Source organism: Xenia sp. Carnegie-2017, unplaced genomic scaffold (genome assembly GCF_021976095.1).
Source record: "Xenia sp. Carnegie-2017 unplaced genomic scaffold, XeniaSp_v1 HiC_scaffold_3, whole genome shotgun sequence".
Lineage (NCBI taxonomy): Eukaryota > Metazoa > Cnidaria > Anthozoa > Malacalcyonacea > Xeniidae > Xenia > Xenia sp. Carnegie-2017.
The window spans coordinates 8948615-9092793 of record NW_025813493.1 but is presented as its reverse complement, the minus strand read 5'-3'; the positions used below and the strand labels follow the sequence as shown (position 1 = coordinate 9092793).

The 144179-nt window shown below is 35.0% G+C and overlaps 7 protein-coding genes, 2 long non-coding RNA genes and 1 pseudogene across 14 annotated transcripts; 5 read left to right on the top strand and 5 right to left on the bottom strand.

Moving 5' to 3' along the window:
- Positions 1-6447: 6447 nt before the first annotated feature.
- On the bottom strand, positions 6448-12567 carry LOC124454674 (collagen alpha-1(I) chain-like). Of its 4 annotated transcripts, none has more exons than XM_047005446.1 (6): positions 12242-12567; positions 11230-11990; positions 10712-10763; positions 10468-10641; positions 9760-10047; positions 6448-6728 (listed from the first exon to the last, which is right to left on the bottom strand). In XM_047005446.1, exons 4-6 carry the CDS (start codon positions 10559-10561, stop codon positions 6712-6714), a joined length of 399 nt encoding a protein of 132 aa, XP_046861402.1. In that variant the 5' UTR covers positions 10562-10641; positions 10712-10763; positions 11230-11990; positions 12242-12567; the 3' UTR covers positions 6448-6711. The 4 variants fall into 3 exon arrangements, 2 of the variants coding, with proteins under 2 accessions (XP_046861402.1, XP_046861401.1); XR_006951565.1 differs by lacking the exon at positions 6448-6728 and having other exon boundaries at positions 9465-10047; XM_047005445.1 differs by lacking the exons at positions 6448-6728; positions 11230-11990; positions 12242-12567 and adding an exon at positions 10976-11046 and having other exon boundaries at positions 9465-10047.
- Positions 12568-18992: 6425 nt separating this feature from the next.
- On the top strand, positions 18993-19314 carry LOC124454585. The gene is made up of 2 exons (XR_006951524.1): positions 18993-19068; positions 19263-19314. It is a non-coding gene; the product is annotated as an uncharacterized LOC124454585 (long non-coding RNA).
- Positions 19315-22568: 3254 nt separating this feature from the next.
- Positions 22569-23756, top strand: LOC124454513. The gene is made up of 2 exons (XR_006951481.1): positions 22569-22627; positions 23278-23756. It is a non-coding gene; the product is annotated as an uncharacterized LOC124454513 (long non-coding RNA).
- An 8072-nt stretch (positions 23757-31828) lies between these two features.
- LOC124454184 lies at positions 31829-32912 on the top strand. Its single transcript, XM_047004990.1, is given in 2 exon segments — positions 31829-32566; positions 32569-32912. Coding segments are annotated over 2 exon segments (1071 nt in total). The 5' UTR covers positions 31829-31839.
- An 18067-nt stretch (positions 32913-50979) lies between these two features.
- Positions 50980-55333, bottom strand: LOC124454183. The gene is made up of 3 exons (XM_047004989.1): positions 55274-55333; positions 52311-52932; positions 50980-52262 (listed from the first exon to the last, which is right to left on the bottom strand). The coding sequence occupies exons 2-3, from the start codon at positions 52611-52613 to the stop codon at positions 51786-51788; spliced, it is 780 nt and encodes a 259-aa protein (XP_046860945.1). The 5' UTR covers positions 52614-52932; positions 55274-55333; the 3' UTR covers positions 50980-51785.
- A 2347-nt stretch (positions 55334-57680) lies between these two features.
- LOC124454709 (low-density lipoprotein receptor-related protein 6-like) lies at positions 57681-64300 on the top strand. Its single transcript, XM_047005485.1, has 7 exons — positions 57681-58160; positions 59581-59974; positions 60875-61278; positions 61560-61691; positions 62182-62382; positions 63086-63287; positions 63607-64300. The coding sequence occupies exons 1-7, from the start codon at positions 58100-58102 to the stop codon at positions 64010-64012; spliced, it is 1800 nt and encodes a 599-aa protein (XP_046861441.1). The 5' UTR covers positions 57681-58099; the 3' UTR covers positions 64013-64300.
- Positions 64301-67268: 2968 nt separating this feature from the next.
- Positions 67269-80963, top strand: LOC124454182 (protein dispatched homolog 1-like). Its single transcript, XM_047004987.1, is given in 11 exon segments — positions 67269-67452; positions 68800-68929; positions 68931-69268; positions 69271-70053; positions 70859-71112; positions 74389-74613; positions 74887-75012; positions 75971-76256; positions 76427-76554; positions 79435-79524; positions 80238-80963. Coding segments are annotated over 11 exon segments (3180 nt in total). The 3' UTR covers positions 80874-80963.
- Positions 80964-85213: 4250 nt separating this feature from the next.
- LOC124454856 (calumenin-A-like) lies at positions 85214-92351 on the bottom strand. The gene is made up of 8 exons (XM_047005609.1): positions 92241-92351; positions 91908-92172; positions 90687-90874; positions 89316-89482; positions 88379-88439; positions 87998-88095; positions 87507-87596; positions 85214-86417 (listed from the first exon to the last, which is right to left on the bottom strand). Exons 2-8 carry the CDS (start codon positions 92144-92146, stop codon positions 86310-86312), a joined length of 951 nt encoding a protein of 316 aa, XP_046861565.1. The 5' UTR covers positions 92147-92172; positions 92241-92351; the 3' UTR covers positions 85214-86309.
- A 5102-nt stretch (positions 92352-97453) lies between these two features.
- Positions 97454-112335, bottom strand: LOC124454848 (allene oxide synthase-lipoxygenase protein-like). Of its 3 annotated transcripts, none has more exons than XM_047005600.1 (16): positions 112233-112335; positions 106674-106748; positions 106457-106536; positions 105435-105627; positions 104342-104576; positions 103635-103835; positions 103013-103252; positions 102432-102673; positions 102097-102281; positions 101742-101832; positions 100976-101153; positions 100158-100461; positions 99162-99470; positions 98752-98988; positions 98093-98617; positions 97454-97739 (listed from the first exon to the last, which is right to left on the bottom strand). In XM_047005600.1, the coding sequence occupies exons 2-16, from the start codon at positions 106678-106680 to the stop codon at positions 97560-97562; spliced, it is 3207 nt and encodes a 1068-aa protein (XP_046861556.1). In that variant the 5' UTR covers positions 106681-106748; positions 112233-112335; the 3' UTR covers positions 97454-97559. The 3 variants fall into 3 exon arrangements, with proteins under 3 accessions (XP_046861556.1, XP_046861557.1, XP_046861558.1); XM_047005601.1 differs by lacking the exon at positions 112233-112335 and adding an exon at positions 109705-109816; XM_047005602.1 differs by lacking the exon at positions 112233-112335 and adding an exon at positions 106949-106966.
- A 3122-nt stretch (positions 112336-115457) lies between these two features.
- LOC124454181 lies at positions 115458-143045 on the bottom strand (annotated as a pseudogene).
- Positions 143046-144179: the final 1134 nt, after the last annotated feature.

Below are 144179 nucleotides of genomic sequence, written 5' to 3'. Positions count from 1 at the left end.
AATAAAAATTGTAATGTAATACAAGTATGAAAAAGATTATTAGTCTAATATTATAGAATCATCATATATTTTCACAAATATGGCCAAATATTTTAAACACACATCCTAAGAGTTAATATATTACACAAACATTTATCATTATCTGTATTACAAGAAAAAACTAATTTTACAATAAATATGATATACTATAAAATTTTGATACATGATATAGCTTTTCTTACTTCATAATCATTTTAAAACCCTGTTTTTAGCCACTGAGGATGAGAGTTGCTTTTTGGCATTTATGTATAGCAGGTTATATTGGCAATACTTGTCTTGTTGTACACTTGGCTATTTATTTATAAGCATGAACTTGCTTATAAAATGCTCAATACACAAATATGCATGCATGTCAAATCTTCCACCAGTTCTTGAGAAGTGGGAGAAGTAAATGACAAAAACCAACAAACAGCCACAGCTCAAAATTTCAAATCATCACTATCACACATTGCAAAAAGAGCATGTGAAATTCTTACAAAGCAAGTCTAACTTTAAAAGCAGTAAAGTTGTTATGAAACATGTTATGTTAAGTGGATTGTGTGACGTGCGACCGCAAAATTACTGCACGCGCATAACAAACTAGTGATCTTGCTAGGTGTGTTCGTTATTCGTGGTTATTTGGGCGGGTTGTATAAAAAGGCTGTAGGAGTTATTGCTGAAATAGCTATAATTTTTGTTTGTTGCTGAAAAATTGACGAAATTGGCCTGTTTGTAAACGTTTTTCAGGGAGCTATTTGCAGTGATTTTACCACAGTGGTCTTATCCCGCCAGTTTCGCTTACGACGAGTAGCAAAGAGCTACCGCGCGTAAAAATTGCTTGATAAATAACAAATGTATATATTTTTTAAGGTATACAAAAGCTGACAATGCAATTCAAACCAACCCATAACCACTAACAGCAAAATAACCTTGCCCGAACCGAGTGACGATTACACCAAGCAGAATTATAAACTTAAAATTCCTACATTTCAACCTTGTTGGGTTACTCGAATGTGGCTGTCAGAGTTGCACAAAAATTTCCTTTCAGCAATACGCCGATTTGTTAAAAAATAGTGTTCTTGGTAAAAGAAAACATTCATTTCTGCGAGAAATTACACTATACTTTTATATCAAATGATTGTTGTTTCCTATAAGGTGCCTAATTGGACTTTATTCTAAACTTACAATACAACATAACATACTGAAATTATACATGATTATTTATATGTCTATTGTCTTAGTCATGGTATATTACTCAATATGATGCAATTGGATTTGAAACATAAAAGAAGTCTTGAGTCTTGAGTCCTATAAGAAGTTTTTTACTTCTCCGTAGGAATGTAAAAGTAGACATTCATATACTCCATAAGAATAACTGTTCTTGTAACAAATATAGTTTTATGAAATGTTACGTTTTAGTTTTAAGTAATGTTCGTGTTTAATTGTTAAAGTTTTGAAACATTTTTTCAATGTTATCTTTTGATCAATATTTATAGCTCAGTTAAGATATTGGCAATAAAATAACAACTCTTGGATTTACTTAGTCAACACTTTTTATAAGTGACATCATAAGCCGACAAGAAACTATGAAATTTGCAAAAATAGCCTTGCCATGAAGGAGGTCGCTGCTTTAGAAGAATCGTATCATTTTAGCCTTGTTGTTACGTCATATCTGTTGATGAAAGTACAAATTCAAGATAGCAAAAGCATTTTGATTGTTGCTTAATAAGTTGTTTTGATTTCAATGTAACGTACTTCACTTGCATTGACATGCATGATCATCAGGGGCGGATTATCTGGGGGTGGCAAGGGGATGCGCACTTTCCCAAAAAAATTCCCCAGCGCCGTCATAAGAAAATTTCTAAAATGAGATTACGTAATGTAGATGCTTAATATAACAGTGTTAGAGGCTATGAAATTGTACAGTAAGATTGAGTAAAGGTTGAACTTTTCATTTCAAAGGCAATTATATATTTTATATCACCACCATTTTCAATTGAGTATTGCCATGTGCATTTTCATGAAAACAATAAAGTTGAAATAAATTACTAAATGCACGCTCATTAACAAAAATCATATACATTTTTTTTATAAAGGTAATAACATTTTCATTATGCAAGGCGGTTCACTATTCTGTAAGCCTAAAAATCTGAAATAGCCCAAGGCTTTAACAACTTTAGCTACGATAGCTATGCACACCGCTTTAGGAAAATCTGCACCCCTCCGGTTAAATGAGTATCGATCCGCCCCCTGATAATCATTATGTCCAAGGAAATCTGTGTTTTGTCTTAAATGTCTCCATGATTTAATACTATCTTCTTACTTCATAAGAAACCATTCATTTGGAAATGTATAAAGCATGTTTTTTTAAAAGTGGCATTATAGGCACTTCTATATTAGGAATATTTCTTAAAGCATTGCGCTAATGGCTTTCAAAACATGCATGTATGTGTGAACTTTATGGAATAAGTTGTTATTTTGTCTTGCTAAAGCTGCAATATATGCAAACTGATCTTCAGTTAAATTTGGTGTGGTTTCAGGTACAACAACACCAGCTACATTTTCAATTTCATCACGTGCTTCTTTTCACATGATTCAACTTCATCGCTTGATAGTACGTTGTCTAAAGTTAAGTTGCTTTGTGTTGTACATCATACAATGCTTTCAGACCAAAGTTACAAAGGCGATAGCCCTCCTTTAGTACTGATTCCATGGTGATACCATTGATTAACAAACTCTTCTAAGGAATGATCAATGACTGTGACAATAACAAGCTGCAGTGCAAGAAGATATGCCTCATTGGCAGGATCAAAAAAACCAGAACTTTCCATCATGTTAAATTGATCAATATAAGCCTTTAGAACACTAGTAGTATCTCTGTCAAGAATTTCAACTCGTTGGTTGTGAACTGAAGAACCTTTGATGATACATCCCCTGTTTATTCCACGGCACTCCAACATCATTCAAGTAACACCCACGTTTTCAAGTCCATGATCAAATCTCACTCTTGAAGGTAATCCATATGAACGACATGCATTTTGGAATAATTCTAAAACTGTGTTTGCTTTGTTGTTAGTAACACAGCTTAAATATGGTATCAACCTGGAGTAGCCATTAATAGATGTATGAACCACATTTGCCAGCGAGTCATTTTATGGTTACCATCGATGTGCCACAGTGCATTTGCACAACGCACAATATAATTTCTTCTGTGAATTGCTCCCCGCCAACGAAGTGCTGTTCCAACTGGATCCAAATTACGCTTTAATGTTCTCACACGTGACTGTTGGATCCTCATATCTAGGCTCTTCACTGCACCTACCATACGTGTTTGTCCTATTCCTGGAGTAACACTCATAATTTCTTGCATTGTTTCTCTAAGTTCGATGCCACTTATGATAGACCAAGATTCTTCTAAATCTATTTGAAACTCTACACATCTTCGTTGTGATGTTTTTGTTGAGATACCCATTAATTCTAGTCCAAGAAAAGTGCAATTCCCTAAGACATTCTACTAATCTCTAAGATATTCCGAGTCGCGGTTGACCTCTTGTGTCTGTGTACCTTTTATAGCAATTGTAGGTTGGAGTATAAGGTATCTAATCGTGAAGGGCGTTGATCAGGTTCTGAAAGAAACTCTGAAGTCGACTTAAATGGAAGGATAACTGTTGCATATCATTATTAAAACTTGCCATGTCAAAATCATCCATAAGATTTACTGCCCTCTGTTTTAACGTGAAAACAGTGTCCCCTTGCCCCAGCATCTGAAAGTCGCTCGTGTATGCGCTCTAAACCGTTGATATTGTCAAAAAAAGGTGTTCTGAAATGATAAATGCTCTGCTTCAGCAATAATTGTTTTAGTTCTCTGAAAGAATGAATAAAGAATGTGTTGCAAGCCTCCAATACCTCCAAAACACACCATTTTGAATTTGAGAAAAAAGCGCGTGAACCTGTAAACGAAACAATTGGGATCGCCAAGCATTATGCAACACGATGTAAAAAGTTCGCCATACCGTATATAAAAATTTCTCACAGACGATAAAAAATTGACTAAAAAAATACGATGATTGTCATATGGTAATCATCATTTTTTTTATAATATATGTTGTAAAAAGGATTGGAACGCTGAATGAAACTTTGGAAAAGGCAATAAATTTTGACGATACGATACGAGAAGTTTCGAACCTATCAGAAAAGCTTAGAATGTCGTACAGCAAGTTTCGGACATATTTTTTAGATTTATCTTCAGATTTAAGTATGTTATGTTGTATTGTAAGTTTAGAATAAAGTCCAATTTGGCGCCTCATAGTTTACTCAGTAAACTTTACTGGCTGGCGATTTAGTGGCCGCGCAAAAAGATCTGGGACCTAGTAGACATTTCTTTATCGCCTGAATAGCCCTACTATTTGACCACATTATCAATTCTGTGGTTTGACTCTATACTGTGTCACAATTTAGACGTTGCCTTCTATCTAGGAGAAATACAATCCAACTTTGACCTTAGGTAAGTCTCGTTTGATTTCAAATTTTATTACTTATGTATTTTGTACTGGCGTGGCCTTGGTTTATACTTTGCCCTTGTGTGAGATTTAATCGTATATTTGCTGTAAGAGAACTAGAATTTTTAGGCTTAGTTAAACCCATTTATACGATGTTCATACAACATATATCAGACGTTCATACAACGTTTACCTGACGTTTATCCGACGTTCATTTAACATACCATTTATGATGCATTATTTGTGAAATCATAAAACAGTCTTTCCAATGATACGAACTAAAGTTAGGTTAGCACTATTTTCCACCCAGCAAACCGCCCTTTACTTTACACAATCGGAAATAAATTTAAGATGGCGGCTAATGGGAAAGAACCAAAAGCTAAGAGGAAACCATGCATGCACTGGTGCTAGGTCGTTTTGAGATGGCGAGTAATTTTATATTTTTATAATACAGTTTTTAATATCAACATATGAAAATATTTACAGATAAATGTTACAGTTTAAATTTTCATGCAACCACCTTAAGTTATAAACTTATAATCCAGGCTGGAAAATATGTCGTTTTTCGACGATTGTGTAAAATATTATATAAAATATTATATTGTGTAAAATATTAGATTGTGTAAAATATTATATTGTGTAAAATATTATATTTCAAAGTAAAGGGCGGTTTGCTGGGTGGAAAATAGTGCTAACCCTAAAGTTATTGAACTTCCATATACTTTCAAGCGATATTGATAACGAAAATTTTTATGGCATATTTTTGAACCTTTGTGATGTCTAACAACTAAAATAGCAAAATGTTTTTTCAAAAATATTTTGTTGCTGAGATATTTGCAGCAAAAGTTTTGTAATTTTCGCCATCATAGATGAAATTTTGATAAAATTATCTCGAGCGGTTGTGACGTCGTTGGCTGGTGAGCATTCAAAACAACAATACAATATACTTTGTGATTGACGGCGTTACAACACATTTAAAGCATATTTTACGGGGTTTTTTTTTGCTGTAATGGATGACAAACAGGAAAATAAACCGGGTGAGGTTCTGCCCAATCAATATGAGCCTGAAGTGAAGGCCAAAACAAGCGAAGAAAGCAATTCCGAATAGGAGAGTGAGCAGAGCGACTTGTTCTTGTAGGAGGATGAAATAGATGCAGAATTTGAGAGGGCAAATGCAAATGAAACATGTATGAACAAAACTTGTAAATAAAGAACAAAATGTAATGGAGGTATATTTGTAAATCATCAACTAAAAACTAACTCTTCTAAAAACTACAATTTTCCTTTACAAGTGTTTCAAATGCCACACTTTACATGACCCATATGCATTGAAAACAAAAGATGATGAGGATTTTTGTTTAATTTTCTTTTGTTTACAATGCATTCAGGTCATGTAAAGGGTGACATTGAAACAGGCTTTCAGGAACAAAGATTCAGGAACATTTGTAGTTTACACAAGAGTTAGTTGTTAGTTAATGACTTCAAAATATACCGCCAATCTTTTGTGCATTATTTACAAGTTTTGTTCGTTTTCATATGCTAGTTGTAAATTTTAAGTGTATACGAATTAAATTTGATCATTTTATGTCTGTTATGAACATACTGTATATTTTATTATTTTCAAACTAATAGGCCACCCTGGTACCCACCAAAATGGGCTAATTTTACCCTCTACTTAATTAAAAAAAAATTGGGGAATCTTCCATAACATATTATAGAATATCCTATAGCATATTTAATGAAATTTCTACGGAATACTAAAAATGTGCTACACAATTTTTTAAACATGATTAATGTAATGTCCTACAACAGATTCAATAGAATATTGATACTGACATATTATACTAGAATGAGTAATTTAGTGTAATCATGCACTTTTTAGCCTTTCATTTTTTGGTAATCTCAATACAATACATCATGTAAAACATTATTATCAAACTAAAATTCCATTTAATACAGGTCTAAAGATGATAATCAAAAATTCAAAAATTATTGAAAATTTTGAATGCTGTAATTATTTAACAGCCATAATGTAAATTAATTCAATTAAGTTAAAAATACATACGGATAGTTCAAACTGCTCTTTATTGTGTCAGTATGTAATTCAACTTCTCCACATTAGTTCATTGTTGGGATGTTTTCTTCTTTCCTTTACCAAATTGTTTATCATAACATTTCTCACATTGCAACCAAATCAATTAGAACCTGTACCTAAATCAAGAAATGCAATGATAAAATTAAAAATAACTAATTTGTGCTAGTATTCCATATCAACATTTGATAAACAATGTTGCTTGGAAGGTGAAAAGTTGCAATGAATGCCTAACTCTAGTAGTCAATATCAATAGAGCCCTGTTTCTATTCCCAGATTACACAAAGGGAATTAACATTTAGTATTTCATTCTAAAATTTAATTATAAAATGATATTACTAACTATATAAACTTTCAAGCTGCCATTTATAAAGGTAGGGAAATTGCCTAATTAAGACAATAGACAATCATACCTGTGTATACAGCCTTTTACAAATTATTTAACGTGCTACATACTTGTTCCACCAACAAAGCAGTTTAGGTTGCAGGATATTCTATAATTGTGCCTGGCCCAGTGCAATATTGTTAAATATAAATTAAAATTACTGCTGCTTTTACTTCTGTTCGTATTTGAAATGAATACTTATATCGGCATAACCGTTATTACGTTTTGATAGGGAAACATTTAAATTAAAAAGCTCAACGGATACTTACAACTAAATTTGAGTCTGATATTTCTCTAGCCAGAACAGTTACTGTTAAAATTGTCAGCAGCTAAATAGAACTCTTCACCATTTCGTTCAATACTTTAGCAAAATCAGTCGGCCAAGCTAACATTACTCGTTTGTTAATTAATACCCTCGCTTTTGTTGTCGAAATCTCTCTGATTTTCGCAAGTCATTCGCTGAATTTCTCTATTCTCACAAGCCGTCCCGCTAATAACAACAAAGTATATTTCCATCACTTCCTTGTCAATACTCCAACTTTAGCTTGAGAAATCTTCAGGATTTTTACGAGTTATCCACCGAATTTCTTCAATCTCACAAGTCATCTCGTTTACTATCAACAATATATTCCCATCCCTTCGTTGTCAATGTTGTAGAAAATCTTCAAGATTTATACGAGTTATCGACGGACTTTCTCTGCCATATCAAACCATCTCGCTTATAATATCAAAAAGGCATATTCCTATCAAGATATTGAAAAGTTTTTAAAAACATCAACATAAAAATAGCTAAAGCGTTCTTCCACACCAAGTTTGTTTGAACGGCTCCTCGCCAGACGCCACACACGCGATATAAACTTGTTGCCATAACAACAAGAAGCTCTGTTTCAGTAGTATAGAGACTGCTGCCAGTTCTAGCACACTTCTCAGTTTGAGAAGGAGTATACACAAATCTAAGCGCCCCAGCCCTTGTTCGCGTACGTGGTTCACATAGTAAGCACATAGTAAGCACATAGTAAGCACATATATCGGCACAAAAATCACAAGACAGCGAAGGCCAAACCCTGGACAACGGCAGGAGCCAAAGACGGCCGGCCCACCCCCCGCGCCCGGCCGTTGGGGTGTATTATTTAGAAGTAGCGTATAGTAGGGTACGTGGTAAGATGAATAGTGAATCAAAAAGAAAACGTATGAAAAGACAAGAGCAAAAAGAAAGAAGAGAAAGAGAGAAAAAATTGAATAGTATAATAATAAGACAAAGAGAAGAACATCTTAAATTACAAATCAGGCTGCTAATACAGACAGGTACGATACAATTAGAAGAATAATATTTATATAGTATATAGAATCGAGATGAACACTGTTAGAGAGATTCTGCTACTATATAAACAGGGTGTTATAAGTGGAAGAGCTTTGAACTCATTTCTCGAAGCTTTCCAACCACTAGCATCTACATCAAGAAAGCGTACTAATACAGCTCCTCCTGAACCTCCTTCGGTACCCGTAAGCGCAGACCTATTAAGCCTAATGACGTAATAAAAAGTAGACCGCCTGTTATAACAAAGTCTGCAGGTTGGGAAGCTACGTATGGAAATATGAGCGACCCAGCGTTAATACGCTATAACGCACTTCAGTTTCTAAGTGCAATTCCTCCAAAAACTAAAACTGCGACGCCTCCGATGGCCGGTTCACACCCTTTGCCAAACGTGAAGTGTTCTTATTCAGTTCTAGATAATGAAGGAAAGCCTTCGGACTCGTCTAGCGCTTCGTGTAGCGAATCTTCATCAAACATTTGATGAAGATTCGGGTATTATGCTTTCTACAGTGAGTGTGATAATTACTCTAGCAGTTCCCATCTGTTGAACAACTAATGTTGCATCAGTAGGTAAGTCTACATCTATAAAATCGCTATAGCTACATTCAGAGTTAATATCACCAATACGATGTGTTTTTGTTTTACTTAAGACAAGTAATTTGCTAGGAGTTTGAAGTACTCGTAGCGCTCCTGCACTTGTAAAACATTTTCCACTTAATGATATTCGGTAGAATCCAGCGGTTTCGATGGTGATTGTAGAAGAATCTTCTTCATCTTTTTCAAACATCGCGACATTTGTCCAATCTGAACCTCTTTTTCCAGTGACTGAAGTACCAACTTGAGTGTACACATCTACTGGAATTTCTAGTCGCTTTTTATGTTTTTAACGTCTTCTATGATGTTTTACATTACGGGCGTGGTGTCTTTTTGCCGGACGTATCAAAGCTTCGAGAGCCTCACGCGTAGGTTTATCTACGTCTGAATAGTTCCAAGAAGAAATGACTATTTTTTCAGCACTAGAATTATATTCTAGTTGGAATTTTTCAAAATTTTTCTCTCTATTTTGTCGTAAGTATACTTCTACTGCTAGGCGAAAGAGATCGTTTGTTGATTCAAATTCATGAACCGAAGACTCAGATGCGTTAGACATTGTAATTCTACATATATTATAAAAATTTATTGTTTTAGAATTAAGAATACTCTAAATAGTGTTCCTGATATCTTCGCGTCCAGTTAATGGGTATTGTACTAACATATGACATCAATTTGTTAGTGGTATCATGTACGAAACTAACACAAGGCCCCCAACTTTGTTCAAACACAGTAGATCTAATGTTGAACCACTCGTGTGGAGACCGTTCAAACCAAATGTTTAATAATGCTATTTTATTATTTTCGAGTGTTTTTCCAGTAGGAAACGTTACTAAAATTACATTTACTCCGCTCATACCTGGGGGATAAAAGCCATTAGGAGAGTTCAAAACAGGTTGATCTCCTTGGTCTCCTTTAAGCCCATCAGCTCCTGGTTGTCCTTGAGGTCCTTGACGTCCTGAAGGCCCCTGAGGCCCTGTGGCTCCAGTATCTCCTTTAGGCCCTGTGGCTCCTGCGGCCCCTATAGACCCCGGCACTCCTTTAGGACCTGCTAGACCTCTAATGCCCTGTGGCTCCTGTGGCCCCGGGCACACCATCGCTTCCATTGGTCCCATCAGTTCCGTCATCTCCTCTAGCAGGGGCGGATCTAGAATTTTTCAAACGTCAGTCCAAAACTGGCAAACGCCGTATGGGGTCCGAGGGCATCCTCCCCTGGAAAATGTTGAAGCCTAGGGTCCCAGAAATGCGATTTCCAGCATTTTGGAATAGCTTTACAACAAATGTTCAAAGTGAATAAAATCGCAGTTTTTCATTTTTTCTTACAAAATATTGAGGACAAACACGCTAAGGGATGCCTTCAGCATGCTAGGAAACACATAAGGCAAAGCAATAAAGTGATCCCGGACATGGACAGTCTTTGTTTTAGCAGCAACGGCGCATTAAGCAGCCAGTTGTGCTGTCTTACATTTCTGCAGCAACGGCGCATTAAGCAGCCAGTTGCAAAGTCAGTAATATTTCTACAGTAACATAGCCATAACACATTAAGCAAATTTCAAACGTGTATTACCTTCAGCAAACTTATTGATCACTCTTTCTATGTCAGGAGTAATTTCTGGGTGAATTCGCATTAAAGCCAGGCCATTTAAACTTTCCTCTACCATAGTGCTCCTTTGGTAGGTTTTTAGATTCCTCAGTGCTGAAATTGATCTCTCACATTCACATGAGGTGATTGGTAGTGTACCTAAAATGCGAAGAATAATTTAATATTTTCAAATCCTTCAAATGTTACATCCTCCGACATAGCAACCGACCTCTGGGTGAAATTGAGCATCATCACGATGACCTCGTAATCCAATGCCAAGCCTTCCACAAAAAAGAACTGTATCAACAATTTGTTTAAGAATTTTCCTATTTTGCTCAATTTCAAGTTTTATGTTAGTATCTAAGATATTTTCAATAGGTTGAGCTACACCTGATATTTGAGATCGTATATTATTCAAAATTGGAGAAGTAAATGCATGTAGTCCCATTTTTTCCCCCTTACAACTTCCAGCATGTCGCCTAAATGTACCTACAGCATCATTCCAATAACGAAAAGGTGAACGAAATAGCTTGCTTATTCTCCAGCATTTACTGGGGAATTGATGTCCAAAAGAACACATGATAAGTAATAAGCACCATCTTCCTTTGGTGAATAACATAGCCAGGTAAAATTTTTGAGCCATTCAAAATTTAAAAGACCTTTTATTGTTCTCACTTAAAGGAGGAAAATTTTCATCTGGTTTAAAAACATTTTTAATAAGCAAACAAATATCAGACATTTTCAAACCTTTAGCTCTTTCGTAGTAGGTAGCTACATCAAAATTGTGACTAAAGTTAGGCTTTTCCGGTAAATCTTCAATGGTTTGTTCAGAAACCCTAGTACAAGAAACCTCACTTGTAATGATTTCTGGTTTTTCCATTTTTGAAAACAAGTTACTGATATTCCCAGACTTTTTTCCTGCTTTTGCTTTTTTTGAAGGCACTGGGCATGTTGGACCAGAAATTGTCCTTTTAGTTTTGCTAGGAAAAAAAACTAGAGGAACAAATTGATTAGGTTGGAAACATTGATCTGATTTAACTACCCCTTTATAACAAAACAAAAGATAAATTGCATTGGCTGATTCTTTAACTATTCTTCTTGGACAAACCAGAGAGTTGAATATTGATTTAGGCCGGCTCTCTCCACAATCTGGGTAGTAGGTAAAAATTTTTGTCTCCAACACAGAAGAAAGAGCTAGAATGCATAGAAACGATGACCACTTTTGGTCATGACAATTCAAAAAGGCCTCCTTATTGAAAAGATCAACACCTACAAAACCAGAATCTAGACAGTCTTGAGATACTGTCAAAGGTAAAATATTCTTTGAGGTGTTGTTGAATTCTTTATGCTGTTCAACAATTGAGGAAAATAAAGGATGTTGGCAGTAAAAAGTCGCATTCAAAAACAGCTCAAGTGATGTTAACTGCCTCAAAATATGCAATAAACTGTTATCACCTGCCAAAAGCAATGACACTGAACTGTAGAGACAGTTGCCAGATACTTCTGATCTAAATTGAATAAAAAAGTCGTTTTCCTGTAAGTCCTCCAACAAAAATTTAACTAACTGGCCAGGAAATATCTAACATAGCTACGTAGTTACATGTAGAAGATAATTCAAAGTTCAAATATAAATTCACTATTCGCTGAATTTATGCCAATATTTATAATAAAATTAAAAGCCCAAGCCGTAGATCTTTAGTATACACTGCACAAAATATAATCTACTTCATTAAAATTCATACAATACATGGTTGGATACCTTAAGGCCATGCATACATTTCCTTTGTCCTCGTGTTGCTTACGCACGATTTTGGGGATATAAATTTCTGCTGAGAACTCTCTGCTCAATGATGTTTCGCCTTTCAAAAGCAATGATAAGAATTCCGCTCTCGGCATTTTAGTCGCCCCAAAATATTCCTCATTCAAACGCAATTTCAATTCATTCAGAGATTTATCATTCTCTTGCGAAATTGCAGTCTGAACAGCAGCATACATTTCAATATTTAACATTGTAGTTTGTAAACGATTTTCCAAATAAATGCAATGAAACAGATTTTACAAACCAACCACGCTAAAGTGAATCACAATGTGATGATCTATCTCGCATTCCAGACACCACGCTTGACTATGTTAGTTCAGTTGGCTATCAGTCGAAATCCGTCAACCAATCACAATAAAACAAAAATTCAAATGAACCAATTGTAAGATAGCAATTGGACTCCCTTATACGTCCGGCCACCCCTCTTATCAGCCCAGACTGTCCACTCATCTGGCCATTGACCAATAAAATAAGCGTTTTTGGCGTTCATAGACTCCTTTATCCGTCGAACCAGTCAAGCCACCCCGCTTATCAGTCGGTTATTCCAGGTCAACTAAAATTCAACTGATCTGGTTACCAAGGAGATATTCATTGGATTAGTCATTAGTTTTCAATAATAAATAAAGCTGGATTTTTATCACGAAGTAAATGCAATAATAAAGTAAGAATAATTAATGAATTTTTAACTAATATGAATAGGTAATTTTTGAATTTCAAACATCAGTCGCGCGACGGATTTGACATACTCTAGATCCGCCCCTGTCCTCTAGGACACTCATCACCTTTCTCTCCATTTGGTCCTCTAAGACCCGTATCTCCTTGAGCCCCTGTAGCTCCTGCATCACCTTTTTCTCCCTTTGGTCCTCTAGGACCCGTAAAAATGGTGTCACGATTCGATGGGGTAAGGTTGGGGTTCATAGGGATCAGGGGATCGTAGAAAGATTTAACCGAACTTTGGCGGAGCGATTGTTCGGTTACCAGTATCATCGCGAGCGGGCTGTGCCCGGAACTCGGAACAAAGAATGGGTATCAAGATTACCTGAGGTGGTTAAAGCGCTCAATAATGAAACTACCCGTTTGACGGGCGAAAATCCCTTCCTTGCGATTGGGAAGAAGAGCGTTAAGGCCAAACCCGCTACGCCGGCGCTTCGTCCAGTTGGTTTCAAAGAGCGACGCTTGCTATCGGATGTTATAGTGCGGTATTTGTATGCCCCTGGCGAGCTCGAGTGTTGCGAACGGCGTAGGGCGACCGATCCTATCTGGAGTGTGACCTCCCACAAGGCCGAGCGGGCTGTGGTTGAGGGGGGGAAGCCTGTGTTGTATTATTTGAGCGATGGGCCCAAGCGTGTGTTTGTGCGCGAGGAGCTCCAAGTGGTGCCCTTTGGGACCGAAACACTGCCGGCTTAGTCAATGGGGTCCTGTCACGCTTTTATGAAAGCTTTCTCTACCAGGTACTACCTTGCACTTAGCCGTGGAGCAACTCTTCTACTGTAATTATCACAGCACAATTACGCATTTATTTCTTCACCTGCGCACCAGCTTCCCTATGCCCGTATGCTAGGGTAGAGATCCCATCGGCTGCGATCCAGCGCTTTGTGTCCAGCGGGCTCAACGATGTCTTGAAGACATGCTCACCGAAGATCTGATGCCCGCGACTGCGCAGCATATCCATACCGTGGCGGAAGCGCTTTGCTTCGAAGAGCGCCTCTTTGTACTGGGCGTGACCGACATGCTTTTTCATGACGGCCTTTTTTAACACCTTTGGCTTTGCGCTCCTCCTGACCATTGGCTTTCAGGATAGAGTACATCTTGGGCCTGAGCCCCACAAACTCAGCGATAGGCGCCCCAGCGCACTCGTCCTTCATTTTCCCCAGCACCTTCTTGTTGGCTGTGCTGAACAGCGGATGGTCTTTGGGGTAGTTGTTGGTGTCGTACTGACCGGCGTTGCGTCTCATGTCGGCGTACACGTCCTCAGTCTGGATCTCCAGCACAAGGCTGTCAGTGTCGGTGTAGAGGAGCTCTGCTGACGACCCGCACTGCACCTTGAGATGGTTGTAGTACCAGTCGTACATCAGATGCCGGTTGAGTAGCAGACTGCTTTTATTGATGTGGACGGCTGCGAGGTCTCCCGTATCGCCAAAGATGAGATGCCAATCGAATGTCAGCTTGGCGATAAGTTTGCGGAGTCTCTCTGTCTCGTTTGGCCGGAGTAGCTTCACATCGACACGTTTTCGGAGGTTCTCCGTCGTCTTGCCGAATACGCTGTTGTTCAGAAGCTTGTAGAGGTTGACTTCAAAGTCACTCTTTGCCTTCTTCCGGAGTTCGGTGTTTTTCCGGATGTAGGGCTCTATCCATGGGCTTTAATCGAAGCGGAGTGCCCTGTGGATCTTTTTCAGGCCAATGCCAAGCTGCAGATAGAGCTGCAGATAGTGCAGGACGTATCGGATCTTGTCGCGCAGATTGGGGACCAGCTTTTCGACCTCGTGAGACGCACCCCCATACATCTGAGGAGATTTCGCTGATAATCCGACATCCACGCGTTGTCGACCTTCAGGCGTTCTGGCGCTAACAGATATGCATTGTGCTCATCATGCAGCTCTTCTGGGTACTCCAGATCGACTTCGAGAGTGTAGCCCTTCTCAGCATCTACAGGCTGGTTCAGGACCGCCTTCACATCCTCTTGGGCGACCCACTCGAACGCGCCTGTCGGCAGCGGCTGCGACATCGCCTAGCCGTACAGGTTGTTGGCGTCGTAATACTGGATCCAGCTTTGGGGCTTCTCCGTATCGTAGTCTGGCACATTGGGGTTGTTGGCCTTGGCGAAGCGCCTGCTGGCCATGCTGATGCCGCCGCGCTGGCCCTTCTCGATAAAGAGATGCATGTCGATATCGGTGAGCAGCTCGAGCTCAACCCCTGTGTGCTTAAGGAGAGCGTCCCAGCTTAGGCCCGGGCTCGTGTAATAGTGAGCCGGGTCTAGCTGGTATCGCTCGGGCGTAGTCGCCGTCGGTAATGCCTTCGCCCGAGAGCTTGCTGTAGAAAGCCTCCTTCGGCGGGAGGGCCTCTTCGTCGAATTGGGGCCAGCCGTCCATGTACTCGTAGGAGTAGACCCCTTTCGTAGGAGCAAGAGGGTACGCCTCTCGAGGTTCGGCTCGTAGTCTGCTGTGATGCGCATGTCTCGCGGGTCGCTGGCTTTCACCAGGCCATCCAGGCTTGAGAGCATGAACTGAGCGCTGATAATAAGTCGAAGCTAGCCGATACTGAACGAGATGTATTTCTCGGCGTTGTTGGGGATGCAGGTGACCTTCCCTTCAGTCTCTGCGATAGTCTGCATGATGAGATGGCTGTCGTAGCCCCGCAGGTTGTGAAAGACAACCTGTATGGTTGTCGTCTTCGGGCTGAGCCGCAACTTCAGGTTGCACTCATTGTGGGCGGCACCTCGGTACTTGCCAGTAATGTGGCAGTGGTCTCGCACGGAATCGCCTTCGAGGGGCTTGCTGCACACGTGGCAAGTTGTGGCTTTCTTGTGGCTCCCCCAGTCCTTTCCTGTCATGTGCATAGGCTCGGGGTTAGCCAACACCGACTTGATCTTGCTCTATTCTTCTTGGAGCGCTTCCAGGAAATGCTTGGCCGCGTCAGGCCCTCGGTAGAGCTACGGCGGCTGCGTTTCCCCGTCGGAACAAACGACTATGAATGAGTAGCCACATGCCTCGTGTCTGGAATTTTGATGGGTGCCGCTCTTTTCAGGGTTAAGCGCGGGGCCCTCGGTCTTACGAACCAGGCTCTCGAAGTCTGCGTAAATTATGAAGGGCGCTTTGAGCTGCTTGTAGTTCTCAAAGCGGATTTTGTCGTTTTTTCCGGGGGTTAGCATTCTGATGGCAACCGCAGCCTGGTTGATGCCTCGACATTCAGGCTTATGCTCTTCCAGCAAATCCTGCATGGTGAAGCCGTGAAGGCAACGCTCACAGAAGTGCAGCCGGTGGCCATTCTTTCATTCCCGGTTGAGAAGGCTGTTGAAGTCCTTGATCCAAGTGTAGTGGTATTTTTCGGGGTTTTTTGAATCCGAGACGAGGAAGAGATTCACAGTCTTGCGGGGTCCCTTTACTTTGCTCAGACGGTAAGGAATTACGCTGCCCTCCCACCCGCACACCTTGATAGCAAGGTCGTTCTGACGCTCCACTCTTTCGAGCTGGGAGAGCGGTGTGGGTACGTTCACCCCCACAAAGTCAAGACCGTCTTCAGTGGGATACTTGCCCGGCCATTACGGATTTCTAGCTGCAGGAAACAGCGCAGCCCTTAGAGACCAGCGGAGGCAGTTGTCGTCTTTGTTTTTCACGTTGACGATCGCCTTCTTATTTTTGACCGCGGTGGGGAGAGGAAGGTATGAGCCTCCACGATCCACTATCCACCCAGACCCTTCCCGAGTGAACTTTTCCAATCTCTCCAGGATTGTTGGGAAAGCTTCATGTAGGGTTTGCAGAATCTCATGAGCCTTTAGCAGTTTGATCTGCTTTGTCCGGAGCACTGATGCTTGAAGCACTTCAGTACCATTTGCTTCATCCTTCCGAAGCTCAATCTCTACAGCAAACTGGAACTTAACTCCTCTTAGAGCTAGTAGCTCCTCGACAAGTTTGCGTTTGATGTAGGGCTGGGCGTTTTTGAGGAAAGCCATCAAGTCGCGTTCGGAGGGGTGCCCCTTCGGCACCTGCATTTTCCAGGCTCTCAGATGATAACTGAAGGCCTTCGTTTCATCCCACTTAAGTTCCGTAGGTGGTGGGGGAGGAGCCCTTGTGGGGCGTCGTGGTTTAAATTCAGCCAGAAGCTCATTGATGTATGCGTCTATCTCATCATTTGGTAGGCTTGGTGGGCCAGCGCTTACGCGGTTTGGGGATAGGCCTGCGCTTGCCCGGTTTGGGGATAGGCCTGCGCTTTCGCGGTTTGGTGATTGGCGGAGTGACATTTCTTGGCGCTGGCGTTTGAAGAGCCTCAAGAGAGTCGTGCAGCGCGTCTCCGCTGATCACACCTTGTTTATTTAATTGTATAAGATCCTTGACAAGAACATCCATCTCAAGTGTCGCAAATTTTAGTGCTATACCCTACGCGAGATAAATCTCTAAATCGAAATGAATTCAAAATGTCGAAGTTAATTCGGCGAGTACTCTAGCAAATCTCTTTCTTGGTTGTTTCTGTTTATAAACGAGCTTATGATGCACCCTCTCCGCACCGCAGACTTGATAAAGGATAGTTTCTGCCTGTGTTCTGACCCCACACTTACGACATGGTTGTGGAAGTCTCCCGCCTTCCCTTAACCGCCTCATATGAAGTCCGCAGTATTCACCCTAGGAGCTTCGCCCACATGTGGTAAGCTTTCCGGGTAAAAACCACGCACACTTGTTCTTGCCCTGCCTCATGGCTGTCGAACGTTTGGATATACTCTATGAGAGTATATCTCTCTAAATAGTAGACCCCAGACGGCCGGGGGTGGGCCGGGGGGTGGGCCGGCCGTCGTTGGCTCCTGCCGTTGTCCAGGGTTTGGCCTTCGCTGTCTTGTGATTTTTGTGCCGATATATGTGCTTACTATGTGCTTACTATTTGCTTACTATGTGCTTACTATGTGAACCACGTACCCGAACTAGGGCTGGGGCGCTTAGATTTGTGTATACTCCTTCTCAAACTGAGAAGTTTGCTCGAACTGGCAGTCTCTATACTACTGTTTTCCAATCAAATGAGTCAATCGCAGTCATGTGACTCAATGTTCTCCGTGAAGGCAATGAAGTTATTGACGGTATTAAAAATACAAAGAGTTAAATCGCTGATTTTCGAACTAAAAATACTGAAATGAGCCACCTTACATTGCTTTTTAACTTATATTACACAAATAAACTCCTATTTGAAAAATTGATGATAAATGTGCTAATGTATATGTTACTAAATAAGTCATATTTTTATATGTCATGGAACATGCTATAGGATCTTCAAATTTTATAGAATATGGAAATGAAATGTGGCATAGCAGGAACAATACTATAGAATATTTACGTAACAGAATTTGGAATATTATATAGGATTCTTTAGGCCATCAAAACACAATCAACAACAAGAAATAAGTCTTTATGATCATAAAGAAAACTGAAAAGATATAATAAGCATACAAACAAAAAATATGGTTTCTAAGAATATGGCTTCATTCACAGGTCTTTTTTGAATGACTGATAGCTGTTATATCACCTTGTTTGGGGTCTACTACGGTGGCCCATTAGTGACACGTTCATTCTATAGAAAATCGTGCTTTCATTTTATAAATTAATTGATTCAATAATAAAAAACAGTTTGCCTTACAAAAGTAGTCAACTTCAGCGAAACAACCGTATTCCACTAATAACAAAGAACAGTTTTCAATTTTAGTGACGTGTTCTGTACAAACTTGATTACTGTTCCGTAGAAAATTAAAAACACTGCGCGCGCATATACTTTATAATCTGTGATACATGAAGTTTCATGTTATTTGATCAAACATGGCGGCTTGTCGACTGTGCAATGTAAACCTTCTTATGCCATGCAACTTCTGTCCTTATTGCGGCTGTAGAGTTACAGGTATGATGACGATTGATTGTATAATTTGAAAATATTACTCCGTCAATTCTATTCTGTAGCAAAGGATTTTTATATGTATTTTGTATTTGTATAATGATTGCCAAAATTGTGGGACTACAATATTACAAGGCGAAAGTTTTTGTCATACTTGTGGCCATGCAGTTACAAAAAAAAAGGTAATTCAAGATAATATTTAATTCAAAATGATTATTTTGTAAATTATATGAAAATATTTTATAAAACTATTAATTGATAATAGTCTGTAATTTAAAATGAATAGACTTTGGAATAAAGAATTTTTCAACATTACAAAAAAGTTTAAAGAATAAAAAATGAATTCATGTAAAGTTAGCTGTTTTATTAACTTTAGATTCCCATGTGCAGTGTAATAACATCCAGTTTTATAACAACTCTGGCACATCTAACAATCAAAGCTCTCCAGCAAGTGGCTTAACTTCCGTCATTTGTAATGACAGTATGCCTCGTGACTTATGTCCAATGACCTTTCATTAATTTCGAAAATAAAAAGCACAAGAGAGGTGCTTTAAATTCTCAATTTCTAAAACAAAAAAGAGGAGCATTTCAACAGCAAATAAAAAAGCTAGATTAGCACAAGAATGAAAGTGCAAGTTGGTGTGGTTAGAGAAAGTGTTGAAGATGGTAGATTGAAAAAAATCAAAGGAAGAACTATTCCTATATTGTTTAATAAAGACGACAATGCCAAGGTATTGCTCGAAAAGGTAGTTGAGGAGCATGCAAGGCACTTTAAGCAATTGGACAGAGACGATACTTATGTCATTCTCTATCAAGATATTACTCTTGTTAAAGATTTACCATGTAGTAACACACCTTTCAACCTTGGAGAATACAAACGAGACCTACTGAAACCCTATTGTTACACTACCGCTCGCGTATTTATTAACATAATTTTGCGTATGATACGCGTGTCATACGCGTATCGTTCTCGTATCATACGCGTATCATCCTCGTATCATACGCGTATCATTCTCGTATCATACGCGTATCGCTCTCGTATCATACGCGTATCGTTTCATTTTATACGCATGTCGTTCTCGTGTCATACCCGTATTACTTTCTTATTATTCTCGTATATGGTTTTAATATAGTTTTGGTTTTATTTGTTATAGTTTGTGATAGTTTTGTTGCTTCCATGTCCTAAACTTAACCCTTTAGATGCTGAAGTTTTTCTTCAATATAGTTTTTCAAAAAACCATGACTTATGTTATCACAATTAGTTTCCGTTTTTATATAAGAATGTGTCACAAACTATTCAGCTATGTCATTGATGAATCAAATGTATACTTAGATACGACGTGAGACAATCGCAGCTCATTGCAAAAGCAACCCAAAATTTATTAATGCATAACATATACATGTATATATAAGATCATCTATTAAAAAATTCTTTTCCTATATCGTGCCTTTAAATTATTTCGTGAATAAAATATCTTAAGAGTATACTGACATTTTTTATGTCATCATTGTGCTACAAAGCAATTGTAAGTGTGTCGTTTCTTATGTTTATAGCACACGCAACTTTGAATGAATCTCAAAACAAACTAATCACAATTACTTTCCGTTTTCATAGGATGTGTCACAAACTATATACGTCATTGATGAGTCATATGTATACTTAGATACGACGTGAGATAAGCACATTTCATTGAAACTAAAGCAACCCAAAATTTATGGATGCATAACATACATGAACTTGAATGGTATCATTTATAAAAACCCAGTTGCTTTATTGTTCCTTTTAACTCCTTCATGGTGAAAATTTCTTAAGTGTATATTGATGACATCTATATGTCACCATAGTGCCGCTCATTACGATGAACAAAGTTCTATCAAGTATCACAGCGTTTCATCCTCGTATCATACGTACGCTTATCGTTCACGCATTATACGCTCATCATACGCGTATCCTTTTGTATCATACATGTATCATTCTCGTATCATACGCGTATCGTTCTCGTATCATACGCGTATCGTTCTCGTATCATACTCGTATCCTTTTCGCATCATACGCGTATCCTTCTCGTATCATACGCGTATCCTTCTCGTATCATACGCGTATCGTTTCATTTTATACGCGTGTCATTCTCGTGTCATACCCGTATTACTTTCTTAATATTCTCGTATATGGTTTTAATATAGTTTGGTTTCGATTTGTGATAGTTTTGTTGCTTCCATGTCCTAAACTATGTCCGCGTAGCGTATGTTAACAAATACGCGAGCGGTACTGTAAATTTAATTCTGGTTATGTCCGGAATATGATTTTGAACATTGTTCCTGTTACAGTGAAGACAATCATTCAGACGAAGAGCTTCTGTTTTTTCCATTTAGTTGTAATCATTACTATAGCAACTTAGGAATTCAAGAGTTACCATCACCAAAACATGCAACTACTTCAGAGTCAACAACGTCTTTGACAGCACCAAACATCCCATGTTCATCTCAACCTAAATTGTCATTGCAACAGACGTCAGGCAGCATTGAAAAATACTTGGTCACAACTCACCAGTGTCCAACATGTTTGATGCATTTTCCTCGTAATGAAATTGAAGTTCATGCCGATCTTTGTGCTGAGACATATATAGATACTGTTGGTGAATGTGAATCTGATGACCAAGACTGTGAAATTCAGATTGTGGAGGGAAACTTATTGAATGAAAAGGCTAAAAGTGTGACTGATAAGTTTGAAACTGTGCAACAAATTGTTGAAAATTTAAAGTGGTACTATGACGAAAATTTTGCCTCTCGTTTTTTTTTTTCATAGATTAATAGTGTATGTAAAAAAATCTCTTCTGGCGAAATTTTAGCGCAATGTATTTCATGCTGCTCGAGTTACGTAGCGATAAAACTTGAACTTTAAGAGCCGCCATTAAAATGCGTAATTTCTACTTTTGCTAGTATATTTTGTCCAATGTTGACAACGATCACCCCGCAGTGACGTAACGACGAAAAACCGCTGCTGTACTGCGGCTTCGCTTGCATGTACACAATGGCGATCGAACAAGAGGCAAAGATACACACATTTAAGGCATTATTTCTCGAGTTAAATTTGAATTGGAAACCTAGGATTTCGCGAGGGAGGTAAGAACAATATACACTTTCATACGAGTGAAAGTTGTGTTAAGGTCTTACTACTCCTTTAATGTCTAAAGATATTGAATAAATAGGTAGAACACTTGTAATGATAGAAAATTAATTAATTGGAGTACTGTAAGAACATTTTTTCGTACAGAATGCCTCAACTATATAGAGAAGAAGCTGTTCAACGAAACAGGATTTCCAGTAGTGAATGTACAAGCCTTGGCCAATGAAGAATTCCAAGTTGCAGGAGAAGTTATTGCTGCGTTAATTGTTCAAGGAGGACCAGCTCCCTGTTTGTTTTCTTTACAGGTGTACAATTACATAGTGGATGGAATATCAAGCGTACATGCACACAACTGGTGTGAACAGTTAAAGGATGACACAATTAAAATAACTGTTGAAAAGGTAATCTTTGGAAATTGCTTATAACCTGCATCTCTCTTTGTGTATTGAAGTGAATATTTCTGAATAAGAAATTTTACAGATCTAGTCTTGTGCAAACGATGATGATTTGGTTGCATTAATGGAAGAAGACTCGACGATGTATGTTTTGCAAGTAATTGGTTATTGTGGTATTCCATCTAAGGAGTCAAGAGAATCAAGCGACAAGATAATTAGGTAAATTCCATAATGTAAAAATGGCTTTGGAAATGCTGCAATAGCTCTGAAGGAAATTATTTTAATGTTTTAACATTACATATTTCATGTCTCTTGTGATAAGTGATGCGTCGAAAACTCTAGCCTTTATTGACCAATTAATATCTGGTCTTGAGCTACGTGGGGTTATGACTGAGTTGAGCAAAAACAGAAATGTTATGGAACTATTATTTACCATTGGTGGAGCACAAAAGTTTTCAGTGACAGCTGATCATATTCTAGATAACATTTTGATAGAATGCAGTCCTGAAGGGAGCAACCAAAAGTTATTAGAAATCATTAATCACAAGTTTTTTTTGTAATTACATTCAAGCTCTTGAAGCTAAAACAGGTATACATAGTGATTAATGAGCATTGCATGGACCAAGGAACATATCAGGGAGGATATCGATTGCTAAAGCTGCTGAAGTTGGTTGGAAGTAGTTGATATAAAATGCAATTTTTCAGTAACGTAATCAAGGCATTTATATATTTTGCAATCTTTAGATGCTTTTATTGTTCCAATAGTTCTTTAAGTCTGGAAAATTTTCCTGAATAATTTTAAAGGAGTTAACTGATTCACTTATCCAATGATTTTTTGCTTCATTTTACTTTTTGTATTGTTTCTCAAGGAGCTGCAAATTCTTTGTCTGCATTGTACATATTTATAACTGGAGTTGAAACAGTGACCCCACTTGGCATAGAAAATAACATCACTGTGAAATTCAAGCATGGATGCAAAGCTGGTTGTAGATGCAGACCAACAGCCTCTACCTGTGCTACAAGCTTAACACTCCCAGTTCATATTGATGATTCAAAGCAATTTGAAGATTTAATGGATGCTACACTTGCAGAAAGTTCTGGTTTTGGCTTCATTTAAAGAATACAGTATCAATTATATATTTCAAAGACATTTCTCTCTTAAAACGTTTTTAATGTTAAGACAACTTAAAATTTTTGTTAGATAACACAAACATTATTTTGCATTAGCAGTGCAAATAATTCTGATGCTTCCTGATAGTTTTCAGGATATTGTAATCTTTGCAACTCAACCAAGTAATGGAAATAATCTTGAAAAGTATTATCATACAACAATTCATTATGGCAAGCATTGCTCTCGGCTATTTGCAATTTCTCTTCAGTAACTCTCACTTGGCAATCAAAAGCCCCATACTCCTCGGGCATTGCATATAAAACATTTGGAACTCCAGCAACAGTTTCATGTTGAGATTGCCGAATATAGTGAGTATTCCGATTAACCTGACAATCATTAAATGAATTTTGCAAGACACCATTAAAACAAAACCACAAACATTCTTTAGTGAAATCATCATTTTAATTTAAATGCTTTTCCTCACAAAGATCTTTGAAAAATTGAACCCACCAACTTGAACATGTTTATCTAAAATGTGAACACCAATTCTCAATTCTTTGATTTGATGGAGATGTACCAAATGCATGAGCTTGACTACCACAAATGGTGCATTGTCAAGTGATCGAAAGTAGCAATGAGCTGCTGCAATGATCCCATTCTATGTTCCACAATCACTCCAAGTCTGCAAAGGACATGCCTTATTCTTTCTTACTGCCTCAAAGTAAAATTTAGCTACACTCTCTGGCAAATTATTTGACCGTGTAACTTCTAACTAAAGAACTTTCCTGCTGAAGCCATCAATTGCACCATGCACAGGGAATCCAAATGGCTTCAGCGTATCATATCCTACGAGGCAATAAAAAGTAGTTAACAATGAATGCAATGATGATAACAGATAGAAAGTTAATGAAAACCGAAATGATAGAAATTGGTACTTACCATCTATGTGCCAGCACTGATTAGGTCCATATGACATATAGTTACGCCTTTTAGGTTATTTTTTGCTTTCTCAAAGCACATGCCTCTGGATCTAGTTCTTTTAAAATAAATTCCACCAGTTTTCGGGGTACATGTATCTGATGCTTTAGTTTAAGTATGTGCCACATCTTCCGATAACCAGCCAAGCATCCAGGACCTTGCATCTCATTCGAAATAATTTCGCGCACAAGGTCCTCTGGAACTGTTTGCCTTCTGGTTAAATTATAAGATTTAAGACTGCATTTTAGAGTCCGTAAATCCATTTCAATACCATGCTCATTCTTTAGTAGGCTAATTATGATATTATATTTATATGCATAATTTCGTAAAAGCACTATTGCCAATACACATTTAATATAAACGACAACTTTTTTGAAAATAGACATGTTTCGACATCTCATGATGCCATCTTCAGTATGAGTGAAATAATAGGTGATACAGTGTTTATATAAAATAATATGATACATAAATTACAACAATAAAAAGGAAATAAGATAAATTAATGAGGAGCGTCCGAGCGTATTATAAATTAAATATTGTATTGAATTTAAAAACTTGAACATTGAGGTCAGGGTTAGTTTTGTTAACGTGGAGTGCTTCTTTGATTTTAAGGGTGAATGAGGTGTCGGCGGTGTCGATGATTTTGAAACAAGAGGGTGTATAGTTGGTTTTGCATGAGTGAGATTTAAGAAGGTGTCGGTAGATATGAGAGTTTTTGTCTGTTGTGGTATGTTCCCTGATTCTGGTGGATAAATGGCGCGAAGATTCGCCAATGTATCGAAAATTATATCCCGCGCAATTGAATTCATATACCACCATAGATTTTATTGAATCAGGGATTGGGTCTTTAAATGGGAAAAGGTTTTTGATTTTGAATGATGTGAAAATTAGTCGAATGTCAATATCTGTACAGAAGCGTTTCATAATGTTTGTAAGTCTGCGTTGTGTGTGTCGTGAATAATATCCGATGTATGGTAGTTTGAAGTATAGAGTTGTTATTTTGGAATTTTCATTTGGTTGTGATCGTCGTGTCAAGAGTTTCGGTGTCTATGTTGAGGTTGTTGCTATGTTTGTTGTCGAGATATCGTTTTACGGTTCTGTTAATAAAGTGAAGTGGGAAAGAGTTTCGTAAAAGAGTGGATGTGATGTTTTTTATGTCTCGTTGAAAGCCATTGTTCGTATTGTTAAGTTTGTATGCTCTGTCGATTAGTGTGCATATAAGTCCGGTTTTGTATGAAAGTGGTGTGAAACTAAAATAGTTCGTCATAAGTCCTGTTTACGTTGGTTTGTGGTATGTAGATGTTGTACAGCTGTCGTGAGATTTTGTAAGTAAAATGTCAAGAAATGGCAGTTGATCTTGTTGTTCAGTTTCAAATGAAAATCTAATGTTTGCGTGCTGTGTGTTAATGTAATTATAAAACTTCATGGCCTCAGTTTCGTTAGTAAAAACACAAAAAATATCGTCAACGTATCTGCGGTAAAATAGTGGTTTAGTGTCGTTGTAGTTGTTTAGCCAGTTTCGTTCATGTGAACCCATGAAAATGTTAGCAAGTAGAGAGAGCCCATCGCAACACCGTCCGTCTGGTCATAAAATTTTCCATTAAATAAAAAATGCGTCTGTGCTGTTGCTATTAAAAACAGCTGTGTGAGGTCTGTCCTGTTTATACTGAACCTGGGGTTGTGAGTGAATATTAAGTCGATTGCTAGGTTGATGGTTTCAGTAAGTTGTATGTTAGTAAATAAGCTTACAACGTCGTAGGAGATGAAGAATTTGTGACAAGAAGTTGATGAGTTGAAAGATGAGAAGTCGTCGAGGAAAGTGAAAGAATCTTTAGTGGAGTGGTCATCTGGTATGAGTGGTGTTAGTAGAGAACTAAGATACTTAGCTAAATTATAATTGTATGCGTTGATTGATGAAACTGTCGGTCGTAGTGGAGGCGATTGTTTTGGTTCTCGTTTCTTGTGAAGTTTCGGTAAGCCATAGAAGCGTGAGGGTTGATAACCTCTGGGGAAGATATCATTATAAACTTTGTTGCTAATGGAGTATTTCTTTAGAAGCTTCCTTAACAGTCGTTATAGTTTGTAGTTTCTCAAACCGGACAAAGGCAACGGCGTTGTAATCATGGATCGTCAAATGTAACGTAACTCCTGCCTTAAAATCATTAACAATACAGCAAAGTTTACCCCACTCAAAGAAGACGTCACACTACCACGTGAAGCCAAAGTCACTAAACAGTCGAGTAATATACCATAGATTCACATTTTTACAGGTGTACAAATCGGGTGCTAAACAAGTCGTTTACCAAAGTTGATTTAGTTCCTTTTAAAAATATTCTATTACATTCTTTTTCTACAAATGCAGAAAATAACATGTCTTTGCTTCTTACATAAACAGAGTTTAGAAACATTTCTGTGTTTAATTCCAGTTGTGCTTTCAGTTTATAGAAAAAATATCAAATTGAAATATCAAATTATAAGTTATATAAGTACAAATGGTATACAATTGAAATATGTAACAAAAAACAATCCATGTACTTTGATGAACTAGATATATAAATTACTATTGTTGTGACAAGATGCTATGTTCAAAATGTAATGCTGTTGAGTTTGTGTATCATGATCTATTATGAAAATAAAAAAGTGCATCCAAAGTGCATCCAACGGCATTAATTACCATGGACGTAATAACTCAATCAACATATTCATATGCAAAAAGAAAAAAATATATACCTACAATGAAGTAAACCAGCTGAATAACATTTTATATGAAACTCTTTAGATCAAAATGGATATCTATCCATGGAATTTATGTAAAACTGTGTGTTGTAGGTTGATTATAATGAGGATTAACATTTCTGTAGTAAAAGCCATTTGCATATCGTAGTCATCTCATTGCCGGCACTTCACAAATTAGCCTTTGTATTTAGTTTTTGTGACAAATTTTCCTAAAACCATCAACGGTTGGCAATTTAAGTGAGAGTATTGTTTTTGTTTCCCTTTCAGAATACCCAAGTTTTAATGATGAATGTCCAGGTGGATATCTGCAGATATATAACGGTGGACATCTACAGATACATAACGCATGTAGCATGTACAAAGTCCATTGTTAGTGTAACGGTGCATAATTTTTTATGTCATTGTTGTATTAATACAAATTAATAAAAATACCGGTTTAAACTCACCTGAAAGACTGCGTATTATTCCCACTTAACATGAAGACATGTTCCGCTTCTTCTCCATAAAATTAGTTTTTATAGTATAAAGTTCATCGTAGCATATTATACACCTGGTCTTTAAAAATAATAATTTAAATTCAATTATAAGAATGCATCGCTATGCTCACTCCTTGAAAATCCGCCATATTTGTTTTATCAATTGTAGTTTTACCCAAGAGGTAGGTAGTAACTTTTATCCCTTACTTTGATTTACCCCATCTTCTGTTTACCCCATCTTCAACGTAAAGAAATTCTCCCACTTTTAGGTGTAATTATTACCCAGAACACCAAAAACCGGGCAATTATTTTAGTCTCTTTCATTACCCTATTAAGTGGGGTAAATTGTTGTACCTTGATTTGGAATTACCCTAGAAATAAGGGTAATTACTACCCCACATTTGTTTATCTCATTGACAGGGGTAAAAATTTTTGCCACCTGAAATTTACAGTGTATCTAGAAGAAAACTGGCCCCTGTCTGATGAGGATCTGGAGAGAATACACAAGCTGTATCGATTAGTCGCATATCAATGATATTCTAGGTGGATTTTTCAAATTTTAGGGATAAACATCGAAGACCATTTCGTGCTTGTGTTTATGCTAGCATACGAAAACGCTTCGCGTCACCAGACGGACTTTATACACATTTTAAACAAGCATGTTATCACGAAAGACCGTAAATTTAAGTTAATAGAAAAGTGTACTTGTACATTGTGCACTTCACAGTCCGTGACTCTACAGTCAAGAACAAAACTTAACGGCTTACATTTTATCGCCTATATAAGACTACATAAAATCGCAAAGACTCTCATTAATTATTTATATATACAAATAATTAATGAACATATAACTCTTTGTTGGTCACAGGTTTGTAATATGGGAAAATGAAATATTTTTATTGAACGAAATGTTCAGTATACGAAAACACGCTTACACATGGTATGTCGCGAAAGCCTAGTTTTAAGATCTGCCAAAATAAACGTTTCTACGTCTTATAACGAATAAATATTGGAAAAGTATATAAGCGTGATATACTACACAACTTTTGTTAATCTTAACAACCGCCGACTGTTGTTTTTGTTTTAAAATTCCAGTGAACAAATGTTCCATATATTATTATAATACTATTATTTTATATTGCGTCATTCAGCTAATACCAACTAATGACGTCAGTAATGTATTCCGACATAATTTAGCATAAGGCTTTTTTTCAAAAATGGCGAATAAGGATTCAACTTTATGTCAAATTTTCTCGAAAGCAAAATTTAAAAGAGACACAAAAATACCAAATTAAGTATTCCATAGCTATCTATGATAAACGTATGAAAAAAATTCCGTTGCCATCGTCTATTAATTCATCTATTACGCATTTATCATCAATCTATCATGTACATTTCAACCATCCTTTGTTGATTTGGATCATTTAAATTTTAAAGCTTTTTTGTGCTTACCAACACACCAAATTACTTAAATAAGAAGTTGCTGGTATTATATGTGGCTAAAAACAATAAATTGTATGCTTTATTCAACCAATTGCAAATCGACAATGCCATTATAGGATGTTCATTGTTCCCCATTGTCTTTGTTCATAATAACTACAATATCGAAACAAATAAAATTTCACCTTACTTTGATTACGTTACAATATAGCAGCACTTGTTTGAAAACACCGTTTCTTGCTAAAGTTACGCTAAGAATAATAAATAAAACGGGTCAACCGTCAACAACTGGTCGCCAAACCTTGTTACACGTGAACTTACATGTTGAATTATTCCTTGGCCAAGTTCTGTGTTTATTGAAATATAGTCAAAACAGCATGTACTTACGATGGAAACGTTGATCAGCTCGTTCTTGAATGTGTTGTATCAAATATATATTCTTTCTTGAGTAAAAAATTTTAATAGCTAATAATCGACTTGCCTCTTGCAATGAAGTATGCCGAAGACACGTGCAAAATAGTATTCTGAGGAGACAAAGTTTCTTAACGTCTACAGCGATTTATGTTTCTTTTATTGCATATTTCGCCAAGTGTGTCGCATCGGTCGCATCCGCGTCATAACGTTATCAAACTGTATATTAAAATTTATTTTTTATAAACGCTGATACAGCGAACGCATATTGATATCAATGTTAAGAAAAAACGACCGACGTAATTTTACTTTGAATTACAATAGCATATGCTTTTTATTGTAATATTATAAATATCTACGGCCGTTCTCCCCGTGTAAACAGCAATCGAACACGCGTGTAGCATGAAATAGTTGGCCGCCATATTTTAATTGAGTCACCCGATTCGATGCAGTCAACAAGTTGCTCTCGAACCAATGTTGCACCAATTGTAGAAGAAAAACAACCGCCTTGGAGCCAAATTGGCCTCTCCTGTCTCATTTAGCCCTCATTGTTAGCCAATATGGCAAGCAATTTGAAAAGCTAAAACGACCTAATGGTGCTAAAATGGTCCCCATCTTTCTATTTTGGCACCAATTGTAGAACAAAAATAACCTTCACTGAGCCAAAGCGGCCCTGTTATCTGTTTTAGCCCTCAATGTTAGCTAATATGGCTAGCATTTTCAAAAGCCAAAACGACCTCATGGGGCTAAAATGGCCAATTTCTTTTACCGTGTGCGTGTTTTCTAGAACTGTTATAATCAACCAGCAGAAAATGCGATGAATTAAGTAATATAATACAACAAAGAAGCTTATGATATGAAGTATGGCAAATGAATAAAATCATAGATGTAACTATATTAATAATCGAGAAATATAGTTTAAAGCCTTCGTAGATTGTTTAGATGTGAAAAATCATTCGTGGATGTTTTTCCCAAATTGCACTCGAAACCATGCTATTACATATACAAACATTGGTGGCTCCATTTAAATTCTCACAAATTTTCCTTTTTCATTTTACTTATAATAGTAATTTTGTTCGATAATCTTCGTGACTTTTTATTGGTTGTGCAAAACTAAAAGTAATGGGAAGTGCTAGCTATATATATAGTATGTGCAAAATACTATTTGGTAAAACTGATACGCACTCGCTGTTGTGTGATCTTGCGAGCATTTTTGCAAGCAAATTTTGCAAATTATTCCGTAAAACGGGGAATTTGCGTTTTCAACGATCTAAATATCAAAATTTTTAGGAGGAGCATTCTACCGGATAAACTCAGAGGGCTTGCGGTTTCAACGCTCGAAGTGCATCTGTCACCAAAATTTCTGGATCTGCCTCAGAAATCAGAACAAAAAAGATTATTAACTTTTCTACTAGTGGTGACCCACTAAATTCGCCAATAAAAAGAAAGAATGTCTGACTTTTTGACTAAACAACTTGAAAGTATGTATATATTTTAGTCGTATCGCACCACACACACTGTAGGATATGTGTTCAAAAGATTTTTATTTCAAAGACATTTATTGCAAAAAAGAAACACAATAGTCTAAATTACTGAAGCATTTCCATAACTGGGATCTAATATCAATAGCGTAACCTCACGTCAAACAGTGATACAAATGGATGTTATTTCCTTAACTTATTTTTTAAACAAATAGCTCCTTCGCAATGAAGTTTTGAGAGTAACTAACACAAATTAATCAAGCTGTTGCATGTTTAAAAGCTATCCAATATACCATAAATCTTGGTTCTTCCCTAAAATTTTTTTGTTGACTAGTTTTCTTAGCCATGTGTTCATTTCTGCAGGGTTTGCCGATGAGTAAGCGAATTTCATTTTGGGCGTTCTGATTCTGACCCTATTTAGAGGTGCAGCATTTGCTATCTCTAAAAAAACGCAGTATTCAATTTCACACGTTGAGCAGTAAACAGCAGCTTGTATAGAACTATTCATAAAATTTAGAGTAATTAGTAATAAGTGTCTTATAGTAGATACTATGCCCTAAAATTCTGGGTGGTAAAATGAAAAAAAAAAATTTAATTGCATCTCAAATTAATATACTCCTTGCGTAAACATTGTGATTATTTTTAAAATATCTAACAGCAAGTGTTACTCTAACAATACTTGCGAACTGAAAATTTCGTAAACATCTGAGTAAATTGAATTTCCTAAATTTATCAACATACAGACGTTGTTTTTTCTTTGTTTTTCTTTGACAGCCTACAGAAGTAATTTAGAACGTCATGGTCAATATCATAATGGGAAAAAACTTCAAGAAAACTTTTCCTTGGCTCATTTTCATCACAATTCTTTGTATTTGTCTAAAAGTTGGCAAATGGAAACAGAACACATATGTTGTGAAGTCGTTCCATGAAACGTGTAAGAGCAGCAATTCAAGCAGTATAAAAATTCAAGTCAAATCAAATCACCAAAATAAACGTTTTATCTACTTAATACAAACAGAGTCTTGTTTACTGGACAATCTTCTTAACCCACAAATGTTTGGACATAAAGCAGAGCATGATGTCCTTGTGCTGTCTTGGAAAAGCATGTGTTCTGCAACTCAATTCTCCACACCTAGTTACAACATTAGCTACATTTTTAGGCCTGGTACAACTTGGAGTTCTGGAAGGAACATTCTGTACGAGTTGGCAATGAATTCTTCACAATCCTACCTCTATTATATTTTCTTGGATGGAGATTTATCATACCATTTCTCAAATTCCGATTTTGAAAAGACGTATCGTCAGTGTAATACGTCATTGGAAATGTTTGAGTATTTTCTTTTGAAATACGAGCCTGCAATTGGAGTGCCTTTTTACTGCCCACGTCCAACAATACAAGGCCAGCCGTTATGTTATTATGATTATAAAATTTTTCCTTTCCGTGAAGTAATACCTGTTTCAATTTATTTCGACGCTGCTTTTAATGCTTTTCACAAGGACGCCATAAAATCCATACTTCCTATCGATTAATATACGAAAAGGAGAGTTGGTGGGAAAGTCAAAAATTTGTGATTCTTGCCGCTGATATAATATTTCGTGGACAAATACTGACAATTCTTCCAGTTGCTACTGCAAATATAATGCACAGGAAATACCCCAGAGACAGTAGAGATAATTGGAACGACATTTATGACATGTTGCTAAAGGAAACGCCAAAAGAATATCGTATAATTAAGGAATTCAAGCCTTCATATACAACTGTGAGCACTGACCCTGTTGTAAGAAATGACACCGTCTATACGCCATATATGCACGTGGAAATTCCTCAAGGACGAATTAATGTTGAACCGTACAAACGATTTAAACATTGAAACAGTTTTTCACATTAAGTGGTTATTTCTTAACATGTCTTTCTTCCTTAAAAATTAGTACTGATGATGAAAATATGAAAGAAAAATATGAAAAATGTAGTTAAGCTTGTAGTCCATATAGCTAATTGATTTGTGTTTATTAATCTGAATTTAATCTGTAATCTATTAAAACAGTCGTCTTCTGCAGGTGCGATGCAGGTACGGGTCCTTCGTGTAAACGAGTAAATTTTGATAGGGAGATAGTGAATGATGATTGATTTAAATAATGTTGCGAGTTTGCGGAAAATTCATATATTAAGCGTGAAGAAATTCTTAACCTAGCTCAGTTGGTAATGATTTGCCTTGAAAAACTAAAAGGTAAAATCAAAGATAACCTTCTGCTGGAGAACAACTAGTCTGGACATCAAGAAAAGCTACGACGTTTGCTAAATGTTAGCGGGCTTCTCGCGTAAGATGAAGTTAAAGAGATACCAAAAAAGTTAAAACAAAGTTCCCTGAAAGTAAATCGATAGATTACAAACATTCAGTTCTTATTCCTTGTCCCTGTAGCTACGTTGTCAAAATTTTACAAACAGCAAACGCGTGGAATTGGAAGAAAGGGGGAGCAATTTGGGGAGTAGATTTCAGGTGTCACAAATATTTCTTCAAAGTAGAATGGACAATAGTTTTAATGATTTGCTAAAAACCATAAAACAGTGGCCAATCGTCATCAAGGCTATATTCTAAGTAAACGCGTGCTTTCAGGGATATTCCTCTTGGCTTGGCTTCGCGAACGAAGATTTTATAAAGGGGGCTGTCCACGTCGACTACAGGCACGCTCGTGGCTGGCAACTCCGATGCGAGACAAACAGGTTCGGCCGCTGCGGCTACAGTCAAAGGTCACGTCAGGTACGGCTGCTGAAGCTTCCCGGTTCTTCCTCCTCCTCCGGCGTTTCTCCCTCAAGTTCTCTGTACGAGAATCCTCAAAGGAGGAGACAGCCTGGTGGACAGTACGACGCCAAGCATCACGGTCAGCAGCAAGAATAGATCACTGGCGGTGGTCGAAATGGCAGGCTCCCAGGGACTTCTTCAAAGAGTCTTTGTAGCGTTTCTTTGGTGCCCCTCTGTCACGGTGGCCAGTGGAAAGTTCGCTGATCATCTATTCTGGAAACGTGCCCTGCCCAACGTAGCTGCGACTTCATTGGCATGGCCTCGATGCTGGGGATCTCCGCCTGTGTGAAGACCTTAACATTGGTGACGTAGTCACTCCAGTGAATTTTGAGGATGGTGCGGAGACAGCGCTAATGGAAGCGCTCAAGGAGGCGTAGGTAGTGACGGTAAATTATCCACAACTCAGAGCCGTACAAGAGGGTGGTGAGTACGACGGCTCTGTACACGCAGTTCTTGGTGCTCTTCTTCAAAGAATTGTTGTTCCCACACTCTGTTATACAGTCTGCCAAAAGCGCTGCTTGCCTTGGCCAGTCTGTTGTCGACCTCGCTGTCGATCTTCGCATCTGATGTGATAACACACCCCAGGTAGGTGAACTGGTGAACGCTTTTCAGCTCAGTCTCGCCGATGGTAATGTGAGGAGGGCGGTACTCTACCGAGGTGCAGGCTGATGGAGGACTTCCGTCTTTTTCAAGCTGACCTCGAGTCCGAAGAGCTGGGCAGCCTCCGCAAAACAGGACGTGAGGCGCTGCAGGGCTCTTTGGTATGGCAACAAGGGCAGCGTCGTCGGCAAAGAGGAGGTCTCGGATCATCTGCTCATGGGTCTTTGTATGGGCTTGCAGCCTCCTGAGGTTGAACAGGCTGCCGTCAAGGCGATAGTGAATGTAGACAGCATCGTCATCGCCAAGGTCTTCTGTGGCTTTCCTAAGCATCATGCTGAAGAAGATGCTGAACAGAGTCGGAGCCAAGGCACAACCCTGTTTTACGCCGTTGACGATGGGGAAGGGTTCTGAGAGGGTTCTGTTCAACCTGACTTGGCCGCTCTGGTCTTCATGCAGCTCGATGATCATATTAAGGAACTTTGGGGGGCAGCCGAGGCATTCCATAATGAGCCAAAGTCCCTTCCTGCTCACTGTGTCGAAGGCCTTCGTCATGTCCACAAACGTTACATAGAGTCCTTTGTTCTGTTCCCGGCACTTCTCTTGGAGTTGCCTGAGGACGAAGACCATGTCTGTGGTACCCCTGTTTGCTCTGAAGCCACACTGGTTTTCTGGGAGGTTGTCTTCTGCGATAGTAGGTATTAGCCTGTTCAGGAGCACACGAGCAAGGATTTTTCCTGCGATCAAAAGCAGTGTGATCCCCAGTAGTTGGGGCAGACTGACTTTCCCCATTGTTTTTGTACAAGGTAACGATCACTACATCACGGAGGTCTCTTGGAAGCTTTCCTTGTTTCCAACAACAGACGAGGAGCTCGTGGAGCTTTCTGTGTAACGCTGGGCCTCCATCTTTCCAGATCTCTGGTGGGATGCCATCAACTCCTGCTGCCTTGCCACTCTTAATCTTCTCTATGGCTACTGTGCATTCTTTCATAGAGGGTGGTTCGTCCAATTCCACTATAACCGGGAGCTGAGGGATGCGGAGGATTGCTGAGTCCTGAACGACTCGATCAGCGCTGAAGAGGGCGTGGAAGTACTCGGACCAGCGACTCAGTATAGACGCCCTGTCTGTGAGGAGGGCATCACCGTCAACACTGCGCAAAGGACTCTGGGCGTGGTGCGTAGGGCCGTAGACTGCCTTAAGGGCTTTGTAGAAGCTTCTGTAGTCACCAGCGTCTGCGCATTGTTGAGTTCGTTCTGCGAGGTTGATCCACCACTCGTTCTTAATCTCTCGACGTTTGCGCTGGAGGTTGCTGCAAGTGTAACGGAAGGCAGCTTTCCTCACGGGACAGGACGGCTGAGCCAGGTGAGCCTGGTGGGCTGATCTCTTCTTAGCCAGCAATTCCAGGATCTCCTTGTTGTGTTCGTCAAACCAGTCATTGTTCTTTTTAGTGGTGAACCCCAGGACTTCTTCTGATGTCTGCAGTATGGCTCTTTTCAAATGAAGCCAAAGTGAATCAGGTGAGGGATCTTCTGTGCAGCCGTCGTTTTCAAGCTTGAACTGCAAGCACGTCTGGAAGTCAGCTCTCACTACAGCTGATTGTAGCCTACTGAGCTTGAACATTTTCTTTGGGGGCCATCCCTTTCTTGATTTAGGTTTGAAGTGAAGTCTGAGTTTGCAGCGCACGAGGCGATGGTGAGTGGGACATTCTGCGATGGGCATCACTCTGGTGTGTAAGACGTCTTAGAGGTCTCGTTGGCGCACTAGAACGCAGTCAATACGGTGCCAGTGTTTGGACTGAGGATGCATCCAGGTTGTTTTCAGACTGTCCTTTTGTTGGAAGATGGTGTTTGTGACGACAAGTTGCTGCTCCATGCAAAACTCCAGCAGCAAGCGCCCGTTGTCGTTGCACATACCAACGCCATGTCTGCCAAGCACTCCTTTCCAGGCAACAGCGTCTTGTCCCACTCTGGCGTTGAAGTCGCCAAGGATTATCACCTTATCGTCTACGGAGGCGATTCGAAGAACTCTGCGGAGCTCTGAGTAGAACTTGTCTTTTTCTGCAGGCACAGCTTGAAGAGTTGGGGCATACACACTGAAGAGCGTGGCATACTTTTTGTTCTTCAGAGAGATGCGCATGGACATGATGCGGTCAGAATGACCAGTTGGCAGGTTTTCCAACTTGGAAGCTATGGAGGTTCTAACCATGAAGCCGACGCTTGCGAGACGCCTTTCTGTTGCAGGTTTTCCTGACCAGAAGAGGGTATATCGAGCGCCATACTCCTGAAGGCTGCCTTCTTCGGGGAAGCGAACTTCGCTGAGGGCAGCAATGTCGACATCTAGCCTGTACAGTTCATGTGCAATCAAAGCAGAGCGACGTTCAGGTCTGTTGCTGTCAGCTTTGTCAAGCATGGTTCTGATGTTCTAACATGCCAGTTTCAGTGCTTTTGCACCCATACCGGTGGGTGCATACCTTCCTTTCTTTGTTCTTGTTTGACCGCTAGTAAAGATGCCCGTTGACCACGGCAAGCCAACTGGGGGGATGAGAGACGAGCTTTGGTTAGGCCACCTTTTCTAGGCCCCTCTCCTTGTGGAGCAAGCAGTGCTGTCCCTAAAAAGGACTGCTTGGTCGTTCGGGGTGCTGCCGAGTGATTTTGTCATCTCGGATCAACATTAGGCGACCAATATCCCGAACCGCCTGCATGCAGGATTGAGACTGCGGCTTCCAGTGACATCTTTCACCTGCCGGTTTCGCCCCTTTCCTATCGCTACAGGACTTGGTAGAGTTGAATGCGTAGCAGACGTGAACGTATCCTTGGAGCCTGCACAGATGAGTTTTAAAGTGAAGTGCAGTGTGCACAGTACTGGCCCCACCCTTTACACCCGGTTTCATATGTCATGGCCTAGCGAGCTGGGACGGTGATAGCGAGATCCACGGTTCGTAGGTTTTACATCAGACTGTCCTTGTCCTAGGCTCTGGCTCAAAAACCTACCTTGGAGGCACGAGGACATGATGGCCGTTGAGCTCATCGTGAAGCCCTTCCGCCCTGGCCAGTGACCACAGAGGAGCTCGTTGCATTCTGCCGAAACTGAAGCCGATTTGACTATCAGAACCGCCAGTTTTAGCACTCTAGTAGTTTATCCGCCCAGCCGTGACCCTGGCAAGGGAGGCAAAGGGTGTACTAGCACTTGCCTAAGGTGTGCACCCAAGGCTAGTGGAGGGAAAAAGGCGCCTTACGGCTCTATTCTAGACCGGCTCCAAGCTAAGTCTAGCCACTACCCCTAGTTACATTGATGATGTAACTAACCGTAAACTTGCTTTTGAAGTGGGGTCGTTTCATTAAACTGGTCAAATTCATCAACTTTCCATTGACTAGAACTGAAAATGATTCAGCATTGGAAATATCAAGAAGAAAGCTAATGCAAGTTCTACAGGCAACGAGAATAAAATCTTAAAAGAAGGCGTACTTGATTTTAGTCTAAACGTCCCTAAAGAAGATATTCATAAGGGTTATGTTGAAATAAATCATTGAACTGAAACACATGGAACGCTGATGCAAAAATTGATTTCAGTTCTTACACACAGAACCGTGAGATTGCGCCTGGCACGCGTGTGTATAGTGCTGGTTTTGAAAACTGTTTCGAGGTTTTCGTTTGAATTTTGAATTTGAATTTTTGAACTACATGCACGCTTGTCTGGGTGTAAAATTTGGCTTTAAAAAATTATTATGCTTTTCTATTACAGTATATATTTTAGTTCAATGGAAATAAATATTCTTCATCCCTGTGACTGAGGGAATAACGTCATTGTGCACAATGTTATAACTTGAATGAGATTTGTGTGGAGTATTTTTTCATTTTTAAGTAAAATTACATAACATTTAATCAATATTTATGCTTTGTAATGGCGGGCAAGTAAACTTTAATACTCTTGGCTTTTGTAAAAATCTTAATATATGGCAAGTTTTAAGATTTATTAAAAATCTTAATATATTTTCATTTTTGCGAATGTTGATGATACAAAAAGAAAATTTACCGAAAGAATCAAGATGACATTGTGTCCAGATTAAATTGTAGCATAAAATTCAGATTTTTTCTCAAGAGACTTAAATCTTATCTTCTGTGTAGTACAGTATGATCTTGATTAATCACATGTGTTATGGCAAGGACAACTTTAATTCAAATACCAATTATATACAATGGACTTGTGCAAAATGAAAACAGTGCACACTTCTTGAATTGATTCATATCATTTTATTTTATTCAAATACATGATAAAATGTCAATACAACTCACTAATTAATTGTCATGTATCTTCTCTGCTTGTGTATTAAACCATTGCATTATATATAGCTATATCAAGCAACATTGACTTTCACCATGCCTGCTGCTAAATATTTTGTGTATTTAAAAGATTAACATCATTGTATCTCACAAAGCGGATACATAAAAGATATAGAGTAGCAACCAGCAAAAACAGTAGTAAAGCTCATTTATCTATAGGTATAATCATTGGTAAACTTAGCACAATATTTATCCTGTAGTAGCTACCATTTCATTTTAAATTAATTTAGATTGTTTTCAAAAGAGTGATGAGCTTACATGACGCATATGATATTTAATCAAGCAAACTTCATAGGAAATTATGCATTTCGATTATTTGATGTATCCAAGGCTTTAAGATTCATTGCTCAAAAAACATTATTTCTTTGTTTGTCAATGAATGAATTGTACGTTGCAAAGACCTACCGGGTGCAAAAAAGACAACACAAAATGCAATTGCTCTGGTGTAAGAAACGATTTGATAAGATTAGTTTCTGGTTTTTTTGTCGGCAAAACTTGCGATGTTTACAACATTGACAAATTTACAATGTCCACAAAGCTTATGCTCTTAAAAAGCCTTTTAAATGGAAGATACATACCTGGTTAAAAACTTGAGGTAAATCCATCCCCTCTTAGTTAAGTTTTTGCAGCGTAACTCATTTACGAAGAAACAAACAAAACAATAACAACGACGTAACTAAAAACTTCTGCAAAATTTCTTATCTAAAACAAAGCTTATAAACGGTCGAAGGAAACGGCAAAAAATGGCTATAAAAAGTCATCGGCGTAAAAAATAATTTCTTGGTTTTGTGATGTTACATTTTGCGAAAAAAAGCCCCGATTGTAATCAGTTGGGAACGATGACAATAACAAAAGAAACTGCAATTCCAGAAGGGAAAGAGATTTGAAGACACATTTAATATGCAAAAATCAAGCCTTTGATACAAAAAAAAAACAAAAACATGTCATTGTTTTTTTGACTATATCATCGATCGTTTTTCCCTACAACTCAACAACAAATAGTATGCTTGTGTTTATAACCTTTTTTAAAATATTGTTAGGCCTCGATATTTTTTAAATAAATAAACGAATCCAAAACAACATACTGTAACTAATACTGTAGATCTTTTTTTCGATGATTGCTTGGGTGTGATGATCAGTGAACTCTACAACAACTGGAAGGCTAACTTGGCCGCCATCTTTGAAGCCTGCATGATCGCCGCCATTGAGGGTACGGAGGCGAAATACATCACTTCGAAATTGTCGGATTTTTTGCGAAAAACAGTGGTCTTCGAGCCAGCTTAATGTCTAAAAACCTTAAATAGTTTTGGACTTTAATATAAAACAAGTTTGAACGACATTTGCATATGTTTAAGCTTCTTTTTAGAAAGATGAAAAGCGAACTTTGTTTTGGCACATAAAAACATGTCTTATAACTTGAATACAAAACTGACACCCCTCTTTTTTTATTAAAAGGATGTAAAACACACTTCTCTATCCTTATAATAAAGTAAATGGTTTGAACCCGGGAGTATCGTTACATGTTTGTAAATGTAGATCGTCCAGGTTGGTATAGTCCATAGAAGGATTGTTTTTGTTTTTGTTGACTGACGTTTCGACAACCTTAGCGGTAGTCATCTTCAGAGTCATCTTTTTGACCCATCTGCACCCCTCCTGTCAAATAAGCATTGATCTGCCCCTGATGATCATACTGTCGAACGAAACCTGTATTTTGTCTTAAATCGCTTCATGATTTAATACAATCTTCTTACTTCATCAGAAACCATTCATTTGGAAATGCATAGAGCATGTTTTGTTAAAAGTGGCATTGTAGGCACTGCTATATTAGGAATAATTCTTAAAACATTGCATTCACAACATGCATGTACGTGTTAACATTATTGAATAAGTTGTTGTTTTGACTTGATAAAGCTGTAATATAGGCAAACTGATCTTCAGTTAAATTTAGTGTGGTTTCAGGTACAACAACACCATCTACATTTTCAATTTCATCGCGTGCTTCTATTTCATATGATTCAACTTCATCGCTTGATAGTACGTTGTCTAAAGTTAAGTATCCTTGTGTTGTACATCATACAATGCTTTCAGACCAAAGTTAAAAAGGCGATAGCCCTCCTTCAGTACCGATTCCATGGTGATTCCATCGATTAACAAACTCTTCTAAGGAATGATCAATGCCTGTGACAAAAACAAGCGGTAGTGCAAGACGATATACCTCATTGGAAGGATCAAAAAGACCTGAACGTTCCATCATGTTAAATTGATCAATATAAGCCTTTAGAATACCAGTAGTAACATCTATGTGAAGCCTTTCAAGTCATTGGTTGTGAACTAAAGCACCTGTGATGATACATCCCCTGTTTGTTCCACGGCACTCCAACATCATTCGAGTAACACCCACGTTTTCAAGTCCATGATCAAATCTCACTCTTGAAGTTAATCCATATGAACGACATGCAATTTGGAATAATTCTAAAACTGTGTTTGCTTTTTTGTTAGTAGCTCAGCTTAAATATGGTATCAACCTGGAGTAGCCATTAATGGATGTATGAACCACATTTGCCAGCGAGCTATTTTATGGTTCCCATCGATGTGCCACAGAGTATTTGCACAACGCACAAAATAATTTCTTCTGTGAATTGCTCCCCGCCAACGAAGTGCTGTTCCAACTGGATCCAAATTATGCATTAATGTTCTCACACGTGACTGTTGGATCCTTATATATAAGCTCTTCAGTGCACCTACCATACCAGTTTCATATGGTAATCATCGTTTTTCTTTGTAACATATATGTTATAAAAAGGATTGGAACGCTGCACGAAACTTTGGAATAGGCAATAAATTTTGACGATAGGATGCGAGAAGTTTCGAACGTATCCGAAAAGCTTAGAATGTTGTACAGCAAGTTTCGGTCATATTTTTTAGATTAATCTTTAGAATTTAGTATGTTATGTTGTATTGTAAGTTTAGAATAAAGTCCAATTTGGCGCCTCATAGTTTACTGGCTGGCGATTTAGTGGCCGCGCAAAAAGATCTTGGACCTAGTAGACATTTCTCTATCCCCTGAGTAGCCCCACTGTTTGACTCTATTGTGTGTCACAATTTCCACGTTGCCTTCCATATAGGAGAAATACAATCCAACTTTGACTTTAGGTAAGTCTCGTTTAATTTCAACTTTTATTACTTATGTATTTTGTACTGGGGTGGCCTTGGTTTATATTTCGCCCTTGTGTGTGATTTAATCCTATATTTGCTGTAATATATTAATCCTAACACCGTGTTATATATTCTCTGATGATGGCTTTGGAATATTTGCTGTAAGAGAACTAGAATTTTTATGCTTAGTTAAACCCACTTATCCGAAGTTCATACAACATATATGATACGTTCATACAACGTTTACCTGACGTTTATCCGACGTTCATTTAACTTTTAATTTTTGATGCATTATTTGTGAAATCATAAAACAGCCTTTCCATTGATACGAACTAAAGTTTAATTTCCATATACTTTTAAGCGATATTGACAGCGAAAAATTTTATGGCATATTTTTGAAGATTTGTGATGTCTAACATCTAAAATAACAAAATGTTTTTTAAAAATTTTTTTGCTAAGAGATTTGCCAACTTGGATAAAATTTTCATAAAATTATCTCGAGCGGTTCTGACATCTTGCTGGTACGCAGTCAAAACAATAATACAATATACTTTGTGATTGACGGCGTTACAACACATCAAACGGGTGAGGTTCGTTTAATTTTAAATTTCATTACTTATGTATTTTGTACTGGCGTGGCCTTGGTTTTATTTTGACTTTGTGTGAGATTTAATAGATTATTTGCTGTAATATGTGTTAATCCTAACGCCGTGTTATATATTCTCTGATGATGGCTTTGGAATATTTGCTGTAAGAGAACTAGAATTTTTATGCTTAGTTAAACCCACTTATCCGAAGTTCATACAACATATATGATACTCTCCGAGACAATAGTTGCGTGTGAAACTACATAAAGTCACAAAGACTCTCATTAATTATTTATATATATAAATAATTAATGAAACGTATAACTCTTTGTTGGTCACAGGTTTTTAATATGGGAAATTAAAATATTTTTACTACACGAAATGTTCAGTGTACAAAAACACGCTTACACCTGGTATGTTGCGAAAGCCTACTTGTAAGATCTGCTAAAATAAACGTTTCTACGTCTTATAACGACTAAATATTGGAAAAGTATATAAGCGGGACATACTACACAACTTTTGTTAATCTTGAAAACCGCCGACTGTTGTTTTTGTTTTAAAATTCCAGTGAACAAATGTGCTATATATTATTAGAATACTATTATTTGATATTGTGTCATTCAGTTAATACCAGCTAATGACGTCAGTAATGTATTCCGCATAATTTAACATAAGTCTTTTTTTCAAAAATGGCGGATAAGGATTCAACTTTTTGTCAAATTTTCTCGACAGCAAAATTTAAAAGAGACACAAAAACACGAAATTAAGTATTCCATAGCTATCTATGATAAACGTATAAAAAAAGTTCCATTGCCATCGTCTATTAATTCATCTATTTTTGCTGTGCGTAATTCATCTATTTTGCTGTGCTTAACACATTTATCATCAATCCATCACATACATTTCAATCATTCTTTGTCGATTTGGATCATTTAAATTTAAAGCTTTTTTTGTGTTTATCAACATACCAAATTACTTAAATAAGATATTGCTTGTATTATTTGTGGCTAAAAACAATAAATTGTATGCATTATTTAACCAACGGTAAATCGACAATGCCATTATAGGACGTTCATTGTTCCCCATTGTCTTTGTGCAACAATAACTACAATAATAAAGCAAGTAAAATTTCACCTTACTTTGATTACGTTACAATATAGCAGCACTTGTTTCAAAACACCGTTTCTTGCTAAAGTTACGTTAACAATAAGAAATGAAACGGGTCAACCGTCAACCACTAATCGGGTAACCGTGTTACACGTGAATTTACTTGTTGAATTATTCCTTGCCCAAGTTCTGTGTTTATTCAAATACAATCAAAACAGCATGTACTTACGATGAAAACGTTGATCAGCTCGTTCTTGAATGTGTTGTACCAAATATATATTCTTTCTTGAGTGTAAAATTTTAATAGCTAAAGATCCACTTGCCTCTTGTAATGAAGTATACAGAAGACACGTGCAAAATAGTATTCTGAGCCCACAAATTTTCTCAACAACTACAGCGACTTATGTTTCTTTTATTTCATATTTCGCCAAGTGTGTCGCATCGGTCGCATCCGCGTTATAACGTTATCAAACTGTATATTAAAATTTATTTTTTTATCAACGCTGATACAGCGAACGCATATTGATATCAATGTTCAGAAAAAACGAGCGACGTAATTTTACTTTGAATTACAATAGAATATGCTTTTTATTGAAGTATTATAAACATCTACGGCCGTTCTCCTCGTGAAAACAGCAATCGAAACACACGTGCAGCATGAATTAGTTGGCCGCCATATTTTAATTGAGTCATCCGATTCTTTGCAGTCAACAAGTTGCTCTCGAACCAATTTGGCACCAATTGTAGAAGAAAAAGAACCGTCATGGAGCCAAATCGGCCCCTCCTGTCTGTTTTATCCCTCATTGTTAGCCAATATGGCAAGCAATTTGAAAAGCTAAAACGACCTAATGGTGCTAAAATGGCCCCTATCTTTCTATTTTGGCACCAATTGTAGAGCAAAAATAACCTTCACGGTGCCAAAACGGCCCTGTCATCTGTTTTAGCCCTCAATGTTAGCTAATATGGCTAGCAATTTCAAAAGCCAAAACGACCTCATTGCGCTAAAATGGCCATTTTTTTTACTGTGTGCGTGTTTTTCTAGAACTGTTATAATCAGCCAGCAGAAAATGCGATGAATTAAGTAATATAATAAAACAAAAGAGCTTTTGATATGAAGTATGACAAATGGAATTGATCTATAAAGCTTCCTAGCTATGACAGGGTTTACGCAAGTGCAATAATAATAAGTTGACAAACAACTATCTAAGAGACAGTGGTGGATCCAGACTGATTCAACTGATGCAAGTGCATCAGTCAGAAAATCGAATCGTCAATATATTGCAAAATGATAACTTACAATCAATACAAGCAAAATGCAAAAATATATCACATTGGAATGTCATCAGTTTCGAAATGCTTTAAATGCCTTAACGCTGACAATATGGACATAGAATCATAGATGTAACTATATTGATAATTGAGAAATATAGTTTAAAGCCTTCGTAGATTGTTTACATGTGAAAAACTCACTCGTGGATGTTTTTTCCAAATTGCACTCGAAACCATACTATTACATATACAAACATTGGTGGCTCCATTTAAATTCTCCCAAATTTTCCTTTATCATTTTTCCTGATAATAGTAATTTTCTTCGATAATCTTCTTGATATTTTATTGGTTGTGCAAAACTAGATGTAATGGGAAGTGCGAGCTATATATATAGTATGTGCAAAATACTATTTGGTAGAACTGATACGCAGTCGCTGTTGTGTGATCTTGCGAGCATTTTTTGCCAGCAAATTTTTGCAAATTATGCCGTAAAAACGCGGGAATTTGCGTTTTCAACGATCTAAATATCAAAATTTTTAGGAGGAGCATTCTACCGGATAAACTCAAAGGGCTTGCGGTTTCAACGCTCGAAGTGCATCAGTCACCAAAATTTCTGGATCTGCCTCAGGAATCAGAACAAAAAAGATTATTACCGTTTCTACTATTGGTGACCCACAAAATTAGCTAATAAAAAAAGAAAGAATGTCTGACTTTATTGACTGAAAAACTTGAGAGTATGTATACATTTTTAGTCGTATTGAGCCACACACACTGTAGGATATGTGTTCAAAAGATTTTTATTTCAAAGATATTTATTGCAAAAAAATACACAATAGTCTAAATTACTGAAGCATTTTCATATCCGGGATCCAATATCAATAGAATAACCACACGTCAAACAGTGATACAAATGGATGATATTTTCCTAACTTATTTTTTAAACAAATAGCTCCTTCACAATGAAGTTTTGAGAGTCACTAACCCAAATTAATCAAACTGTTGGATAGCAAAAATCTATCCAATATACCATAAATCTTGATTCTTCCCTAAAATTTTTTGTTGAGTAATTTTTTAGCCATGTATTCATTTCTGCAGGGTTTGCCGGTGAATAAGCAAATTTTAGTTTGGAGGTTTTGATTCTGACCCGATTTAGAAGCGCAGCTTTTACTACCTCTAAGGAAACGTAGTATTCTATTTCACACGTTGATCAGTAAACAGCAGCTTGTATAGAACTATTCATAAAATTTAGAGTAATTATAGTAATAAGTATCTTATAGTAGATATTAAGTCCGAAAACTCTGGTGGTAAAATGAAAAAAAATGTTTTAATTCTATTTCAAATAAATGTACTTCTTTCGTAAACATTGTAATTATCTTTAAAATATCAAACAGCAAGTGTTACTCTAACAATATTAGCGAACTGAAAATTTCGTAAACATCTGAGTAAATTGAATTTCCTCAATTGATCAACTTACAGAAGTTCAAGCTTTTTTCTTTGTTTTTCTTTTGATAGCCCGCAGAAGTAATTTAGAACATCATGGTCAATAACATAATGGGAAAAAACTTCAAGAAAATTTTTCCATGGCTCATTTTCACCACAATTCTTTGTATTTGTCTAAAAATTGGCAAATGGAAACAGAACACATATGTTGTCAAATCCTTACCTGAAAATGTTCAATCTTTATTGAACAACGGGCAAACGTGGAAGAACAGCAATTCAAGCAGTATAAAAATTCAAGTCAAATCAAATCACCAAAATAAACGTTTTATCTACTTAGTACAAACAGAGTCTTGTTTATTGGACAATCTTCTTAACCCACAAATGTTTGGACATAAATCAAAACACGATGTTCTTGTGCTGTCTTGGAAAAGCATTTGTTCTACAACTCAATTCTCCACGCCAAGTTACAACATTAGCTACATCTTTAGACCTGGTACAACTTGGAGTTCTGGAAGGAACATTCTGTACGAGTTGGCAATGAATTCTTCACAATCGTACCTCTATTATATTTTTTTGGATGGAGATTTATCGTACCATTTCTCAAATTCCGATTTTGAAAAGACGTATCGTCAGTCTAATACGTCATTGGAAGTGTTTGAGTATTTTCTTTTGAAATACGAGCCTGCAATTGGAGTACCTTTTTACTGCCCATTTCCAACAATACAAGGCCAGCCATTATGTCATTATAATTATAAAATTTTTCCTTTCCGTGAAGTAATACCTGTTTCAATTTATTTCGACGCTGCTTTTAATGCTTTTCACAAGGACGCCATAAAATCCATACTTATATATGCATCCTTATCGATTAATATACGAAAAGGAGAGTTGGTGGGAAAGTCAAAAATTTGTGATTATTGCCGCTGATATAATATTTCGTGGACAAGTACTGACAATTCTTCCAGTTGCTACTGCGAATATAAAGCACAGGGAATATCCCAGACTCCATAGAGATAATTGGAACATGATTTATGACATGTTGCTAAAGGAAACGCCAAAGAAATATGGTGTAATTAAGGACTTCAACATTTCACATGCGAGTGTGTCGAATTTTCCTGTTGTAAGAAATGACACCGTCTATACGCCATATATGCACGTGGAAATTCCTAAAGGTCGAATTAAAGTTGAACCGTACAAACGATTTAAACATTGAAACAGTTTTTCACATTAAGTGGTTATTTCTTAACATGTCTTTCTTCTTTAAAAAATAGTGCTGATGATGAAAATATGAAAGAAAAATATGAAAAATGTAGTTAGGTTTGTAGTCCATATAGCTAATTGATTTGTGTTTTTTAATCTGAAATTAATCTGTAATCTATTAAAACAGTCGTCTTCTGCAGGTGCGTCTGATGCAGGTACGGGTCCTTCGTGTAAACGAGTAAATTTTGATAGGGAGATGGTGAAGGATGACTAATTTAAATAATGTTTGCGAAGTTGCGGAAAATTCATATATTAAGCTTGAAACAGTTCATAACCTAGCTCTGTTTGTGATGATTTGCCTTGAAAAACTGAAAGGCAAAATCAAAGACAACGTGCTGCTGGAGAACAACTATACTGGACATCAAGAAAAGTTACGACGTTTGCTGAAGGTTAGTGGGCTTCTTGGGTAAGATGAAGTTAAAGAGATACCAAAAAAGTTAAAACAAAGTTCCCTGAAAGTAAATCGATTGATTACAAAGATTCAGTTCCTATTCCTTGTCCCTATAGCTACGTTGGCAAAATTTTCCAACTGCAAACGCGTAGAACTGGAAGAAAGGGGGAGCAATTTGGGGAGATTTCAGGTGCCACAAATGTTTCTTCAAAGTAGAATGGAAAATAGTTTTAATGATTTGCTAAATTAAAAACCATAAAACAATGGCCTATCGTCATTAAGATTTTATTCTAAGTAAACGCGTGCTTTCAAGGATATTAGTGCATGATTATTGTTTTTCATGCTTGATCACTGGGTTTAATTAGTTAGTAAGAACGAAGTTGCCGACGCGAGTGATAGACATTTCCGATACCAATCTCACTGTAGCGAAAAAATGAGGTAAAGTGTTGTAACAACAAGTTTTGAGATGCTAAATGAAAGGGGAAAATTTAATTGTCTCTCAAGTATTCACGATGTAGCTAACTGTAAACTTGCTTTCGAAATGGGGTCGTTTGATTAAACTGGTCGAGTTCATCAACTTTCCATTAACTAGAACTGAAAATGATTATTCATTGGAAATGTCAGGAAGAAATCTGATGCAAGTTCTACAGGCAACGAGAATAAAATGTAAAAAGAAGGCGTACGTGATTTTAGTCTAAACTTCCCGAATAAAGATATTCATAAGGGTTATGTTGAAATAAATAATTGAACTGAAATATATGGAACGCTGATGCAAAAATTGATGTCAATTCTTACACCCAGACACGCGAGATTGCACCCTGACAAGCTTGTGTATAGTGCCGGTTTTGAAACGGTTTCGAGATTTTCTCTTGCGGTCAAAATTGTTTGAATTTTGAACTACATGCACGCTTATATGGGTGTAAAATTTGGCTTCAAAGACTTATTATGTTTTTCTAGTACAGTATATATTTTAGTTCAATAGAAATAAATATTCTTCATCGCTGTGACTGAGGGAATAACGTCAGTAAACGTCTCTGCGATAACAAATGATTCCCAGGCAACCATCTTATTATTAAAAGTAAACGCATGCTTACAGGGGTTTTAGTGATTAAATGTCCCGCAAACGAAGGAGGGTTTAGTAAAAGTCCTCGGACTGTTATTAAATTTCTCACGAATACACAAACAGAATATACAAACCTTTTCTCATATTTAATACAATAAATTTGCCGTTTTTCTCTAACGTACGCTGTGGTCGACTGAATAGGTGCAGGTTTCTCAGGTTGAAATGTGAGATTCGATTCCTTTGGGGGTCGTTGATATTGCACTTAAAGCATGTTTTGAACGTGCATACCGGATTATGAAATAGTAATGTTAACGCATTTTGAAAGGAAGGACAAATTGTGCACAATATTTGCAATTAGTTTTGATTAGTTTTTCGAGAATAGAGTGCGAAATTTATCACAATGTGGCGCTTAGTATCATTTCTGATATCTGGAAGGAAGAGCAAAGAAAAAAAAGCGAGCAAATACCAACACAAATTTTTAACCTCAAAAAATATATCTTTAACTGAAATTACAATAACTCCCTTCCATCATATTTTTGAGTGGGAGTTAAATTGTTAATAATCGAGAAACATGTGTTACATCCTCTGCCATCCTCAAACCTTATTTCAATCCATCTTATGAGTCATATTTTTTTGATGATCGAGACACAGAAGTGCAAACAGAACGCTCTTATTTACATCTTCTTCCGTCTACAAATCTTAAACTCATACCAGAAGGTACAACACAAACTGTCAACGTGACGAAACATAAAAGTATCTTCTACATTTGAGTTCAGTCAAAGCCAGTTTAGCCACTGGCTCAACACGAAGAACATTGTTTTTTTGATATATTTTTCTATTATTTCATATTTTCCTATTATTTTAACTACCCCATCAACCATGCACTTTACCTCTAGCTATATCTTGGCAATTCACACAAGATTTTCTTAATTAAAAATTCCTTGGAAAATATGCCTTCAAGTTACCATGGCATCTAACTTTGATAGAATTATAAAGGCAATGGCTTGCTCCAACTATTATGTCGAATAATTGTCCATCGTGGAGGAAGAAAAGAAATATGAATTATGCACAATGTCATGCAATTTCACGTTTAATAGAACATAGATTATCCAATTTCAGGTTCGAACTATTTAATTACGAATTAGTTTCTTCGAACTCATTGAATACATGCCTAAGCGAAAAAGAGAATACTTCCATATTTTAAAGGATCAACCATTCACATTGTATATGTTGTTGTATGATGTATAACTTTTAATTCGAAAGACACTGATAATTAAACATTTATGAATTTGACAAATATAAATTAATTGATCGTAATATAATATTAAGCACACTCTGAATAAAAGACTCATGTTTAACTCAATATTTGTGAAAGAAACAAGAAATTTTATTTTACATTCCCGCACTTCCGTTGAAATGATGTAACGCACATATGAGTAGAGCGTCTGTAGGCTTCTAAATATAGTCTGATGATGAATTTGTAACAAATTCGGAATGTTACTTTAGAAATAAAATTTCTTGTCGGCTGTTAATCTATATTGATCGTAATATTGATGGCAAAGGTGCATCCTAAATGAGGATGAAAGTATTTCAAACTCAAGTGTACAAACGAAAAAATTTTCACTCTGATTTATGAATACGAGTAAAACCAAAAAGATAAACTGGAAAACACGGCACCGATAGCAAAACGGTCTCTTTATCAAAATATACCAATCAACATTCACTTGTGCTATCCGTACTACGCGTACCCCAGTCAACTCAACCCAAATTTTAAAAGTTGTAGATTCAATTTAGATTTAAAAAATGTAACCAAATTGTGTGCATCACTGAAGCTCGAATATATCTTCCAGAAATCTCTTTCACATTTTTAACACTACTTTAAGAAGAAAAATAGGTTAAGGAGTAACCACTCAATTCGAATAACAACATTAATGTGAAAAGCTGTAATCTTAATTTTAACTATTAAATCACAACAAAAAAATGATGACATCATCACTTGGCAGAGCTTACAAGATGTCACTTTTTTACAACATTTCAACGTGTGATGTGTCAACTTAAGCATTTAACCTAGCAGAGATGACCAGTGATCTCGAAAAAAGACTGGATCAAGCAACTCTACATTGTAGTAACCAAATTTTGAAGCCACCGCCGCCATTACTAAGGGACCAACACATTGAAAGATTTTTTAACAAAACTATGGAAAATATAGCAACACATGGTCAAATTATGCTTTAGGATAACGCCGAAGATGAAAAACAACCTTTGTTACGACAGTAAAGCAAGTCGGAAAGAATATTCTGCCGTATAAAACAAAACGTATGCAGGTTTCACTCCGAATCACTCGTAAAAAAGGCTTGTAATTTTAAAGGATTGATCACTTTATGTTTTTAAATGAGATTATTTAATCAGTTTGTACTTCTGAAATGCGATTCCAACAATATTAGGTATTTTCATGCAGTTTTAGGCTATTTTCCATAGCTTTTCTATACCAAAGTAGAGTTACCGATGACAAAAATCGCTGCATTTTGATCATATTTCATCATATTTCATCGTGTTTTTTGTTCATGCAGTTATATGTTGAAAATTCTTGATTATTCTGGTATAAATGCACAATATATTTGCTCCTTATTTTCGAAAGTTGGTTCCTTAGTAATGGCGGCGCTCATTATTTTTTGTCTTCAACTTTTGTGCTAGATGCTTGATCCAGTCTTATTTCTATATCAGTGGAGTTGACCTAAACATATAAATGTTTAAATCTTTTGTACGGTTCAACTTTAATTCGATGTTTTGGAATTTCCACGTTCATATATGGAGTATAAACGGTGTCATTTCTTACAACAGGCTTAGTACTCACAGTTGTATATGAAGGCTTGAAGTCCTTAATTATACCATATTCTTTTGGCGCTTCCTTTAGCAACATGTCATAAATGTTGTCCCAATTATCTCTATTGACTCTGGGGTATTCCCTGTGCATTATATTTGCAGTAGCAACTGGAAGAATTGTCAGTACTTGTCCACGAAATATTATATCAGCGGCAATAATCACAAATTTTTGACTTTCCCACCAACTCTCCTTTTCGTATATTAATCGATACGGAAGTATGAATTTTATGGCGTCCTTGTGAAAAGCATTAAAAGCAGCGTCGAAATAAATTGAAACAGGTATTACTTCACAGAAAGGAAAAATTTCATAATTATAATAACATAACGGCTGGCCTTGTATTGTTGGACGTGGGCATTAAAAAGGCACTCCAATTGCAGGCTCGTATTTCAAAAGAAAATACTCAAACACTTCCAATGACGTATTAGACTGACGATACGTCTTTTCAAAATCGGAATTTGAGAAATGGTACGATAAATCTCCATCCAAAAAAATATAATAGAGGTAGGATTGCGCAGAATTCATTGCCAACTCGTACAGAATGTTCCTTCCAGAACTCCAAGTTGTACCAGGTCTAAAGATGTAGCTAATGTTGTAACTAGGCGTGGAGAATTGAGTTGTAGAACAAATGCTTTTCCAAGACAGCACAAGAACATCGTGTTTTGATTTATGTCCAAACATTTGTGGGTTAAGAAGATTGTCCAATAAACAAGACTCTGTTCGTACTAAGTAGATAAAACGTTTATTTTGGTGATTTGATTTGACGTGAATTTTTACACTGCTTGAATTGCTGTTCTTCCACGTTTGCCCGTTGTTCAATAGAGATTAAACGTTTTCAGGTAAGGATTTGACAATATATGTGTTCTGATTCCATATGCTATCTCTCATACCGATAAAACGAAGAATTATGATAAAAAGCAGCCAAGGAAAGTATTTCTTGAAGTCTTTTGAGTTTGCTATTGTCTTAATTGACCTTCTCATTCTCAATTACTTCTGCAAGCTGTCAAAATAAACAAAGAAAAACCTTGAATTTCTTGATCAATTGAAGAGCATTAATTTATTTATAAATCTATGGATCGTGCAGCTACAAATATTTCGAGCTAACACTTGCTGTCAACATAATAAAAATGATTTTTTCACGCAAGTATTACAATAATCTGGAATGAAATTAAAAAAAACATTTTTTTATTTCACTACCAAGTTTTTTTATCATGACTTTATTTTTACTGTACGACTATACTGGTACTTTATATAAATAGTTTTAGCGGCTCCTTTTTTTTCGTATGCAATAGAATAGGTGCTGTGTATGTTGAATGGAAAGAGGCTGTGTATATAAATATAATATATTGATTCAGAAAACACTCAGAAGTTGATCAAATATGGTATGGTCACCTTTATAGCATTTTGGAAAGACATTTTGATGGAATAATATCCACCAAAAAACGTTGGTTTTATTGAAAAGCTGTCGTATGATCTTTGTTCTTTTGCTCCCTTCAGAGTTTTGTTTTCATTTGAGTCTCATGCAATGTTTCGCTTTGGACTCTATGAAAACAATACTCACTATTTCCATCGGAAGCATTAGACTAGTCGACCTTTGGGAAAATCAAATAACTCCGTTTTTTTGTAAAAGCAGTTTCAGTATAGTTTTATGTGTTGAGCACAAAAGTGGTTGTTATCAAAGTTGAAACTTCGATTTTAGGTGAGAAAATGACGTCACAATGTTATGAGTGAGATTTGTGTGAAGTATTTTTTCATTTTTAACTAAAATTACATAACGCTTAATCAATATTTATGATTTGTAATGGCGGGCAAGTGAACTTTAAAACTCTTGGCTTTTGTAAAAATCTCAATATATGGCAAATTATTTTCGTTTTTACGGATGTTGATGATACATAAAGAAAATTTACCGAAAGATTCAAGGTGACATTGTGTCCAGATTAAATTGTAGCATAAAATTCAAATTTTTTCTCAAGAGACTTAACTCTTATCTTCTGTGTAGCACAGTATGATCTTGATTAATCACATGTGTTATGGCAAGGACACCTTTAATTAAAATACCAATTATATATAATGGACTTGTGCAAAATGAAAACAATGCACACTTCCTGAATTGATTCATATTATGTTCTATGCGCAAGGATTTAAATATTCAAATGGCCTGGCTTCACTGCACTTAAAAATTGGGTAGTGAGTGTAACAAAAGATAAGAACATTTTGTTTCTCTAACAACTGAGTAAAATCCTTAAAAGAAATGTGTTTGTAAAAACATAGGTCACATATGTTTGTAAAAGATGACAGTGATGGACTTTTTTATCATCAGAAAACATTTGTTGGAGTCACCATAGTTAGTAGCCATGTATAATCCTGCAACTGTGATGATCTTTTTTCTGCTTGTGACGTGTAATATTTACAACACTAAATACTTATTTGTTCTTAATTTTGCCTTGCAAGAAACTGAGTTATAAAAACTATTGTGTATCATATTTGATGAGCCTTAGCTATATAAAACATTTAAAAATGCCTTTTTGATTTATGTATAAGCCTATTTTTATCAAAAGCGTGGGAATTTTATTCATTTCTCTTTTCTACTTTTTAAATCCTCAAACTGTAGATAGAGCTATCTGCTTCTGAAAAAATATTAGCAGACAAGATTGCATGCACAATAAAAATGAACATTTTTGACATGGAAAATACATGATAAAATGCCAATACAACTCACTGATTAATTGTTATGTATCTTCTCTGCTTGTGTATTAAACCTTTCAATATATATGGCTATATCAAGCAACATGTACTTTTACCATACCTGCTGCTAAAATATTTTATGTATTTAAAAAACTAACATCATTGTATTTCACAAAGCTGATACATAAAAGACATAGAGTAACAATTTAGCAAAAACTGTTGTAAAGCTCATTTATCTATACGTATAATCATTGATAAACTTAGCACAATATGCTGTAGTAGCTACCTCTTTAATTTAAATTAATTTAGATTATTTTCAAAAGAGCATTGAGCTTACATGATGCATATGACATTTAATAAAGCCAAATTCATAGGAAATCATGCACTTTGATTATTTGATGTATCCAAGGCTTTAGGATTCATTGCTCAAAAAACATTATTTCTTTGTTTGTCAATGAATGAATTGTACGTTGCAAAGACCTACCGGGCGCAAAAAAGACAACATAAAATGCAATTGCTCTGGTGTAAAAAACGATTTGATACGATTGTTTCTGGGTTTTTTGTCGGCAGAACTTGCGATGTTTACAACATTGACAAATTTAAAATGTCCACAAAGCTTATGCTCTTAAAAAGCCTTTGAAATGGAAGATACATACCTGATTAAATACTCGAGGTAAATCCAATACTGAGCTTCAGTAAAATATTTTTAACATATCTTAGATCAATGGATTTTAGTAAAAAATAAGCTGGTTTAAGGTTGCAATTAAGTTAGCGTCCATTGGATGTACCGCCGTTGCTAATGAATCTTAATTTAAATTAAGCTTATATTTTTGCATGCGAGTCAATTATGAGTTGCAGGTGGCAAAATAAAAGTCGTAGGTTGCTGTTGGCAATTGTGTTCTCTAAGACATGGCGCTAAACCACTAAAATACGTAAGAACAACTTACAAAGTAAAACAATAAATAATTTTTGTATTCATATTAAGTACAATTTTTAGTTGAAGATGCTACAGATCTAGGTTATTGAAAATGTAACTAAGAAATATGTCCATAGAATAACAAGCTTCAGTAATTAATTTTGACGAACCGTAAATCCACAAGTGCCTTATGTTCGTTAATTTTATCAACAAAAGAAGCTTGCAATGCATGTCTGCATTCGAGTCAATATAAAAACACCCCATACATAATTCACTGCTTGCCAGTAAATTTTGATTAAAAAGAAACTTACAAATTAATGTTTGCTTGCGAGTCAGTTGTAAATCATGGCTTTTTGCAAACAAAAAGTCGTAGTTGGAACTACGTTTTTTTTTCTACAATAATTGGCGTTAAACAACTAAATACGAACGTGGTAAAAAACAGAATATATTATATAAGTAGAACTTACAAAAAAAGAGAATAAATTAAATTTTACGTATTTAAATTAAGTACAGTTTTCCATTGAAATTATAGTCATAGGCTGTAAGTAAACAAAAATTGCGGTTAATGAAATGTTTTAATGAAGCATTATAAGCTTAAGATCAACAAAAAAATTGTAAGATATTAGCCAATTGTCTATTTATCACTGCCGCCCTTCAAATAGAGTCTATACCACATATAGGCTACTGTATGTTTAATTAGTTTACTGGCTTCCGTTTGCCATATCTTCAATCCTATTGGTCACACAATACAATTTACTGGCTGCCAATATGGTAATCATATATATACGTTGTAAGATATGCGTGGCACGAAAAAATTCAATGGATTGACCCTACTGTATGTTCTCTATACTGTGTACATACTGTAGATTGTATTTCCACCTAAGATGTTGCATCTCTGTCGTCCTCGAAATGCTTGTTGTTACCGTTGAACTATGTTTTCAATAATGATTTATTTTACATCTAATATGAATATTTTGCATGCGCAAAACAAACATCACACATGAATTTTTTGAAGCGCTGTACAGGCTGGCCTTCTCAAGTAGCATAGCAAGCCTGCAGATTTACTCCCGATTTGTATAGCAGGAGTAAAAAGTCGGGCTGCCTACGCTACTGGCTTTCTCGCTCAGAAAAACATCTGAGCTCGTTCAATTAAACCACCGTCTCCGAGGTTTGCACCAGGTTATGCCAACTTCGGAGATGTTTGTGAGAACTTTCAATTTTCGGCCTTGACCTTTCTGATCAGCTGTCAACTCTCAAGTTCTTCCAAAGGTCTCCTCGGTTAGCATAAGCTTATGTAAACACAGTAATCATCTTTCTTATAGCCATGCAGTACTGTATAGTATGTGGCAAGGACGAGTTACTTGCCGACGATAAACTTGTCATGATCACAATATGTTTTATAAAAATCAAATGAAGTTTATACTACTCTGTTTAAGTGCTTCAATTTTAAAAATTTGACGTTGCTCAATTGGAGAAAGCCAACTAGTTATCGCCATTCTCTAGATGTCTTTAAACTATTTGATTTTCATTATTAACAAAAGAAGGCAATTGTTGCACTTGTCTTTACGGAACTCATATGAACTCTTCTTCAAAATTTTCGTCCGTTGTTGTTAAGACGTGAGAACGATCAAACTGAGCAATGTATTTTAAGCAATCCATACCTGGACTTTCCATAACACTATTAAGAGCTATATATTCACCTCGAACACATCTTCATCAGGCCAAGTGAAATTTTCTTCAACTGTAAATCTACATGAACAGCAACATAATGATAGTAAAACAGACACTTTGTTGTGGCGACAAACCTCACAGATATGGTATTGTCTTAAAAAGCCCAATTGCAATTATGAATGGCGAAATAACATAGATGCTTTTAGAAAATTTGAGGATCGTTAATCTTAATTTGTAATAAATGCACGTAACTGACAAATATTATGGTCGCCAAAAAAGGACACAGAAATTTTAATGTGAAATAGAAAAGACTTAAACAATTTTAAACAATTACAATATTATTAATAATTACGCATTCATCAGTTAATAAACGTGATCTGATTACCACTAATTAATGCATTGTTTTGTTTGTCAATCAATTATCTTATGTTGTTGAGATCAATACAATTTTCTGGTATTTGGTCAGTGTGCATGAATACGTGGCAAGTAAAAGGCTTTTTATCTTGCACCTTTCCTTGTGCACTTAGCTAGTTTCAATGGCGCAGCTATAGTGAGAAGTTGGATCCCATCACCAGCCATTGCCAACAAGCTACACGCTGGGCGATTTGGTTTATATGTAAATAACTGATCCCATGTAAAGAAAACTTATCAAATGTATGCTGAAAGTTGCGAGTAACGTGTTAGGATTCTTAACTCTTTCCCTAGCCCTCACACAGCAGAATGAATGCTGTAGTCCTGTAGTCACTTTAGTGAATAGGAAGTTGCACCTCACATTTAAATTGACGTGTCAGCAAGTGTGCTATTATCACCTTGTCATAGTATGAATGTGCTCAATTTCATGATGATTTTGTAACTACACTCGGTGAAATAGAACGAGTAAAGTTTGAAGATAAATATGTGCAGGCAGACGAGAGCAATGTGCTTTTGGATATTTTTGCTTATTTTAACTACTCCTGGTAAGTCAGATTACGATACTCTAACATATTATAATCTCAATTTTATTTAAACATGCTATATTTCATCTTTTCTTTCATGAACATAAAAACTATTTGCTATCCTGTGTTAATATACGTTTTGAGCTTTTGCAGATACAATTGAACGTGCTTATAAAACAAGAGTTTTTTATGCTTGAGTTAGAATTTTGTCGAACAGACCTTTTTGAATCTGATAATTAAAAGAGACTTTGTATATTTTGAAATATTCACGTGATTGTTAATGAGCCAGTGTTTTATAATGAGACGCTGCAAGAATGAGCAAATATATGCTTGGTCAGAAACACGCAATAGCATGCTTACATTTCACAGCAATAGAAACTCTGCCTGGCTGAACTAAAATCCCAAGTATGACCTAAAATCTCAAGCTCCTACCATACAATACGACGACACGTACTGGTCGGACAAATGACAATTAATTGTTCATAATCAAGATAATGCAAACCCCACGATGTGGATACATGATTAAAGTCTTTAAAAAACCTTATTATATTTAAACGCTCTCACTGTTCAATAAAATTATAATTCAAGTATTAAATTTGTTAGCTTTTTAACAATCGTATTCTTAGAGTATTTCAAACAAAGCCGTGCATACAATAAACATTGATCACGATTATAGTCTCGAAATTATTGCTAATCAAATATGAATCATTTCTACATCGACGCCAGTAATCATCCTTTATATTATGGTATCATTATATCATATCAATTTCATTGTATAAACTAAATGATTCACACCTAGTTAAATTACCAGTTTAGACAAAGTGTTAGTGACTAGACAAAGTGTTAGACAAATGTCATTGATCATTCCTTTGAAAACGTGTAAAATGTGTTGTTTATAGATATATTTAAACTAATTGCGCATTAACTTAGCACACCCAATGTTTCTGGGGTCTCATAGTCATTTAATTTATGTATATGTTCTACTGAATTTAGGCTCGCTCCAAACGTATCATTTTACATTAGCCGAATGCTTTTTAAACAAAAGTTAATGAAGAAATTTATCTCATTTTTTCTGACTTTAATGCATTTGGTGCATGTAAAATGCGACGTTTGAAACGGGCCTGAAAATCTCTTTGAAATCTATTGTTTTCCTACGCCACTATATGGCGTACGTGTTTGATTAAACTTCCTAGCTGACTTACTAGGAATGACTAATTGTAATGTATGAGCGACAGTAAATTATTTATCAAGGTATCCTTCATGTGCTCTCGATTAAAGCAAACTGTAGAATGCTAGTTTTAAAAACTATTACGCATTTTTCTGTGTACTAGATCATACCGACTTGATCTACTTCGTAGCTATTGAAAATACTCGTCACATTTGTAAATAATATTGTACTCTATTGAAATCAAGAATCAAACATGGTAACTTTCATTTGCAGCTCTTTCCCTTCGATTGCTTTATGCAAATGAAAAAGACATTCGAATTATTTGGACACAACAAAACAAGGAAAAGATTATTTTATCAAGAGCAGAAGAGGCAGTGGCAATAGATGTTATCATTGGCAAGAACTTATTGTTCTGGAGTGATGTGTCGGAAAAGAAAATTTTCAGTTGCTCTATCAAACTAAAGTCATGTATTCCAAAAGTTATTATGTCACATGAAAATGGCCACATTGAAGGTCTGGCTGTTGATTGGCTTACTGAAAAACTATATTGGACCGATAGCGTCGTAAAACAGATTATTGTGTCTACTATTGAAGGTCATCATCGCAAAGCTTTGATTTGGAACAATATTGATCTACCACGAGCAATTGCTCTTGATCCAAATACCAAGTAAGCATTATTTAGAACTCAAGGTGTATTAGATTAGCAGTATAAAGGCTGATTTCTATTCAGTGCAAATTGTCGCACGATCGACTTTTTGAGATCACTTTCTTTTCAATTGTAAGCTCTCGACCGGAGCAGTTTTACACGGCTGCACACAATTTAAAGGAAAGTGATCACAAAAGGTCGATCCCGTGAAAATTGGCACTGAATGGAACTCAGCCATTAGGGCGGATTACATGAGCCCGGTAACCGGGATTCAACGAAGCGTTAAATCATTTTGGTGAAAGGGAAAGATTAAATACTTAACTTCACAACAAAAAAGTTATTTGAGCAATTTCTCTAAGCTCTGACTTTGCAAATTCACAAAACCCTTAAAATGAAAACAAATAATTTAGCCTTATTTAAAAAATACGACTAAAATGATATATGACGCTTGTAAGAAAAGTTTGTAAGTTTTGTGGTTAAAGTTTATACTCCTTTCAATCACTCAAAATCATTTCGCGCCTCGCTGAATCCCAAATACCGGGCTCATGTAAACAGCCCCTTGTTACAAAATTTTCGAATTTCAAACGGACAAATAATGTTTCTCTTGAATAAATTATGGGTATTGCAAAGAATTTGGAGAGGTAAGAGTTTGGGCAGAGTTCATCATGTATTCAAAAGGTTGCAATTTCAATAGCTATTGACTTCAGAAATATAAATCTTTGTACGCAATAACGTTATTTAGTTGGATTTGGTAATATCTGCCATTCCCGCTAGTTAATGTAAAAAAGAAAAAGTTTTTGTTCCTTGGAGAGTAGTGATGATCTATCTTTGTAAAAGTATTCCGTGAAAGAAGCCTACGTAGTTCTTATAATACTTTTTCCCAAGATTATATACTGTGCTAACTGGCTCTTTTCATTTGAGATTTATGTTCTGGACTGATTGGGGAGAAATTCCACGTATATCACGCGCAGGAATGGATGGCTCAAATCAGATCGATCTTGTTCGTCATCTCATCACATGGCCAAATAGCCTTACCTTGGATTATAGGAAGAAAAGAGTGTATTGGATTGATGCCAGACATAACTGCATTGCTAATGTTGACTACTCTGGTAGAGACAGGCATCTCACGTACTCAAAAGCAACTAATCACCCCTACGCGATAACAATGTTTGGTAACCAGTTATTTTGGACGGATTGGGATAGTAACTCAATACGAACATGCGACACGTCAAAAAATAATGCAACAACTTCTGTTAAAACTGTCCGCTCTGGTTTATTTTCACCAATGGATATCAAAGTTTATGAACCTCAAAGACAATATGAGGGTGCTTATTTGTTTGTTTTCAGTAAAAGTCTAATGTACAAAAAGTTTGGTGTACAAAAAGTTTGGTAAAAGTTACATATACTAGTAAGCGTAGTCCATTGGTAGCTTGAACTGACATGAACTGTCTAGTGGCAAGATATTATTGCTATTTTCTCTATCTATATGCTCATTGATACTAGTATCCACGTGTAATTTTAAGAAGTATAGCAGTATTTCATAGGAAACTAATGCAATGGGATTCATTAACAAATATGCTTCGAGTTTCTTTATTTTTGTCTTTAGGTTTGTATAATCCCTGCGAAAACAAAAATGGTGGTTGTAGTCAATTGTGCTTGCTATCACCCCAAAGAAATTTTTCGTGTTCTTGCTCGTCTGGAGTTGCTCTGAAGTCGGATTCGAAGACTTGTGAAGATGGTAACTAAAAACTACACTTACATATAATAGTTGTGTGATTTTTGTAATAAACTTTGGGCAAAGTCAACAATAATTACAAATTGTAAAAATTATTGGAGAAGCACATATTATTGAATAGCAAATCACATGGTAAGATTTAAAATAATAGACCAATGTCATACATATTCATCACTATTCACCGATTACACTGTGGCTGTTATTCCATAGAAAAGGTCGTCAATAAAGCTTGGATGGCGCTGTCCACCGGACAGTGATGATTTCAATGATAGATAATGCAAAAAATTATCAAATAGGATGCAATGGTGATTGACAAAAAAGATTTTTTTGTAACTGTAACCTTGCACTTTTCCAAGCATTAAGACAACATCATATACACATAATAATATTGTGATCGTTTTTGTTTCGTATTTCATGCTCTCCAAAGCTTAGAAAATAAATACTATATATAGTCAATTCATCTTCTAGTGTTTTTATTTGTTTTTGACTTAAGGTCCACAAGCGTTTCTACTCTTGTCACGTCTTAATCAAATAAGGATTATCTCTCTCAGCACTGACGAGCATTCTGACGTACAAGTGCCAATTGATAATACGGGTCACGTGGTGGGTATTGAATTTGACCCTTTGACAAAGTTGCTTTATTGGATTGATTCACATAACCGTGAAATAAGATGTGCTCCATTAAATGGGTCAAGTAAGTTCAATGAAAGAATCTAACTATAAAGGTTTTGGTTGTTTTGACAATTTGGCAGTCAGAAAATGTAATATTTCAATGCAAAGAAAGTTGACACTATATTTGCTAGACCTTTTCAAATGTTAGTTTTGTCTATTATAAAGCCTGAAAGTTATTTGCATCTGTTGAAACTTTTTAAAGCATTGAATGGCAGAGGTATTATGCAAGAGTAAATGCATGGACAAGCGTAGTTTTTTGCCTACAGAACTCAATTGTGGCGTATTGACTGCCATAGTTTTTTGTTAGCTCAGATGAACAGTGTGTTTAACTCTGGATAGAAGATTCTAAATTTTATAACATTAGAGATTAGTAGATTTTAGTAGATTTAGTAGATTAGTAGATTTTAGTAGATTTAGTAGATTAGTAGATTTTAGTAGATTTAGTAGATTAGAAGATTAATTAGTAGGTCTTCTTAAAACATTCTCAAAATTCCATTTACTGAAGTACAAATGTATTGAAAAATGCAAAATTTATCAGTTTTCAGGCTTTTTTCATACAAAACCACTAGTGTTTATAAATCTGTTAAAAAAGGCAAATGTAATCAGATTTCCGTGTGTATAAGCAAAAATGTAAATAATCACAAGGAAGTTTTTATTAGTATACTGACTGACTAGAAAACACACATGTAAAATTCATATTTTGATATGTTCTTTTTTCTTGTCAGAAGATGTAAGCGTGATTATTAAGGGGAGAAATGATTCGTTAATCGAGGGGATAGCAGTTGACTGGATAAACAAACACCTTTATTGGACGGACACTGGAGCCGACATGATAGAAGTATCTCATCTTAATGGAAGTAAAAGGATGTCAATAGTTCAGGGGAACTTAGACGAGCCTCGAAGTATTGCAGTTGATCACAAAGAACGGTAAACACTTATTTATTGCTTGTAATAGTAAATGTATTAGATATGATATGACTATTTTCAGGGGCGAAACTAGAACGCTAATTGGTGGTGGGCGGGGGTATATTCATATATTCAGATCTGCCCCACTGATTTCTTTTGTTGGCGATTTTAATTTCAAAAGAAATCATTAGGGAAGGTTTGAAAATATGAACATTACCCCCATTACCGTTTTAGTTTTCCACTGTACTATTTTTACAAACTTTGCAGCCTTAGAGTCTTGCAGTATTTCCTAGAGGTTATAGAGCAAGTAAAATAACAGTAGTACGTATGTTTTATTCAGCTTTGTGTATTGGTCAGACTGGGGTGTGTTTCCAAAGATTGAGAAAGCAAAGTTAGATGGAAAAAGACGAGAAATCATAATTAACACCTCAATTGCGTGGCCAAATAGCATTGTTATCGATCACAAGCTACGTAAACTTTATTGGGCAGACGCCAAGCTTGACAAAATTGAATCATGGGATACGAGAAGTGGCAAACGTGTAATTATCACCCAAGAAAGAGTACCACATATTTATGCTCTTACCATGGTGGGAGATAACTTATATTGGACTGACCTTCAATCCAAAGTTCTGGCCACAGTCAACAAAGAGCAAACTATCAACAGAACGGTCATTATGAATTTTTTGCCTAATGGTTTGGCATTGAAAGGGGTTGACCTTCGCGAAGTACAAAATAGAGGATCGTAAATATAGCTATATGATGAATAAATTATTACTTTTATTCTCTAAAAGTGTTATGAAGGAATGTTGAGGCTTCTTGGAAAGAGCATTTATTTGCTTAACATTGTCAGTGATTAATCACCATTTTAATGACGACAAAAAAGACGTCGTATATTAACGACTTAGTACAATGATATTATCAAACGATGCATGTTTCATTAAGCTCATTATATGCTTCATTATAGTACGAAGTTAAAAAAAGCACTGTCTTTGATCTCTTAAATCGAATTAACCACAAAGTGTTTCATACATGTATTTCATCTCTCCATTTTGTTCCTTCCCATTGATTTTATGGCAAACTAGCTTGCTCACGCTTAATCACACACAATAAGAAAAAACTTTTGAGAACGTACAATCGAAACGAAACGTCTAAGTTCTTAGTCATGGCAACAGCCAACTGTTTGTACTTTCTCTGCCTTTGAAATGTTGGTTACATGATTGGTCTCAAATGTAAGAGAAATCAGCAGTGAATGCGAAGTGCGCTCGCCCACTTGTGTTTGTTCATAGTTTTGATGGTTTTGACTACGACTAGCTGGATGAACTTTCCTTGCTTTAGAACTTTCAAAGCATCTGGCACGTTTAGTCACAAATTATTAGAGAAATTTTTTGAAAATACGCAATCCCCACGTCATAGGCTTGGTAACAAGCAACCCGCAACTTCGTTTACGTTCACCTATTCCGAAGAAACTTGCTCGCTCACTGCCATCCGTATTTTTTAGTTTTCAAAATTTTCAGAAAAATGAAATGATTGTAAACTAACGTGCTCACACGAGAGAGTTCTTGCAACCTGTGAATGAAAGATGCTTAGAATGGAGCATCCTCAATTTTTTCACACTAAGATTTTTAACTCGAACTTAACGTCAAAAAACAGTCCATTTACCTGTTTTTCAAACCTTTCACACCTCTTCCGCGCCCCTTTTTCTTTGTCAACTAACATATTGTAATTTGCATATAATTTTGATGTTATGTGCGCGAATAAAAGGAAAATTTTAACTAGCTTTTTTTTCTAAAATTCTAAAATTCAAAAAACTAGTTAGTTTTAACTAGTTTTTAGAATTTTAGCTAGTTCAAGTAATTTTTATTCTACTTAATAAAAGTAGAATCTTAACGTCACAAAACAGCCCATTTAGTTGATTTTTCAAACCATTCACACCTCTTTCGCGCCCCTTTTTCATTATAAATTAACACATTGCATAATGTTGATGTTACGTGCGCGAATGTGAGTAGAAAGATTTTCAGTGGTTTGAGCCTGCGAGCAGTGGCGATTGTTGAACTTTTTCTCTAAATATAAACAATATAACTCATATGCCTCCGATGTGCTTCCCAATATTCCTAATAATTGGAAATGGCCAACAATGTCGAAATAATTCCATTTGCGAGCCAAGAAAATGAAAGGGATGGCGCACACAATTGTCACGAGCAAACATCCAGTTTTTGCCCTCCTCCGAACAAGAGAGACGAACAAGCTACCACGAGCAATACAATGCGTCTTTGCAAAATCATTGTAGCAAGACCGAAATTTGCATTTGGTATGTTGAGCTAAAAGAGTCGTTTTACAATGTATAAATATTTACACAGTAATGACAGTATATCGCGCTGTATACGAAGTATTTTTGACAATTAGCCTGTGCAAACAAGGGTATTCAAAGCACAAACATCGGTTGAAATTTTTTTATCTTTTGTCACATGCCACGATACCGGTAACAACGTGAAATAATCAGAAACGTGTCTTGAAAAATATGATAATACCTTGAGCTCGAAATATATTTGAAAATATTTGAAGCAAGCAGAGCAATGAGTGTTACTTTTGCGAAGCAGGAATTTGAGACAAAGAGGAACTAATTTTCACAAATTGCGTAATGTTATTGTTGTGATAAATGTGTCGCTCTCGGATGCCTGAAATTACCGACTTGGGCTATTTAAGAAAATGACGGTATATGAAATGGGATAAATTTTCATGGCTATTAACTAGGCCTCATTCGCAAACGTTTATAAAGTTATAGCCACAAACTCTTATTCTTGACTTGCAATCATTCTCTCGAGATTTAACTGACAATGTTGCTCGCCACGTCGGCTGGTACCAAAACTCAGAGAAAATATTCTTTGTATCAGACCATCAACATGGCTATCGTTTAAATAAACCACATTTTAGAGTTTTTAACAAAAGACCATATAGTGGGCTTCAGCTGGATACATTTGAAAGAAGTTGACTTGCTTTGTGAAATTTCATACACAAGAAACGCAATTTTAGATTAGATATTTTGTACCATGGACTTTGGAAGATACATCATTTATGGGAGGGGAAGGGGGCAATATTCATGGACATATGCATGATATGACATATAAAGTTTATTTGAAATCCATTGTTTCTATTATTATAACCATGAGCTTATGAAGATCAATAATTAGGGGGGCTCATATTCGTATGTGCATGGTATAATCTGTTGAGAGCAATGAAATTTTAGAACTTAGCAAAACTAATTAACTCAAACTAAACTTAACTAATTTATGAATATGAGCCCCACTAGTTACCGATCTTTGGCTTCCTATACCCATGATTATAACATGCATTTATGATTCTTCCAACCTCCAATTATCAATTTTTTTTTAGTCCATGTTTTGTATTAGACCTGTTTTTGTCCTTGTTTGGTTAGAGACTTAGTTGTGGCTAAGCCCAATATTTTACTCCTATATTGCAAACTGTTTCACTGAAAGTGATATTCATTTCTTTACTTAACGTCAAAAAACAGTCCATTTACCTGTTTTTCAAACCTTTCACACCTCTTCCGCGCCCCTTTTTCTTTGTCAACTAACATATTGTAATTTGCATATAATTTTGATGTTATGTGCGCGAATAAAAGGAAAATTTTAACTAGCTTTTTTTTCTAAAATTCTAAAATTCAAAAAACTAGTTAGTTTTAACTAGTTTTTAGAATTTTAGCTAGTTCAAGTAATTTTATTCTACTTAATAAAAGTAGAATCTTAACGTCACAAAACAGCCCATTTAGTTGATTTTTCAAACCATTCACACCTCTTTCGCGCCCCTTTTTCATTATAAATTAACACATTGCATAATGTTGATGTTACGTGCGCGAATGTGAGTAGAAAGATTTTCAGTGGTTTGAGCCTGCGAGCAGTGGCGATTGTTGAACTTTTTCTCTAAATATAAACAATATAACTCATATGCCTCCGATGTGCTTCCCAATATTCCTAATAATTGGAAATGGCCAACAATGTCGAAATAATTCCATTTGCGAGCCAAGAAAATGAAAGGGATGGCGCACACAATTGTCACGAGCAAACATCCAGTTTTTGCCCTCCTCCGAACAAGAGAGACGAACAAGCTACCACGAGCAATACAATGCGTCTTTGCAAAATCATTGTAGCAAGACCGAAATTTGCATTTGGTATGTTGAGCTAAAAGAGTCGTTTTACAATGTATAAATATTTACACAGTAATGACAGTATATCGCGCTGTATACGAAGTATTTTTGACAATTAGCCTGTGCAAACAAGGGTATTCAAAGCACAAACATCGGTTGAAATTTTTTTATCTTTTGTCACATGCCACGATACCGGTAACAACGTGAAATAATCAGAAACGTGTCTTGAAAAATATGATAATACCTTGAGCTCGAAATATATTTGAAAATATTTGAAGCAAGCAGAGCAATGAGTGTTACTTTTGCGAAGCAGGAATTTGAGACAAAGAGGAACTAATTTTCACAAATTGCGTAATGTTATTGTTGTGATAAATGTGTCGCTCTCGGATGCCTGAAATTACCGACTTGGGCTATTTAAGAAAATGACGGTATATGAAATGGGATAAATTTTCATGGCTATTAACTAGGCCTCATTCGCAAACGTTTATAAAGTTATAGCCACAAACTCTTATTCTTGACTTGCAATCATTCTCTCGAGATTTAACTGACAATGTTGCTCGCCACGTCGGCTGGTACCAAAAACTCAGAGAAAATATTCTTTTGTATCAGACCATCAACATGGCTATCGTTTAAATAAACCACATTTTAGAGTTTTTAACAAAGACCATATAGTGGGCTTCAGCTGGATACATTTGAAAGAAGTTGACTTGCTTTGTGAAATTTCATACACAAGAAACGCAATTTTAGATTAGATATTTTGTACCATGGACTTTGGAAGATACATCATTTATGGGAGGGGAGGGGGGCAATATTCATGGACATATGCATGATATGACATATAAAGTTTATTTGAAATCCATTGTTTCTATTATTATAACCATGAGCTTATGAAGATCAATAATTAGGGGGGCTCATATTCGTATGTGCATGGTATAATCTGTTGAGAGCAATGAAATTTTAGAACTTAGCAAAACTAATTAACTCAAACTAAACTTAACTAATTTATGAATATGAGCCCCACTAGTTACCGATCTTTGGCTTCCTATACCCATGATTATAACATGCATTTATGATTCTTCCAACCTCCAATTATCAATTTTTTTTTAGTCCATGTTTTGTATTAGACCTGTTTTTGTCCTTGTTTGGTTAGAGACTTAGTTGTGGCTAAGCCCAATATTTTACTCCTATATTGCAAACTGTTTCACTGAAAGTGATATTCATTTCTTTAGAAAATTAAGTCCATTCGTTGTTTTTCCAATGATTGAACACAAAAATATTTGCATTGTAAAAGTAGAAAACTGGTCGGCTTTGTTACTGGTGCATAGATTCCTGAATAAATCTCTGACTTTTTCTGTTCCAATTGCCTTGTAGGAGTTGCTCTCTCTGTGCATGTGGTTTTGCTGCTTCTTACAGGTGGCTTACTAATTTCTGGATATGACATACTACCTGTAAATTTTGGTGAACTACCGTTAGACTTACCTAAAGATCCGACAAAATTGCGCTGATGCTTGGATATATGCAACAGAAAATGAAGAAATTAGTTCGTTGAGCACTGATCAACTTGCTAGGGGAAACGAGCACATACCAATCAACTTATTCTATGGTGCTGAAAATGTATTCACTCAAAAAAATTTGCAAATCATTAAGGACTTTGAAGATATTTTGTTTGCAAACTCAGATTATCAGAATGAATTCTGCTTACTCCAAGGCACTGGTACTATGGATCGAAGATGTGCAAAACCATTGTCTATTTTGAGGTTCTTTGATGGCACTTATTCTGCTATTGATGCAACATTCTATGATCCTAACTTTGAAAATATTCCTAAGGTTCTCTATGCTGCAATAATGAACAGAAAAGCAGTGCCATTCTCAACTTTCACTTGGCTAAAGATTCCAGAATCTCAGCTACCGAGGCAATTTCATCATATACAAGGACCTTGTTACCTGTAGGTTTACCTCTTAAGGGTTACCATAGCAGCAATGACCGTAAACAAGAACAAAAACATAAACTGGATGAAATGATTGTGAACACATTTCGTACAAAATTTGAGCAAAGTTATGATCATGGTATTAAAGGTATTAACTTTATTTACTTCCACCGGTCTTTATTTACTGCAGCTCTTCAAAGCCAAATCATTTATGACATGATGCTAGCTGTTGCCAGTCTTTGTTTCATCTTTATATTTTGCTGGTTTCAAACTGGTTCATTATGGATTACATTCTGGGGCATTTTCAGCATATTTTCAAGTTTTAACATCACCAATCTGCTGTACAGAATCATCCTGGATTTCAGATATTTTGGAATTTTCCATGTCATGTCCGTTTTCATAATTTTGGGTATTGGCTCAGATGATATCTTTGTATTCCTGGACACTTGGAAGCAAAGCTACTATCTCAAATATGAAAGCTGTGCTCATCGACTATCAGATGTTTATCGGAAGTCTGCAAAGACCATGTTTGTGACAACTATAACTACAGTTGTTGCATTTCTTTCCAATGCTCCTTCACCATTGTTGTCCATATCATCATTTGGAATTTTTTCTGCATTATTAGTATTTGTGAACTACCTGTCAACAATTTTATTTTTTCCGACCGTTCTTGTTTATCATCATTTTGAACGCAGTGGTATGTATGTATGAAAACTTTTATATAGAATACTACTATATAGAATAGTTTTATTCTGAAGAAAGTTGTGCGTATGTGTGGAAAATCTATGACCTCTCTTTAAAGGGTTAACTTAAAGGGTAGGGCAGTTAAAATTGAACTTTATAATTATAGGTATGGTTGATTGTGCTTGGTCTTGTAATTTTTAAAATTCCTGATAGATGAAAGGCACAGATGATTTTGTATCAATTTTAATGAGTTTACCATTAATAATTTTATTTGGTGGGTGAAAGTGTTTTAGGGTGTGTTGAACCCTTATGCCATGCCTTTGTTATGACCCATTTCTACTGAGAATTACAATTTTAAGATATTTTTTGCTGAATTTTCAACTTTCTGCTTTCATTATGAAAGGAAATGACAGTGTGCCAAATGGTCATACTTTTTTATGCCAATGAATTGATTGCATTTACGTAATTAGTAATATTTATGCAGCATATTGCTGTTTTGGTATTATTGAAATAAGGAAAGTTTTGAATGAAGTTTAAATTAAACTCTTATGAATACGGTTGTTAATTACAACGTAGGTTTATTTGACCATTTGAAATTGATTAATCAGAAACCTATATAAAGCTTTGGAAATTTTGTTTTGCCGTTCCTGCACTTTCAGTTTTTGAGTAGTTCAAGGCAAACTATATTTAGGTATGAAACCTACGAATACATAAAGTACGTGCATGTACATAAATGGTCCAGCAACCTCTACGTACTTTGCGGTTTTTTTACGTACATGTTATTTACTGTTTATTTTATAAAAACATTTTGTCTCTAGGTTATTGCTGCTGTTTTGCTTTCAAATGTCTGCAGTCGTCAGAGAGCGATGAGAATGAGTCCGACAACGATCAACGCTTATTCCCAACAAAAAGAAAGAGCGTATTGGATAGTGTAATATGGTTTTTTCATGGCTGGTTCTTCGAAAAGATTGTGACTCAAAAATACGTTCGCTGGTTAATTCTTATTGTATTTGGTGTAACTATTACCACGGCTGTTGTGTTTGCTACCAAACTCGTGCCAGCTAAAGAGCAGGTACGGAGTATTAATTTTACGTTAAAGGTGCTACACGTTTTCATGGTATAAGGGAGTTGGGGCGCTTGATCATTACATGTTTTACGTCTTTTTTCGATCAACACACGAGTACGTATACGATCATGTGATTAGATTTGTATCCGATTGATGTAGTAATTTTGGCTTGATGCTTTTACCCCACGTTATCCACTGACCATCCTATCGCCCGGTGGCTACCTATGACTAAAGGTGCAACAACATGTGAGTGTTACACAACAATCCACTTCATTTACAATATCGTACAAAATTACCCGAAAATAAAACCCTTCTTAATTTGTAAAAAACCTAATTTTATGAATTGTCAATGTCTAATTATAAATCTTGGTAGAGCGGAGGGATTACCAAAGAGACACTGTTCTTAATTTAACTGAAGTACTTTCTCATCCTTATAGCCAATGACTTATTACTTTTCTTTCAAGACTGTTTGTAATCGAAAACAATATTTCTTCGTTATTATGTTACGTGTTTTTGACCATTGTTTGAACACGAGATAAACTAGAATTTCAGTATGCACAATTATACGTATACAGTACCGCTCGCGTATTTGTTAACATAATTTTGCGTATGATACGCGTATCATACGCGTATCGTTCTCGTATCATACGCGTATCGTTCTCGTATCATACGCGTATCCTTCTTGTATCATACGCGTATCCTTCTCGTATCATACGCGTATCATTCTCGTATCATACGCGTATCCTTCTCGTATCATACGCGTATCGTTTCATTTTATACGCATGTCTTTCTCGTGTCATACCCGTATTACTTTCTTAATATTCTCGTATATGGTTTCAATATAGTTTGGTTTCATCTATGTACTCAAATATAAGTATAAAGTTTTCGAAAACTTTGCATATCTACTTAATTATGAATGCAATGCTATTTTGTTTATGTCTTTTCGTTTGATGTTCATATCTATAACGCGGACTCCCGCTATGATGAAGAAAAACTTCAGCATCTAAAGGATTAAGTTTAGGACATGAAAGCAACAACACTATCACAAATCGAGAGACAAGTTTATATTATAGAAGAATTTATTGAAAACTTATTGGTGTGGAAAAAACCCAATTACAAAAATTATAAGTGCATTATACTAAAATAGTTTACTTACAATATTTTTTATTGAAATGTTTGTTTCTAATATAAGAATCAATCGTTTGAATACACCGAGCCCAAATTTTCGTTACTTTAACCTGAGTATCAGGATAATATTTAAATACACACTCTTTGAGATTCATTCGAAGTTGCGTGTGCTATAAACATAACAAACGACGACACACTAACAATTGCTTTGTAGCGCAAGATGACATAAAAAAGTGTCAGTATACACTTAAGATATTTTATTCACGAAATAGTTTAAAAGCACGATATAGCAAAAGAATTTTTTAATAGATGATCTTATATATACATGTATATGTAATGCATTAATAAATTTTGAGTTGCTTTTGCAATGAGCTGCGATTGTCTCACGTCGTATCTAAGTATACATATGACTCATCAATGACATAGCTGAAAGTTTGTGACACATTCTTATATAAAAACGGAAACTCATTGTGATAACTTCATCATTTTTTGACATCTCTTCATCTATGAAAGTATAATGCTCCATGGTAAGGACTGTTTTATTTCCTCCACACCGTCGGGGCGAGAAAACGTTTCTTCGTTTTTTCGAATCTCTGACAACGGCTGAAATAGTCTGTCTGCTTACAGGACAAATGCTCGATGCTAATTCGCGGCTAATTTCAGTGTATTTCTTTCCTTCCTTACTTAATATTAGTATTCTTTCCTGGGCATAAGGTGATAAACGTGTCCCCGCAGACATGACATATTAGTTTTAACACGTGCGTATCTACGTCTGCAATCTCTGATAGTATCCGTATTGAATGAATAGTGTTTTCAAGCGAGAAAACATTTTTTTGTCGTACGATACGCAGATACGTGTATATCGTATTTTACTCCTTTGAGCGCTGAATCTAAATCTCTAAAATTTACAGAGCATCGCGCTCAAACGATTTATTATGATATAGCTTTTGTCAATTGCCTATAAAGTCTATCAAGTGACAGTTGGCTATTCTGTATTTCTCGAGTCGACGAGGAACTTTGTTGTGAATGTGACCGAGTTTACAACGTAGTTGGATTCGATAGTTGATGTTGCAAGATGCACATCCATATAAGGATGTTATTAATAAACGTATATTCTATTCGTATGAATCGAATCGTATTTTAATAGAAGGCACGTTTCGTCGTGATATAATAAACGCCTTAAATAAAACATTAAAGTCGATAGGAAAATATTGCACAGATTTCTGAAAGTACATAAAACATTAGCTTTAAATGTTGACCAAAATTTATCCTGAAAAAATAGTGAAATAACATAGAATTCCATACCAGGTATACTACGTACGCAATATCAAAAACCAACGAAATCGTTAACAATTTGAAAGCAAAATTGCTGCTCATTACGATGAACAAAGTTCTATCAAGTATCACAGCGTTTCATCCTCGTATCATACGTACGCTTATCGTTCACGCATTATACTCTCATCATACGCGTATCCTTCTCGTATCATACGCGTATCGTTCTCGTATCATACGCGTATCGTTCTCGTATCATACGCGTATCCTTTTCGTATCATACGCGTATCGTTCTCGTATCATACGCGTATCCTTTTCGTATCATACGCGTATCGTTCTCGTATGATACGCGTATGTTTTTCGTATGATACGCGTATCATACGCGTAGCGTATGTTAACAAATACGCGAGCGGTAGGGTATGTCCGTGTTTAATTGCGCAACACGCGATGGTACTCTGCATCCAAGTAGACTCACAAACTATCAAGTTAAACGTGGACATCAATGTCCCTATGTGCCCCTCAGCTTTCCCTAAACCCACAAATCAGCTCCATATCACCTAGATCTACACGTTCAATATCAAACTTTAAAAGTTTCCGTTAACTCTGGCTTGTGGTTTTTTTTAATTACATTTATATCTTTTTCTTCACTCATAACATGTACAACTTTTATCAAGTTTCCCTTTATTCTAATGTACTTCAAAGTAAAACTGAATTTAAAACTTTAATTCTTTGTTTTTTTTTGCTAAATAGTTATGAACTTTAATTTCAAGCTGTCTTTTTACCAACTTACAAAGGCAATATGCGTACTTACTGGTATATTTACAGAAAATGATAAACATGAAATCTTTTGATTATTGTTCTTGTTGTTATTTTGGTTTGTAGACAAAGGTGTGGCGCAGTGATACAAACTGGGCAAAGTATAATGTTTTGAACAATAACGTTTTCAGAAGTAGTCAAGAGGATTATGTCGTTGTCGTTAATATAATTTGGGGATTGAAAGAACAAGATCGAAGTGAATGTCATCACACGGATTTCAAATGCAAAGGAAATACTGTTTTTGATCAAAGTTTTGATATTAATCCACCTCCTTGTCAGATATCAATGCTTGTAAGTGAATTGAAAAATTGTCGTCTGTGCACTGCATTTGATTATAAATTATCTTATGTCAATGTTTTAAAATAGAACAATTTTTTGACGATTTTTTATTCTCGGGAAAAAACGAGCTTTATCTAACACCTGGCTGGTTTATTTTGTTTTGGGACAACTTCATTTGTGCCCGTGAAGTAATGAAATATGGAAGTGGGCAAAATTCCTTGAAATACCTTTGTTCATCCGATGAAATATCCTATTTCTTGTTAACATGTTATTTTTTAAATTTAGAATTTATGTAAAAGTTTGAAACACGCGACGTCCGAAGATGCACGCAAATTGAGGTTGAGGAGAAATGATGTAACTGGTGAATATGAAATCATTTGCGTCTTCGAAAGGATGAATGAATATTTGAAGGTAGTGGTTTGTATAGTGGTAGATATGTTGTGTTATTGCAATTAATAGTTTAATTATTGACAGGTTGACTGCTAGTATTTTGTTATTTTTAATGTGCCATTGAGCAGTGGCCAGCATTTTGCCTCGGGAGGCAAGCTACATAACGCAACTTTTGTGTAGGAAGTGCACCATAAATTGAACTACGTAATCGAACCACAGTATACTCTACATTGAATTTTTTCGTGCCCTGCATATCTTATTTCGCATGTGATTACCATAATGGCAGCCGTTTTTGACTAAGAGGAGTGATGAAATTGCATGCTAACCGCAGCCAGTAGTCTAATCAAATATACAGCAGCCAGTTGCTCACAAAGTGTATCTGCTGTATATTCCCTATACTGAGGTCGAACTCAATTTCAAATGCTGTGTTCTATTTTGAAGTAGTTTTATTCAAAATTTAAAATCTCGAAAGAAAGTTTTTTGGGAATAATATTAAATATGTTATATTATTTGAACTATACTCGTTGATCTACTTCGTTCTGTGCCTTAAATTTTTTTGGCTTACGACATGTACGCCCTGCGTACTTATTTTTGTAAAATGCAACAATGTATCGATTACTTAATCCATGGAATTATAACATCAACGTTTAGCTAAACCGAGCTGTACAAGTCGATTCATGGAAAAATAATGACCACAAAACATGGCGAAATAGCATTTTCGCAACTAAAAAAACCTAATCGCAGCAGCTCATTTATGTACGTAAATGTGTACTTTGCTAAATACCTCCAAAGCAATTTGATTAGCTGAATTTTTGAAATTCATCACAATAACATTGTTATGAAGGTAATGAGCATCAATTATATATTTTTACTTACCCTGGATCCTTTACGAAGTGATGTACAATTGTTTGAAAAGTAGTGATGGCATTTCTATTGATGTAATGCAGTAACTTTAAAACTTATTTTCTCATATATTTAGGAAGAAGCAAAGAAAAGGAAATATCCCAATAATTCCGACTTCTCCTTTGTTGTGAATGCGAACAAAATGCATACATTGATGGAAAATAACAAAGATCTTTACAATGTTTCCCTCTTTTCCGATTCCTACTTCCGTTACTTCGAAGTCGGCTTAGGTTATTTTATCACTGATGGTGGATCACGTGACTATTCAAACTCGTTTGACTTTAAGAAGTATCACAGTTTCTTGGGAACTGCTCATTTTCCGACTTTATCAAGAAACGCTTCTAGAAATGCGTATCTGCAAGGTACTATGTCTTTCTTGAATATTTATATAAAATTGATATATAAAAGCCATTTGTCAGTAGGATGTTCAAACACCAGGTTTAAATGAAGAATGTTATCATAATTCTATCTCTATGTCATTCATAAATTAGAGTTAAGTTTCTTGAATTTTAATATCTGGTTGCATTTGCAGGTAAAATGCACGACTATCGCTTGATGTATGTATCAATTGCTGTAAATACGACTCTAAGCGTGTCTTCACTCGGCTACCAAGAAGGCTTGCCCATATATAGGAATTGGGAAAACTTTGTTTCAACGAAGGTTAGTTATTTTCCTTACACATACGTACAAGTTACACATACGTTACGTATGGTAACCCAGGCATATTATGATAATATTAAGGATTCTCTGGATTTTTATTTTGAAATTTATATTAAGCTTTCAACTCGGTGCTTCGAGCCTTCGTCAGAATGTAAGAATATATTATTTACAAAGATTTTGTAGGCGTTTGGAGCGTCTGATTGGTTGGTTAGTAGTTGAGTTGATATTATTGGATGGTATAAGATGCGTTTTCATGGTTTCGGGTGTATGGATTGCGTTAATGAAATTCGAGTGTTTTATCTTAGTCGTTGTGTTATTAGTTTGTTGTTTTGGTTTTGTCTTTAGTTGTGAATAGATGGTGGGGATGTCAATATGTCTGTTTATTGTGTTGTTGTCTTTGCTGTACCATGCCTCTTTGAATTCTCGTGCGTGTTTTGTCTGTGCGCGTCCAAGAAGTTGTGTTTTTGTCCAGTCAAATGTGTTGTTGGTATCGTAGGTATGTTCTGCTGGTAGTGATTTTGGGTCGCATCGTTTGATGGCATTCTTGTGTTCAGTGAGTCTTGTTTCTATTTTCTTGGATGTTTGTCCTATGTACTGTTTGGGGCAATCTTTACATGGTATCATGTAGACCGCGTTGGTTGTGTCAAATGACGTTGTTCGGTCTTTATGTTTAGTGAAGTATGATGTAGTGTCATCAAACAGTGTATACACAAACAGTGTAAACAGAGTAAACAGTGTATACAAAGCGTATACAAAATGTGCCCTCCCGGCTATCACCACAGTGCAATGGTGACTCCTGCACTTGGTACACAGGACGTGCGGTTACACATTGTATGGATTGTATTGTAGAATCATCAGAGTGCTCAAACCTATATATATGCAGTAAACCTATTTATATGCAGTAAAACTATATATATACTCAAACCTATATATATATATATAAGTTTGAAAATTTGTAATCCAGGCATTGAATACATAAAAGATAAAAGTTTCTCCGGATTTTAAATGATTTTTATTGAGCTTTCGACTCGTTGCTTCGAGCCTTCATCAGAATGAAGAAGTATTTATTAACACCAATCATATTCACAATACACCAAAACCCATGGCAACGCATTTCACCCTATCCAATCACATTAATCCACCCACTCATCCAATTAGACGCTCTAAACGTCTCCAAGCTAAAAGCACGTGTAAATAAATATCTTCATTCTGATGAAGACTCGAAGCAACGAGTCGAAAGCTCAATAAAAATCAACCGTACGTCCTGTGTCCCAAGTGCAGGAGTCACCATTTTAATATGGTGATTGCCGGGAGGGCACATTGTAATACACTTTGTATATATATATATATGATAATGATAAGGATTCTCTGGATTTGTTTTCAATTTTTTATTAAGCTTTCAATTTTTTATTAAGCTTTTTTTCTTTCATTATCATAATATGCCTGGGTTACCAAATATATATATATATATATATATATATATATATATATATATATTAGTAGAATCATACTGGCATTCTTTTGCAAATGCTTTAATTTGATTGGTTACTTTGCTCGCTTTCATTTTTTAAGTAGTGAATAGCGAAAATTACGAAATTATGGAAACACAAAAGCATAAAACAGCGACTTAAAGAAAACTATAGCAATCCTTTTCCTTATGAATACTATAGTATGATTTTACTAAGTCAATAAGATTACTCGCTCTCGATTTCCATGATGCGATAGTTGATTCGGACTCGTCAACCATTACCTCATAGATGTCTTGAGCTCGTAATCTATAATTGTTAAATATACCTACCTCTCTACAAACGTCATACTCATTGAATTTTTGTGCCGAGAACGCAACCTGGGGCCGGTTGCATGTAGCCTGAATAGCGTTATCCATTGGATAGCAAATTTTTTTAATTTTTAAAAAACCTCTTATTGGGGAAAATATACGATTTTAGCTGAGCAATCTCGGAAAGAAAATATTGCTTCAGCGATTACAAAATTTCTTTGTCGCAAAGAAAATATAAACAATTTTTTTAGAAGTTTGGAAATTTTACCATCAAATTGATAACTCTAGACCGTTGAACTAAAATGCATGGAACGCTACCTGTAATTCAAAACCCTAATAATTTTTTGAAGCCGTGATTTTACCCCAGACACGCGTGTGTAGTCAATCAATTATTACTCTGCGATAGAATCTCGAAACACTACACACGCGTGTCTGGGATAAAATCTCGCGTGTCTGATGTAAGATTTGGCTTCAATTATTTGCTTCAGGTAGCGTTCCATGTATTTTAGTTCAATGCCCTAAACCCAGGCTTCGTGGAATTGGCACATGTCCACTTGGTCTGTCTGCAATAGAATAGAACAAGACGTGTGCATGGTATTCTAGGGTTGCGACATGTTTAAAAAAACGCTGTGCTCAGTCTCGAACTCCCACTAAAACCAGGCTTCGTGCACACAGGAAAAGCCTGGGGGCGGTTGCACGAAGCCTGGATGGATATCCTCCATTAGATAGCAAAAATTTTCAAACTTTTAAAAAAGGTGTTTATATTTTTCTTGCGATAAACGTTCAGCAAAATTTGCTATCCAGCGGAAACGCTGTCCAAGCTTCGTGCAACCGGCCCCAGGATTTTATTTTGCACAACCTAAACTCTGTTTACAAAATATTTTAGAGTTTATATTCATTCAAGATTTTTCATAATATCTATGAGTTTTCTTCTTTGTTGAGGACATGTCTCATTGTTATGCCCAAAACCTTAACTGTTCAAATAATTGCAAATATATATACGTGCAGAATAGGGACTAAGCGTTGCAAAAGCTCTTTATATACAGATGCATGTTCATATCACTTTTAAATCAGTAATTATCATTTTTGCTTTTTTACTACAGATGAAAGATTTTCCATCTTCTTGCAAAAATGCTTTCCAAGCAACTGTCTATCAAGACTTTAATGTTTGGCATTGGGTCAAGGTGCAAGAGGTATGAAACCACATCGTTTTCATTTATTTTTTTTCTGTACTTAGAGTGCTGTTTACATGATCCCAGCAAAACGGGATTCAGTGAGGTGTGAAATGATTTCGAGGCATTAAAAAGAGTCACAAGTTCAAGCGAAAAAATTACTATTTGTTAAGCACCACACGTCATTCCTCTTGTAATTACGCCAAATTGGTTGTTTTCATTTCAACTACGCTCATTAAATACACTCATTGCGTATTTATAAAGTCAGAATATTGTGAAATTGCTCAAGAAGTTTTATGTAATGATAAGTATTGAATCGTTTCCATTTTCCAAAATTATTTAACGCTTTGCTGAATCCCGGCAAACTGGGCTCATGTGATCAGCTCCTAAAAATACGTTGGTCCCGCAAGAAGTAGCAAATTAAAGTAGCATTGTTCACGGACTTTAACACGTGATTTATTAAAGTATTATTTAATTTAGCTAATATTTGCATACAATATGTGCCATGGATGTCATTGTACTGTGTGTTTGAAAACGCCCCCAAACGTCGTATAATGTTGGACGTTCCATGTATTGTTTCACCATGGACTTGCGTCGTTCGTCGTTGTACGTTTGGGTTATAACGCACATGACAATGAAATGCATATTAAATTCAGATAGAGATTTGTGTTCGGCTCGATGATTGGACTCTATACATAACAGCAAGCTCCAACATTAAATTAATACTTTTTAAGATTCTCGTCTTGAATGCATTAACTGGAATAATCATCGGGATAACTCTATCTCTTGTCATCTTGGTTTTAATGACAACAAATGTCTACATTGGATTCATAGCAGCATTAACCATGGCCATGATTACAACTTCAGTACTTGGTGTTATAAGCATGATTGGTTGGACGCTTGGACCTTTGGAATCTTTAAATCTTACATTGGTTGTGGGCTTGGCTGTTGATTATGTGGTGCATTTGGCTGAGGGTTATATTCAAGCAGTCGAAAGAACGAGAACGAATAAAGTGCGCTATGCGTTATCGCACGTTGGAGTTTCGGTATTATCTGGCGCTTGCTCGACTCTTGGTGCATCGATTTTCATGTTAGCGGCTAAAATTTTATTCTTCGTGCAATTTGGAATTTTCATATTTGCCACAATAGGATTCTCTATTCTCTATTCGCTTTTCCTTTTTCCTACTGTGATGGCTTGGATTGGACCCGAGGGTAAAACTGGATCCCTTTTGCCTTTATGGAAAAGTCTGAAAGAGGTTTTCCGTGGTCAAACCAACAAACACACGGATTGCGTATATTGTGATGGTAAGGGGTTCTATACAAAAGGAACATGCGATGGGTTTTCTGGCAAAGAAACCCGTGATCTTTAAAAGGTGTTAAATGGAATTCGTAGAAAACAATTTAACATTTACGTCAATAATATTTATATTTATAAATGTTCTGATGATCTACAACAGGGGTCTCCAAACTTTACAGCCAGAGGGCCACATGAACTTTCATCCAGCATGTTGAGGGCCGAAGAATATAAAAAATTTCCACGTTATCCTTCAGCTTTTTAAATTTTGCAGTGTGCTTGAAACGGAAGTAGGAAGTTGGTAGAAAAATTGACGTAAGCCACTCTTGCAAGTTGGCTTGCGTCATAACGTGAATTTTCTGCACAAAGTTTATTTTGTTTAATAATTTTTTTTTCTCAAGTGGCTCTGCGGGCCGGATTGAGAGGCCCAACGGGCCGCATCTGGCCCGCGGGCCGTAGTTTGGAGACCCCTGATCTACAAGATACATATTTAAAGGTGGTTGTTATAGGTAGAGGCTAGTGTTTTTATTTACTTTTCCGCACGTTACCTTTCATCAAAATTTCAAGAACACAATCCAAATTCTAACGCAATTTTCACTGACTGGTCAATTTTTATGTTTGGCAATCTCAATTAGAATTTGGGCCGAATTACTATGAAAATGAACAAAGTTCATGATTGTTATTTTTGATTTATTTAGTAGTCTTTAATATTATGTAAGGACTTGTTTACTTGACTAAGCGGAACGTGGGTTGCACATGATGGTTTCTTTATTAGATTTTTTAACCTCAAACAAAGTGTATAGGAACAACATTTACAGGAACCTATGTGGTACAGTAGGATTCACATTACGTAGCAAAGTGTCTGCAAGCATTTTTCTCGCAAAAATGTAAAAGGAGATTTTTATTTCGTCTGTATAGGCAGGACCTCGGACAAAAACAATCTCGCTTCTATAAATATAGCAGACATGTGACCGGACATTTAAATCCTACTGACCCATACAGTTTTTGTGTTCTTGAAATTGATTTTTCATTTGGAAATGTTATTATTTTTTAAGGTAACGCGTAGGATATATATCCAATTTTATCCGCGCTTTAATTCTATAAGACTTTGCAATATTACATTTGGGAAAACTTTGTGTAATTTTATAATTAAAAAATTTGTTGAATTGACTGTTGAATTGTACGGAGGCCCACGAGGGTCATGGAAAATAAATACGGAAACTACAAAAACATATTGTCTTTTAAAGCCTGCAAAAGCGTGACGGCAAAAGTTTGTGGAAACATCACGGCAAAAGTTGATTTAAGTTATAAGTCAACAAGGCAGAAGTTGTTTGAACATTTGCAGTATCCTTGGATGTTCTAGTTTCTTTTATGAGAAGAACTCTTGTAAACAAAAAGATAAAATCCGAAAGCAATAGGTCCCGTTTTCGGTCTACACTTCCAGATACCTTGTTTAGCGTAAGGCACTAGAACGCCGCATGTTAAAGTTTTACACTGTTGAAACCTTACGAGCAATTGAATGCTGAGGAAAAATGGCTTTCGTACTATCTACTTTTCAAATGTTTATAATGCTCAGAACTCATGAAGTATTAACTTTTCCTATTTCCCTGACCATGTCAATGATTTCTGAAATTTCGTTTTAACAGAACTTCTCTCATTTTTTACCCTATGGGGGTTACTAACAGGAAATGCAAAGCAAAGGTATTTAGTGGGAGGAATAGGTATCGCTTAAAGGCCCTTAACTTTGTCTCAGCCTACAGACCCGTAAATAGAAATCCGCCATTGTCCGTAGGAGATTTCGACCCCTCCACGCTATCCTACTTGGAGATGTCAATAGCAAGCTTCCGCCCATCAGACCCCAAGATCACAGGCGATAGGCTTTGCTTGTGGTACTCAGGGAGAGTGCGGTTGTGACCGAAGTCTGGGCCTCTAAGCCACTGCATACCTAATCGCACCCAGCTTCTACCGCTAGTTGACATCATAGTATTTTGCTTTGTATAATATACATAAATTCAACAAAAGTTGTGGAGTGATTGACATTTTTACCACGAATGCCCAGATGATTACTTTGATAATTTGAGCAATATGCCACAATAAAGTGAGCAAATTTCCACAAAGGTAGTGCAAGTATATATAGTTAGTCGTTGCCATGACTATGAACAATTAGTCGAGTGGACTGTGCATGGACTGCTGCATGTATGTAAGATGATTTCTCTCTTAAATTGTTACTAAGCATCCTATTTACTTCAAAGCTTGCACTGATCTGCTCTCGAGTTCTCCCAAAGGTGTCCTCGGCTTGCATACGCCAGTACAAACACAGTAAACATCTTTTATTTCTAAAATAACACATCTTCTGGTTGCTGTAAACCTGTTAACTATGGAAAGCTTTCAATTCTTTCATACACTTGGACAAACATATTCTAGATCCAAAAATATGTGAAATTGATTTAATTCTCGACTTGCAACGATTCTCTTGAGATTTATCGAACAATGTTGCTCACCCACGTCGGCTGGTGACTAAAATAAACACTGATGAAATAAGATATTCTTTTGTATCAGAGCACCAACATGGCTGAATTGCAAGTCAAGAATCCACTGATAGAATTGAAATAGTGAAACTGAAGTTTAAAACTTTAATGATGCGTGAAATATCAATGATAGATCTAAAGATTTCTCACTAACTGTGTACATTTGTCAAGTGGTGTTTTTTACTGATTTTAAAAGAAAACGTTTCAGGTCTCTCCTCCACACGTCCCATGTGTACTTACTATTAAACTTAATGGGACGCAAAACATTCCCACTCCTCATTAATCCTGGCAAAAGTGATTTGGAAGCATTCGCATGAACAAAGTAATTGTTTTATTATCACATACATTTGAAAAGTTTTTTTCCTTAAACGCATCCACCGAAATTAAAAATGTAAAATATAACTAGAACGTCATTGTATAAGGATTGTTAAAAATGTGCATAGTGATAACAGTGGAGTTATAAATTAGGTTGCCATTTTCACTATAAGCACATTGATCCAGCCCTCAAAGAAGGAACTTTAAACAGAAGAGAACCTAAGAAAGAATTACAGTTGAGGTATGATGAAACGACGTCATGTATAAATCTGCCTGACCTTAACTTCATGTTTTGTCCATTGCTCAGCAAACGATACTAGAAATTCGTGATCACCTTTACTCGAGCGTCTTGAAGTTTTAAATCCATATAAGTATACATGATTCGCAGTTGTTTAGCATCGTTTTATATGGTGTAGTTATTTATGTTGAAGTACGTTCTTAATTTACATGCACATGCACATCCGTTGATATCTATAACTTTTGTGGCTTTTTTATCATTATTGGGCGACCCTTTCTTGATATGGTGAAGGAGATTTACTTAGAGTAATATACAACCATTGTAAAAATATGTATATACGATTTGAAATCGAATTAAGTAGGTCTTTTGATCAAAGTCTACAAAATCCTTATTGGTGAAATAACAATCTAAGTCCATGTATGCACATGTTAAAAACATGAAGTCTGGGTTGACATAATAATCATCTCTTCATCTTAATTTCAGTGGTATCAGGTCTGACTGACATGAAAGAACTTTTTTTTACATAGGGAAGGTTCAAAATAATGTTTTCCAACGCCAAATTATTGATCCTGAATGTTGTTGTGATCTGGTGCGTAACAGCTCGACCACATTCGACTTCGAAACCAGACGGAGAAGAGGCACCTGAAAATGATATTAAGAAGCTACGAAAGAATGCAGAAAACGATCCGAAATTCAAAGCAGCATCGAAATATGTGCTATTAAAAAATTATAAAGTGGTATGTCTGTGTGTGTGTGTTTGCATGGAAACATGGAAAGGAAGATTAAAAGCCAGGACAAACGACAACATGAGTTTATGTAGTGATTTTCAGCTCTCTCGTTCACTTAAAATGTCCTTTATATATATATAAAATTTTCATTTGAAATCAATATTCCACAATCATTTACAAGTCCTGTAGTTTTTCCTCAAGTTTTTATGATCTGTAAATCATTTAAACTATGATTTTATGATAAAAACTGTTATCGATTGGATAATTTTCACATGTTTGTCCATTGCTTCGTAGGTTAATATATATGTCTGGCCACTAGTACGCATGCCCACTGTTGATGGATGAGAATGCTAACCATGCTTCTTTCCTTTTTTTAGACTTGTCCATTCGATTGCAATCACTTGTGTTTCATTAAAATTGGGAGCAAATACCAATGTCACCATCTAGTTGCCCAGTGTTGTCATAAAGAATGCTTAGCGTACTGGACATGTATAAAATTTGGAAAACCATCGTGGTTCTGTCATTTCCATGCATTTGATAACATTTGCAAATGTCGAAGCTCGTTGGTTGGTAAAAGAGGAGTACAACATCAAATTAAACAGTAGTATAATGAGTGATGAAAAGTTGACTATAAGCTTTGTAGTGGATGGAAATACATTGCACAACTGTAAAATGCTTAATTATTTACAAAAATGAAAACAAAAATCCTTAAATATATTGTTTCTCAGCAGAAATAGCTAAGTGAAGGTACATTACGGAGGCCGTCAATGAAAACAGATTCACTTTCAAAAGATAGAAGTTGGGTGCCACTAAACTGAATGTATATGAATTCACATCACTGTCCATAACGTCGCTACATTAGCAACACATCACTGTCCATAACGTCGTAGGTCGGGCTCCGATATTTCAGTTGCTACATGAAATCCTTCACTTTCATTCCCCCAAAACGCATCCCTTAACATGTACAATCAACAATATTGCTTAAAATACAATTCTCTCATGCATGCGGCAGTTTTGGAATTGATCGCCAAGTTAAGTTTCTAGTCGGTTCGCTCGTACTCACTATATTTAGTTTCATCCTTCAAAGAAACTCCTTCGTGCATGTTTATTCGTAAGTATACTTCCAACTATTTTACTACTTAGGGTTGTTTACATGACCCAAGCTAACAGGGATTCAATGAGGCGTGCAATGATTTTGAGTCATTGAAAGGAAGCAAAACTTCAAGCACAAAACTTACAACCTTTTCTTAAGCGTCATGACTCATTTTAGTTGTAATTTTCAAATCAGGCTAAATTATTTGTTTGGTATTGTGGATTGAAATTATTTATGAAGTCAGAGCAGAGGGAAATCGCTCAAATTAGTTTTTAGTATTTAAAATTTTCCAATTGCCAAATTGATTTAACGCTTTGCTGAATCCCGGCTCCCCGAGTGCGATGTCTTAACGAACTAGTATCGGACCGAGGAGTTTTTGTACAGCCGTAGCATACGTAGCTACCGAGCTCGTACGGCGAGTTATGATATCTTTACGTAAAGGCCTAGCAAGCGATGTTGATAGAAGATTTAGTATATGGCATTATTTAACCTAAAACGAAGATTTCTTTTTTATTGTACAAATGGTGCATAAAAATAACACAGGCACTCTGCGCATGCGTACACTAAAATTTCTGCATGCAAAATAATAAATAGGAAATCGTGCATTGCATTACAGTTCGTCTCTGTGCTCATGTAATAGATCACCGTAGCTTGTCACTCTGCTGTTTTCAAGGTGCTCTGGAATTGATGAAAATTCTTCATAGCTCAAACTCTCATCCTAACAAATGAAAACATATAAACACTTCGTGAAAATGTAAAAACACTAGTAGTTTCTGATGATAGAAACTAACGTAGGGTTTAAAAATGAATTTGTTGTTTTAAAAATTATTGACGATAGTATCTGTTACAAACAGAAATTTAGAAAACTGAGTAACCTATATGTTGCACGATGCACCCTTGGAACATAAAAAAAACTTTTTGTAAATGAAGTTGATGTTTTCAAGTTAAACATACAAATTTTATTGAAACGCCAAGAAAATTCAATCTAGACGAGCTTAGAATATATAAAACATTTTACTATTAGTACGAAGCTCAATTTTCTATTCATCAAATACTCGAAAGAAACGCAAACTTCGTCAAGAGACTGAATTTAGTGAGAGGAATACATATCACTTAAAGATCCGCAACTTTGCCGTAGTGTCCAGGTCACGTAACTAGCCAATAATCCTCTTCTAAGATTGGCTCTATAGACCATGCAATGATATGTACCTTAATTACATGGATCGTGCATTCTCAACATGGAGAATGCGAAAATTTAAAGCAAAATAATTAGACATATTGAGCAATTGCACTTAAATTTGTTCTAAAGAAGTGATATTTGAAACGGTAGCCATTAATTTGGAGTGAAATGGAAGAAAAACCTTAGTCTTAATTTCCGAATAAGAACCATTTATCTTGAGAGACAGTATTCATATAAGGATATTCACAAACATGGACGTGTACAATGCACAAATGTTACCTACTCTTAGAACACGCGTAGTTATGACGTAACAGTTCTGTTAAAACAAAATAACGAAGCACATCTGCATTCTGCAAATTTTTCAACTGTGATCAAATAATACGCTTTGTGTCCTGCATTAATGGCTAACAAATTGAAATAACCCCCAAGTATCTCTAGGATGTGGGGTAGTCAGTCGGCAACTTTTGATTCGCAAATTTACGAACGTTATTGTTAGTTTCTTTAGCAATCTATTCTATCCACTGTAAGCGAATACAGAAATATTAACATAGCAAAACTAAATAAGCGGGCTAGCGACGCTAGTGAGTCTTTACGTGTATTTTGTTTTATTCTTTCTTTTCAAAGTACCTTATCGTTGTCTCCATGACTCATAATGTGTTCTACTTCATGTTGTGAAGTTGTATAACCAGGAGGGAACATCCAGTCAAGTACTTCATTCTGAAATATTTAATGAAATCCAGAATGTATAAACAGAGGGATATTACCGTACGTAACCCATTAGACAATAAATTTACCCATAGACAATAAATTTACCCATTAGACAATAAATTTACCCATTAGACAATAAATTACGAAATGACAATTGCAGGCGATTTGTAACACTTTTAGGAAATGGAATTGATGGTTTGATGAGCGAAATAGAATATAAGTTAAAGAGTGTAAGGGGAACTGGAAATTTTAAAAGTATCCAAGTTTATCTCTCAATGCAAGACACTTCCAAGTTTCTTTGCCAGAAAGTGCAGTGTTTTCACAAAACGTTTTCCAAGTTGATTCATATTTTGTACTGAATATAATTGTCGATTTTTGAAATAATATCAGACAAAATCAGACTTACGTACCTCAACTAGTAGACCATCAACATTTTTATCGAATTCCTTGAATTCTTTCACCTTTGCCACAAATTCTTCTCCAGAGTCCATTTCCAAGATTCCTTCACCTTAAAACAGTAATAAAATCAAAAACGTATAATTTGGAGGAAAAGGAACCATGCACTGGATTAGTGAAATACTTTCCTAATCTTTATCTTAGATAATCCACAAAATATTATGGACATTATTATGAACACAGAATGATAAAGTCTCTGGTGAAAGATCACATACATATTTTAGCCACAGATTGCGCAGTGAAAAAAATTGCGAGCTAGAAATATTTGATAAGCTTATTCCATTAATTATCACATTGAAATTACAGTCAGATATCAAAGTTTATCCGATACAGACCTATGTAATCTTTAATATTCAATGCTCCATCTCCATCCCTATCCATATTCTCGATAGTTTCCTATAGATAGAGCAATGAGGGGTAAAGGTAAATCTATAAATTTTGAAAGCTTCTTTTGCTCATCAAAATTGCACACATTGCAGCATCAAAAAATTCTTTGAACCACGTGTAATATTTTTTAATATTTTTTGATGATATAAGTTATAATTAACAAATATTTAAACGTGATGAAACAAGGTAGAACAGTGTGCTGTTTAAACACGAGAATATTTGTAGCTTTCTGCGATCAAAGATGCTCACACCAAGGATGAGGATGAGGAGCAAGTAAAAGCAATCACCCCATAATGCTATCAAGATTATTGGCTTGATTGGAAAAATTAAAAAATTGAAATAAGTGTAACATGCAAGAGCCATGTTGGTAGGTGGTGGGAGGGTAGCACGATCACCCCAAAAATACTTTCTGACGTCACTGTCACACTCTGTCTTTAAGTTATTGGCTGCATTATATTTTTGTCATTTGAAAAGAAATAAAATATATATCAATTTAATGACATACGTAAAAAGTCCAGGTAATGAGATTGCATTGCTAGTATGCATTTTCAATTGAGGAAGTTAAAAGATGCTTTTCTGATGTGGATGAATAATAAAGTTTGATTCTGTTTATTAGCAATATGTTTGAAACCTTACAGCTCGTACAACTACGTACGCAGCATTAAAAAATCAACGACCAACGAAACGGTAAAGCCTATATTCCACCAGGTTTAATTTGCGACATGTTGGTTGTCAAAAAATAATGATGACATCATCTGCCAATCACGCACATTATTATGCGCACTGAAATTCCGCCAAGTAGAGAATAGCCTTAGGAGCTTGAAATTTTGGTAATAGTTTATTGGAAATGCATGTAAATCTGATAAATATGATGACGTAACTAACCAGAACGAGACATTTTTTCATATGCTTGCCTTCTTCAGGATTAAGGAAATATACAATCTCGTGTAAGGACAAATGACCATCTTTGTTGAGATCTGCATATTCAAAGCGGCGCTTCCCATGTCGATACCTTGTTGTGTTTCTATAGGTTTTCGGTATCCCTGGAATACCTTAAATGTCAAAGGTTTTGTTATCAGTGTATTTACATGATTATAGCTGTATGCACATTGACGGCAATATTTGCCACATTGAATGACATCAATCTACCAAAGCTGAATGCTGAAAAAAGATCTCCTGTGTCAGCATTTCAAGAAGCAATTTACTTTGTTACGTATAATAAATTAATGTCTACGAAACAAAACAGAAAAGCCGAAACGATGCTCGTGTCGCAGGGAAAGTATGTGGAGATCATACTGAATTGATTTTATATGGCAAATAGTAAGGCAGTTTCTACTTCTGACAGGTACAATGTGTGTTGCTATAAACCTAATGAGGAAAAGGAGGAAACCGATAAGATTCATAAGAGCTGGCACGAACAAGCTATTGGCTAAAAGACAAAGGCTGACATAAATTGCAACAGCGACAACGACAAAAATATCAGTGGCATATGCAGTCAGTGTTATATCAAAGCTATATATTTGACCTAAGAAAAGAACATTGTTTGGGAGTGAAAAAAGTATCGAGGAAGTAGTTGAACGAACTTGCAACTGTGGATTAAAAATAACTGCAGTCAAGGATATTTCTTAAAAAAATAGAAGGTAAAAAGAACTCCATGGATGCTTATGTTGAAACTGCAGAGGGCATGTAGTTAGTCGACATTCAACGTCGTCTATGTGGCTAAATGGTGAAAACTGCACTTTTCTACAGGAAAACAATGTAGCGTAAACAAGTCTTCGACTGAGGCAGAATAAGGTACACATCACGAAATATGAATATGTAAATTAATGACAGATATTTGATGTAAGCCTCAGGTGACCTACAAACTTTCACGAAGGCAATAAGTCTCTACAGAAAACTCAAAGAAGCTAAAAATGGACATTAAGAGTTCGTACCTTTAGAATTTACATTTTAAGATTCACAAAAGAAAATGAAATGAAAGTTTATGTAATTTAAATGAAAGCTAATTTTTTCATATGTCATGTGATAAGGTGAATTTTGTTTTCGAGGATTGTGATTGCTAAATAAGTACATCATGACTTATTTTTGATTCATTCTAACAAAATGTCAAAGTTTCCTTCATTCTGGCAATGAAAGTTAACCAAATTCGTAAATAACAATTCAAATGCAAAAATTCACGAGAGAATTCTTGCTGGTCCGAATCCGTCCAATATCTAAAAAAAATGTTTGTTATGACTTTTTCATCAATCTTATTACCTTGTACAAAATAAGAATCCTCGTATTCTTGAAATGACATCTTGGTATCATTGTTCAGATCAATTTCAACGATATAATCTATAGCATTTCGTATTAGATATTTCATGTGGTTTTCTTGAACCCATTTTTGCAATTCTTCTTTTGTTATAAAACCATTGCTATCAACATCAATTTTTTTTGCAATTTTTCTGTTGAGAAAACAAGTAAACGTTTTACTACAGAGGAAATTCGTGGATAAATTTCTTTTTGAATTAAAATCATTGTGAAAAATGTCATTTTTTTAATGACACTAAGAGCTTGGATTTCTATTGTTTTGATTTTAGAGGAAGAACTTTAACAATGATCTTTATTGCACTTTATTTTTTGCAATCTCGTTAGCGTTATGAATAAATTGGTGGAAAGGTAGCGGAGCAAGGGAATGCATGTTGAAAACTCTGAAAATATGTTTGGTTATTGGACGGGAAAATCGCCTATAGTTTAAGGTCAATGTCAGTGGTTTTACATGTTTGTGGATGTGGATCGTTCAGGTTAGTAGAGTCCTGAGAAGGACTGTTGGTGTTGATGTTTACTGACCTTTTTGACAAACTTAAAGGCAGTCATCAGAGTCAAATGGTTTTGTTATGTATACTGCATGTTATTCAGAAACTGGGTATGAGTACTCTTTACGTTCGCTGAAAATATAGATTTTCTGACAAAAATCAAATTGAAGGCATTATTCGTAAGAAGTGGCATACCACCGATCATATTTAGATGTTTTGCATAAAATATATTTGTCAATACCTAGCTATGTTAGATGTTACGCCTCTTTCCATGTTTTGTTTCATCTTATAATTAGCTTTGAGAAAAATCCCAGACTTTGCGAAAAGTGTGGCCAAGTATACGTACGTGGACAATCCTTTTTTCAAGGAATATGACATCAACATTAAGACGAAAATTAACTCTGTAATAAAGAGGAACCGATAAATGTACCCCAAAACAATCCCTCATAATCGACACTCTCGGTGGTCGTACATGCAACTCAAGAGTGGTGTACGAAGGCTGCATGGTTGTATAGATTTTAATTTGCACGTATACAAAACGAGCCATGGTAAAGTATAACAAATGACATAAAAGTTGCGTATATGGTTGATTGCTTGCTTAATTTAGGAAAACGGAGAAATTTCTTTAATATTCCCTGACAAACGACACCAAATAATAAACAAACATTCGAAATATGCTTACAATAATCTGTCTACTTTTTGTTCTCTAGTCAGACCATCATAACCCGCTCCTTCCTCTTCTTCGCCGAGTAAAACACTTTTCTCGTATGCTCTATGTTCGTTTGTTTCATATTTGAAGTCATGCGATGCACCGCCAGATTTTAAACCATCGTGTACTGTGCCATGGCTGAAAATTGTCTTCAGACAGAATAGCACTGCCACCTTTATTTGAAACCATTTTCGATTTTCCTTGGCGCACATCACGATGCAAACAATAAAAAACGCGGCTACAATATTCAATTGATTTTCGTTTGATACAGATTACATGCTTCGCCATAAATCATTACAAACGTACCTTCAACATTAATGTAAATCACTTTGTGATGTCTATCTGTTTACGGAGTAAATGCATATTATATGAACTTTGGAGTGCAGATCGGATTTCAAGTCAAAACAAGAAGCCACGTACATGCAAAATTCATCTTAATACAAAGACTTTTTTCCATCTCAATATGAATAATTACGAGTTTATCCTATCAAAATAAAAAGTACTGGCATATGACTTGAGAAGATGCATCAACTACATGTGGTGTTGATAAAATGCAAACTCGGACTGGCGGACGCGGACTATGTTTTGGATGAACTTTTGTGGATTCAGCTTCTTACAAATTTTTAATGCAAAATGCTGATAATAAACCGGTGTACTTCAATGACTAGTTAGTACTTTACATAGAGTCAAACGAGTATATCTAAAAGACGAGGTTCGACTGTCGAAATTATTAAGTCAAGAGTCAAAATAGGGAAGTTGAGTGTCACAAGTTAAAAGGCAAGAGTCTAAGGTAACTTTAGTGTACACCATCAAAACGTTATTGCAACATAAAAAATCGTGAAAACGACTCGAGCGCTTTCACGGTACTTGATTACAAACTAGGCAACTATACACTCAACTTAAACGCTCTTTATGTTTGTCTACTAGTCAGACTTTATGTATCTCGCCGTTTTAAAATACTTCGACCAAGACATTGTTGTTCTGGCATCTATACACTTCCCTACCAATGACTAAACAAAAGCAACCAATGATAACAATGTATTGACTTTGATTTCATTTCTCATTTGTCATTCCTTGACAGGATAAAATGGCGATTTGCAAGTATAGTTATATAGACTATAACATTTACAAAGATAATATTCACACGTAAAATCGGAGATGCAGCTTCCAAGCAACAACACAAGAGTCAGACTGATGGGCAGCACAATGAACAACATAAACAAACTCAAGATATGTAAAAGGTTTTATTGGTTGTCTTGATAATATAATGAAATTTTCAAAGTGATGGATGATTTACTTTTGTATGTTTTCAGGTTAATAAGACAACTGATGTTTCGAACAAAGAGCAGTGCCAGTATGATTTTTCACATGGATAAAAAGTGAAGTATCATTGAAAGGCAGCTTGGATTTGTAGATGTTACTTGTAAAAGCACTGCAACTGCTATATCAGCTTTGGTAGCTAAAAGGTAAGTTGAATAAACATTAAAGCCTTAGAGACACTTTTGACCTAGTCAATAGATCCTAAATTTCTTACTATAGTAAGTTTTTTTTAATTTAATTATGTTCACTGGAGACAAACCTTTTAATCAAAACATTAAATTTGACAAAGTAAAACTATAAAACTTTCTCCCTTATAGTTAAATTGAAACTCATATGACTTCTGTGTATTTGTTGTTCATTTTTACATTTAAACTTGAAACTACTATGAATTGGTAAGAGCATGACTTTTGACAATTCTCTTCCACCAGAATGTTTGATTTTATAAACAACGTATTCTGAGTTTGTTATCGCTAACTTAACTAGAAACAAATAAACATGAATATTTTTTCAAAGTTTATTTATGCTATTTAACAGGTGGAATAAGTGTATAATGAGTAAAAAATTTTCCAAATTAAATTCGAATAGTGAGTAGCTAAAACGTTTTTGAAAAAATTTTCCAAATTAAATTTTAACAAGTTATCTAGTAAGTGTGTCGAAAAAATAGATATGAGTTGAAAAAAGTTCAAATTGTTGTTCCGTTTGGAACACGTTCAGGAAGAAGTTGAATGTAGGGAATTTCCAAATCTTTATTTCGCTTTTTGATTTTCTCGGAAATATCCTCCAGATTATTTTGGAAGCGTGATATGGCACTTAGGGCTTCCAAATCCTCCCAAGCCGTGCTGCTGTAATTACCTAAATAACGCTAAAAATATATTATTTTTAAAAGAGTTTTGAAATAGATTCTTAACGAATCGTTATTTAAACCATGACATATAAACTCTGTGCGTAAAGTTTATAGCAAGTAAATTAAATACATAAACCAAAGTAACTTAATGTAAATTGAAAATTGAAGACAGCGATTAAACCCCACCATTCATGAACATGAGTAACTAGAAACCCTAAACTGCATTAAAAAACGAATATACTTTGTGAATGTAATAGAGCTGTTCCTTTCAAAATTTCTTCAACTCTTACTTGGAGAGAAAAAAATAATCACAGGAATTCAAACAATTGTCTAAAATGAATAACACGTAAGAAAATCGATACCTCATCTTCTGAAAACTTGGTCGTTATAAAAACTGTCGATATTGTCTTGGCTGCCTGAGACTTATTTGGAAGAGTTGATAGAATGGACTTTATGGTTGCTTCTCCTTTCTTGTTTGGTGGTGGCATACGCATGATAGCAGGAGCGTTAGGTGCGAATCCATAATGATCCTTTTGACTGAAGTTTACTACTGCTTGTTGACAAGAGAGGGTAAATATCAAAGTAGTTGACAATTCTACAAGCTGTTCTCGTAACTCAAACTTGGCTGGGAAGCCGTGGGTTGGATTTCCAAGTGTCTCACTCCAACCATTTTCATAAACATCAAGTATCCAAATCTGAATTTCATCATCTTTGTAGACGTCGTCATCACTTTTATAGAAAATGCCAACGATTTCACCTACAAATTTTTGAATGGCTTCCCAGAGGGCGAGTCCGTCGTCACGATAATAATACTCAGGAAGTTTTGATGAAGCATTAACTCCAGGTTTTTTTAGAGTCTTTGGTAAGATGTAATCTTGAAATGTGGTCTAATAAAGGTAAAAGGTTACATCTAAGTCAAAAGTTTATTGGCTTTCATTCGGTAATATACAGTCAGCAGACACTTTGTGAAACCATCTGATTTTTTCTCTCTGTTTTTCAGCTTGTGCTACGACTCCTTTCAATAAACATTATATTCATGAAGCTTTATCGGCAATAAAGTCAACTTGTCTCCTTTTTCAACCGCTACTATAAAACGTCTCCTCATGTATCTTCCCCGACTCCTTCGAAAACCCTCTGACTTTTGACCTGATGTCCGTAATAGTATTTTCTCTTCCAAACTTATGAAATTAAATTTTACGTGCAAACATGTTTTGCCAAACTGAAAGTATTTTGCTACAAAATGCATAAGTTTTTTTAAGGTTTTAAAAATATTTTTTTCCTCAAACTATTTATAGTGGAAGAATGTATTTGTGACAAATACTTATTTCGCTGTTGTTGGAAGGCTTTTGAAAAATTCCTTTTTTAAATTGTTTTATGTCGACCAATGCCATAGTCTGGTCAAAGTTACTATTTCCTCTCACTAGCATATCATAAGCAAAAAAAGAAGCAAACACGGACTAAAAATATGTTTCATAGTACATATCGTACAAACTATGTAATGAGACTAAATTATAAATGACTCACATAGTAAAAATTTTAATTGAAAACACTTCAAATCAAATGAAATATCTCCCGAAAATGTCATGTATGATGTGTCTATATGTTTATAAATAGAAATAAAGTACGTATTTGTTTTGGAAATGGCATATTGTATATTAGCTCCTGTCAAATCACAACAATGGTTTTAAAACAATAGTATGACAAATACTTTTTGACAGAGAGATAACAAATAGCGAGAGCAAAAATAAAATCAAAGATCGATTTTATTTTCATAAAATTGTGAAATGCTGAAATTTTGCCTCCAGTATTCAATAAAGCATAGAAGCAACAAACCTGTTTAAAGCATTTCTCCATAAACTTCACGTGACCACCACCGCCAAGTGAGAGAGACTGGTCAACAATTCCTCCCTTACCAATTGACTCTTTCCTGTCAATAGTATTAATGGCTAGCACTCCATATACATGTGAGGTTGAAGTAATTTAAATATGGAATGAGCTGATGAAAGATTACGCCATGTTGACACTGCAAACGGTTCTGTTGTTAAGTGAGTGCGCAGAAAATGCGTACAAAGTTACAAAATAAATATTATTTCGCTTTTCCTATGACCTTAATACGTCTATTGGTCTACTGTAACATTCTTCCATAATATTCTACAGGTTTTTTTTGCATTAAAAGACGGCACTACAATCAAACACATATTTTTGTAGAAAAATTTTGTAGCGCTTAACATTATAGAAGTTTGCTGAGTTAACTCAGATAAACAAACCTGGTGGTAATTATATTCAGCAACACGAAGCCAAAACTTTGTAAGCATCCAATCATGAGGGTTTTGTTCGTGAGGCGTCCATATCGGATTTTCAGGACCTGGTTCTTGATTGATTAACTTATTGAATAGCTTTTTTCTCTTAATGAAGTCCAAATGCTGCAGTCTGCAGTGGTATTAACTTCTTTATGACTGTACTACAAGTATGGTGTGAAGTCGTATCGACTAAATTCTGTACCCACAAATGTGATGTCCTGTCGTATCAACTAAGCTGTTTTCATGAACACAAAACAATTATGCATATGATGTTTCATTGTACGCTTCCCTCAATTGATTTTAGCGGTGCAGCTAGTGTCAAATACTCAAAAAATTGTTTGTTTTGTGATCAATGTAAGTTATACAACTATACTTCAGCACCTTTCGTACATGTTTAGTTGATGTTTCGTGCTATTTTTTCACACAAAATTGTCTGTTTTGTGATCAATGCAAGTTGTAGAACTATACTTCAGTACAATGCGTAAAGGTTTAGTTGATGTTTCGTGGTATTTTATCACACAAAATTATTTGTTTTGAGATCAATGCAAGTTGTAGAACTATACTTCAGTACATTCCGTACATGTCAGTTAATGTTTCGTGCTATTTGTTCACACAAAATTGTCTGTTTTGTGATCAACGCATGTTGTAGAACTATTCTTCAGTACATTGCGTACAGGTTTATTTGATGTTTTGCGCTATTTTTTTAGTTTCTGCTACCTTTTTTAAATTGCATCTCATAAGATGTGGCTTAGATAGCAATTTCTGATTAGTTTTTTGTACTTTTTGAAACAAAGCAAGAAACTTTTTTGTGACACTCGTTTTGTTTAAAAGATCCATTATGTAATATTACTGTACAAACTATAACTGCAGTCTATTTAGCCGAGTCTTTACAAGAGGAAAACTCCCTTTTGAAAAAATGATACTTAATGCAAAATTGGAACTTGAAATTAGCCTGAGTAGACTCGGACTGAAAATACACCATCACGTACTGTTGTGTTTAATGTTATAAACGAAGATATCCATAAGACAGCAAAACAACAACGCATTAAACATGATCATGTTTTTCAAATTTAATTAATGTTGCTTAAAAGCTAATCAAGAAATGAGTAAAAATTCCAAGTACGTGAAAAAATAAGAATTCAGTAAAAAAATGAGTGAGGTTTAAATTGCTGTTCCATTTGGAACACGTTCAGGAAGAAGATGAATGTATGGAATTTCCAAAACTTTATTTCGTTTTTTGATTTTCTCAGAAATATCCTCCAGATTGTCTTGGAATCGTGATATGGCACCAAGTGCTTCCAAATCTTGCCAAGCGGTGCAACTGTAATTACCTAAATAACGCTAAAAAACAGAAGTACTTTATTTATTATTTTAATACTGCTAGTTTTCCATTAGAATCTTAATATGAAATTGTTATTTAGGCAACAATATGAAATACGTACGTAAAATTTAAAGCAATTAAATTAAGCTCACAAAATAAAAAAATTTGACATGTCCTGAAGACAAACAAATCTTATATACTATTTTTTTGATTATGAGTAACTAAAAAGCCAAAACTGCTTTAAAAAACGAATATACTTTGCGAATGTGATATAACTGTTCTATAAAATATTTCGATTCTTACTTGAACATAAAAAACCTCATTGGGGTTCAAGCAATTCTCTCAAATCAATAACACGTAAGCAAATTAATACCTCGTCTTCTGAGAACTTAGTCAAAATATAAACTGTCGATATTGCCTTGACTGCCTGAGATTTATTTGGAAGAGTTGATAGAATGGACTTTAATGTTGCTTCTCCTTTCTTGTTTGGTGGTGGCTTACGCATGATAGCAGGAGCATTAGGTGTGAAACCATAATGATCTTTTTGACTGAAGTTTACTGCTGCATGTTGACAAGAAAACGTAAATATCAAACAAGTCAACAATTCTACAAGTTGCTCTCGAGACTCAAACTTAGCTGGAAGGTCGTGGGTTGGATTTCCAAGTGTTTCACGCCAGCCATTTTTATAAACATCAAGTATCCAAGTTTGAATTTCATCATCTTTCTTGACGTCGTCGTCACTGTTATAGAAAATACCAACTATTTCACCTACAAATTTTTCAATAGCTTCCCACAGGGCGAGTCCGTCGTCACGATAATAATACTCAGGAAGTTTCGATGTATCATCAACTCCACGTTTCTTTAGATTCTTTGGTAAATTGTAATCCTGAAATGTGGTCTAATAAAGGCAAATGGAGTGGTGGTCTTTTGAAGGGAAATTTAACATATGAAAACGTTTTGCCAAATGATTTCTCAATACAATTTTATTTGGAAAATTGGATTGATGTTATATTCATAAAAGAGGCAACAAACCTGCTTAAAGCATTTCTCCATGAACGTCACGTGACCACCACCTCCGAGTGACAGAGACTGGTCAACAATTCCTCCTGTACCAATCAACTCTTTCCTGCCAATAGTATCAATGGCTAGCACTCCATAGATGTGAGGTTGAAGTAACTTAAATATTGGATGAGCTGATGAAAGATTACGCCATGTTGACAATGCAAATGGTTCAGTTGTTAAGTGAGTGCGCAGTAAATGCGTACAAAGCTAAAAAAAGACGTTAAATACTTCAATTATCTGCCATAAAATGCTTGTGCAATATTTAACAAGTTTTTCACTTAAAAAGAATGCACTTTAATGTTCAAGTTATCTTTGTGCAGATAAATTATGTAGCTGAAAAAATAGTCCGTAGTTTGCTGTGTAAACTCAGATAAACGAACCTGGTGGAAATTAGATTCAGCAACGCGAAGCCAAAGCTTTGCTAGCATCCAATCATATGGGTTTGGCTCGTGTGGCGTCCATATTGGGTTCTCAGGACCTGGCTCTTGATTAATTTGGATTGCTATTGGCATGAGATGCCCTTCTTTATTCACATAGAATAGAGCAAGTGGGGCTGCGCAGTATCTTACATCAGCTTTATCATGTTTAAGATGATCAGGAGCTTGGTAACCAAAATCATCAAGAACAGGTCCACCATATGTTTTACATCCAACCAAAATTTCATAATCAACAATATAAATATGGCCATTCTAGATAAAATAATTCAAAATTGTTATACTTATTAATAAAATACGACAATTCTGAGTATATACAAAATGTATATACAATGTGCCCTCACGGCTATCATCATAGTGCAATGGTGACTCATGCATTTGGGACACAGGATGTACGGTTATATATATATATTAAATCCCTCATGTTTTTCTTTTTAAACGTAAGCTGTGTGAGCAGTTAAATAATCGTTTCAGGGATGTTAAGTATACTTAACTTTAAAAATATTGTCGATCGGTGCATGCATGGAGAAATGATGCCTCGTAATGCTGCTTGACAGCATGACGAAACATTTTTAAGACAAATGTTTATAACATGACATAATGTTTTTTGAGCATATTTGTCTATCTTAGCAAGATTTCATAAGTCTATAGAATATGTTTTCTTATAGCACCAATTTGGAAAACTATGCATCGTGAGACAGCAAAGTGTTATTATAAACTTTAAATATCATATTTTGTGTAAGAAGGTTGTAATTTAAAGTCCATTTTAGCTAAGGAGTTTCCATAGTGATGTAGCAACAGTGCCAAAATGTAGATTCAAAGTAAGTATTCAGATCTTTTATTGTGCTGTAACCAACATATAAAACGGTGGAGTTATTCATGAATTTGAAACCACTTCTCAATGTAAAAGTATCACAAGTACAACATATATGAGCTTCTAACCTTTATTTCTTGTTGCAAAGTGTTTCCTCTATCAAGAAACGCCTTGACATCATTGTCAGTTACGGGGAATTTGCTTGGTATAGCGTCACATCGTGTGATACTAACTGGATTAGCACTATTCAAGAACTGGTAGGCAAACCAGCGATCTTGATCCCAGGAGCTTTCATAAGCTGGAAGATCACCTAGTAGCCATTCGTGATATAGACTTTTGTAATCGTCATAACTGTCCCAATCTTCAAATAGCGTTGCAACTTTACCGATGCCCAAATTGGCTAAAGCAGTCAATCTGCTCCTCTTATAGGATCTGGTAAGTATATAAATAGAATTTTTTGAACATAATATTGCTGATGTGCGATATAAAGCTTATTTTACAACATAGCTGGAGATTAATATTATCTATTTAGTCATATATAGTCGAGTTATCAAAGGCCATGAATAAGCAGGGATGAAAATATTTGCTTTTGTGATAATATATTCCATCAAAACATCCATACCATCATCTATTAAAAATTTTTTGAGAGTTCAGTGTGTAAATACAGTTATTAACATAATTAGCATAACATCAGATACATTATATAGGTAACACCATTCCCTTCGAATTTTTAAATAAAAATGGCCAGGGTTGCGTCAGTAACACATTGTATAACTTCATTGTAAAAATTTAACTCTACGGTGGTTGAGTTTGGACTTATTTTTTGAAAAGTGCACAGATTTATTATTAAATAATATGTTCAACAATTAACATGTTTATGCACATAAACAAGTACAACAACACCAATTTAATAATGCTTTCGCAGTTTATATTTCTCTGCTCTGACCTTGATTTTTCATCAGTAAACTGGACGTCTCTAGGAAGATCGTCATGAGTTTCAGCTTTAATACTCCCAGGCATGTGCTCTGTTACCCAATCCCATTGATATATTTCCTTTCTTTGCTTTAGTTCTTTTTGGCGTTGCTCGGCAACTACCGGTGGCATATCATGGAATGGTAAAGTTGCTACACGGTATAGAAATATTTTAGAGTTTTTAACTGAAGTTTTAATTTTACACTTCGTTGAACTAGCACATTTAACTACAACATTTACTAGTTTGCTTTATGCAAGTTTGCTGGTTTGATTGCTGAGTCATTTTTAATTTTCAAGCCATCCTTATTTACAAACTGTATAACGAATTTTATGAATAGCTTCGTTTGTTTTTTATTGCACAAATAGGTAACTTTTCATTATTGTTTGGGACAAAGTAAATAATTTTCACGAATTTCTTTTTCACTTTACTGTAAGATAGTAACTACGAAATGATATATTCAGAATCAATATTTTACTGTGGGGTGGGGAAGAGAGAGGAGTAAGTGGCGTGATGCTACTTTTTCACAGGGTAATTTTTGAAAGGTGTTGAGGCAATTTTGAAACATAAAATGACTCTAGCTTATCAAATATTTCACCAAGATGACACGCTAAAATGAAGTATTTGGAATGAAATTTGAGACATTTTTTATTCTACTCTTCCACTTCATCAACAACGATAAAGAAAACAAATCAAAGAAAACTCTGATTAAAATAACAAATGTACATTGCGATATATGTACCTTCTCCAGGCAACAAAACAATTTCATTGATTACCCATCTGTAACACGGGAAAGCAAATACACCACTTTGGGTTGAGCTCTTAATAGTTACCTAGAAAAAACCCCACAAAATCTAAAGTTTCATTGATTCAACTTACGGATACAAGACAAAACTAAATTTGATTCCTGTCATTAAGAGGAATACAAAACTCGCTAAATCCCTGTAGGGAACATAAACTAAGTGTAAAAGATTCCTAGGGAGTATGTATGAGTCAAACAGGATCAATGTGATATTTCTTAGCACTGCACTTGACGAAATAAATAAATCGAGATTTTCAACTACTGGACAAAGAAAAAAATCTACATCAAATTGTACCTTTTCTACAAACCAGTCAGGGTCTTCAGACGTCAATGGAATCCAAGACGGACGGGCATTAAGTTCTACAAGTTGGACATCACCAACATCAAATGCTTCCACTCTATAGAGGTCATTACTTCCACGTTCGAAGTCGTTGTGAAACAATTTGTCAAGTTTCAAGTAATCTGTGCGACCTTTTGGGCCTAAACAATAAACATTCAAATTTCGTAGTCAGGTCAGTATATGTGGACTGCACCAATAAGCTTAAATACACGGGATATTGATTTCTTACGTCATACTTGCATATTTAAAGTTGTACATATGTGTTATAAATGATGAATTTATCTTCTCACCAGTTAATCTGATATATACAGTGGCATCAGTAGCAGCACCCTCTCGTTTACCAGTTTCAATTTGAATTGCGTAAAGAGCATTGTCATTAGCTGGAGTTAGAGTGCCCATCTTCATTTTCCTTAGCATCTGTACATGGTTGTACACCTCAACACGTATTTGGCCGATGCTGTTGTAATCTTCCGGCGACTCGGCTTTTAACAATCCCAGTGATTCCGGCTGACGCTCGATATTGAAAGTCGTACTAAACGTAATTATAAACTGATATTATTTACTGATCAATGTAAAAGTAGTATATATTTTGTTTACTATTTGCGAAAGACCAAAGGTAAAGTTTACTATATAATATGCTTATAAATACCATACGTACATAATACAAATAGCAAAGTAAATTTCGAACTATATTATATTTTTGTTTGCTTGATAAAAATTCATTACACTAAAAAATTCTTAAAAAAGTCAAACACAGTTTACGTAGGTATTGTTTTCATACTTGTTTGGCAATTGCCATTTGCCAAAATCAAAGAAGAAACAGTTGTATTGACGTCAGTTTGTTTGTTGCAAAGCTAATAACACAACTAACCGCTCTAGTACATCTGGGGATAATGGAGTGTTTATGGTAACAGTGGCTAGATCCAGCCATGGATGTGTTTCCTTATCCCATAAGATTCCTGCGTGATAAATAGTTGCTGTGTCTTCAGGGGATTGATCGTGAATTTGGATTTGCAGGCGATAGGTAACCGGTTTATTTTTCAGGCGTTCAACGTATTCCTTACGAAGATAGTCATCTGGTCGCTTCTCGTTCTCGTGACGACTAAAAATCCTAATCAAAATTTCATTGTATTTGATAGAAATAATGTTGAACATGGACCCCCGTCATGCATATGTCAGCTTAAATGATCCAGGGTGATGCAGAATGCTTTGTACAATGCTTTCTGAAATTGATAAATGTTGTTGTCGTTGACTTCTTTAGTTTTATAATAAGTATAAATTGCTATTGATAATTTATGATGCAAATTCAGTTCCTCAAGTTTCAAATCTTAATCACTGTAAAATACCAAGATATAATAACTTTTCTAGATTCTATATATATATATTCACCGTGAAAGATGGGTACATTTATGCAAACAAAGTTGTTCTCGGTAAAGAAATGATATATATGTGCATCGTAGAACATTACTTTTTATAAATGTCGAAATACAAACCAGATATTTCTTTGTTCTTCTTCAGTCAGCCTTCCGCTTGCATTTTCCTCTTTTACTTCTACGTCACCTGGAACTGCTCGATATCTACAATATCGAACTTTACCATCTTTTGCTTTGAAATACATGGTTAACTGAGAATAATAGTAGAGATGAGCAAATGAGTCAGGTGCTCGACGCAGTGCCTCCACCAAATTGTAGTAACTATCAAAACAGACAATGTTTCGATTGATCAATATTTCAGGTTTCAGGTTTGAATTATGCATGGTGAATATAGTCCATAATAAGTTTCTATACCAATACGAAAACGTGCAAGAACCATGATCTTTATAAAAATGTTTTATTTAGGATGGTTTGAGCAGATTTTTAGTTTCATTTTGAAAATTTACTAGAATAAAGAAAAATGTAAAGATTTTTCTTCGTTCTTTTTCTTGCAGGCTGTAGCGTAGCCAGCCCGACTCTTTACTCTCGCTACGCAACTATTTTTGTTTTAGCTGACAGTGAGAACAATATATTTCTAGTGAAATTAATGATAATAATTATTTAAAATTTACATAGCTGTAGTAAATCTGCAGGCTGGCTACCCTACTGCTGGCAGGTTAATAAATAAAGTGATGCATAAGTAAATGATATGTCTAAACTAAATGAAGTTGCACAGCTTTATTTATTTTTAAACTTTCGGCTGCACATCTGGTGATACAAACACTTACTAGTAAGGATTTTTATAGACGTATTCTTTTGCAGTTTCTCCTTCATTTACTGGAACAAAGTCGTCCAAACTGCTGACATCCCAAAAGATATTGGCCTCGCCTGTATTCATGACGATATCCAAAGGACTTATGTCATCGGCGTCCTCAAATTTTATTGAAAATGATCTGGCATCAGCTCCAGCATCATCAGTGAATTTGAGATTTCCATGTCGCAACCTTGCATTGAATTGGCGACCTATTTGTTCAAAAATACTGTTATCCCCTTTTAAGTTTTTACAAACAATACTATCTTCGATGTGTCATAAGTAGCTTTAGTACTATATGTAGTTTTCTAATTCATCTGCGTGGCTCTGCCGTTATAGCTACACATTCATTCCTTTTCTCTGTGATGAGTATAAAAGCAAAGTTGCTTGTGAACCATGTCACATCGTGAATAAAATTAGAAAAAAGAAAATTTAAAAAATAAACTGCATTATTTTTGTGTGCGATCATCAAAAGCATGCTTTTGTAAGCCTCTATAAATTTTTTAGTTAATTATTTCAATAACTTGCCTCAATCCATGGTATGAACTTAATGCACCGTATTTCTACCTTTTAAATTATTATAAATGCATGGTTTTCATGATCTTTCTGATATCAGTAGACAATGAAAGCTTTTCATGTAAAAGTTCATTTAAATTTTTCACATAACATTTTACGTCTTTCTTACAACAAGAAGGGTGCTCGTAAATCGAACATCTTCCCCATTAAAGAAAGCATAATTTATAGAGCCCTTCTTTGGGGCCCTTCAATGTCGTCGCTTAAATAATCAAATTGTAAGAATACTGATGTGTAATAAAAAAAGACAACTACATATACTTTTTAAGATATTCAATGCAAAAGTGTTCTTACCCAATTACATACTACGAGCACCGCCAACAGATTTAAAATGTACATGATTGCTCATATAAAACATATATTTGTTATGAAATAAAGAAATCATATCAAACTATCATGATTTTTAAATAAATGTACGAATTCTTACTTTAAGTTAACAGGCAACCAAAACTAAAGATCGCAAAGAAAAGTAAAAGAAAATGTGAATTAATTCTCACCAGCTTTAAAAAATTCATGTTCTGGAAATTTTGGATTGTCAACAATCTTTATTGTGCCAACACCTCCAGTTCCAACAGTATGTGTTGCTCGGCGGAATCCATTAAGTGTTGTTGCTAACGTGAATATACTTTCAAACTTCAATTTTTGAAAGTTCAATTTAAGTTCTCCAAATATTGATCCTTTTCGCGGTGGCTTTAAAGAAAGAAAAGAAACGCATTCAACCTGACCTGTTCATTATAGCCCAAAAATATTTTTACCACAACAGAGACACAAGATAAAGTTTGAAAGTACGAGATATTTTCAGTAAAATAAGCATTACTTCGACAGAGATTTCGCTGTAATTTTAGATTATGTAACCACTACAAGCTAATTTTAGCAATGAATCGTAATGCCCAAGCTAATCTAGAATTTTTTTGCTTTATACCCTAGGTTTTATACTTAAAAAGCTCAGTCATTAAACAATATTTTATCCGAAAAGATGACAAAATAAAATACAAAATTGTTTACCCTTATATTTAGTTTCAAGAGAAAAATAACTTCAAATCATAACATGAAACAAAACTCTCTTTACCCTTGCAGATGCAAATTATTTTCTATATATTTCATTTGAAAGGCTAGTATATTACGAACAATTTAATATAAAATCATACTTTTATTGCATGACATTGTAAAATGACAGTGGACTTTCTAACACAGTGTATAGTCATTTCTCTTTGCATTCCCAAAATATTGAAATTTTGTGATGTCGGATTTATTAAGAAGGTGACGTCACATTGAATAATGATGATTATGCAATGTGACGTCACTTCCTTAATAAATCGGACATAACAAAACTTTAATATATTGAGAATGCAATGAAATTTGACTAAACTATTTAAAAAAATTCATTGCCATTCATGACTCCTTTTCAATAAAACTCTAATTTTAATGCTGGCCCTTTACGTGAAACATGCCAATATTTTTTCTAAATTTCTTTAAAGAAAGGACGGTCGTTATGTATATCAAAAAAGACAATATTTACCGTGTGCTCATCTTTTATCCTCTTCTCAAGCTCTTCTTGTCCAAATTTTTCAGCAAATAATTTAAATCCAAGATTAAGCCCTATAAATGCACAAAATACATTTTACACCGATGCTAAATATTTCTGATTTGAGGTGTGGCCCAAAATTATATCGTGAATGAATGTAAATAAATATGTGTTGTCTAACTCTTATTAACCTTGTAATTTTACAACTTACCTGGCATTTTCTTAAAGATCTAATGTTCAAACGTCTTTAAATATGTCAGCCACAACAGCGTAAGAATAACGTCACCTAAGTTTGAAATGATTATTAGAAGCGTTTGCTGAAATAATTGAGGAGGCTCTCTACGATTTCCAAAGCAGGGGAGTTGTGACTCTTAGCAATGCGCAAGCATTACGTGAATTACAAGCGCGAAAAAGTGGCAACCTTTATGACAAATCTATTTTACAGTCAATAGTCATTTTCATTCACTCTTTTGATTGGTCAACTACCTGCAAAGAATTCTCAATATTTGTAGGTATGACGTCTTATCTACAAATAATAGTTTCTACAATTGTGGACGCCTTTAAGAGCCAGTTTTGAAAAAAATGAAACAACAGCGATGTTTGCCACAGTTTCTAAAAGCGATGTGAAAGCTTTTAAACAAAAAGGATGCAGAAATTAAACACTAAAAAAGCAATTAAGCTGTCATTGAACATATCTACAACAAATTTACGAGAATAACTTCAATAAATCGTCTTACAAAAACAAATAAGCGAAGGTTTGAAAAATGTTTTATATTGATATATTTTAACAATATTTCAGTTAAAATGAATAATAGCTTTGGCAGATAACATAGAACTTGAATTGTTCTTGATGTCATGCTCAACCTCATCCAATTAATTGTTTAATAGTCAACAGTCCATATTCCACAGGCCAATAAGTCACAGTCCGCATTTCATAGTCCAGAGTCAAGTCCAGGTTTTAACACATGCCATTTAACGGAACGTCAAAAATAACAAGAAATTTATACTTTGAAATTCAAATTGCTTTCAAAAGAAATCAGTAGGGCACAACGGAATATATTAATATGCAACACGCACCCCAATTAACGTTCTAGTTATGCCACTGATAGTAACAGCTAGTTGTAGCAATTACGCTCAAAATTCGTTTGATATTTATGACTGGTGATTATGTGAAGCTAAAAAGCTCAGTAGCGCAAAATGCTCTTTTTGTGCATTTTTCAGAACTCATTCGTAAATGCTTTGCCCGACGAGTATCAGACTTAAAGTCTGGAAGTTTCCATCAAAGTTGCAATATTATAACATTGGGGAGTGTAGCATCCTCTGTAGTTACGACCCTGTTTCCAAGCGTTAGAAAGTTTCAGCAATAATTTTGTCTAAAATTCATAAGGTGACTTGTGGATGATGGAATTGGAGCGAATATATTAGTTATGGCATTTGCAGCAGTTGATAAATTAAAAAGAGTTTGCGTGTGAGATGAACATCAATCACATAAGTGCACTGTGAAAGAAAGTACGTCATGAATATTAACATTGGCCTTAATCGTGCATCGTTTATTTCCGAATCAACTTGTCTTTATTATAAAGAGAGTTATAAACGCTGACATGGCACGTTGCTATATTCTTTACTAAGACTATACGTTAACTGAAATAATTTTCATTAAATCAATTTTTTATTACACGAGGCTAGAGATATAACCATATAGCAAAGTGCAAAAGAGAAACAGCGTTATTCATTCACAAAAAACCTCGAATTTTAAAATCCAATGACATTATGTGAAAACAGCCACAAAACTTTACAGGAATTTAAAAGATCAGTAATCATTCAAATTGGGCCGTCACTTTTTCGTTTCAGAGTAGTTTAAACGTAGTCTAAGTGTCTTTTGACGAATATAAGAAAACCAGGTTTAATACACACCCCATAATGTCTAACTCCAAGTTGTTGGTATTTCATTTTTATGTGGATATACAGTTTCCAAATCAAAATTGTTCAAATATGTAAGTAATATATACAATTTAATGCAAATGAATAAAATATGTTGCTAAGACAAACAAAGAGCAACGACCGAGAAAATGAATTGAAGTGTATTCACCTCAAGTGTTTTTTTTGCTACACTGGCTACCACACTGCACCAAAAATTTTCCATTTTTGTGCACTTGCACAAGCCTAATTTCTTGAAACTTGAAAAACTACCAAACAAAGTAAACATATGTTTTGAAGCTGAACAGCGGTTACCAACAATCACCACATCGCCGACGCTTCTATGTACTTGACTTCGTTGATGGTACGATGCCAATTGGCCAATTTTGTTTGGTATATTAAACTTCTGCTAATCGACTTTAAATATACAGATTATAGAGAAATGCACAACCATAAATATACGTCTGGATTCAAATGTGTCTCTTTTCATGTCATTGGAAATTATTCAGTGATGCGTGACTGGGGAATGTTTGTCGGAATTGATTGGAGAATAAACAAAAAAAGACAGGGAGTATACAGTGAGTAACTAATTATTGAATGGATAACCATCGGGGAATAATTGGAGAAAGAGGAGAATGCATATGACGTTAATATATATTGTTACAGTGATACATAGGTGCTGAATGTTTTCACTTACATAGCTAAACATTCACACAGACACTTACATTTAAACAGTTTTTGCAAGATGATTTCAGCGAACATGAAAATTTTACAGATTTTAAGATTGTCTTAAGTCAGTGGCGCACAGGAGAATAATACAGAGCAATCATTGTACGAGATTGCTTATGCAAATTTTTGTGATTAAATTATTTGGTCTACCCAAGAACACGCATCAACAGCAAGAATTTGTCTTAACTTTTGTTTCGCTTCAGAATGGTTTTAGTTTTATTTTTTCGGTTTATGCTTATATAATTAATTCTTGTGCTTACGTCGACGCAGTTGTTGCAATTTCCGCTCAAACCTTGGCTTATTTAAATTATTAAAAATCATTGCTCAGTCAAATGAAATTTGTTAACAGGACGTTCCAAGATTTTCATTCACTTTCAATTACATTCTTACACAAACTCCCATTTCACCGTCATCTCGTATTTACGTACATTTTGTAAATCCTAATTTGAAGTGTTCTACGACAAAGCGTATTGAAATTAAACCTCCTACTACGGCAAGACAGTAGTTCTTTAATTAACTCGATTTACGTTAATTGTAAAAGTGCGAGTAATAGATGTAAAAAGAAAGCATCTTATAACAAAAATTAACCAGACTACCTTTACTTTTTAGTAAACTTGTCAACTTCTTAGCGCTAGCTTTCTGAAGCCTGATAATGTCAAATCAGTATTGACCTTAAAGACAACTTTTCTGGTCTTTTACATATAGTCATTTGCTACACTTCACTGCTTTTTGAGACACAAGATCCGTTTAACCAATTGATTGCATATGACGTTACTATACATTGTTACAGCGTTATATAGGTGTTTCCCTTACATAGCTAATAAATTCACACAGACACTTGCATTTAACCAGTTTTTACAAGATGATTTCAGCGAACAAGACGATTTACAGATTGTAAGATTGTCTTAAGTCAGTGGCGCACAGGAGAAGAATACAGAGCAATCATTGTACGAGATTGCTCATGCAAATTTTTGTGTTTAAATTATTTGGTCTACCCAAGAACACATAACAACAGCAAGAATTTTTCTTAATTTTTGTTTCGCTTCAGAATTGTTTTAAATTTAGTTTTTTCGGTTTTTGCTCTTTTACTTAATTCTTGTGCTTACGTCGACGCAGTTGTTACAATTTCCGCTCGAACCTTGGCTTATTTAAATTATTGAAATCATTGCTCAGTCAAATCAAATTTGTTAACAGGACGTTCCAAGATTTTCATTCACTTTCAATTACATTCTTACAAAAACTCCCATTTCACCGTCATCTCGTATTTACGTACATTTTGTAAATCCTAATTTGAAATGTTCTACGACAAAGCGTATTGAAATTAAACCTCCTACTACGGCAAGACAGTAGTTCTTTAATTTACTCGATTTACGTTAATTGTCAAAGTGCGAGTAATAGATGTAAAAAGAAAGCATCTTATAACAAAAATCAACCAGACTACCTTTACTTTTTAGTAAACTTGTCAACTTCTTAGCGCTAGCTTTCTGAAGCCTGATAATGTCAAATCAGTATTGACCTTAAAGACAACTTTTCTGGTCTTTTACATATAGTCATTTGCTACACTTCACTGCTTTTTGAGACACAAGATCCGTTTAACCAATTGATTGCATATGACGTTACTATACATTGTTACAACGTTATATAGGTGTTTCCCTTACATAGCTAATAAATTCACACAGACACTTGCATTTAACCAGTTTTTACAAGATGATTTCAGCGAACAAGACGATTTACAGATTGTAAGATTGTCTTAAGTCAGTGGCGCACAGGAGAAGAATACAGAGCAATCATTGTACGAGATTGCTCATGCAAATTTTTGTGTTTAAATTATTTGGTCTACCCAAGAACACATAACAACAGCAAGAATTTTTCTTAATTTTTGTTTCGCTTCAGAATTGTTTTAAATTTAGTTTTTTCGGTTTTTGCTCTTTTACTTAATTCTTGTGCTTACGTCGACGCAGTTGTTACAATTTCCGCTCGAACCTTGGCTTATTTAAATTATTGAAATCATTGCTCAGTCAAATCAAATTTGTTAACAGGACGTTCCAAGATTTTCATTCACTTTCAATTACATTCTTACAAAAACTCCCATTTCACCGTCATCTCGTATTTACGTACATTTTGTAAATCCTAATTTGAAATGTTCTACGACAAAGCGTATTGAAATTAAACCTACTACGGCAAGACAGTAGTTCTTTAATTTACTCGATTTACGTTAATTGTCAAAGTGCGAGTAATAGATGTAAAAAGAAAGCATCTTATAACAAAAATTAACCAGATTACCTTTACTTTTTAGTAAACTTGTCAACTTCTTAGCGCTAGCTTTCTGAAGCCTGATAATGTCAAATCAGTATTGACCTTAAAGACAACTTTTCTGGTCTTTTACATATAGTCATTTGCTACACTTCACTGCTTTTTGAGACACAAGATCCGTTTAACCAATTGATTGCATATGACGTTAATATACATTGTTACAGCGTTATATAGGTGTTTCCCTTACATAGCTAATAAATTCAAACAGACACTTGCATTTAACCAGTTTTTACAAGATGATTTCAGCGAACAAGACGAATTACAGATTGTAAGATTGTCTTAAGTCAGTGGCACACAAGAGAAGAATATAAAGAATCATTGTACGAGATTGCTTATGCAAATTTTTGTGTTTAAATTATTTGGTCTACCGAAGAACATGCATCAACAGCAAGAATTTCTCTTAATTTTTGTTTCGCTTCAGAATTGTGTTAGTTTTTTTTTATTTATGCTCTTTTAATTAATTTTGTGCTTACGTCGACGCAGATGTCATAATTTTCGCTCAAACCTTGACTTATTTAAATCATTAAAAATCATTGCTCAGTCAAATCAAATTTATTAACAAGATTTTCCCAAGATTTTCATTCACTTTCAATTACATTTTTACACAAACTCCCATATCACCGTCATCTCACTTTTACGGACATTTTGTAAATCTTAATTTAAAATGTTCTACGGCAAAACGTATTGAAATTAAGCCTCCTACTACGGCAAGGGAGTAGTTCTTTAATTTAGTTGATTTACGTTAATTGTGAAAGGGCGACCAATAGATGTAGAAAAGAAAGAATCTTAGAATTATAATCAACCAGCTTACCTTTGACTTTTTAACAAACTTGCCAACTTTTTAGCGCTAGCTCTTACGCAGCCTGATAATGTCAAATCAGTAATGATCTTTAAGATAACTTTTCTTGTCTTTTACACTTAGTCATTTGCTACACTTCACTGCTTTTTGAGGCACAAGGTCACGTTTAACCAATTGATTGCATATGACGTTAATATACATTGTTGCAGTGATACATAGGTGCTGAATGTTTTCACTTACATAGCTAAAACATTCAAACAGACATTTGCATTTAAACAGTTTTTGCAAGATGGTTTCAGCGAACATGACGATTTTACAGATTGTAAGATTGTCTTAAGTAAGTGGCGCACAGACGAAGAATACAAAGCAATCATAGCACGAGATTGCTTATGCAAATTTTTGTCTTTAAATGATTTGGTCTACCCAAGAAGACGCATCAACAGCAAGAATTTCACTCATATATAGGTAAAAGCAAACTTGAATACAAATTTGTCATAACAGCCATATCTATAATTAATAAAGCATATTCCTGTCATTTAAGCAAAAACAAAAAATTATCAGAATGGTTGAAATATTCATTACGCGTTACGAATGTTCAAGAAAGCAAACTTACGTTCAATTAATACTTGTAAGCAAAGCCAATAACAACATCTTATTATATGTATTACATTAAATAAACTCGGACGGATGACATTCGCGGAAGGGCGGACGGACGGCGGACGGATTGGCTAAAATTATTTAAAACGTGCGTTTCGAGGGTTTTTACTCAAAAGGATAAAACGCGGATATGGTATTTGATATGACTTTCAGCTATGATTTATTATTCCCATGGTTTTTTCTCAAACTATATTGAAAAAGCATGCGAAACAAGTATATTTCGTTTTATAATATTTGATTTCTTTCAATCAACTCCATAAATCAGTCAATTTTAAAAGAAACAAAACACTTATAATTAGTTATAAGTGATATAAATAGCATTATGATTAGTATGGTTGAAGTTTGAATAAGTATGCAAAATTTTCTTTAATGCAAAATGTTTTAAGGTTTTTAATGTTTTAAGGCGTAGGAATTAGGTGACTACGCCTCTGATGTGACATTAAAAGAGAACGCACGTATTGAAGATTTAGCTTTTGAAGCAGCTGTTGTTTATACTCAATGATTATTTGAGAGATTTGGCTGAATTTCAAATTGATAATTCGTCAGAAGTTGCAAATGAAAAGAGCCATTCTTCATATTCTTTTATTTACAGCATTTGCCCTTCATTAAGAGAGAAAAGGTATTCAATAACACGAATTGTAAATTTAATACCATAGAGCGTTTCTATTTTCAACAGTTTTCCTGAAGGTTTATGAGAAACGAACAATTTAATTTATGCCATATTTTTAACTTTCAAATAAGGGATACAAAAAACAGTAGCCCGTGTTTAACAATAATTAACGATAATAAGAAAAATACAAATGTCATATTCTGGTTATCATAGAACAGAATATCATATTCAATTCGATATGGTATGTTGCAGTTCTTAATTGGAGCATATTGGGAAAGTGGAAGCCTAAAGGATGATTGATACACTGTCTAAAGTTATTACCCAAATTCGTCTGGGTATTTGATGTTCTAAATATCGTAGTGCCTGAAATTCATGAAGTGCTATAAATCTCAAATAAAATGCAGAGATGGAGTGGAAACAATGGAGAACAACAGTTTATTGGTATCCTCTAAATCCCAATAGTATTCTCTATAAAGAGTGTACCAATTTAGATTTTGTTTTATTACTGTTTAATTCCTTATTAATATTCTTTAAATAGTAAATACTAATGATGTTCAATAAGTACCCTCGTGGTTTTGGCCATGTTCTAATGCAGTTAGGCCCTCGTGAGTTTCTATCTAAGGCCTGTTTTAAACGATAAAACCGTTAAAATATAAAAACGATGACGTATTAACTACGAACCAGTTCACTGCGCGCATTTTTAAGACTACTTTATTGTCCATCTACACAAAGTTTTCCGTTTTGCCCTTCTTTGATTTTCATGACTTTTCTAATGCGTTTGACATATTTTTCGAATTCTATTTACAAATTATGCAAAAGAGAGTTTCGCTTCAAGTGTCAAAAAGACACATGTAGTCATGTACGTGAACTTAATTTGCAGGCTCATCTTGAATCTGCGCTTGCTCAGATGTAATTTCATCAGCGTTATCATATTTATCCGGATACGTGTGGACGGGCAAAAACGATCTGAAAACGACTACGTGTGAACGCAGAGGTTTTTAATACCTCAAAAACGTTTTTGCGTTTTCAAATTTATCCGAATACATCTAGACAGGGCCTAAGTCCCATAGAACACACATGATCAAACTCTAACCTTAACTTATTGAATAACCTTTGTCTCCTAATGAAGGCAATGCTTCAGTCTTCATTGATATTAATATCATTATGGCTGTACCAAAAGTATGATGTGAAGTCGTATTGAGTAAAACATATACCCTTAAGTGTGGTGTTTTATAGTGTGAACTAAGCATCCTCCATGAACACAGAACAATTATGTATACAATGTTTGCACATTACGTTTCCCTCAATTTACTTTGACGGAGCAGCCAGTGTCAAATATTCACAAAATTGTTTGTATTATGATCAATGCAAGTTGTAGAAATATACTTCAGCACATTGCGTACAAGTTTAGTTGATGTTTCGTGCTATTTTTTCCAGTTTTTGGTAATTTTTTGATAATAAATCACCCAGGATGTGTCTTAGAGTGTACTTTATGATTAGTTTTATGTAATTTTTGAAAGAAAGCAATAAACTATAAAACATAATGTCTCAAGTATTTTTGTGCATATCAAGTTTATCTCATCCAATAAATTAATGGCCATATACTTTTTGGTGACACTCGTTTTGTTACACGAATGCATTGTGTATTATTATTGTACAAACTATAACTGCAATCTATACAGACGAGTATCTACAAGGGCAAAACTCCCTTTTGAAAACATGCAAAACTGGATCTGGAAAATACCCTGAGTAGATTCGTACTGAAAATACACACTAATATGTATAAAAACTGGATAACGCAACTTAGTGCTTGATTTGAATTCAGGCGGCAACCATATTGGACTAAACATCTTTCAGTGCGTTATATACTTTTTATATAACAAATTGCTACTCTCGCAAACATTTTGGGTCATATGTTTTACTCTTAGACAAAAAAGAATTATTATGATGGCAAGACTGTAATAAAATAGTTTTAAGCAAAAACTCATGTTCTCTTAATTTCATATGGAAATCTTCTCACGTTGGTTAAACATCATAATACACGATTTGGCATGATTTCAAAAATATAAAATAACAAAAATACAAATTACGACAAAAATTCATTATAAAATATATGCTAGAATTAGATAGTCCAGTAATTAGTTAAAAAATAAGAAGTTAGTAAAAAGTCGAGTGAAGTTTAAATTGCTGTTCCGTTTGGAACACGTTCAGGAAGAAGATAAATGTAGGGAATTTCCAAAGCTTTATTTCGCTTTTTGATTTTCTCAGAAATAATCTCCAGATTATTTTGGAATCGTGATATGGCAGCAAGTGCTTCCAAATCCTCCCAAGCAGTGCAGCTGTAATTACCTAAATAACGCTAAAAAACAGAAGTACTTTATTTATTATTCTAATACTGCTAGTCTTCAATTAGAATCTTAATATAAAATCGTTATTTAGATAAAAACATGGAAACTCTGTACGTAAAACCTAAAGCAATTAAATTAAATGCATAAAGAAAAGTAATTTAATATATCCTAATAAGACAACGATTAAACCAGACAATTATTATCAGTAGTATTACTTTTGATTATGAGTGAGAAGAAAGCTTAAACAGCATTGAAAAACTATATACTTTGGGAATATGATAGAGCTGTTCCTTTCATGAAATTCTTCAATTCTTACTTAAACATAAAAAAAATATCATTGCAATTCAAAGAATTGTTTAAAATCAATAACACGTTAACAAATTAATACCTCGTCTTCTGAAAACTTAGTCAATATATAAACTGTTGCTATTGCCTTGACTGCCTGAGATTTATTTGGAAGAGTTGATAGAATGGACTTTAATGTTGCTTCTCCTTTCTTGTTTGGTGGTGGCTTACGCATGATAGCAGGAGCATTAGGTGTGAAACCATAATGATCTTTTTGACTGAAGTTTACTGCTGCATGTTGACAAGAAAACGTAAATATCAAACAAGTCAACAATTCTACAAGTTGCTCTCGAGACTCAAACTTGGCTGGGAGGTCGTGGGTTGGATTTCCAAGTGTTTCACGCCAGCCATTTTTATAAACATCAAGTATCCAATTCTGAATTTCATCATCTTTCTTGACGTCGTCATCACTTTTATAGAAAATACCAACTATTTCACTTACAAATTTTTCGATGGCTTCCCACAGGGCGAGTCCGTCGTCACGATAATAATACCCAGGAAGTTTGGATGGATCATCAACTCCACGTTTTTTTAGATTCTTTGGTAAATTGTAATCATTAAATGTGGTCTAATAAAGGCAAATAAAGTGGCGGTCTTTAAAAGGGAAATTTAACATATGAAAACGTTTTGCCAAATGATTTCGCAATACAATTTTAATTTGATTGATGTTATATTCATAAAAGAGGCAACAAACCTGTTTAAAGCATTTCTCCATGAACGTCACGTGACCACCACCTCCAAGTGACAGAGACAGATCAACAATTCCTCCTTTACCAATCAACTCTTTCCTGCCAATAGTATCAATGGCTAGCACTCCATAGATGTGAGGTTGAAGTAACTTAAAAATGGGATGAGCTGATGAAAGATTACGCCATGTTGACAATGCAAATGGTTCGGTTGTTAAGTGAGTGCGCAGTAAATGCGTACAAAGCTAAAAAGACGTTAAATACTTCAATTATCTGCCATAAAATGCTTGTGTAATATTTAACAAGTTTTTCACTTTAAAAGAATGCACTATAATGTTGTGCAGATAAATCATTTAGCTTAAAAAAATTGTCGTTAGTCTGCTGTGTAAACTCAGATAAACAAACCTGGTGGAAATTAGATTCAGCAACACGAAGCCAAAGCTTTGCTAGCATCCAATCATATGGGTTTGGTTCGTTTGGCGTCCATATTGGGTTTGCAGGACCTGGCTCTTGATTAATTTGGATTGCTATTGGCATGAGATGTCCTTCTTTATTCACATAGAATAAAGCAAGAGGAGCTGCGCAATATCTTACATCAGCTTTGTCATGCTTAAGATGATCAGGAGCTTGGTAACCAAAATCGTCAAGAACAGGTCCACCATATGATTTACATCCAACCAAAATTTCATAATCAACAATATAAATATGGCCATTCTACATAAAATAAGTCAAAATTTTTATACTTATTAATACAATATGACAATTCTGAGAATATACAAAATGTATATACAATGTGCCCTCACGGCTATCTCCATAGTGAAATTGTGACTCCTGCATTTGGGACACAGGATGTACGATTATAAATATAATGATACATCTCCCATTTTTTTCTTAGTAAACGTAAGCTGGGTGAGCAATTAAATAATCGGTTTAGGGATGTTAAGTATACTTAACTTTAAAATATTGTCGATCGGTGCATGCATGGAGAAATGATGCCTCGTTATGCTGCTTGAGAGCATGACGAAACATTTTTAAGACAAATGTTTATAACGTGACATAATATGTTTTTTGAGAATATTTTTCTATCTTAGCAAGATTTTATAAGTCTATAGAATATGTTTTCTTATAGCACCCATTTTGAAAACTGTGCATCGTGGGACAGCAAAGTGTTGTTATAAACTTTAAATATCACAATTTTGTGTAAGAAGGTTGTAATTTAAAGACCAGTTTAGCTAAAGAGTTTCCATAGTGATGTAGCAACAGTGCCATAATGTAGATTCAAAGTAAGTATTCAGATCTTTTATTGTGCTGTAACCAACATATAAAAGGTCGAGTAATTCATGAATTTGAAACCACTTCTCTATGTAAAAGTATCACAAGTACAACATATATGACTTGCTAACCTTTATTTCTTGTTTCAAAGTGTTTCCTCTATCAAGAAACGCCTTGACATCATTGTCAGTTACAGGAATTTGTTTGGTATAGCGTCACATCGTGTGATGCTAACTGGATTAGAACTATTCAAGAACTGGTAGGCAAACCAGCGATCTTGATCCCAGTAGCTTTCATAAATTGGAAGATCACCTAGTAGCCATTTGTGATATAGAATTTTGTAATCGTCATAACTGTCCCAATCTTCAAATAGCGTTGCAACTTTACTGATGCCCAAATTGGCTAAAGCAGTCAATCTGCTCCTCTTATAGGATCTGGTAAGTATATAAATAGAATTTTTTGAACATAATATTGCTGATGTGCGATATAAAGCTTATTTTACAACACAGCTGTAGATTAATATTACACATTTGGTCATATATAGTCGAGTTATCAAAGTCCATCAATAAGCACGGAGGGAAATATTTGCTTTTGTGATAATATATTCTATCAAAACATCCATACCATCATCTATTAAAAATTTTTTTGAGAGTTCTTGGTGTAAATACAGTTATTTACATAATTAGCATAAAATCATGTAAAACATATAGGTAACGTCATTACCTTAGAATTTTTTAATAAAAATGGCAAGTGTTGCGTCAGTAACACATTGTATAGCTTCATTGTAAAAAATTTAGCACTACGGTGGTTGATTTTTGACTTATGTTTTAAAAGTGCACAGATTTATCATTAAATAAAATTTCCAACAATTAACATGTTTAAGCAAATAAACAAATACAACAACACCAATTTAATAATGCATTTGTAGTTTATATTTCCCAGCTCTGACCTTGATTTCTCATCAGTAAACTGGACATCTCTTGGAAGATCGGCATGAGTTTCAGCTTTAATACTCCCAGGCATGTGATCTGTTACCCAATCCCATTGATATATTTCCTTTCGTTGCTTCAGTTCTTTTTGGCGTTGCTCGGCAACTACCGGTGGCATATCATGGAATGGTAAAGTCGCTACACGGTATAGAAAAGTTTGGAGTTTTTAACTGAAGTTTTAATTTCACACTTCATTGAGCTAACACATTCAACTGAAGCATTTACTAGTTTGCTTTATGCAAATTTGCTGGTTTGATTGCTGAGTCATTTTCAATTTTCAAGCCATCTTTATTTACAAACTATAAAACGAATTTTATAAATAGCTTCGTTGGTTTTTCATTACACAAATATGTAACTTTTCATTATTTTTTAAGACAAAGTAAAATAATTTTCATGAATTTCATTATTTACTTTTATGTAACATAGTAACTACGAAATGATATATTCCGAATCAATATATTATTGTGGGGTTTGGGAAGAGAGAGGAATAAGTGGCGTGATGCTACTTTTCACAGGGTAATTTTGAAAGATGTGGAGACATTTTGAAACATGAAATGACTCTAGCTTATCAAATATTTCACCAAGATGACACGCTAAAAGGAAGTATTTCGCAATGAAATTATAGACATTTTTTCATTCTACACTTCCACTTAATCAACAAACATTAAGTAAACAAATCAAAGAAAACTCCGATTAAAATAACAAATGTACATTGCGATATATGTACCTTCTCCAGGTAGCAAAACTATTTCACTGATTACCCATCTGTAACAAGGGAAGGAAAAAACACGACTATGTTTTGAACTCGTAACAGTTACCTTAAAAAAATTATGTAAATAATTTTAGCTGTGATGTCAATTAATGTTTTGATTTCACCAGTAACACAGGAAGACACGAGGTCTATCAAATTGTACCTTTTCTACAAACCAGTCTGGGTCTTCAGTTGTTAATGAAATCCAAGGCGGACGGGTATTAAGTTCAACCAGTTGAATTTCACCAACATCAAATGCTTTTACTTTATACTCTTCTTTGCTTCCACGTTTAAAATCATCGTGAAATGGTTTATCAAGTAGTGAATAGTCTGTGTGACCTTTTGAGCCTTAATGAGAAAAGCATGATGTGATATCGATTTCAATTAAAATGCGATGCAGATTGTAGAATCACTTCAGTTTTATATGTAAACAATCATGGGCATAAATAAATGGTGTGATGATTTCCTCATTGTACATTTTTGAATCGTAAAAAAGTGCGAAAATATATAACGTTTTTCGTACCTATTAGTCTGATGTACACGTTGGCATCAGTGCCAGAATCCTCCCTTTCACCAGTTTGAATTTCAATTGTATAAAGAGCATTTTGGTCACCCGACATTATAATCTTCTTGTAACCCAGCTTCCAACTATCCCAGTGGTTCCACCAGACGCACGATATTGAAATTCGTACTAACAATAAATATTGACATAATAAATTACTTGCCGCGTAAATTAGTATATTTTGCACAATGTTCGCAACGTTGGCGTGACATATCTCTAAACAAATGATTGTGCACGCGAAATAACGACAATTTATGAGCAGGAAATTTAGATTCAAACATAATTGACAGAAATGGTTTTCAATATTCGGCTTTCATTTGCTAAATTAGTAAAATAAGCTCAATAAGAGCCTTCAATTTTGGCGAACTATCCACAAATAGGGTATGAACCAGCAGCAAGAGTTGTAAGACTTACAACAATGACAACAGCTGTGTAAATTGTTTACGTGAAGGTGCTAATAGTGTTACTGCACGCAGTTTTAAAAGAAAGGATGCAAATAAATCAGTTGGTACTAAAACCTATTTTCTTGTTTAACAAGAATCCATATTTAAGATTTAAGTGGTTTCCTATTTTTTATACGTTTTTTAAGCACTTGACTCGCTGGCAATTGGCATATTAGCATATTTAATTTGATTTTTGGCTGCAGCCAGCAATGTAGATGTTTTTATTAGTCAGAAAATGTAATTGAATGTACCATGCTAATCACATGTTTGATAAGATACGTGCTTTACTAGAACTCATAAAAGGCTTTCTTTGCTTCCCGTATGAGTGTGAAGTACATAAGTGTCACTTGTTTGACAAAGAAACCAAAGGTTTAAAATATTACGAACACAAACAAATTGTATTGTTGTTGATCTGAGTCTAAAAGCTAAAGAAAAGAGATTTCAATTATTTCAGTCATAATATCAGTACGCCATGCGCACAGCTTCATTTTCCATAGGCCTGTTGGGAAACTACTCATTTAAAGACATAATTCACTAATGAAACGGTTAATACTGAGTCGAGATATAAAAAGTGCTCATTCTCTCACAAGTGACCGACATTTTTTTTGCAAACTGAAATATAATAAGCATGTTAGCTAGTCGTTTAACATAAGACACATCGCAATGGTTGAATGGAGAATGATAGGATACTAATTGGAGAAAGAGGAGAAGGTATGAGAGGAATGAAAAGTTGCATTAAGTTAATATGCTAATTTTTGGTGTCGTTTAATGACGCATATATGCACACAAATAAACAACTCTAAGCTGTACTCGACCATAGCTATATTTGTAAAATTCGATCTGCAAGTCATCATAATAGAAATGTTTATTTTTGTATCAGGTTTTTTCATGATGTTTTTTGGAGACTCTACGTGCCCAAAACTATTGTACTTTATAATTTTCCTCAAACTTGACTTATTTAAATTATTAAAAATCATTGCTCAGTCAAATCAAATTTTTTAACAGGATTTTCCAAGATTTCCATTCGCTTTTAATTACATCCTTACAAAAACTGCCATTTCACCGTCATCTCGCTTTTACGGACATTTTGTAAATCTTAATTTTAATTGTTCTACGGCAAAGCGTGTTGAAATTAAACCTCCTACTCCGGCAAGGCAGTAGTTCTTTAATTTAGTTGATTTACGTTAATTGTCAAAGTGTGACCAATAGATGTAGAAAAGAAAGCATCTTATAACAAAAATTAACCGGATTACCTTTGACTTTTTAGCAAACTTGTTCACTTCTTAACGCTAGCTTATCCGAAGCCTGATAATGTCAAATTGTAGTCATTTGCTACACTTCACTGCTTTTTGAGACACAAGATCACGTTTAACCAATTGATTGCATATGACGTTAGTATAAATTGTTAAAGTGATACATAGGTGCTAAATGTTTTCACTTACATAGCTCATACATTCACACAGACACTTGCATTTAAACAGTTTTTGCAAGATGGTTTCAGCGAACATGACGATTTTATAGATTGCAAGATTGTCTTTAGTCAGTGGCGCACAGGAGAAGAATACAAAGCAATCATTGTACGAGATTGGGTATGCAAATTTTTGTGTTTAAATTATTTGGTCTGCCCAAGAACACGCATCAACAGCAAGAATTTCTCTTAACTTTTGTTTCGCTTCAGAATTGTTTTAGTTTTATTTTTTGGGTTTATGCTTATTTAATTAATTCTTGTGCTTATGTCGACGCAGTTGTTACAATTTCCGCTCAAACCTTGACTTAGTTAAATCATTAAAAATCATTGCTCAGTCAAATCAAATTTGTTAACAGGATTTTCCAAGATTTTCATTCGCTTTCAATTACATTCTTACACAAACTCCCATTTAACCGTCATCTTTGTTCTACGGCAAAGCGTGTTGAAATTAAACCTCATACTCCGGCAAGGCAGTAGTTCTTTAATTTAGTTGATTTACGTTAATTGTCAAAGTGTGACCAATAGATGTAGAAAGAAAGCATCTTATAACAAAATTAACCAGATTACCTTTGACTTTTAGCAAACTTGTCCACTTCTTAACGCAAGCTTGTCCGAAGCCTGATAATGTCAAATCAGTAATGACCTGTGAGACAACTTTTCTAAAGTTTTACACGTAGTCATTTGCTACACTTCACTGCTTTTTGAGACACAAGACACGTTTAACCAATTGATTGCATATGACGTTAATATACATTGTTACAGCGATACATAGGTGCTGAATATTTTCACTTACATAATTAACACATTCACACAGACACTTTCATTTAAAAAATTTTGGAAGATGATTTCAGCAAACATGAAAATTTTACAGATTGTAAGATTGTCTTAAGTCAGTGGCGCACAGAAGAATACAAAGCAATCATTGTACGAGATTGGGTATGCAAATTTTTGTGTTTAAATTATTTGGTCTGCCCAAGAACACGCATCAACAGCAAAAATTTCTCTTAACTTTTGTTTCGCTTCAGAATTGTTTTAGTTTTATTTTTTGGGTTTATGCTTATTTAATTAATTCTTGTGCTTACGTCGACGCAGTTGTTACAATTTCCGCTCAAACCTTGACTTATTTAAATCATTAAAATCATTGCTGAGTCAAATCAAATTTGTTAACAGGATTTTCCAAGATTTTCATTCGCTTTCAATTACATTCTTACACAAACTCCCATTTCACCGTCATCTTTGTTCTACGGCAAAGCGTGTTGAAATTAAACCTCATACTCCGGCAAGGCAGTAGTTCTTTAATTTAGTTGATTTACGTTAATTGTCAAAGTGTGACCAATAGATGTAGAAAGAAAGCATCTTATAACAAAATTAACCAGATTACCTTTGACTTTTAGCAAACTTGTCCACTTCTTAACGCAAGCTTGTCCGAAGCCTGATAATGTCAAATCAGTAATGACCTGTGAGACAACTTTTCTAAAGTTTTACACGTAGTCATTTGCTACACTTCACTGCTTTTTGAGACACAAGATCACGTTTAACCAATTGATTGCATATGACGTTAATATACATTGTTACAGCGATACATAGGTGCTAAATGTTTTCACTTACATAATTAACACATTCACACAGACACTTTCATTTAAAAAATTTTGGAAGATGATTTCAGCAAACATGAAAATTTTGCAGATTGTAAGATTGTCTTAAGTCAGTGGCGCACAGAAGAATACAAAGCAATCATTGTACGAGATTGCGTATGCAAATTTTTGTGTTTAAATTATTTGGTCTACCCAAGAACACGCGTCAACAGAAAGAATTTCTCTTAATTTTTGTTTCGCTTCAGATTTGTTTTAGTTTGGTTTTTTTTCGGTTTATGCTCTTTAATTAATTCTTGAGCTTATGTCGACGCAGTTGTTACAAGCTTCAATCATATACAGGTAAAAGCAAACTTGAATACAAAGTTGTCATTACAGCCATGTCTATAAATAATAAAGCATATTCTGGTCATTTAAGGAAAAACAAAAACTATCAGAATGGTTGCAATATTTGGGTGTAGATAAAAAGCGGATGGCGGACGCAAAACGCGCAAAATAAAATGCTTTTAGTCCGTTCGTAAAATACTCTTATTCTATGTCGAAAAATAAACATTGAAAATGCTAAAATGAAAAAAATACAAATAAAAATCTTTTATTGTATTTTCTTACTAAATATCAGTACTCCTATATTAAATTTAGGTACTTGTGCACGACATCCATTTTCATCTTCGCTGGAATAGGTGGATTCATAACCAATTTGTACAATCTCCGAGTGCAAACGTTTGGACATGATTTACAATCGATGTGATAAAAATATACTTTCAAGCTGTAACTGACGCACTAACTAACTTGCAACTGCTTCTAACCTCAGTTTTCAAAAGGAATTTCAAGTTGAAAACTGCAATATACGCACTGCTTTGCCAAATGACAAGTTGACGGAGATCATTATCAGTGCAGTAAATATGAACAGGTCCACCAACGTAAGGCCCACATGAGTGAAATGCCATTGACAAAACACGAAAAAAATACAATGAGGTTCCATCGCGTTACACTCTATGTGACTGATTGAAAATTGAAGTACGCATTTTTAATTGCTTTAAATAATGACGTCAAAAAATATATCCTGAAAGATAAAGATCGTTTAAATTACTGTCAAACTCCTACAATAAATTATTTGCAATTCCCGCCCATAACAAACAGACATCCGTACAAACAGACGTTCGCCTTAGGCTGCGTTTACACGATACCGCTCTGATACGTGCAAGTTTTGTGTCGGCTAAGCGGTACAATTTTGTACCTGAAAAATCGAGGTACAATTCTGTGCCGGTACTGTTCCATTCTATATCAGTTACCGTGTAAACGGTTTAACCAGGTAAGTTTTTAACCGTTTTCACTGGTATTCGACAAAACAATGGGTCAGTGCGCAGTCAATATTTTTTTAATACTGCATTTTCCAACATGAGACAGATTCTTATGAGCATTTTTGCATTTATTTTTGGTGCAGTGGCGACGTTGAACGTTGTTTATGAACTGGCGTTGGTAAATTTGGTAAATTATCGAAGGCAAAGACAAAGGTAAACGCTTGATGACAAACGGAAATATGTCGTTCTTTGCATCTAAAATACAGCATAAGTTTTGGATTTACGGCAGAAAATAAATAAAGCAGTATTGTAATCCACACATATTATGACAAAACTTACTGGCTTATTCACTCAAAAGTTTGCTTCATTTATTTTCAAAAGGACGTTCAATTCTCTTTTTAAGGTATGCTACATTGCTGACACAGTCGTCCATCGTTAGAGGGAAGAAAATAAAAAGTAAAAGAAAGGCAAAAGGATGTTGGGTGAGGCCTGGGAGAACATCTCTGTGGTGGGAAATTTTCTTATCCGGTGCTGTAGTAGGTCATGAATGGAGAGAGAACTTTAGGATGTCACAAGACAATTTCATGAAACTGTGCAACCAAATCAGAATCCCACTTCAAAAGAAAGTCACGCGTGTTCCTACATCTGTTGAGAAGCAAGTTGCTATGACTTTATACTATCTTGCTGATGAAGGAAGATTACGAAAAGTTGCAAATGCATTTGGCTTTTCCAGATCAACTGTATCATTGGCTATTAGAAGAGTATGTTTTTTAATTTCCACCGTATTAGGTCCTGAGTACATCAGATTACCTCAAACAGAACATGATGTATTTGAAGCTGTCTCAAATTTTTATGAAAAACATGGCTTTCCACAATGTATTGGTGCTGTAGATGGCACTCATATCTTCATTAAGCAACCAGCCAACAATGCAAGTGATTTTATCAATAGGAAGCATAGATATTCACTGAATGTGCAAGCTATTGCAGACTACAAGTATTGTTTTCTAGATGTTGTGGTCAAATGGCCGGGGAGTGTGCATGATTCAAGGATATTTTGTAACTCAAAAGTAAATGAGATGTTAAAAGAAGGTTCAATTCCCAGTTTGCCAAGAGTCTTATTGCCAGGCACTGAACCTGTTGGAATTTGCATTCTTGGAGATCCGGCATATCTTTACTCCCTGATTTGATGAAGGAATTTCCTGGTGGGGGCAAGACTGCACAGGAACAATTTTTTGGGTATCGACTTTGTTCAGCCAGAATGATTATTGAATGTGCCTTTGGACGCCTGAAGAGTAGATTTGGGTGTCTGAAGCGTGAAATGGACATAAATCTTGCTGATTTGCCAAATGTTATTTACAGCTGTTTTGCATTGCACAATTATTGTGAAATGAATGGTGAGATAATAGCTAATGAAAGAGTAGATAATGCAATAACTTATGACAGAGAAGTTCAACCTGCATCTTCAAGTGTACGGAATCAAGGATGTGAGGCTTCAGCAAAGGCAGTAAGAGACATTTTTGTGCAGTATTTTGATTAGAGATTATATCTACAAACACCTTATTGAACAGACTTTACTGATAATAATATACTTGCACAAAGATGATTTAATTGTTCTTGTACATACAATAATCCATTAATTGCATTTTAAGTAATAAAATTATTGGAATAAAACATGACAAAAAAAGGCAATTTAAAACTGTTTAAAATTATATAAGTACTTTGTCTAAAAGTATATTCATAACAATAGTTTTGTGCAATATTTAAGCAATGTATTACATTAGATTAAACAATGGCAACCCAAACACTAACAAATGTACGTTGAAGTATACCTATTAAAAGAATAGAAATCCTGGTTCTATGACTTTGAAAACGGTATAAAATTATCATTGGCATTACTATGGCTAGACTCGCCATTGTTATTAGTTGACATAGCTGCTTGTTGGTATCTCCATGGTTGTTGAAAATTTGGAAAGTTAAATTGATTTGGTTGCTGTTGAAGTGATGCAAGCAATGCAAACCCATGACTTAGTGTATCATTAAGTGATGAAATTCCTTTGGCAAACGCAGTCATGTTTTCTTGGTGCTTCTTTTCAGCTTTTTCCATTTGTTCCACAATCCTGTTCTTAAGACTTAAATCTTCCTTCGCCATGGCTATCATCTGTTTCTCAGCAGGTATTTTCTTATTTAACTTTGAATTTTTCTTTTGTTGTACTTTTGAGATGAGATTCCTTCTAGCTTCACTTACCCTACTTATTACATCAGTATTTAAAATCTCTTGTTGAGCAGAATTGTCGAGTGTTTCACTGCTTACATCAGAAAGCTGAACACACGATTTATTTGATACTCCAGAAAGAGAGTCTTCGGAATCACTGACAGTTTCGGATGTGCTTGGTATGCTTTCTCGAGCATTCGATATTGCTTCTACTGCTGGGCTCCCACAAATACTAGCACATTCATCGTATAAAACAGCTACAACTCTACCGCCTCCGCTGCGTCTTCCAGAATCAACTGCTTTTCGAAAACAAAGTTTAATTCTTTTGGTTTTAGCTATTATTCGACTTTTGATAAAAACGCTTGATATCGTATCATTAACATGTGGAAATCCTTCTGAATTTTTTATGGGATAACGCTCGAGGTATCTTTCGCGAATTTCATCGTATTTCGATTTAACAGACTCCTAGTCTACACCTTCATTTTCTTTATCCACCTTATAGGCAGCAATCACATCAAGAAGAAGAGCCATCTCCTCGTCCGACCAAGTAAAATTCTTTTCTTCTGACTCGGACGATTTTTTCCTTTTAGCAACGGTAGCCATTTTTTTCTCATGCTATCATTGCACATGCGCGGTACTCGAAACTTTTTTTTCTCTCATAAATGTACAGGTTCCGTGTAAACAGAACGAATCCGTCACAAATTTAATCCGGATTAAAACTTATCCGGTACCGTGTAAACGCAGCCTTACATCCGCGCCCGCTTTTTATCTACACCGTGCAATATTTATTACGCATTACGAATGTTCAAGAGAGCAAACTTACATTCAATTAATACTTGTAGGCAAAGCCAATAACAACATCTTATATGTATTACATTAAATAAAATCGACAGCACGAAACGAATTTCAATTATGAGCACTTACTCCTGGTCCTCACTTGCAAGATAAACAAAAAGAATAACGGAGAGTTGGGATAATCTTGTGCTTATACTTACGTTTATTTCGCAAGTGAGGACAAGTAGGTGATAGTATAGTTCCGAGTGCACTTAGGTATAAATATACACTAGTGAAAGAATGCAGTCTAGGCAAGGAATAGGGTAAAACGCGGATACGGACGGAGAGATAATACTGCGGATAAAAAATTACTGACGGATGACATTCGCATCGGACGGACAGACGGATGAGCTAATATCATTTAAAACGTGTGTTTTGAGGGTTTTTACTCAAAAGATAAAACGCGGATATGGTATTTGATATGACTTTCAGCTATGATTTATTATTCCCATGGGTGTTTCTCAAACTATATTGAAAAAGCACTCGAAACAAGTATATTTCGTATTATACAAGTGTACAAGTGTATACATTTGCAAACGAAAACGTATATAAAACAGTAATCTTTACAATGCGTATCATTTACTGTTATTACTCGCCGGATTTGTTTCATTAGGGGAAAAAATGCTGCTTTATGCAAATGCATTTTCCATTAGTGTCATTCAAAATGAATCCAAACTACAGCAGGACAATAACACAAAAATTGGACTTCCACGATTTGTCATAGCTCATTCTGATTTTACATAAGATAAAACATGGATACCAATAAAAATGTAATTTTTATGTTGTTTTAAGGATAAGCCATGAAAAAGCCTAAAAGTCACATTTTAACTCATATCCGAGTTTTACTCTGACGCGTAAAACACGGATGACCCTCAAAACACACGTTTTGTATGATATTAGTTCATCCATCCGTCTGTCCGTCTGTCCGCGAATGTCATCCGTTCGCAATTTTTCATGAGCAGTTATTATTAGAAAGTGTAAAACGCGAAGATGGCATTAGATATGACTTTCAAGAAAATAACTTTTTTTCATAGTTTAATCGATTTTAAAAACATTTTAACTATATTTCATAAGTATGAATATTTTGGAAAATTTTATGTTTATGGGCTTTTCGGGCGTAGGAATTAGGTGACTGCGCCTCTGATGTGACAATAAAAGAGAACGCACGTATTGAAGATTTAGCTTTTCAAGTAGCTGTTGTTTATACTCAATGAATATTTGAGAGAGTTGGCTGAATTTCTAATGGATAATTCGTCAGAAGTTGCAAATGAAAGCAGCCAGTCTTCATATTCTTTTATTTACAGAGAAAAGGTATTCAATAACACGAGTTGTAAATTTAATACCATAGAGCGTTTCTATTTTCAACAGTTTTCCTGAAGGTTTATGAGAAACGAACAATTTAATTCATGCCATATTTTTAACTTTCAAATAAGCGATACAAGAAACAATAGCGCGTATGAAACAATAATTAACGATAATAGGACAAATACAAATGTCATATTCTGGTTATCATAGAACAGAATATCATATTCAATTCGATATGGTTTGATGCAGTTCATAATTGGAGCACATTGGGAAAGTGCAAGCCTAAAGGATGATTGACACGCTGCCTAAAGTTATTACCCAAATTCGTCTGGGTATTTGATGTTCTAAATATCGTAGTGCCTGAAATTCATGAAGTGCTATAAATCTCAAATAAAATGCAGAGATGGACTGAAAACAATGGAGAACAACAGTTTATTGGTATCCTCTAAATCCCAATAGTATTCTCTATAAAGAGTGTACTAATTTAGATATTGTTTTATTACTGTTTAATTCCTTATTAATATTCTCTAAATAGTAAATACTAATGATGTTCAATAAGTACCCTCGTGGTTTTGGCCATGTTCTAAAGCGGTTAGGCCCTCGTGAGTTTCTATCTGAGGCCTGTTTTAAACGATATAACTGTTCAAGTATAAAAACGATGACGTATTAACTACGAACCAGTTCACTGCGCGCATTTTTAAGACTACTTTATTGTCCGTCTACACAAAGTTTTCCGTTTTGCCCTTCTTTGATTTTCATGACTTTTCTAATGCGTTTGACATATTTTCGAATTCTATTTACAAATTATGCAAAAGAGAGTTTCGCTTCAAGTGTCAAAAAAACACATGTAGTCATGTACGTGAACTTAATTTGCAGGCTCATCTTGAATCTGCGCTTGCTTAGATGTAATTTCATCAGCGTTATCATATTCATCCGGATACGTGTGGACGGGCAAAAACGATCCAAAAACGACTACGTGTGAACGCAGAGGTTTTTAATACCGTAAAAATACTTTTGCGTTTTCAAATTTATCCGAATACGTGTAGACAGGGCCTAAGTCCCATAGAACACACATGATCAAGCTCTAACCTTAACTTATTGAATAACCTTTTTCTCTCAATGAAGGCAAATGCTGCCGTCTTCATTGATATTAATATCATTATGGCTGTACCACAAGTATGGTGTAAAGTCGTATTGACTAAAACATCTACCCACAAGTGTGGTGTCTTGTCGTGTGAACTAAGCGTCCTCCATGAACACACAACAATTATGTATACAATGTTTGCACATTACGTTTCCCTCAATTTACTTTGACGGAGCAGCCAGTGTCAAATATTAACAAAATTGTTTGTATTATGATCAATGCAAGTTGTAGAAATATACTTCAGCACATTGCGTACAAGTTTAGTTGATGTTTCGTGATATTTTTTCCAGTTTTTGGTAATTTTTTGATAATAAATCTCCCAGAATGTGTCTTAGAGTGTACTTTATGTTTAGTTTTTTGTACTTTTTGAAACAAAGGAAGAAAGTAAAAAGTCTCAAGTATTTTTGTACATATCAAGTTTATCTCATCCAAAAAATTAATGACCATATACTTTTTGGTGACACTCGTTTTGTAACACGAATCTATTATGTATTATTATTGTACAAACTATAACTGCAATCTATACAAACGAGTCTCTACAAGGGCAAAACTCCCTTTTGAAAACATGCAAAACTGGATCTGGAAAATACCCTGAGTAGATTCGTACTGAAAATACACACTAATATGTATAAAGACTGGACAACGCAACTTAGTGCTTGATTTGAAGCCAAGTGCTAAACATATTGGACTACCTTTCAGTGCGTTATATACTTTTTATATAACAAAAAAGAATTATTACGATGGCAAGACTGTAAGAAAATAGTTTTAATTAAAAACTCATTTTCTCTTAATTTGACATGGAAATCTTCCCACGTTGTTTAAACATCATAATACACGATTTGGCATGATTTCAAAAATATAAAATAACAAAAATACAAATTACGACAAAAATTCATTATAAAATATATGCTAGAATTAGATAGTCCAACAATTAGTCAAAAAATAAGAATTTAGCAAAAAATTAATTGAAGTTTAAATTGCTGTTCCGTTTGGAACACGTTCAGGAAGAAGATAAATGTAGGGAATTTCCAAAGCTTTATTTCGCTTTTTGATTTTCTCAGAAATAATCTCCAGATTATTTTGGAATCGTGATATGGCACCAAGTGCTTCCAAATCCTCCCAAGCAGTGCAGCTGTAATTACCTAAATAACGCTAAAAAACAGAAGTACTTTATTTATTATTCTAATACTGCTAGTCTTCAATTAGAATCTTAATATAAAATCGTTATTTAGATAAAAACATGGAAACTCTGTACGTAAAACCTAAAGCAATTAAATTAAATGCATAAAGAAAAGTAATTTAATATATCCTAATAAGACAACGATTAAACCAGACAATTATTATCAGTAGTATTACTTTTGATTATGAGTAGAAGAAAGCTTAAACAGCATTGAAAAACTATATACTTTGGGAATATGATAGAGCTGTTCCTTTCATGAAATTCTTCAATTCTTACTTAAACATAAAAATATCATTGCAATTCAAAGAATTGTCTAAAATCAATAACACGTTAACAAATTAATACCTCGTCTTCTGAAAACTTAGTCAATATATAAACTGTCGCTATTGCCTTGACTGCCTGAGATTTATTTGGAAGAGTTGATAGAATGGACTTTAATGTTGCTTCTCCTTTCTTGTTTGGTGGTGGCTTACGCATGATAGCAGGAGCATTAGGTGTGAAACCATAATGATCTTTTTGACTGAAGTTTACTGCTGCATGTTGACAAGAAAACGTAAATATCAAACAAGTCAACAATTCTACAAGTTGCTCTCGAGACTCAAACTTGGCTGGGAGGTCGTGGGTTGGATTTCCAAGTGTTTCACGCCAGCCATTTTTATAAACATCAAGTATCCAATTCTGAATTTCATCATCTTTCTTGACGTCGTCATCACTTTTATAGAAAATACCAACTATTTCACTTACAAATTTTTCGATGGCTTCCCACAGGGCGAGTCCGTCGTCACGATAATAATACCCTGGAAGTTTGGATGGATCATCAACTCCACGTTTTTTTAGATTCTTTGGTAAATTGTAATCATTAAATGTGGTCTAATAAAGGCAAATGAAGCGGTAATCTTTTAAAGGGGAATTTAACATATGAAAACGTATTGCCAAATGATTTTGCAATACAATTTTACTTTAAAATGTAATTGATCTTATATTCATGAAAGAGGCAACAAACCTGTTTAAAGCATTTCTCCATGAACGTCACGTGACCACCACCTCCAAGTGACAGAGACAGATCAACAATTCCTCCTTTACCAATCAACTCTTTCCTGCCAATAGTATCAATGGCTAGCACTCCATAGATGTGAGGTTGAAGTAACTTAAATATTGGATGAGCCGATGAAAGATTACGCCATGTTGACAATGCGAATGGTTCGGTTGTTAAGTGAGTGCGCAGTAAATGCGTACAAAGCTACATGAAAGACGTTAAAAACTTCAATTTTCTGCCATAAAATGCTTGTGTTATATTTAACAAGTTTTTTAACTTTAAAAGAATTCACTCTAATGTTCAAGTCATCTTTGTGGAGATAAATTATTTATCGGAAAAAATTAGTCCGTAGTTTGCTGTGTAAACTCAGATAAACAAACCTGGTGGAAATTAGATTCAGCAACACGAAGCCAAAGCTTTGCTAGCATCCAATCATATGGGTTTGGTTCGTTTGGCGTCCATATTGGATTCTTAGGACCTGGCTCTTGATTAATTTGGATTGCTATTGGCATGAGATGTCCTTCTTTATTAACGTAAAGTAAAGCCAAAGGAGCAGCACAATATCTTACGTCAGCTTTATCATGTTTAAGTTCATCAGGAACTTGGTAACCAAAATCATCAAGAACAGGTCCACCATATGTTTTACATCCAACCAAAATTTCATAATCAACAATATATATATGGCCGTCCTACGTAAATTAATTGAAAATTTTATACTTATTAATAAAATATGACATTTCCAAGAGAGATTAACATAACATCGCAAGAAAGTACAATTATCATTGATCAATGAAAAATTGATATATATTATATATTATAAAACATATAAGCCTATCTAAAGCATGCTTAATTTTTTTTTTGAAATGTATATATATGTATCTCTATTTAATTTCTTTGGAAATGTACATATATAATCGTTTTCAGTCGAGATTTTAGATGCCCTTGATTTTAAAAACTTTTTCTATTAGGGCATACATAGAGAGGTCATGCCTCGTTCTGTCGCTAAAGAGCATGACCAAACATTTTCACAAGCTATGCCACAGGTGATTACAGCCCTAAGTACCGCCACATGAAATGTTTTTGACCACATTTAAAAATCTTAGCAAGACCCAAAGAGAGCATGGTTTGTCATAGCACCTGTTTTTCAAACTATGCATCGTGGGACAGCAAAATGTTATTATAAACTTTAAACATCATATTTTGTGTAAGAAGGTTGTAATTTAAAGTCCAGTTTAGCTAAAGAGTTTCCATAGTGATGTAGCAACAGTGCCATATGTAGATTCAAAGTAAGTATTCAGATTTTTTATTGTGCTGTAGCCAACATATAAAAGGTCGAGTAATTCATGAATTTGAAACCACTTCTCTATGTAAAAGTATCACAAGTACAACATATATGACTTGCTAACCTTTATTTCTTGTTTCAAAGTGTTTCCTCTATCAAGAAACGCCTTGACATCATTGTCAGTTACGGGGAATTTGTTTGGTATAGCGTCACATCGTGTGATACTAACTGGATTAGCACTATTCAAGAACTGGTAGGCAAACCAGCGATCTTGATCCCAGTAGCTTTCATAAACTGGAAGATCACCTAGTAGCCATTTGTGATATAGAATTTTGTAATCGTCATAACTGTCCCAATCCTCAAAGAGCGTTGCAACTTTACTGAGGCCCAAATTGTGTAAAGCAGTCAATCTGCTCATTTCATAGGATCTGGTAAGTATATAAATAGATTTTTTTGAACATAATATTGCTGATGTGCGATATAAAGCTTATTTTACAACACAGCTGGAGATTAATATTACACATTTAGTCATATATAGTCAAGTTATGAAAGGCCATCAATAAGCATGGATGGAGATATTTGCTTTTGTGATAATATATTCCATCAAAAAATCCATACCATCATCTATTAAAATTTTTTTTGAGAGTTCAGGGTGTAAATACAGTTAGTAACATAATCAGCATAACATCAAATAAAACATATAGGTAACATCATTACCTTCGAATTTTTAAATAAATATGGCAAGGGTTGCGTCAGTAACACATTGTATAACTTCATTGTAAAAATTTAACTCTACGGTGGTTGAATATTGACTTATTTTTTAAAAAGTGCACAGATTTATCATTAAAAAAAGTGTTCAACAATTAAAATGTTTATGCACATAAACAAGTACATCAACACCAATTTAATAATGCATTCGCAGTTTATATATCTCTGCTCTGACCTTGATTTTTCATCAGTAAACTGGACGTCTCTAGGAAGATCGTCATGAGTTTCAGCTTTAATACTCCCAGGCATGTGCTCTGTTACCCAATCCCATTGATATATTTCCTTTCTTTGCTTTAGTTCTTTTTGGCGTTGCTCGGCAACTACCGGTGGCATATCATGGAATGGTAAAGTTGCTACACGGTATAGAAAAGTTTAGAGTTTTTAACTGAAGTTTTAATTTCACACTTCGTTGAACTAGCACATTCAACTACAGCATTTACTAGTTTGCTTTATGCAAGTTTGCTGGTTTGATTGCTGAGTCATTTTTAATTTTCAAGCCATCCTTATTTACAAACTGTATAACGAATTTTATGAATAGCTTCGTTTGTTTTTTATTGCACAAATATGTAACTTTTTATTATTGTTTGGGACAAAGTAAAATAATTTTCACGAATTTCTTTTTTACTTTACTGTAAGATAGTAACTACGAAATGATATATTCAGAATCAATATTTTACTGTGGGGTGGGGAAGAGAGAGGAGTAAGTGGCGTGATGCTACTTTTTCACAGGGTGATTTTTGAAAGGTGTGGAGACATTTTTGAAACATAAAATGACTCTAGCTTATCAAATATTTCACCAAGATGACACGCTAAAATGAAGTATTTGACAATGAATATAGAGACATTTTTTGTTCTACTCTTCCACTTAATCAACAAAGATTAAGTAAACAAATCAAAGAAAATCCGATTAAAATAACAAATGTACATTGCGATATATGTACCTTCTCCAGGCAGCAAAACTATTTCATTGATTACCCATCTGTAACAAGGAAAGGAAAAAACACGACTATGTCTTGAACTCATAACAGTTACCTTAAAAAAATTTACGTAAATATTTTTAGCTGTGATGTCAATTAATGTTTTGATTTCACCAGTAACACAGGAAAACACGAGGTCTATCAAATTGTACCTTTTCTACAAACCAGTCTGGGTCTTCAGTTGTCAATGAAATCCAAGGCGGACGGGTATTAAGTTCAACCAGTTGAATTTCACCAACATGAAATGCTTTTACTTTATACTCTTCTTTGCTTCCACTTTTAAAATCATCGTGAAATGGTTTATCAAGTAGTGAATAGTCTGTGTGACCTTTTGAGCCTTAATAACAAAAACATGATGTGATATCGATTTCAATTATTATGCCATACAGATTGTGGAATCACATTAGTTTTATAAATAAACAATCATGAGCATAAATAAATGGTGTGATGATTTCCTCATTGTACATTTTTGAATTGTAAAAAAATGCGAAAAAATATAACGTTTTTCGTACCTATTAGTCTGATGTACACGTTGGCATCAGTGCCAGAATCCTCCCTTTTACCAGTTTGAATTTTAATTGTATAAAGAGCATTTTGGTCACCTAACATTATAATCTTCTTGCAATCCAGTTTCCAACAATCCCAGTGATTCCCCTCGACGCACGATATTGAAAGTCGTACTATTAATAAATATTGACTTAATAAAATTATTTGCCACGTAAAGTAGTGTATTTTGCACAATGTTCGCAATGTTGGCGTGACATATCTCAAAACAAATTATTTTGCACAAATAGACAAGCGGTGCTAAAACCTATTTTCTTGTTTAATAAGAATGCATATTTATGATTTAAGTGGTTTCCTATTTTTTATACGTTTTTTAAGCACTTGACTCGCTGCCCAATTGGCATAATAGCATATTTAATTTGACTTTTGGCTGCAGATAGCAATGTAGATGTTTTTATTGGTCAGAAAATGTAATTGAATGTACCATGCTAATCACATGTTTGATAAGATACGTGCTTTACTAGAACTCATAAAAGGCAGTCTTTGCATCCCGTATGAGTGTGAAGTACATAAGTGTACTTAAACAAAGAAACCAAAGGTTTAAAATTTTACAAACACAAACAAATTTTATTGTTGTTGATCTGAGTCTAAAAGCTAATAAAAATAGATTTCAATTATTTCAATTATAATATCAGTACGCCATGCGCACAGCTTCATTTTCCATACGACAGTTGGAAAACTACTTATTTAAAGACATATTTCACATTACGGTTAATATTGAGTCGAGATGTAAATAGTGCTCAATCTCTCCCATGTGACACACATTTTTTTGCAAACTGAAATATGGTATGTGTGTTAGCCAGTCGTTTAACATAAGACAATTCGTAAAACAGTTATCATCACCTAGAACATACAAATATTTTGGTAAGAATGCATCTTTTAGCATTTTAGATTGTAATATTTTAAGCACAGAAATCATGGGAAGATCTCACAAAGAGCATGCATTTGAAATTTTGAGGGTTTCTTTTTACTGGCATGAAAAGAAGGATTTCATTTTGATAGATTACATTTTCCAAAAAAGGTTCACACCTTTAGATCAATAAAGCGATGTTACGGAAATAGCCAACAACCTTCGCCGTTTGAAAAAAAATATAGGGAAAAAGCTGACGAAAACAGTCAAACCAACAAAACCATAAAAAATCGAGAAGAAATGGCAAAGGCTTTCCAAATCCTAAAATTTTTCCTTGTTAAAATGTTACATTTTTCATGATCCAGATAACCATTTCTCTGTTTTTAATAATCATCTAAGACCAATGTAAAGGGTGCATTGTATAATAAAAGTTAACGCGAAAGCTGCATCGCATGATAATCCCATCTGTTTGATACGAAGAGAGCATCGCATTTTGTGTCCATACTTTTACTCAAGCTGGAATCTTAAATCTCGTGCTTGCTAAATGCTCGCTCGCTGCCACAGAAATGAAGTAAGTATATAAGCATTGTACGTCTTTAATTATAAGCATGTTTAACTGCATGTTGTGGCTAGGCAATTAGCATATGGATTAATTACAGTTTAATTTTTAAATTAAAATTTTTGAATTTTGTAATAGATCCTCACCATTAAATGGTGAACAGCATGTTTTAAAAGGACAAACAAATGAATAACAGTTTTTATAAGGACAAACAAAGAGCAGCTGTACCTCCGTGAGAAATAATTCAAGCGTATTCAACTAAAGTGTTTTTTGCTACAATTGCCACATTATATCATAAATTTTCCGTTATTCTGCCTTACACTGGCACATTTGCCTGAAAGTTGTGCATTAAGAGCACCACGAAAAAATTATTACACATATTTTCAAGTTTGTCAGCATTTGGCAACTTACCATGTTGAGAAATACGCTTTATATAGTTGTCTCCCACACAACGCTTCTTTATACTGGCTGCGTTAATAGTACGTTGCACATTTTGTATGACACAATTGACTTTTATAAATCGACATCAAATGTACAAAAACTAAATCAAACTGATCGACCATAAATGTGCCTTAGCGATCAATTGTTACTCTTGTCTTGTCATTGCCAATTTCTCAATGTTGTATGGCCGGGGAAATCGATTGGAAATAAAAACAAATATGAAAGAGTATGCAGGAAGTAACTGTAGATTGAACAGAGAATGACTAGTGGATTGATTAAAAAATTTACGAGAGAAATGAACGGGGTATGAACTAAGTACAATTTAGGATAAAGCAGAAAATGAACGAAAAATGAATTGTTGAATGATTGAAGAGAATGACTGCCAAGAACATTAATGAGTGTTCTAAAAAACATTAATTAATTTTCTCGAAATATTAACAAATGTTATGGAAATATTAATGAATGGTGTGGGAATATTAATGAATGCAGGTTGATAAACTTGTTCATTGCTTTTAAAATAACATAGAAATTTCTGTAATGACGTGTGAATATCACGTAGAGTATGAGCACACCAGAAACAATCAGCTAACTACTCGACAATATGGCTATAATTGTGAACATCAATCAAAGCATCTTAATAGAATAATATGAGCAGGTTACTTCATGCTCTTTATGACAAAAACTGTTATCTACTTAACAAAATTTGTTGAAATCTTCGATTAGTTAAATTGTTCAAAAAATCATTGCTAGGTCAAATTAAACTTTCAAATACAAATTAAAACTATAGTATAAAGCAAATTCCAAAAAAGCAAGACATCTTGAGATTGCAAAATATGCATCAAAACAAGACGAGAAGTGAACTGCAATTTTTCGACTTTATTTCAAAGTCATCCTCAGACAGAATAATATTTAAAACCATACATACACATATAAATTTACAACGCATGAAATAAGTAAACGGAAATAAACAATTGAAATTAAATAGTGTGATATTTACAATAGTATTTCAAAAGGATGAATTGAAACTGTAGACCGGATTGGTAGAATGTGTGTATTGTAATTTAAGAGAAGAGTTGTAATTCCTTGCTAGCCTTCAGTCCCGTGTTAAGAAAAGGTTTGTTGTGTTTGACGAGAAGTGCTTAAGAAAGCAAGAATGTGGTAGTTGTTAGATTTGGTTGAGTGAAGCATTTTATAGTTGTTGAACATAAGGTTTTCTATAGGAGAGGGAGTTCTGGGAGGTGGAGGGAGACCATTGAGTTGTGAGAACTGGTTTTGTAGAGTAGCCAGGAATTGAGCGTTTTCGCAATCAGAGAAAGGCTGGCCAACTGCACTAGAAGAGAGCCTGACACGTTCTCTGAGACGTACAGACAGGCATCTTTCTGTCATGCTGATGTAGGTTTTACCACAGCCAGGGCAAGTTATTTCGTATACTAGATTACTGCGAGAAAGTGAAGGAAGTGTTTGTCCTTGTTAGAGACAAAATAGGACAGTTTTTTAGTGTCATAAATAGTAACAAATTTCACCGTTTGAGAAAGATGTCTTTGTATTTCTTAAAACAGGACTTTAAGAGGAAATCGCCACGCATGCCAAGATAAGGAATACGAACCCAGATTTTAGGTAGATTATCATCTATATAAGAGCGGTTGACAATGGGAATAGAATCATTGTATTTGGATTTTAGTTTTGTAAACAAAAAGTTTTTAATGCTGTTAGGATAGCCGTTCCAAGACATGTAAGATTTGATTATTTTGATTCGATTGTTGAAAAGTGTTTTATTGCTACAAATTTTGAAGGCACGGTGGTAAAGAGATTTTACACATGCAATTTTTGGATGAAAAGCTTCGAAGCTAGAGAAATGTGAGTACTAACCAGTGTGGGTGTCTTTTCGGTAAATGTCAGTTCCATCAACCGAAATTTTTATATCTAGAAACTGAATTATGCCATTTTGAAATGTATCAACTGTGAATGTGACATTGGCATCAAAACTATTAAATGTTGATAAGACAGAGGAAATATTGGAGGGTTTGATCAAAACAAGCGTGTTGTCAACGTAGCGGTTGTATAATTTTATTGTGCCATCATTATGGAGATCGGAAACTAGTAATTTTTCAAATTCGGTTAAAATTATATTAACGAGGACAGGTCCTAATGAGGAACCCACAGAAACGCCGTCTTTTTGGGTATAAATGGTGTTATTAAAAGAAAAGACAGTTTTGTTGCAGCAATCTAATATGAGTATTTTCAATGTAGACTTTTTTAAAGTTGTTGAAATTATGTGTTCATCGTAAACGTGGTCTAAAATTATTTTGATTGTGCGAGACAATGGAACGTTGGTAAAAAGGGATTCAACGTCGAATGAAACAAATTGATAGCCTTCAGGGCTTAAGACAGTCAAATTGTCCGTCAGTAATTTCACCACGTTTGTTGAGTTTACGAAGGTAGTCTTGAAGAGAATGAAGTCTGGTTAGTGTCGGGTCGCGATTTAAATTTTTTAAACTTAGAGGGGTTAGAGAAGAGGGATTCGACAGAAGATATACAATCAAAGCGGTTTATAAGTATAACTACATCACCTTTTTTTAACATATCTATAAAAAATTTAGTATTTTGATGTATTTGTTAATAAACTGTAACGGGCATCATATCTTGTGATTCAATTATATCGTCATGCTTGTCAACTTTTGATGTCTAGGTAAATTATCTGCTATTTCTCTCATCCCGGTTTTAAAGACATTTTGTATATCTTAAATTGAAAAGTTTATTATGCGATGGAATGTATTAAATTTAGTTCGGCTATTACTGACTCGCTTCAACGGCAATGCAGATTGCTGTAGTTTCTTTACAGTAATTGTCAAAGTGCGAACAATAGAAGTAGAAAAGAAAACATCCTATAACGGAATTTACACAACAAAGCAGTGCTATCAAATTGTACAAACAAATTTGATTTATTTTCATCGAAATCCGCTCAATCGCGTGCTATTATGAAGCTTAAGATTACAAAATCGCAGTCTGTATCGTATGTATATTGTATGCTAAGTGCAGCCTGTATCGAGAGAGCAATCAGTTAGATCTTTAGTTTAATACTATCTTACCTTTGACTTTACAGCAAACTATTGTCAACTTCTTAAAGCTAGCTCTTCCTAAGCCTGAGAATGTCCACTTCGTAATAACCTGCTAACGCAATATTCTAGTCTTTTAACCATACGCAATTGGAACAGTTCACTGCTTTTTCAGAACAGCAAACAAGGGGCCAAAAGACACGTCTCGCCAGTTGATTGCATTTGACGTCAACATTCATTGTATCATGTTACATAAATGGTCGTCACTAGATAATGGTCAACTAACGTACGCGCCCACATATTATTCTTATTATGTCAGCGGTAAGTAACAATTGACGAATATTCATGTATTCATTATACGAATAATTTTACCGCACTACATATTGCGTTAGCATATGGCAATAAGGCAAATTGGCAATAGAGAAAGCGAGAAAAGATTACAAAGATTTCAATTCAATTTCGGTTAGATGTACTTTCTTTGAAATGTCTGCCTTGCAGAAGTAATGGATTGATAGTACTTTACAATGTAATAACCGCACTTCAAAAATTGCAGATTTACTAGACCTAACTCACCTAAGGAGAACAATGTAATGTTATAAATTAGAAATGGACTCTATTTGTATTATAGATATGATATTAAATATTTTCCTGTTATTTGTAGTACTAATAAAAATTATTATAGATACAACATACATGATAAACACACCCATCTAGATTCGTATCTTCAAATTTTTTTCCAAACTTCCTGCATAATAATATAAAGTTTGTGTGTTTAATGTGTTTGACTGTTTGTCCATACTTGCTTGTAATTTTCCGATTTGAGTTAATGCACAGGTGTAGTAACTTTTTTAACTTTGTTAAAGTTATTGTCAGGAAATTTTGAAAACTCATTGTCTCCAGCAGTGCCATCCACACAGTGAACCACAATCTAACTTAAGTGCTCATTAAATGAAATGGATGGTTTTCAATTGAGCATATTGATTTATCACGAAAAATGGATAAGTGATCTTATTACAGGTGCAGCCAGATTGAATGTTGAGTTGTGGTATCAACCACAGTAGCTAATTCATATATGTTCCTGAAAATACTTTACAACAAGAAGTGGTAAAAATATATCTTTACATGTAACACTGGGTATTCTCTACATTCATCTCTAGCAAAAATTTTCACATTGAATCTCTGAGCACCAAAATAAATTCTATTATGGGAAAACAGCTTGTTCAAAAAATCCTTTGAGCATATAATTCCTTCCATTGTCAAAGGATTTTTCGAACAGCTTAAAAGGCTCCCACCTGCTTTTGTTATGCTTGTGGCATAGACCTAGTGCTGTAGAACGTGACTTGCCTTAGATGCAACTCTCTCAAATAGTGAAATGTAATTGTAAAAAGTCATTGCATGATGTCATAGTGTTTGTAAATAATATTACCACTTAACATTAACAAGTTTATCAATTTTGTAAACTAAAAATCTCTGTCAGGTTGGGGTGCTCTGTGCTCTGCAATGACCATCCATAATTTCATGAAGAATGCTCGATTTCCATGCACCCACCTCCCTAACAGCATTGAATGCACCATTTCTTGATTTTATGGTCATATGAGAAGATACAATGGCATTTGGCTAAATGTTTTTCGAGCAACAAAAAATTCATATTTTCCTACATTTTAAAATTCCAACTTGCCATACGTATATTCTATGAGAATCTAAACATAAAAAGCGCGGGAAATCATCATGGAATTGTTGCCAAATGCTAGTTCGAAAATGGAGTTTACAATGAAGTATGCGGCGAGTGAAGCAAAAAACAGCAGCAGTTTAGACGAAGGTATTGTAATATGCAATTCCAAAGAAAAAATGCTGGAAGTATTCGGTGATTATAAAAAACGAACTCGCAGTGGGTGGCGCTGTCTCAACAGAAACAAGTTGATAGGTATATATTATATAATAATTTCAATGCAGAAAGCATACGCTTGTCCAGAGATATACTACTTTTTGGTTATTGTGCAGTGGTGAAAAAAGAAATTTCACAAAATTTTATATACATATTAAAGCAGAACTTTTGTTTAAATTTTAAATATTAAAGCATGATAACATCTATGAACCAAATACTGAATGATGACATGTATGAACCAAATACTTAATGATGACATGTATGAACCAATTTTAATGATGACATGTATGAACCGAATATTTAATGATGACATGTATGAACCGAATATTTAATGATGACATGTATGAACCAACTATTTAATGATGACATGTATGAACCAAGTACTTAATGATGACATGTATGAACCAAATATTTAATGATGACATGTATGAACCGAATAATTAATGATGACATGTATGAACCAACTATTTAATGATGACATGTATGAACCAAGTACTTAATGATGACATGTATGAACCGAATATTTAATGATGACATGTATGAACCGAATATTTAATGATGACATGTATGAACCGAATATTTAATGATGACATGTATGAACCGAATATTTAATGATGGCATGTATGAACCGAATATTTAATGATGGCATGTATGAACCGAATACTTAATGATGACATGTATGAACCGAATATTTAATGATGGCATGTATGAACCGAATAATTAATGATGGCATGAATGAACTGATGTAAGTGTTTAATAGACAAGACTACAGACGGAATACTGGCTGAGAAAGGTTCATTTGAAAGAATTCGATGAAGCACAACTGCAAAAACTTGCGGGGT

What these genes read in the sequence shown, in the direction of transcription:
- LOC124454674 (XM_047005445.1), bottom strand. Translation starts at nt 10,561, where the DNA reads ATGGTAGAGGAAAGTTTAAATGGCCTGGCTTTAATGCGAATTCACCCA. An exon ending in GATCAATAAGTTTGCTGAAG is followed by an intron (nt 10,048 to 10,467) that starts GTAATACACGTT and finishes GAAAAATTCTAG; the next exon opens with ATCCGCCCCTGCTAGAGGAG.
- LOC124454183 (XM_047004989.1), bottom strand. Translation starts at nt 52,613, where the DNA reads ATGTTTGGACATAAATCAAAACACGATGTTCTTGTGCTGTCTTGGAAA. An exon ending in TTCTTTTGAAATACGAGCCT is followed by an intron (nt 52,263 to 52,310) that starts GCAATTGGAGTG and finishes ATACAAGGCCAG; the next exon opens with CCGTTATGTTATTATAATTA.
- LOC124454709 (XM_047005485.1), top strand. Translation starts at nt 58,100, where the DNA reads ATGTGCAGGCAGACGAGAGCAATGTGCTTTTGGATATTTTTGCTTATT. An exon ending in GCTCTTGATCCAAATACCAA is followed by an intron (nt 59,975 to 60,874) that starts GTAAGCATTATT and finishes TTTTCATTTGAG; the next exon opens with ATTTATGTTCTGGACTGATT. An exon ending in TGCTCCATTAAATGGGTCAA is followed by an intron (nt 62,383 to 63,085) that starts GTAAGTTCAATG and finishes TTTTCTTGTCAG; the next exon opens with AAGATGTAAGCGTGATTATT.
- LOC124454856 (XM_047005609.1), bottom strand. Translation starts at nt 92,146, where the DNA reads ATGTGCGCCAAGGAAAATCGAAAATGGTTTCAAATAAAGGTGGCAGTG. An exon ending in GGATTCTTATTTTGTACAAG is followed by an intron (nt 89,483 to 90,686) that starts GTAATAAGATTG and finishes TTGACATTTAAG; the next exon opens with GTATTCCAGGGATACCGAAA. An exon ending in TTGATGGTCTACTAGTTGAG is followed by an intron (nt 87,597 to 87,997) that starts GTACGTAAGTCT and finishes TAAATATTTCAG; the next exon opens with AATGAAGTACTTGACTGGAT.
- LOC124454848 (XM_047005600.1), bottom strand. An exon ending in GAAGAACAAAGAAATATCTG is followed by an intron (nt 103,253 to 103,634) that starts GTTTGTATTTCG and finishes AATTTTGATTAG; the next exon opens with GATTTTTAGTCGTCACGAGA. An exon ending in TGGAGAAATGCTTTAAGCAG is followed by an intron (nt 98,618 to 98,751) that starts GTTTGTTGCCTC and finishes TGCCTTTATTAG; the next exon opens with ACCACATTTCAGGATTACAA.